Raw genomic sequence first — 118,314 nt, 5'->3', positions numbered from 1 at the left:
TGATTATGTCGAAAAGGGATCAGTTTGAAGTCATAAAACCTCGAAATATTCCATAAATTGGTGCGCTGTTGATGTGACTGGGATCAACAGAAAGAACCGGAGCAGCCTCAAGTATCCTGATCTTCAATCAGCACGTCGTCTTGTAGCTCATTGTGATGAAAATCCAGTGCCTATCTTCGGAGAACTTCCTGACATTAGTGACAAAGATGCCTCCAGTGTTGAAGGACATGAAGAAGAAGTGCTTCTTGAAGATGATGCTCCACATCCATTTTCCCAAAAGGAGTTGAATGATCTAGTTCGCGACCTCAGCTTGTCAAAGGACTCTGCCGAACTGTTGGCTTCCAGATTGAAGGAAAAGAACCTCCTCTCTGACAGTGCTCGCATCAGCTTCTTCCGCAACAGGCATCAAGAGTACCTCCGTTTTTTCTCAGAAGAGAAGGACTTGGTGTACTGTGCAGATATTGCGCAGCTTCTGCTCAAGCTTGGAGTGCCACAGTATGAACCCAAAGATTGGAGACTGTTCATTGACAACAGCAAGCGATCACTGAAATGTGTTCTGCTACACAACGGCAACCAGTTTGCCTCTATACCCCTGGCTCACTCGAGTACACTGAAGGAGAACTATGAAGCGGTGAAGTATGTGCTGGAGAAAATTGGTTATGATCAGCATAAGTGGTTTATTTGTGTTGACCTGAAGATGGTGAACTTTTTGTTGGGACAACAGTCTGGCTTCACCAAGTACCCATGTTTTCTGTGCATGTGGGATAGTAGGGACCGTGCTCAGCATTACGCGAAGAAGGACCGGCCTGTGCGGGAGGAGTTGGTGCCTTGCAAAAAAAGGAACGTCATCAACGACCCTCTGGTGGACAAAGACAGAATACTCTTCCCACTGCTGCACATCAAGCTCAGCTTAATCAAGCAGTTCACCAAGGCTCTGGACAAGGATGGTGACTGCTTCACTTACTTGTGCCAGGCTTTTCCAGGATTGACCATGGAGAAGTTGAAAGCTGGCATCTTTGACGGTCCTCAGATCCGTCAGCTCATCAGAGATCCAGAGTTTGGAAACTCAATGAACGAAGTGGAACTGGAAGCATGGAAGGCATTTGTTCTGGTAGTGAAGAACTTTCTTGGCAACAATAAGGCCAGAAACTACGCAGAACTTGTCAACAACATGCTGACTGCTTTCAGAAACCTGGGCTGCAACATGAGCGTCAAGATGCACTACCTATTTTCACATATGGACCGGTTTCCTGAGAACCTGGGTTCAATGAGTGACGAGCAGGGAGAGAGATTCCATCAGGACATGAAAGAGATGGAGACCAGGTATCAGGGTCACTGGGACACAGTCATGATGGCTGACTACTGTTGGACTCTGAAGAGAGACCTGCCTGTCGCTGAGCATTCCAGGAGTTCCAAGAAACGGAAGTTCAAGCCCTGAAGTTTGAAAAATGGTGAAGCAACATGCAATTTACGTGTACTTACCTTTATCAATGCCCACCATTCAGTTTACAGTAAACCTGACCTGATGGAGAGAAATGGATGCCATTTCCTGATTCAGCAGTGCAAAAATACCCTAAATCAGTCGTAGAAATCTAGACAACATTCAAAAAGTAAAAAATTGTTGCCCAGTGTAATACACTTAGATATCACTGTATCATTAATTCCCAGGCCCCCCTTTCCTCCCAGTAGGCAGAATTCTTTTAGGACACAGAACTATTTTAACAGAAGTATGCATACAAGAATCTGTTTTAATTGGAGGAAGTGTAATGCCAGCTCCTGCTACATTGTGTCCTTATGATTTCAACAACTAATGCAGCTGGGAGCTAGTCATACATTCAAAAAAAATGTTTAGACGGGTTTGCTAAAAGGATGGATGTTGAAATTTCAGCATGGAAATTACTGACGCTAACTGTGGGATAAATGAAGATAATTTCCCCCCATCCTAAGTGGTGCTTTGTCTTCTGTGTCAAAAGCAGCTAATCAAAGCCTACTTTGCAGTACAGCATCACACACACTGATTGCCCAGAGGCTTCTGCAGCCAAAGAGAGTTGCTATGGGAATCAAGAGGGCACTTGGAGACGGGATCTGGGGCTTGGCTCTCTCCCGTCCATGGCTGCTGCTGGAGTCACAGGAATGAACAAAACGGAAAGGAGGTGGCAGAGAGGCACAAGGAAATGCATGCATGTTAAGAGGAGGGACTGCTGTAGGTGGAGACACTGGAATGGAGTAAAGCAAACACACGAATGCATCCGGCAGTAGTGGCTCTGCTTGGCTTGGTTGGACCTGATTCCTGCCGTAGAGTTAACCTAGCAGAACTACAGGAAAAGTCTTGACGGTAGCAAGTCTTCAAAAAGATGGGATCCAGCTCATCTACATACCGGCCCAAGTATGTGTATTTGGATATCGGGGGAAGAATTCAGAAGGTACTTTTCACTCATTGTTTCTTTGTCGCTAGGATCACATTTGCATTAAACTGGAATCACTGCTCAGCTGCTGCTGCTGCTGCTTTCCTTTTCTATGCTGTGAGCTTTGATTGCATCCTCATTCAGCTGAAAATCTGTCACCTCTCTTTTGTGAAGCAGCCTTGAAATATGAATGAGTCCATTTCTTCACAATCTTTCATTTTGCAAATGACAATGGTAAATGGCAGGAGAACTCCGAGAGCAGCCTTCCGGTTTCAGGATAGCAGAGATTTGGGGTGCCTGTGTGTATTCTCACTTGTTCGTACAGTTTCTGTGTGCTCTACTAGAGATGTGAATGCAAAGTTACAGAGGAGTTTGGAAATCCAGCGCCAGTTCTTGTGCCAGCAGTTCACAATGTAAATACACAGTGTAAATACACAGATCCAAGCATTTGAGTGATTTAAGTAGTTTAGAGCAGAGGAAAGTGTATTAAAATTATACTGAGTTCCTTTCCAAAAATAAGGTCTGCTTTTCATGTCCTTTAATACTCTCAAGGTGACTTGTATGCATATTCATGTATGTGCATGTGTGTTTACACGCACATGCGCAACAATAAACTTCTATCATAACTTCAAATATTGATTTAGTTGTGGTGGCATTAGCAATGTGTCAAAGTTAACAAAGGAGCTGAATTTGCAAGCTAACTGGGGCAAAATTACAGTCCATGGTCTGCCTTACCTGAGATGCCAGAGGGACCCCAAATTCTTTACAAGAAGCAATGATTTGAAAAAGCCAAAGTGTCTTATTTTTTTAGCTGTATACTCCAAGTCATTATGGAAAGAGGGAATTGCAGATGGATTGTTCTCCTCTTTCCTCTGAATATCTAATTAGCCATGAGGACTAATTTTAGGATAAGCATCTTCTCTTCTATTCTGCCTTAATATAGTCTACAGCAGGGGTCAGCAAACTTTTTCAGCAGGGGGCCGGTCCACTACCCTCAGACCTTGTGGGGGGCCAAACTATATTTGGGGGGGGGGGAATGAACAAAGTCCTATGCCCCACAAATAACCCAGAGATGCATTTTAAATCAAAGGGCACGTTCTACTCATGTAAAAACACTCTGATTCCCGGACTGTCCGCGGGCCAGATTTAGAAGGCGATTGGGTTGGATCCAGCCCCTGGGCCTTAGTTTGCCTACCCATGGTCTACAGCTATGCCACTCGGGCAGGGGGGCTTTCCAGAGATAGCTTTGTTCATCAGACTAGCCCTTTTCTATAGTTTTATAGAACCCTTGCCATGTAATAGAATGGGCTGGGGGCAGCTTTGCTCTCAGGAGAAAGCCTTGCTGCTGGGTCTACAGTAGGGGGAATAGCAAGGGTGCTAGTGGCAAGGGATCGTGGAAAAATAACAAAAAGTGAATAATAATAATAATTTAATAATAATAAATTATTATTTGTACCCCGCCCATCTGGCTGGGTTTCCCCAGCCACTCTGGGCGGCTTCCAACAAAGACTAAAAATACATCAAAATGTCACACATTAAAAACTTCCCTTCAGATATCTTCTAAATGTCAGGTAGTTGTTTATCTCTTTGACATCTGATGGGAGAGCGTTCCACAGGGCGGGCGCCACTACTGAAAAGGCCCTCTGCCTGGTTCCCTGTAGCTTTGCTTCTCGCAGTGAGGGAATGGCCAGAAGGCCCTCGGCGCTGGACCTCAGCGTCCGAGCAGAACGATGGAGGTGGAGACACTCCTTCAGGTATACTAATAATAATGCCTTGCCTTTTAAAATTGCAGAGAATAGGTGAAGAATGACTTTTAGCAACCCTGGCAGTGATGCAGTGCATATGCATACTTCTCAAGCAGTTTATACCAAATAAGGTGTTATGATGTCACAGGTTCCAAGCACAGGACACTCGCACAACCATGGTGATCCACATTCTTAAAAGGTGTTGGAGACTTCAGCTGATGCAAAATACACCTAGAGTTTTAGCAGGGCCCATCCTACAGAACATGACACTCTGATTTTCACGGGCTTCCAGTCCATTTCCAAGGACAATAAGTGCTGGAAATTACCTTGAAAGCTTTAAGTGGCTGTGATACCCAGGAAATGGAAACCACCTCCTTCCCCACTCCCCCACATGATTCTGCCTGCTCACTGTGGTCATCAGAAGAAGCCCCCCTCTCCTCAACCCATCACCATCATAGTTTCAGTTGGTGGAGATGCAGGGACAGACCTTTCACTTTTTCCAGGAAGACCAGTTGGCCTATTCTTCGTTGACATGCTAGCATATCATCAACAGCATTTTTGCTTTTACTTTTGGTTTGGTTTAATCACAACCACTACTCCTGCGGTGCTATAGTGTTGTGTGATTGCTGCTTTGCAGTTTGTGGGTGTTTTTAAATGAAGTTTTCCTTTATTCTTCTGGTGTCTTGTGAGTCACTTCGGGGGCCCTTTGGCCCAAAAGAGAGGGCAGAAGTATTTTGATTAATAATCACAAACCCTATTAATTACAATATCTGCAGTAAGCAGGGAGATTTCATTTCCCCCAAACAACTCGGCAGGATGGTTTTGACTGAAGGGGATACGCAATTTCTCACTGTTAGGGGATATCGTCTGGATTCTCCACAAATAACACATTTCTCAGATGAAGGGAAGAAATAATTTGGAAAGATCCTAAGGGTGTTTGACAGCATTACTATATCCCACCAGTATCAACTTTCTCTTTCCTGCTTCAGTTTCACCAACGATCATTCTAATGTGTTGTCTCTGCTGTTTGTGTCTTGGCTTGTCTGCTTGAGGCCTACGGAATCCAAATGAAGTCCGCTGAGGGTAGGCTGGAACTGCAAAGATAAGCAGACAGCAGCAGGTAGCAGAAACCAACAACTGGGTGGTAGCAGGAAATCTGGTGAAGGACAGCTAAGAGGAGTATCTAGGTTATCAGGATAAAGAATTTGCTGAACCGTGGATCAAAGTAGACAACTTGCTCCAACAAGTGCCAGAATTGAACTGATTTCCTGTATGTTGGTACAGACCATGGTATCTGAATTACGGTAAGCTCCAGCCCTCCTTGGTAAGGAAGGAGTCCTTAAACAGTCTATGCCCTGGTCAAAAGGAGCAAAAACTTTTTTGGTGCTCTGTGGTTTGTTGAGGTCCCTCTGGCATCTCAGAAAAGAACTGTGAGGCCCTGGGCATTTGGTGAGGTAGATCAGATGGCAGATGCCTGCTTGTATGGCCAAGGTTGCCATACAAGTGCTTCTTCCTGTTTCGCTGGGCTGCAGAGGCAACATGCTATATCTATGTCCACTGGGGACTGGAGATGCTTTCACGCCTTTCTCTGAATTAGTACCTGTATCTGGCAGATTCTGATCATACACAGAGAGATGAAGCAATTTTGCATGCTCATTTAAACCTTCCAAAGCAGTATGAGAAGATGCAAAATTGTAGGTTCTGTTCATGAGAAACAATTCAGATGGCCCATTTGCCTCAAGCATCTTTGGATCTAGAAACAAGCAGCTAATTATTAGCATGCTGGTCATGTGATTTGGCCCTAGTTGCCCTCATCAATACATTTTAAGCATCCCACAAACATGATACAGTGGTACTTCGGGTTACATACGCTTCAGGTTACAGACTCCGCTAACCCAGAAATAGTCCGGAACGAATTAAGTACTTAACCCGAGGTACCACTGTAGGGGGACCATGATAGTGTCCCCTAAGGGCATTTAAAAAAAAAATCTGGAATGGTTAGCTTGATTTTATCTGGCCATTGCAAGCCATAGCCAGGTCTATGTGAGGGCAGAAGTACTGCTAGTCCTTTGCCCTTGGATCAGCCTTCATTCTAAGCATGTATAATATATGTTGATGCATATAAATTTCTTAATCATTCTTTTTGACTAATATGTACAAGGCTTCCAAAAAGCAAAATGTCAATCCCTCTCTAATGTTTGGTCTTTGTATCTATAGTGATTTCTCTGTGACTATCAGCTCCTTATCATGAGCAGAGAGAGGTATCTGAATTCAATTAAAAAGAACGACCCTGGAGCATTAAAACAACTTATTGCCGGCTTATTCCAAAATCTTGATTCTATGCCTCCTACCAGGTACAAAATGTCATATACTTTGAAAACCCTTCATGCAACACTTTCTAAATTGTCTCCCCACCCCACAAAAGAAAATAATAATAATTTGGAGTGAAAACACACACAAGCATCTGGCTTTATCCCAAGATTACTCTCTGAAGAGCACTTATATTATTGAAGGACTTGGAAGATAGACAGCTGCCTGAAATTCTAATACAAGAACTTGCTGTCTAGATGTTATCCGTTTCATTTATCAGTGGTGAAATTCTATCTGTATGATGCTTGGGGGGGGGAGCAGAATCTGGGAAGTCAGGAGAGGCAGATTCTATCTCATTTAGTCAGGGTTCAGTTAGAGGTAATGCTGGAGATTATTTTTCTCCCTGCATAAAGATATAATTAAAATAACTTGAACTTTCATCTCCCAAAGAATGTGGTTGCTGGTGGGAGCTCATTAAATGAATTCTAAGCTATCCTTCGACTTGACCCCACAGGGAGGCAAAGTCCTCCTTGTGCCATTGTCCCATATATTTGAAAGGATTTCACTGCAAACTGCAAATCACAGCACTTCATACATTACAAAAGACATGGGCATCGGAGCATGTGAGAGGGCTACAGATGCGTAATACCATATATAAAAAGCCTATGAATGCATGGATCCAATTAGAGGAAACAAAAAATAAATAAAATAAAATAAAAAATTCCTTCCAGTAGCACCTTAGAGACCAACTAAGTTAGTTATTGGTATGAGCTTTTCTGTGCATGATACACTGAAACAGAAGTCACCAGACCCTTATATATAGTGAGAGGGTGGGGGGGGTATTACTCAGAAGGGTGGTGGGAATGGGTAATTGGCTAATATGTGTGGTAGACTGTTAACAACTGCAATTAGTCTTACTGGAAAAAGGAGGGGTGAGATGGCTAAAAAATAGCTTTATCATGTATAATGAGATAAGAATCCAATGTCTCTATTCAGACCAGGTCTCTCCATGGTTTTAAGTTTGGTAATAAGTTGCAATTCAGCAACTTCTCTTTGCAGTCTATTTCTGAAATTCTTTTGTAAGAAGACAGCTACTTTGAGATCTTGTATAGAATGTCCTGAGAGATTGAAGTGTTCTCCTACTGGTTTCTTTGTGTTGTGATTCCTGATATCAGATTTATGTCTTTATCCTCTGGCATAGGGTTTGGCCTGTTTGTCCAATATAGAGAGCTGAAGGGCACTGTTGGCATTACTCACGGACCAATTAAAATGGTGTTGTTAAATTACATGTGGTATTTACAAAGGGAATGTGACATTCTAATAGGAGTAGGGTGTTCCCCTTTTCCATCAGAAGGCCCTGCTTATTGGCCCCACTGCTAGCCTTCATTTAAAAAAACAATAAATGGGGGTGTTGGAAACTCTGGATAGGTATTTAAGAAGTAGATTTTTGGGAACCAACAGTGGAAGATGAGAATGTAACTGGGTGTATTGACTGACTCTTCAGCGATCCATCTTTGAGAGTTGACCAGACAAATTGTATCTACCTCCTATCAATGTGGGGTGCAAAGCGTGAGAAAAATATTCCCCCCTGCCCCAAAAATAGGGGAGTATGGGTTAGATGGCAGAGAAGAAAGCCTGCATGATAAGATGTTAAAAAAGAAAAAAAGCAGGTCAACATAGTAACCTCTAGAAGCTAATAAGTTGCCTTCCTTCTGCCATTAGAAGGGCAAAATAGGTACATTACAAATACCAGTAAGTAAGCAAGACTGGTGGGAAGGCGGGAGAATAGTGGGCTAAATAGTCCTCAATAGCCACTTGTCAAAACAGAATGTAAATACCAAGAGTGGAATTAGAAATGCAGACATGCATTCATTAAGTGATTATCCAAAGAGGGAGAGCAAAAGGGTCTATGGTACCATTCAGCAGGCGCCTTTTGTTTTAACCTTTAAGAGCCTGCTGAAAACTATTATGCTTATGCCGTCAATTAAGAAAACATATTTTCGAAACAGTTACGGTAGTTAGTTGGTGGCCTCTGTTTTTAAATTTTGATGTGTTTTTTTTATTGTATATGCCTATTCTTCTTATAAACCACTTTGGTATATTTTATGATATAAAGGTAAAGGTAAAGGTAGCCCTGACAGTTATAATTTTATAATGAATGATTTTAGAGTGTTGTTTGTGTTGTACTTTTGTACTGTTTTATTGTTGTTAGCCGCCCTGAGCCCAGCTTCGGCTGGGGAGGGCGGGATATAAATAAAATTTATTATTATTATTATTAAGTCCAGTCGCGAATGACTCTGGGGTTGCGGCGCTCATCTAGCTTTAAAGGCCAAGGGAGCCAGCGTTTGTCTGCTTCCGCAAACAGTGTTTCCGGGTCATGTGGCCAGCATGACTAAGCTGCTTCTGGCGAAGCCAGAGCAGCGCACGGAAATGCCGCTTACCTTCCCACCAGAGTGGTACCTATTTATCTACTTGCACTTCGTGCTTTTGAACTGCTAGGTTGGCAGGAGCTGGGACTGAACAACGGGAGCTCATCCCGTCGCAGGGATTTGAACCGCCAGCCTTCCAATAGGCAAGCCCAAGTGGCACAGTGGTTTAACCCACAGCACCACCCGTGTACTTTTTTATGATATAGCAGTATATAAATACATTCCTAAATTTATTTATTTCATAAATACCACTTGACTATAAAAAATATAAACTGAGTTTAAGTAGGCTCTAAAAGGCTAGCAGCATTCTTTCAAAGCAGGGCTGGCCTGCCAATGAGGCAAGGTGAGGTGACTGCCTCAGGTGGCAGAATCCCCAGGGGCTGCAGATCCGGCCTCCAAAGAAAGTATTGCCTGCTGCCACCATGCGTTCCTAGGAGGCCAGATCTGCTGCCTCTTCAGCAGCCTCCCCCCATCCCACCTCCACAGCATCCTCTCAGCAAATAGGAGGTGCCATTAGTCTCCTCCCATCCCTAGGGAGGAGATGGTGAGGGCTGGCCTCCGGGGTTCTGCACCCACCTATCGTGATTAAAAGAAGCCCCCTTTCCTCTTGCTATGGTCTTTGATTCCCAGTTCAGCCATCAAGTAAGGCTGATTTGATCCGCCAATGTTGATCTTCACTCTGCCTCTGTTTCTGATGTAGATCTTCCCTCTGTTTCTGATGTAGATTCTTCCCTGGTGGGCGGCGGTGTGTGTGTGTCATTTTGTGGTTTGCCTCCGGTGCATTGAGCCAGCCCTGCTTCAAAGGCATATTTTTGGTGTGATTAAAACTGAATTAAACAATGTGATGCTTTAGGTATTTGATGTTTTCAAGGAATAACAAGTGATAGCAGCATGGCTATTTCAAAAGGCTATGGTAAATATTGAATGCAGCTGGAGGTAGCTGGGGGAGATGAGCAAAGGACAAAATGTTAGTTCAAAATAATTATTTTTCAACACAGTTTTGGGCCAACTTATCTACGCCGTAGCATGTTGGCTAGTGATAGAATTGCTGAAGTAGTTCAGGCTAACACTTGATGTAGCTCAACATCACAACTACAAGTAGCTGCAGATGCCTCAAAAATGTTTGGAAGCAGGATGTGATGATAATGATGCTCATCTCATCTTGTCAAGCACCTATTAGAGGCATACTGTTCAATAGTTTCCAATCTGGATATCTTGAATTAGATAAACCCCCTTCTAGAAAAGATAGAAAAACAGAAAATATATTATCAATATAGAAGTGGTTCCTATTTCTAAAAATTAAAAATGGGCAGAGACAGAAGCTACAGGTCCAAATCCTGACCTAGGCTCAGTAGAAGTTCAGAATTAGACTTCTGATCAGAATTATGTATTATCTCAGTCAAAATCAGCACAAGTTTTCATTAACTGTTTTGGAGAGTTTGAAATGGAAATATCAGTTGTTCCATCTGCAAAACAGGTTTTGTGTTTGGTGACATTTAATTAGAGTTTTATGACTAGAGTGATCCCAAACAATCAGGGACCACATAAGGAACGTAACGACACAATTTAGGGCATATGATAATTTAAAAAATCCTTATGTGAGTAATTGGCAGATTGCAAAAATGCCATGGGAAAGGCGAATGCAAAAGGGGAATGTAGACAGAATTTCTTCAAGAACACACACAGACTTGCAGATACAAGTGCCCCCACACGTCTGCAGCTGTAAGATGCAGAGATGTAAGAGTTTCTTACTTGCATGTGAACCCAGAATGCAAAAGGACATGCCAGTCTCTCTTCTGTTTGCATAACAAAGCTGTTCTGTGTATCCTGTTTCTAAGTAGGAAACATGAGGAAGCTGTGGAGTGGGATGGATTTCTGAGATTCCTTTCTGAAAGGGGCAAGGAACAACTTTTTAACTACCGTAATTTTCACTCTATAGGACGCACTTTTTCCCCTCCAAAAACTAAGGGGAAATGTGTGTGCGTCCTATGGAGCGAATGCAGGCTTCTTTGCTTCATCAATAGCAACGTGAAGCCTCCAAAGCGCAGAGGGAGCGCTCCCTCCGCGCTTTGGAGGCTACGCATTGCTTTCGCTGAAGCCTGAAGAGCGAGAGGGGTCGGTGCGCACTGACCCCTCTCGCTCTCCAGGCTTCAGGGATAGCCACCTGAAGCCTTTGGAGAGGGGGAGAATTTTTTCCCCCTTGTTCTCCCCCTCTAAAACAAGGTGCGTCCTATGGTCAGGTGCGTCCTATAGAGCGAAAAATACGGTACATTGGGACCTATACATATAAAGTGGGTCTATACTGAACAGGGAGAAGAACCGTGTCACCTGCCCAGCTTCCAGTGTTGCCTGTCTGGATTAGTCCTGCCCTAATGCACTGAGTTGTAGACATCTGACAAGGATGACTGTGCTAATGGGTCTTGGTTGTATGGAGCACTTATGCTTGTAGGGGCAGCTCATTAGATGCCTACACTTAATTGCAAACACTAGCGGATTGGGCAGAGCCCAGCTGAATGACACAGGGGGTGTGTCCAGTTGTGTGCCCCTCCCAATGGTCACTTGATAACTTCATCTGCTTAGGGCACCATATTATGAAAAATTACCCAAGTCCACCTCTGACTGTGGTTCACACTTCCTAGACCAGTCTGCAATGTAGATGCTCATTTTGAAAAGCAGTTGCAAGGCTTTATTTTTCTTTGGGGTCAGCTATGTACTGAAAGTAGCACAGCAACCTTTCCAAGTGGGTGCTTCTTTTTGGGGAATATAACAGCCCCTTTACAGCATATTGCTATTATTTTTTAAAAAAATAATAATTCTGCAGATCATATCCTGAGATGCTTATCAAATTGCTTTATGAATCATGCTGCTTACCTGGGCCATTTGCAAAACCCCAGGGTAGGAGAAGGCAAATGAACTTTCATTAAACTGCACTGTAGCATCACATATATTTATTACATGCCTTGATTTGGCTTAGCTCTTGCCTCTGAATGCTTGGGGAAAGAAAAACAGATGCTAAGTTTATTATGTCCTCCAGTTTTGGTCTTAATTAACCAGGATAACTATCTGACTTTCATTTGTTCCCAATTATATTACCATATCCCACTTATATTGCATTAATTCTGTTCAATGGTAATTGATTTCAAGGCTCAGTGGCCCAGCACATTTCAGAAGTTCATTCTAAGTTCAACAGCAATAACATCAGATCCCAATTTATTGCATCCATCAGCCATTAGCAGATTGGTAACATTCGGTCTGTCTATTCATTTGCTCTGTCAGTCCCTCAGACCACTGCCTGCTGGGATGTTTCCTTCTGCTATGATTGCAGGAAGATTTGTATTTGAGTTATTTAAAGAAAAATAAAACATTTCTTTATTTCTATGGCTGTAGCTAGATAGGAATATCAAAAACCTGCCTCTGTAACAACCAGAACAGCCCATTTGTTCAAAATGGGGTTTTGCTTTTTAAATACCACCTTTTGTTGAGAAAGATATGCCCCTCCTGAATAAATTGATTTTTAAAAATGAAGCCCGTGTGAGCTTGCTTTTATTTATATTTATTTATTTATTTATTTTTACATCAGAAATGTTTTAATGGGAATGAAAGGAATGTGTTCAGGCTGGCACAAAATGTCACTGCTGTTGTTCTCGTTTAGCTTCTTAACAAGTTTATCCAGTGTTTCTCCTCTGAGGGGGAAGGGTGAGAGGAGGTGTTGAAGGAAATTGGAACATGAGATAAAAGTTTAATATTAAATTATAATATGATATTGATGATAATTAAACTTGGAATAGAAAAGGGGATAAGAGGCGAAAGCTATTGCAGGAAGGAGAAAGAAAAGAATGTAAAAGGACCTGGGAGGAGGAATGGTTTGTTTTGGGGGAAGGGGGAATAAGTTACAAATTGAGGGTGAAAGAAGAATGGGAGAAAAAGATTACAGAGAATGGTAAGACCTTTTGAGAGGCATGAGGAGAAAGGAAGCGAAATGTTTTTGTATTTTTAAGCCTTCTCTGCTTAGTACCTCTGGATAGCAAATTCTGCCTAAAATGGGGACTGGACTGTCACAAAAGCTCCAGAGCAAATGTCTGTAGATAGCTTCAGAAAAAACGATTTTTAATTATAATGTTCTCTCCTGAACTTGTCAGTGACTCACCTTCCTCACCACCCACCCGCTCCACACACTTTTGAGGCCCAATCCAGTACAGAAGTATTATAATGTTAAACCCAGGGCTTTTTTCAGGGGGAACTTACCAGAATTCAGTTCCGGCACATCTCAGATGAGTTCTGGCACCTGTCAGGTAGATGCCATTGCCATTATAAGACAAACAGGGACGTGTTCATGGTGAGTTCTGGCACTTTTTTTCTAGAAAAATAGCACTGCTTAACCCCCTTCAAGGCTATAGGTACTTCCCTTTTCATAGTAGCTATAGCATCACTGCTGTTTCTTGGCAGCACATACAACCCTCAACTTTTTTTACCTCAGAAGCTTAACTAGTTTTATATCAATGATCTTCTCCACTAAGCCTCTGACTGCCAGTTCCTGAGAATCACATGAGGGGAGATCTCTGTTCCACTCAGGTCTTGCTTGTCGGCTTCTCCTAGGCATCTGGTTGGCTACCATGAGAACAATATGTTGGAATAGAAGGGTCATTGGACTGATCCATCCGTCTCCTTCTCTCAGGCTAAACACTTCTGCCTCAGGATTGACTGATCCTTCACATTCTTTCATGCAATTTCCCTCTTCAGCATGGCTTCACTTACACATAGGCTTCAAATCTTCTGGGAACAAAAGGACTGAGTTAGTGGCCTGATATCTCTGGTGGTGCTAATCTGTATCACAAAAACACTGCCATGTCTGTCACTGGTGCTTTTTTGTGAGCCTATATGAAATAAAATGATTTTGTTTATTTATTGCATAGATAAAACCAACTTGCAAAAATTACAGATTGTTTCTGTGTCCTCCAGCAGTTTACTGTGTCCAACCTGTGAATGTGTGTGTGTGCACATGCAAATTATGCAATTCAAGTTGGTGGGGCTCAGATACAATTTAAACAACTTTACTCTCCTATTAATGTTATTTCTAAAGTTTGGCTTGGATTATCAAACTGCCCTATATTTACTTCTTCTCCTCTCAGACATAACCATATAAAAGAACTTAAAAGGCTTGCAAGAGTAAAGAATAGGAACCATATTATATTCAGTCTTATGAAAAATCAAATAAATGAAAAAATGTTAGGTAAATCAATGCTTTATCTACAGGGTATAGAATAAGATTGCCTTTGGAAGTTCCCTTTCTTCATTTTCTCTTAATTGCTTCTATTTCCTTTGGAAGGTGGCCTTCAGTAAATACTGTAACTCGAGAGATATCATGGAACTCTTCTGTATTGCAACTGGTTTACCAAGGTAAATATTTTTCAAATGCAGTTCTATTTTTTATGAATGCTACTTGTGTTACTTTTCCAAAGGGCTTAGAGTGACCCCAACGGAGTATGACTATTCTGAGGACTACTATGAGTGTGAATTGGTTGGCTATCATGCTAGCTATTGCCTTTTAATAATAATGAAGAAAATAGGAATCTCACAATGAAATTACAGCATGGAAACTATAATGTAAATATATTTGCTTTGTTTTTTTCATTTAAAAACACTGTATTCGTCTCCTTTTTGGTCTCAAAAATGGTACCCACAAGCAAAAAGCATCTAAGTAACAACTACAAATAGCACAACATAAAAACTAATTGAGTAGAACAACATACCTGCATAAAACTCCAAGGAGACCAAAGTCCTGCTAGAGCTCTGAGCAAATGTCCATTGGGATAATAGCATGATGTCAGAAAGCAGGAAGAGAAGCTCATCTAAATGCTGAAAATATGATAAAAAGATCAAATTTGTCATTAAATTTAAGTGTCTTGCTATTGTCTACAAGCACAAACATGAAAGATAAAACAGAATAAAACAGTCAAGTATATAATATACAGCAATCCAATACATTCATTTATTTATATTTATATAAAAACATTTTTATACCATTCTCTTAAAGGTAAAGTTAAGTCCAGTCGCGAACGACTGGCGTTGCGGTGCTCATCTTGCTTTACTGGCCGAGGGAGCTGACGTTTGTCCGCAGACAGTTTTTCTGGGTCATGTGGCCAGCATGACTAAGCCGCTTCTGGTGAAACCAGAGCAGTGCACGGAAACGCCGTTTACCTTCCCTCTGAAGCGGTACCTATTTATTTACTTGCACTTTGACGTGCTTTCGAACTGCTAGGTTGGCAGGAGCAGGGACTGAGCAATGGGAGCTCACCCCGTCGCAGGGATTCAAACCGCCAACCTTCCGATAGGCAAGCCCTAGGCTCAGTGGTTTAGACCACAGCACCACCCGTGTCCCGTATACCATCCTCTTACAAAATGTTAAATGAATATACAAATAACTTCAAATAACCAAAAGCAAAACAGAAGCACCTTTACTGCATGATTGAAAGGAAAGGAGGTAAGGAGTCAAATGCACCTGACGGGAGTGACAGCTCCACCACTTGGGTGCTATTATGGATGCTTTTCAAAGGAGCCCTTCCTGCCTTTTATAGCTCCCTTGAGCTCCTCCAGATGACCTGTTAACTGAGCATTCACCCTGTTTGCCTGCACAAAGTTTACATGGAGATTATGCAATGTTTGACCTTTATGGAGCGTTTGTTCTGATTTGCTTTTATGGAGGTTATATGTCTTCCTACTAATCAGTTGTCTATCCCACACTTTTTAGTACATTTCCCTCTCACTTTTGTAACGACAAAAAGTTGGGTGGGGAGTTAAGTGGCTTTGTTGCACCAGAGTGCTTTAATTCGTGTTTATGCACAAATCTACATTTCCAGAATGCGATTCAATCCCTCCCGCAAAACACTGACATCCTGGAAGCAACTCTTGACTCTGGATCTTAGACATGTTTGTAACTTTCGTGTTCAGTAATATGCATTCTATCTGAGCTTCTGGTATCATGGTTTGGAATAACTTTAAAATTAGAACAATGCCACATTTATATGCTGCTTTTCTGCTCCTCAATAACCAACAAAAAAAGCCTACAAGTTATCATCAATAATACTCAAGCATCTAAAAACAACAAAAAGTGGAGCAGAAGAGGTGGGGGCAGGAAGAGGAGATATGGAAGTCCTTGACTCTATGCCAGCCTGATCTCTCTCTCTCTCTCTCTCTCTCTTCTTCACTATCCAATCCTGCAGCTTCTCCTGCCTCGTAACTCTCGTCTCCCGGCTGTTACAGGTTCCTCCAGTTCATTCATCCCTGCCTGCTCCACCACTGGTGGAGAAGTGGCAGTGGCATAAGCGCTGATTTTGGGTGAAATGGTGCTAATTTCTCATGAGATCTCACTAAAAACATGCACGATCTCTCACATTCCACAAGATCTCACATGTTTTCAGTGCCGCTTCACCACCGGTGGCAGAGAAGGTGGGGCAAATGGGTGACACCTTGTGGGCTTCCACCATCTGAGGCAGTGGCCGCAACCCACCTAATGGCTGTGCTGGCCCTGTCTGGCCCGTCTTGTTCCTGCTCATGTGTCTGCCTACTCCCCTTGAGAGAAACCAACATTGAGATTTTATTACAATCAAGTGTTATATAAAAGTTGTGAAATAAGTAAATAAATTTAAATCTATCTCTCAAGCACAAAAGAAGGGGCGAGGCAAAAAAATTCCCTCTCTGAGAGCAGGAACATCATTTTCATCTTCTGAAATGAGAACTAAGCCTGGACGTTATTTTGGATATCAAGGACATAGCACCATCACATAGTTCTCTTACTTCTGTTGGCTCTCAAACATCTCTCCATCTTCTCAACAATGTGCACAGAAGTGGAATACAGTGCCATCCATCACTACTGACATCAACAGGAGTCTGCCATAGACTTCCTTTAGATGTGGAAAACTCCCATAGGGTTGGTGATCTGGCCTGTGCCACCATCATTCTGTTTTTTTTTTAAAAAAGATTTTTATTAAGGTTTTACAAAAAGAAGAAAGTTACAGAATAAAAAAGGGGAAAAAAGAAAGGAAAAATACAAAAAGTACAAAAATACATAGAAAAAAGATACAAAGTACAAAAAATAAATAAATAGAAAATAGTTAAAAACAAATCAATCTTTTCATATCTTAAATTTCGTTTACTTATTTCCCCGACCTCCTCACACCTCCCTTTTTTGTATTCCCGTTCACATGGTTAATTCAGCAAATCCTTACCCTCTTTCTTTTTATCTTAATTCTATATCTCAACATATTATAACTTTATATTTTCATCTGTTATCAATCCATTTTTACATATTCTTATTAACCTTGTTGCTAAGGCCGCTTGATTTCAATCCAACATCATTTTAACATTCATTAATTTTACAATGTTTCTGCAAATGATAGATTTTTGCAAGCTTGACTGGTGTCATGTACCACCTGTATATCATTTTCATAATATTCTCTCTTAAGGCATTACATGCCGTAAATTTCATACCAGTGGTCCACAACTGTTCCCAGTCAGCAAACATAATGTTATGTCCAACATCTTGTGCCCATTTAATCATAGCAGATTTAACCGTTTCATCCTGAGTATTCCATTTCAACAACAAGTTATACATTCTTGAAAGTATCTTAGTTTTGGGATCTAACAGTTCTGTTTCCAATTTTGATTTTTCCACCTGGAAGCCAATTTTTTTGTCCAAATTGTAAGCCTCCCTTATTTGATAATCATCATTCTGTTTGGACAGCAATGCTGGCTTATGTGGCTTACATCCCTGTATTTAGAGTGGCACAAGCAATAGCAGATGGCACAGTAGGGCTGCACTGCTTACTCCCCAGCTGAATTACTGCTGGTTACCAAGAGCTGGGGATGACAAGGAGGTGACAAGGTTGACAGAACCATCCCATTCCTCCCTATTTCCACCCTGGTGTGGAGCAGCGAAAAAGCTGAAGGGTGAGCAATTCAGCCTCTCCCACGCCATCTGCTACTGTTCATTTCAACAGAACTTGCACTGATGGAAGCTTTTGAGGGTTGGATCATCCAGTTAGAAATGCGTCATACTTTATCTTAAAGACTCATTGATAAACATTATGTTAAATGTTAATAAGTAACGTACGGTTTTCTAAATGACTAATAATGTTGTTACAGAATCAAGCAGGTGACTACATTATCAGTGCTCTTCTAATGTCCTTAAGGTAGGGCCGGCCAGAAAACTTTTGGTGCCTGAGGTAAGATGTACCACCGCTGAGGAAGGAGGAAAGGCAGTGCAGCCACTCTGCAGGAATGTCTGCTTTTTGGCGAGTGTCCGAGACATGGCGAAAAGGGACTGTTCCATGAGGCGTTGCTGTTGCTTCCCCTGGCATTGGCTTTCAGCTGAATCAAGCTGCCGGCGAGGCCAGATTGGGATCTACCACCCCCTGTGAAGCATGCCGCCTGAGGCAGGTCACCTCAGATCGCTTCATTGGTGCACTGGCCATACTAGGGCTGCAGGGCAGACAACGTGACACACCTTTCTAGCCACTTTCCACCTCTCAGAATTAGCTGTCTTGCTCTGCCTCATGGTACAGCCGGCCCTGTCTTAAGACATGTGCTGTTCACAGTCACCCATGTTAACCATTCATAAATTGCCCTTGCATTAATAAGTAGAGCCTAGTATAAAGCTTTGCAAGTCTGCAGTGCAATCAAGTCAACGTTCCTCACTGTTGCTGCTGTGTGTGCCTGCTCTCTGCTTCCATCAATGTAGGTCAAAGCACATCACCAAACTGTGCTATGTTGCCTTAGAGGTTTTAGTTAGCCATCTAAGCCTTTCAGGAAGAAATTCATTTTTCTCACAAACATGGATTCAATGCTTTATTTCAGTTCGTCAGCTCAGAGATGCCAGGATTAACCTGCCTGGCTATTGTGAGCAATATTTGACCCAGAAAACAGGTCCCCCTGGCCTAGATATGCATGGGCTGGATGTAGCAAGAGAAAGATGCTCAGCATATGCTCAAATACACTCCTCTCTGGAGACCCTGCAAGTGCCAGAGAAAATAGTCATAATGCCATCAATTCCCAAATGCACAGATGCTCAATCTGTTGTTTTAAATGTGAAAGAGATCTGACTGGCATCCCACAACACCCTCCCTACATGAAAGCCACCATATAGGGCAAGTGGAATCTGTTCCAGATCACAGTATCTCTCCATCCAGAACATTAAACCCCGTAGAGATCCAAGTTCAAAACACTGAGAGTCTGATGTAAGGAAACTCATGCCGTGTGAAAGTAGAGAAGCAAATAATCTCAAGGAGCCACCTTTCATTTTTCTGCTTCCTTCTCTTGTATTCACATGTCAGACAGGGATCAGGGCTCACCTGCAATGTCAGACATACCTTTGGCATTTTGTAAATAAATGCATCGTGATGAAGCATTCTGGAATGTGCTAGAAAAGGTGCTAGCAGGGAGTGGGAAATTATCCATACTAAAACAAATGCAGTAATGTCTGACCTTGGTGGTATAGATTTTTTATAAGAAATGAAGTTTTGCCTCTTAGAAGCAGGCTTACACATGAACAGCCAATGCAGAGGCAGTGAAACTGAAAGAAGCTGAAGAAACCTTTGTCCTTGTTTATTACCAATAGGAATGTGCATAGGAGAAAGCAGCTAAGTTTCATAATAAGTGAGGGTCAGGATTGGAGCTCTCTTCGAGGCCAGCTGGGGTGACCTGAGACCACTTTAACCCTTAGTTGCCTATCCCTCTGAGAAGACCTCTTCTGCCTGTTATAGGAAGCAAGGAAAGGAAAAGCTTCAAGCTTACTCATTGCACATTACAGGGAAATGTGAAAAAAGATATGAGTCACCTGCGTTTCCTCTTTCACCACTTCCTGTATCATAAGAGAGAGAGAGAGCTCAGATTAACAAAACAATGCAAAAGGTATCACTGTTTATGACAAGTATCAAAGAGACAGCACATGCCCGTTTCAGAATTTTACAGCAGGAATGCTCCATGTAATGAACCAGACTATCTCATTGGATATATATATTTGCTCACTACATATTAATTCTACCTTCTCATTTCCATCCATGTCACAAGAAGCATACAGATGAACCGTGATACAGTCAACAACTGCAGAAAGTGGTAATAGGGGCACATTCACAAGCCATGTGCCGCTTGTGGAGTAGCCACACTCCCAGCAGCCATGCATTCAGTGCTAGTGCAGAAGGCAGGCTATATGCATCTAGGTGTACAGGTAGCCCCCAGTTTATGCAGGGGTTGCATTCCGAGGCACTGCACACTTTGGTGAAATCGCGTATGATTGAAACCCATTTAAAAAGCCCGTTCTGCCCCAGCCCCCTTTTAGTGACATTTCAGTGATGTCTTTATGACATTTCTGGGTCACTTCCAGGTTTGTTGCACATATTGAATGTGCTTAAATGAGGGACTGCCTGTACATGCATATGCCTCTTCCACACAATCAAGAACTCTTGAATGGTCAGGGTTCTTGTTTATGTAGATGAGGCCTGTAGGGCGTAGCTTCAGTTGGGCACTCCCAAACTAGTTTTTGTTCTTCTCTTAAATAATCTTAGCCATTTTCTTTCTTTCTCCCAGGTTGCAACATTTGCTTTGACTTGTCAAAACAAAGATAGTAACTTGCAATTAAGTGGACGAGGTGGCACAAGAGAGTGGTTAAATAAACATAGCTTTAAACATTGTCTTCCAGGAATACAACAATTTCACTTTTCACAGTAGATGACTGTATGGTATCCATTGATCCTACCATGCCAGCAAACTCGGAAAGGTATGTATGTTTTCCTATAACCAAAGCAAGTCCAGAAGAATAATGGTATTACTTATCAGTTGTATTTTATTTTATTATTTTATTTTATTTTTGTATGTAAGGCATAGAGAATATGCAATGGAAGGCAGCAAACATTTACTAAGAGTTTTCCCCCAGATTGAATCTCGTCCCAAAATAGCAACAGTCACATGCAATAAGGAAAGTGATTACACTGGAAATACACTGGAAAATGTGGGATAAAAATTGCTTGATACCACGCTGTGTGACCTCACTGCTAACAAATCAAAATGAATGCTCAACCAAGTGCCAATACCATCTCACCTCCCCACAAAGTCTGTGCAACCAAATCAGGACAAATGCTCATTTGTTGTTAACAATTTATCTGTAAGTGACCTAAAACTAATGCAGCTCTAAGGTTCCTTTATTTATTTTCCCCCTTAAAATTATATGCATGATTACAGCATGTGTGGTTAGATTAGACTGGATTATTAGAGCATATATCTGTGGAACAAAATGCTGCAAAAAAACAGTTAATGTGAAAATGCTTTTTTTCCGTCCCACTCATTTTCCTCTGGAGACTCACATTTCCTAATCCTCCTTCTACTAGGAGAAGCAAACCAAAACATTATTCTGCACACAGACATTTTTGGAGGTGTGTACTCATTAATGCATAGCCCAAGGCTCTTCTTTTCCCAAAGCTCTTCATAATTTTCCCAGGCTTCTTACAATCTGCTCTGGTCGTGTTACTCCCCCCGCCCCCTGCCCCACTGCAGTTGCTTGTGCTGCGAGTTTTATTCACCGTTTTCTTCCCAGTCTATTCCTTGTGCTCAAGCAGGGAATGTGCTGCAGTGATCAATTAATGTTTGTGTGGCTGCATGTGTTGTTGACGCTGCTTGAACACAGCCAAGAGCCTGTGACACTCAAGCGGGAAGGTCTTTGTGAAATGTATGTTCTTTTCCCTAATTAAATTTTGAGCATAACCAGTTCTACAAGCAGCCCTTCTTCCCATGTTTCATGACGCTTGCATCATTTGAAAATGCATGCTTTGACTTCCCTTTTGTCTCTTGCAGAACTCCATACAAAGTAATACCTGTGACCACTGGGCAACAAACAGGTAAACTTTATTTTGTCCAAAATCAACTTTGGCATGTTTCTCAAGTTTGTAAATCCATATTTAAATGGACTGTTGATAATATTTCACCTACACGGGATTTAATCCAGAATAAGTAAGACTTCACTTAAATCTCCTTGGTTTTAGCTCTGCTCATCATATTTTCGCTGTGGGAGCTATGTTTTCATAGTATCAGCCCATAAATCTGCTATAACTTCTAAAGCTCTATAGTACAGTGGTGGGAAAGGCCCTCAGAACTGGCACACACATAAACACAAAATCTGGTTGCCAGTGTTTAAATTTTACAGCAGGTACCCATGGAATGAACTTGTGATAAAGCAGTGCCCACAGCACTATTGCAACTCGTAAATGGCACCTAAGTTTTGTTGGAGTTAATGTTTGCAACTAAGGGCATGTCCAGGCTGTTGCTATTCTGTAGATAGTATTCAATCACAATCCAGGAATTTAGATTGCACAGTTGAAGTGGATTTGGTTGTCTTGCACAACAAACCAACTTCCTCCAAAATTCAGGCTTTTCCCAATCAGGAAAGTGGGTGGAAAATAATGGAAAGTGTGAGATAACAATTGCTCAGTGTAATGTGAAAAAAATCAGAACAAGTGCTCAAAAAGTAGCCAACTTTGCATATCCTTCCTGAAAACTTTGTGCAAACAAAACTGGGAAAATAGTCAGTAGACAGGTGATCTGGAAGTGATGAAGCTTGCTGGAGCATTTCTGTTTTGAACTCAAGTACAAAAATGCCCAAGTTCAAATGGCAAAAGAAACCACATCCAGTTGCATCATTTGTGAATGGCACACACATATTTAAATGGCTGCGTTTTACATGCAAGAAGCACAGAATTTTAGCCCAATCCTTTGCTCATGGCCAAAGCCATTAGTGTTAAGTGCATTAGTAAAAGGACATTTAAATACTCATGTGCCATTCACAATTCATAGTACCACATTGTAGGGTGTTGTTGCTATTTTTGCCACTTGAACTTGGATGTTGGTCATACATGAGTTCAAAATGTAAAGCGTGGATCAGCCCTTCATACTGAAGGGTGGGTAAAGCAATTATCTGATGATAGTGATGATGATCTTTAAAACATTTGAGGGGGGTTTGGTAAGAAAAATTGTGTTTTACAGTACCTTGTCCCCAATCCAGAGGAAAAAAACAGTTAAGTTCCACCAACTTCAGTGGGACCACCAGAACTAACTTTCTGTGAATAAGGGTCATTATATTTGCTTTTGGGTGTTCAGAGGTATAGACTGCTGCCACTTGTGTTTTCAAACTTAAGGGCTGAAAAGGCACACTTCAAGAGAAAATATGAGACTCTGGGGATTTCAGCTGAGAAAGGGAAAGAAACCTACATGCTGAAGGCTCCTAACAAAATCACAAAAGCTGGCAGGCATGGAGCAAGCTAAGAAAGAAAACAGATGGCAAAGGAGAAGGCCAAAGAGGTAGTGTTTCATAAGCAGAGTTATCATTTCAGAAGCAGTTAAATTGCACCAGGCCTTTCCACAGAACTACACATGTAAGGGGAGAAGACTGAAAATGTTCAGTTAAAATGGAGGCAATTCCAATTTCAGAAGTACTTGTGGAATGGTTTTTTAAAACAATAATAATAGTTCCAAACAGCAGCAATGCTATTCTCCATAGTAATGCCTCACCATTTATTGAGCCTCTTTCGTTTATTTCTTCTTAGTGCTGTCAGTTATTGATTCCTTTATATTTTCACTCATTCTTTCCCATTTCTGGATGGGAGACCACATCTAGTCATGGTGAAGCAAGGGGTTGAGTGGGAAGAGTAGCAGCCACAGCAGCATGACCACTGAAACATTTTCTTTTTGATGTCTGCTTAAAAACCTTTTTCAAGTGAGGAGCGCTACTCCACCTTCTCACCCTTGTCACTGTGTGCCTCTTCAGAAAGTGAGCAGGTGATGAACAGGCAGCAACAACAAGAGCAAGCAGGGGCAGCGGCCTTTGGGGGTGTACCCACTGTGGGACTGTGACCTTCAGCAGGTGCCCAACAGTTGCCTCAACACCAGCCTTGCTGGAGTGGAAAGATCTGTAGGAACAGGCCCGGCTCACCCATGAGGTAGAGTGAAGCTGCCACCTCAGGCGGTGAAAACCCTTGAGACGGTACTCCTGTGAGTGCCCTACCTGCCCTGTTGCATCCACTAGCAGAGAAGCAGTGCAGCATTGGTGCTGATTTCCAGCAAGTTCTTGCCAAAATCTCATGGGATATTGTGGGGTACGATGATCTCACGAAATTTCAGTGAGATCTCACTGGAAATTGGTGTGATCTCACTGGAAACCAGTGTCGATTTCTTCACCAGTGGCACTTCCCATTTCTCCTCAAGAGGCAAAACAGGACATGCTGCTGCTGTTGCTGCTGTTGCTGCTGCTTAGGAAACAACACCTAACAAAAAAAAAAAACCTTGAACTGAAACAAGAATAAATGGCTGTACCCTTTTTGTTCCCTAATGGGTTATGAGGTAAGAGATGGCAGAGACTGAAGTATTCATCACTGCTTCTCTGTGGAGCATTAGCTTCTTATCACATTGCCAGCGCATGTCATAGTCTCTTCATCTTACCTGGAAGCATCCTTGTCTACAGCTATCAGTTGTCATGTCTATGCCCTTCCGGTGAGCATGCAAAGTTATCAAATAATTGACAGAAAACAAAGACGACAACAGTTTCTCTCCAGGGACCTCAATAGGAATAGGAATGTTGGATCGGTAGAGATTTATACAGCTGTTCTGGTAGGAGGCTTGTGTAAGACACTGGGAACATGGCTCTTGATAGATGAGCCAATTTATGGTGTTTACAGAGCTTCAAGGAAACCCCACAGAGTTTGTTTAAAAATTAAAGATATGCCCTATTGCTCTTGTGCCAGTTTTGCGATCTGACACCAAGATTAAATTGTCTAATTATGTCAAGAGATGACACATTTGGATTAAGCAAGAATGTTTTGCTGGCAATTTCATCTCCATACAGAACACATCTCTCTCTCTTGTATTGACTCACAAGGCTTAAGATTTATCACAACAGTGCTGGAGGTGGGGGTGGGAGGACTGTATGCAACACTTCCATTGGCCTGGCTCCTGATTGCTCTTTTGAGTAAGGCTTTTTGAATCTCAACCCAGCCACATGAATTATTCCCAGGGAGTGGTAAAAATGAAAACCAGAAGTCAAGGGTAGGGCATTAGTGGTATGGAGTGTTGTTTTGTGTGCTTGGTCTACTGCCCAGTTGTATCTGTCAGGTGATCATGCCAAAGTTTGTTCACAATCACTGCATCTGTAATATGAATTTGTCCAGCTGGTCACGCTCAGCTGTGTCACAGGTCAAGCATAATTTGCCTGAGTAGTTATTATTTTACCAGGCTGCTTTGCAGATATATGCACAAACGTCCTTGCTTTTGCCCCTTAATCTTGATGATCACTGTGAATCTATGCAAAATACAAAGGCAGTTGCGCACATATATATATTCATTAGTGTTAACTCTTTAACCTTTGGTGAAACTCTCATAGACAGCTGTGTGGCCAAATTGTGTTGCCAAACTAAGCGACCATTTGGTGATTAACATCTCCACGTGAGCCAATTTCCCAGTCGTTTCCTGCAAAATTGAAATTGAAATATGGATCAAAAACCTTCATGTGTGTTTTGTGTAAAGTGTGGATGTTTATATTAACAAGTGGCTCTCTTCAGGAAAGGGTGTTTTGGTCATGCTGTGACCCTGAGAATGTCATCTAGTAGCAAAGTGGAAATGGGCCTTCTCTGTGGTGGCACCTACTTTTGGAATGCTCTCCCCACCTGGTTAATTGGGAGGTATCAACTGTAGTGTGTTTTGGATGCTTGCTTAGTTTATAGATCATTAATTCTCAGTAATTTGATATTGTGTATATTTGTGGCTATATATTGTTTTAATGTATGTTTTAGACCAGGGATGTCCAACAGGTTGATTGTGATCTACTGATAGATTCCTGGGTTTTGGTAGATCGCGGTCGACCGCTGGGTCCCTTTCCTTAGCGTTGGTAAAATCAAACCCGGCCCCGCCCCCTTGCCCCATCCTCCATTGCTGCATGATCTGCAGAACAGAAGACAGAGTTTACTCAGTGAGGCTGTTTGTTTCCCCAGCAATTTCCCCCCAAACCCTTAAAAAAGGGGCTCCTCCATAAAAAAGCTACACAACTTTGACCTGAACCCTCCCAAAATGGGGGTAGATCACTGCCAGTTTTTAATTCTGTAAGTCTCTTGGGAGTTGGCCCCCTCTGTTTTTTAGACTTGCATGAAAAGAAGAGTTTGCTGGGTGAGGCCAATGGCCCATCTAGTCTAGAATCCTGTTCTCGACTATTGGAAACGTCTTCAGAATTTGTAAGCTGTCTAGAAATTATTTTAAATAATTAAATGCGCATGCATGCAGCATGCATGTGCCAACATCATACTCTGGGAGAGTTTCTCAGGAACAAATGAGCTTTTCTCCATATTCTGCAAGACAGTTAGTAAATGAAAATCCAATTCCGAATTAAGTCAAGACAAATTTGTGTTGTATAGAAGAAGCCATTTCAACAGGGACTAGTTTTTTCACTTCTGTCAACAATCCCATCTCCCACAGGACTCTTTAAAGGTGGAAAAAAAATTGTCCTCCTTTACAACTGCTTACCCTGAGTGCAAGCCATTGATTCCACACCATCCACACAGAGTGGATAACATAAGAAGCAGGGAGACAGGTTTGCCCATGAGTCATACTTCTTTCTCTTGTATTCTTGAACAGTGCAGTTCTGCACAGTCCCTTAATCAGACCAGCTGCAGCTACAGTCTGTTCCCTACAAAACTATTCCAGGTGGTTCTTTGCAAAGGTAGCTGTGAAAGACCTTCAAGAGCATTTGAGGTATGTGCCGCTTCATTACAATGCATGTAAAATGAAAACCTGCATAGAACTATACTATACAGGAACATAGGAAGCGGCCTTATGACAGACCAGGTTGTTTGTCCATTCTTGCCTATTTTCCAGGGTCTGTCCCATCACATGCTAGCTGATCCTTTTAACCGGAGAATCTGGGGGTTAAACCCAAGACCTTCTTCATACAAAGCATGTGCTCTACCCCTGAACTTTCATCCCTAATTCATATTCATTGTAGCATTAAGCAGATTGTTCAGTCAGTTCAAGCACCTCTGCTTGCCCTGCAGAACAATCTCCGCTCCCTTCTCTCCCCCCCCCGCCCCCATGCACTGCTCTGACGGTTATCCTGACAAAGACCCTGAGCAAATTTGGTGGAGATGGGGAGGGGGAGAACTCTGTTGTGCTAGCAAGAGTCCTTGCACTATTGAAACGGGGTAGAATCTGACCCACACCATTCTGCACTGTCTGTTGAACTTTCTGGAGCGCATCTTTATTATGAGCAGTGTTTCTGTTTGCAGAATTAGCATACATCTGTTTGCTGGCCGAATCTGAAGGCTAACGTAAGTTGGCCTTTGAGAGAGGGAGGTCAGAGAATATGCTTTGTTCCCACACTGCAGGTGTTGCATCCACAGCATGGGCCCCTGCTGAATGTTATGCACTCATTCTGGGAAGAGCTCCCATTGACGTCAGACTAGAGAGACCTTGCTGAGAGTACGACATGCACAATAGGGAGTGACTGTGCAAAAGACACCCACACTGGAAATTCTGGGTTTTCCTTTGCAGCTGTAACCTATTAGCAGGCAGTCCTGCAAATCACCCAAATTTCACTCAAGAATATTGCATAGTGGTGGGGGTGGGGTTGCATTTGCAAAAAGAAAAAGAAAAGAAGAAGCTTTTGAAAATATACCATGCGTATATCTAAGATCTTTTGGAGAAAGCAAACTGTACAACTGTGGTCCAAAAAAGTGGTGAAATTAATTTTAGGTGCACCATCGAAGTGAGCTGAAATAGGAACATTTTAACTGTAAGTCATCTAAAATTTTACTTTGTTTGTTTGTTTATAAAAAAAATATTTATCTGCTAAGTCATAAGTTGTATCCAAGTGGTTTACAAAGTGTAAAAAGTTGAAAAACCAATTTAAAAGTGAAAAATCATTTTGGGAGGATGAACTCAACTCTAAACTGCCTGCACAGGTCTGGCACAACAGAAAACTTTCCAGCAGGTATTTAAAAGTTGGCACAGAAGGCCTTCTTACCCTTCTTTTGAGGACAGATGATGATGATGATTATCTCTAATTCTTACCCGCACTTTACTGTAGGTTACAGCAGTGGTCTGATAGATCACAGTACTGACCTGGGGCTCCTTTCTGTAATGAAATATTTCTGTACTGCATGACATACATGCACAAGAAGTCCTAACAGCATCACTCCTTGTCCTCCAGAGCAGAGCTTTGAACACTATCTTTGCTGGTCATAAATATTTACTGAACTCTGGGGTTATAAAAACATCCATCTTCCGCCTTACTGGGCTACAGATGGTGATGATACCAACTACTCAGGACTATACGCTGGAAAATTACTGCCGGCTGCCAGTGGATTGTTGCAGTATGAACTCTCACAGACTGTTGCAGAGAAGAGGAATTTTCCCATAACAATTTCTGCCACAGTTTTGAGCAAGTGCGCCTTAGTTTAATCCAAACTGCATTACTGCAATGCACTGTATGTAGTGCTGTCATCTTGGAGAAGTGTCCAGAAACCTCAGCAGTTTCAGAACATGGCAGGCAGAAGTCTTGGACTACCCTTTTTGCAGCAGCTTAATGGACCTCCTGCCTATTTCCAGGTTCAATTCAAAGTCCTGGTTATGATCTTTAAAGCCTTTGGCACCATCTCTCATCTAAGCATGACCATTCATTAAGCTCAACAGGGGGTGCTCTCTGCATGTTCCGCCAACATCTCCAAAGGCCTTCTGGCAGTTCCCTCACTGCGAGAAGTGAGGGAACCAGGCAGAGGGCCTTCTTAGTGGTGGCGCCTTCCCTGTGGAATGCCCTCCCATCAGATGTCAAGGAAATAAATAGCTATCTGACTTTTAGGAGACACCTGAAGACAGCCCTGTTTAGGGAGGTTTTTAATGTTTGATGTTTATTGTGCTTTTAATATTCTGTTGGGAGTCGCCCAATGGGGAGGGTATAAATAAGAAATTATTATCATCATCATCATCATTAACATCATCTGAGGGATGAGCGGCTGGAATGCAAGACAGGGCCTTGTTCGTGGTTGCACCACTCAGGGTTTGTTCAGAATGCTAATTGTCAAGGGAGGGATTTTTATCAAGACTGAAAGGTAGAAAGGGAAGATTGAAACCTCTCCTCACCTGCATGCTGTGCTCAGATGATTATTACACACACACACACACACACAGAGAGAGAGAGAGAGAGAGAGAGCACTCTGATAATTTGTTTTTAAAAAGAAGAAAACCAGAATATGATTGCTTATCATTTCATTGTGCAATATGTAGTTAGGCCTTCTTTCAGACTCCTCTGAGAAGTGCTCTCCATTTGAATTGCCTGCCAAGTAGGAAGCAGGAGCAAATCTCCCACACATTGTTTCCTGTCTATGGACAGTCTGCTTGCCTCAGCAATGATACATACTATGGTAATTTTAGAACTTGGACCGATGGCACTTCCAGATGACATGCTGATTGCACATTCATCCTGATTTGTTTGCAGGAAGGTTAGACCACGTTGGCAGTTTAAGGAGCATCCATTTGGAACCCATTGCCAGAGAGGTTAGATGACGTTGTGTCAAAGCATGTGTTACCCGGCACTTTCCAGTGCATTTCTCCATCCCTTTCCTCATCACAAAATAATCAAATCTTCTGCATGTACTATGTCTGAGCACCTTGAGCTCCTTGCAGGGAAGGTGGGATATAAATTAAATTTCAAAAGTAAGTGAGTTTGTCATATAACTCCTCCCAGTCACTTGTAGTTGCACAACCTGAATTTGTCAGTATGTGATTGAATTTCACTAAAAAAAACCCAAACAGCAGTCTATATTATGTTCTTAATGGTCAGGGTGAGGGATTTAGTCAACCACGTGTGTTACTTCACATAATAACTGCCCTTTTGTTTTATTTTATGGAGCACCTTTGCTGCTGCGAAGGAACCTGTCTGTGCCCTAAGGCAAACATCAGAGGCCTGCACTTTAACTATTCACTGAGACAAGTCAGATTGGGGAGTGCTAGTGCAGGCATAGGCAAACTCGGCCCTCCAGATGTTTTGGGACTACAGTTCCCATCATCCCTGACCACTGGTTCTGCTAGCTAGGGATCATGGGAGTTTTAGGCCAAAAACATCTGGAGGGCCGAGTTTGCCTATGCCTGTGCTAGAGACAGGGCCTTTTAAGTGGTGGCTCCTATTTTCAGTAGTGTCCCCATCCATTGTGATGTGTGCTTGGCTCCATCCCTTGGAGATCCGTTTCTTTGGGGCTGTCTTTGAGCAGTTTTATTAATCATGCTTCTTGCTTATACATGATTGTTTTTTAGGTTTTACAGTTTTATTCTATTGGCTTGGACTTGATAGCAATTTTTATGCAGGCTGAAGAGTGTTTTAGAGGGTGTGTTAAGCAACTTACTGTTCCTGACCTTTCTCTTTTTGTGATAAGTTTCAGTTTTGTTATTTCAATGGCATTTGTGATTTATTGTATCGTATCTGAAAGCCACCTTGAAGAGACCTAATGTCGACAAAGACACAAAGAATTATATTTGGTCATGCTTCTTTGGAAAAATCAAAGTGCACTTCCCAGCTATATTTATATGTGGGCACGGGGGGTGGGGGTGGGAATACATAGTGATCTAGCTCATTAAGGTTGCCAACTCTTTTTCTGGCAGGATTCCTGTGCCTTTTAACAGGCGTAGGAAAAGAAGTAGAAATTCAGGTGGCAAAGCTTACCTCAGGCTGCACCTGCTGAATTTCCACTTCTTACATAGCTGTAAGTTGGCAACCTTAATGAGCGAGATCACGACCTCACTCCCTTCTTTGGAAAATACAGTGGTACCTCGGGTTAAGAACTTAATTCGTTCCGGATGTCCATTCTTAACCTGAAACTGTTCTTAACCTGAAGCACCACTTTAGCTAATGGGGCCTCCCGCTGCCGCTGCGCCGCCGAAGCACGATTTCTGTTCTCATCCTGAAGCAAAGTTCTTAACATGAGGCAATATTTCTGGGTTAGCAGAGTCTGTAACCTGAAGCGTATGTAACCTGAAGTATATGTAACCTGAGGTACCACTGTACACAAGAGGGACCCTGCCAGGAAAATAAAAGTTGGCAACCCCTATAATTCCCAGAGAAGCTTGAGAGTAATGCCAATAAAAATTGTAGAGCATTCTGCAAATAAAAAAAGGATATTTTTAAATAAGTAGCTGCAATCATTGGAAGATTGTTACCATTTCACAGATAGTGATATGAGGTCTAGAAATTGAGTAAACAGTTACTGTTGATGCAAGGGAAAGGGACCTTTGTCTCTTTAAGACAAGAGGAACTGCTAGTCATATATCTTTACTGTGTTGTGGGGTTATAAAAGCATACGTCTTCGTTCTTTTATTACATCTATAAACATCAGGCTGCAGTTGACTGTTCCCTGGATTAGAATGTCCTAGCGCTTTAAGTGAGTTTTGACAGCGAGAGGGAGGGAAAGTAGTACTTCTAGGGGTGGGTTTTTCCCCTTTCTTTTCTTTTTTTGAAAGTGGATTCTTTTTATAGGACCTTGTCACTTTCTTGTAAGCTTCAGCCGCTGCAAAAGTTCTGAGAGGCAATGAAACCAGGATATACCGGGTTCAGAGTTTGTTCTTCTTTGGCCTGTGTATAACATTCTGCTGTTTGTGAATGGTAAGCAGAAAGAAAAGTTTCGTGGTTTTGTTGAACACATTATTTATTTGAGTTCAGCCATTTGATTTCCAGCAGAAGTTTAAGCTGCTTTTTTTAAAAAAAGTGAAAGCTATTTACTTATCTAGAACCGGTCTTTCTGTTTACTGTTCTGCTTGCTGCATTTTAGAATTGCTTAACAAAAATGAAACAAAGTGGAACAATGAGGGTCTTGTATTTTAGTTGTATTTGGATCTACTTTGATTTAGTGCTTTTGAAGCTTTGCTGGATTATTCCAATTCTGAGGTTCGTAGTAGCTAAAATAAAATATTCGCAAAAAGTAGGGGTGGGGGAAAGAGTGATATATCTTATTATGTACATCAGGACAGTGAGAGAAGGCATGCCTTAATGAGAGCTGTAGCCAACTGGAATATTTTTTTAAATATTAGAATGCAATAATTCATCAGATATATGATCATTCAACTGTGTATTAATCTCATGAATATTTTCTTAGTATTTCCCCCCCCCCATTAAGACTAGAGAGAACAAATGCAGGAAATTGCTACTTTAATTTTATCCTTGCATTATGATCTGGGCTTAGTAGCATTCAAAATATGGCTGAGTTTTACTTGAGCTGTTAATTTTGCTCTTACATAGAACACTGCAATCTGACTTTTAATATTTAAAAGCAAATTAAAATAAGTAATTTTGTATTACACATTACATTTTCTAAAATAAGCAGCTGCAATAAGCTATAGCAGCAGTTCCCAAACTTTTTGAGTCGCAGAGCACTTTTTGGAAGAGAAATTTGTCATAGAGCACTATCGTCGTCCTTATGCCAAAGGCACATATTTATTTAATTTTCTTTCCAATTTCTTCATAGAGCACTTGGAGATGCTTTGCAGAGCACCAAGTGCTCCACGCAACGCAATTTGGAAACTGCTGATCTATTGTCTTTGGTTTATATTAGAAAGATATATTATATACCTCTGATTACCATATCCTGGAGGCATGAAGCTTTCCAGAGTTGGCTACTGTTAGAGATACAATCTTGCTCTGATTCAGCATAAGCATTTCTTCCTTAAAAAATATCTGTGGTCTGTGCATGATTTTGAAGCGCTTTCTGGTGGTACATCTCTTCCACGACCAACTTACATTGCCTTCCATGCGGTCAGAAATTATTGTACAAATGCAACCCTGTTCCTAGCTTAGGAAAGCCTGCGTCTCTGAAATAGCAACTAATGGGGGGGGCAGGATTGATTCTAATAGATACATGCACATGAAAATGTTGTATCAGAATGTATCCTCCATATACATTTCCTCAAAGTGTCTGGCAAACCCCTTGTGGCCAGCCATGATGTGCTCCAGGAATCTGACCCAAGTGCAGGGTAGCTAATCCACAAGGGTAACTAGACCATAAGGAACGACTCTGCTGGCTGACTCCTCAGGGATGTGATGGATGCAGCAAAGTATGACTTCGTTGCTGACCTCACTGCTGCACAGTGGGCACAGTTATGTATCCTATTATGTGTTGGATCAGCTTCATAGCAAGGTTTCAACCTTCATCCATCCCACTCCTTCAACCGCTCCTCAAAATACCAAGGAGAATTGCAATCTCCATGGTCAATTATGTCAGTGGCCCTAGGAATCTCACTGTTCCACAGTGAAATAGAAGCACCGAGAGGATCACTTGGTCAAGCCACTGTAATGTCCCCCAGAGCCATCAGAAATCCATTAGAATTTATCAACCTCCAAGAGCGGACCACCCCAAGCGGTCCCTTTCTCCTGCAGGATGCAAGACCAAACTTTACCAGAAAGTGGTCTGACCATGACAATAGGGCAGCATCTAGCCCTCCTGTTTCCAGACCACCACCCTTCCCATTTGGAGCAAAGGGCAAATCAAGGCTGTCCCTTGCTCCGTCCTATAGGGCACATTACAGAGCAAGATTGCACTGTGTTATAAGAAAAACCTGCTCCTTTTCCCTTATGGGGTACCCAAGAGCCCGTATAGAGTCCTTATGTAGGTTCTCTATTGGTAGGAGAAAACAACAGAGGCCAACGAGAGAATATGGAGAAGCAAAGCAGCTAGTAAGCCTGATCTTTATTAAACTGTTGCAACAGGGTGCTTGCTCCCCCCCCCCCCACGCAGGAGGGAGGAGGAACCCAGAACCATGGTGTGCAAGCCCTTATATAGACTTTTGAAATTACCACCCTGTAGCTCAAGTAGCTTAAGACTACCCCCCAATACATCAGACATACATCACAGAAGAGGCGGTCTACAGCAGAATCCTGTCTGGCAGGAAACCAGTTAATGGGTTTACCTCAGTAGTGTCCAAACTTTTTTCAAAGAGGGCCAGATTTGATGAAGTGAAGGGCCGTGAGGGCCGACCAGAGGGCCAATCAAAGTTGTTAACCTTTTTTTAGGATTGAAGTTGTTGAGGTTTTTTTAGGATTTTACCCCAGGAAATAAACTGCCACAGGGGCTGGATTAAACTGACCGGTGGGCCAAATTAGGCCCCCGAAACGGACTTTGGACATGCCTGGTTTACCTGGACAACCTGGCCATTCTTTTGTGATGATAAATACTTAATTCCTGAGTCCAATGAGCACAGAGACAATGGGGAGGCTTTTCCCATTTCCTTCCAAACTGCAGCGTAATATTTGAGGTCACTGAAAGAGTCAAAATGGCTTTAGGACTGTTTTCCTGTACTGCTTCAGGCATGTGGTTTATATATTTATGTATGTGTTTGCCTGGTACATTTATGAACATTTATTTTATATCTTAGACCTTATAATTCTCATAACAACTGCAAGACCAGAAAGGAGAAAGCAAGCAACTGTAATATTTTAAAATCATAATATTTATGATTAATAATAATCATTATTTATAAAGGACCTCAAAAGCTAGGTGCTGTCTGATGATTGAGTTAAAAAGAAGAAATCCTACCTGCAGTCTTGCAGTCAAAGATAATATAGGTATACAATGGGGAACTAAACTTTGCAGGCTTTGCAAATGCGGTGAGGAAAATTGAGGGAGAATAAGCGTTTGAAATGTGAATAAAAGCACTTCAAACCAAAACAGTACAAGCTTTTTCTACGGCATGGTAATAGATCTAACAGATAACTTTCAGACCACAGGTATTGGAAACAAAACACCAGCACTCTAGCTTTCAGGACTGCTAAACACAACTGAGAGAACCTGAGTAGCAGCACACCTTTGTTTCCTAATCCCCTGCGGTAGACAAAGTGGCTGAGAGTGTTTCTCCAGCTGGATGCAATGAGCAAGGAACAGCAAAAGGAAGTTTGGGCTGTACTGGACAATGAATATACTGATAGGAGTTTATGGTTGCTAGACCTTTCCCTGGATTCAGTAAGTTTAATAATTTAATAAAAGTTTAGGGTGTTAAAATGTGCGCCAGACCACTGTAAACCCTGGATCTAACAAGTGTTAAAAGCTAATTAAGACAGCCAGAGATTAGAGAAGAGAGCTGGGAGCAATGTGAGTTGGAAGCTGAGAGTAGGGCGTAATGGGACGGAGAAACAAAACAACAAGCAGGAGAGTCGGAGCAACGTTTGAGAGAAATGTTCAATGTCCCTTTGAATCCAAGGCTGTGGCTACAGGAGAAACAAGACCCTTTGGGAGTGTTAATGCTATGAATCCCTCAATCGTAGGCTCAGGTTGTATATATTCGTAAATAACCCCAAGATCATAAAGATGCCACACAGTCTCTGCTGTGCTGTATTCCAAAGGCAAACACAAACCCTGGGTAAGTGCCTGGAACTCCTGGGCTTTCACAGTGCTCAGAGATTGGTTTTGACATGCAACAATACAGAGCTCTCATTGAAGAAACATGCATGAACACTTTTGCTCCTGAGGCCTTATTAGGTGTTTTTACTTTTTAAATATGATTGTTACACAGTTAGGCTTTTGTGTACCTCTTTTGCAAATGCAAAGTTTTTTCCCATTACTTCCCCCCAAAAAACTGTGCAGGGAGAACTTAGGGTCAGTAGGCCAGGGCTGCCACAGCAGGGAGAAGTGACCTGCTTTGGGGCACTGTGATGGGGAGATAGATGGAGGCAGAAAATAGTGGCTGAGATTTGCAGCAAGATTTTATTATTATTATTCATGTGTTGGCACTATAAGGGACCAGAGGGCACTATTTGGGACCATTTGGGGCAGCATGCAGTATCATCTTGGAGCACTCGAAGGCTGCAGTAAATAATAATAATAATAATAATAATAATAATAATAATAATAATTATTATTATTATTATTATTATTATTATTATTATTTTAAAGCTGCAAAATTTTCATACGACCCGTTTTCAGAAAATCTTTCCATGTGTTTGGGTACATTCATGAGCCCAGTCTGCAGTATAGGTAACCTGACCCTCTGTTTCAGCACCACAAAAAGCACTGTATTTCAAATGCTGTTGCCCTAAACTTTGTTAAACAGCAACTTAGCCCAAGTCTGATCAGTCCTGATGAGAAACAGCAATGTCATTTACATATTAATCCTCTAAGGATAAAGCAAATGTTGAGGGTGACTTGTACCCCTTGGAACCCTTAAATTTCATTTAAACAGGCACTTGCTGTTAGTTTGTCTGAAGCAAGGTAATATCATTGTCTTGATAAATCAGTGTAGCACCACTGCTGGCTCATGTTCAGTTATCCTCTGTAATCATCTCCAGATCATTCTCTAAAGTGCTGTTGCTTGGTTGCCATACGTTTGATGTGTTGGCATTATAGGTTTCCTTTACCTTGGCACGAAAATGGCATCAAAGTAAGTGTCAGACAAGTTTCTTTGCAGAGAGCACTCCATGGGCAGGGTGCCACAATCAAGGAGGTTTATTTCCTGTTAGCCATCTGTTGTACTTCAAACTGGCGCTGCATTAGAAATCCCTCCCACTTATTGTTATTTAACATTCTCCAAAAAAATTTCAAAACTGCATTAAGAATGTATCAGAAAGAAGATTCTGGTGAAATCATCCTGGATGGGAGGTATGGTTTTGTTGTGCTTGCCGTACTTTCAGGGTTGCCAAGGGCTTTTTGTGAGGACCCCTTCTTTCATTCTATAAAGCATCTCTCCAGGGGTCTGAGTACCTGGGTATTTCCTGAAACCCCCATGACAGCCTCAGCCTGGCTTTCCTATAAGCATGGGAAGGTGGTGAGGCTACTTACTGTGCATCTGACTGCTCATTGTTTTTCGAGTGAAGTCTTTTTACCTTTAAGGGTTGAAAGATATATTTTAAAAATAAAAGGAAGAGCATCCCTTAAAGGCAAAATCTATGAGTGCAGGAATCTCAGGTACTCAGTGGCCAGCTGCGCCAGCCTCCCATGCTCCAATGTATGTGGTGGGGGAAACATCGTCCAGTACCTTCTGCCATGGGGTTTTTTTCAGATCAGGAAGTACAAGAAGTTGGGGAAGCCGCAGAACACTGGGAAAATGTTTAATAGAAAGTTCTGTTCTCAACCACTTCACAATGAACCCTGCACTGACCAAAATTATAAAGCAATTCTAAAGTCTCCTGAGAATGGAAACAGAGAAATGGAAGCCTCTTTTTTTGTAGGGAAAGGCATTTTTGAGAAATCAGATGACATGTTTTGGCACACCACTAATTCAGACAGTGGAGGTACTCAGAGAAGAGCTCTGCTGAAGACCTTTGAGTAGAGGTAGCGGGTAATATTCAACACTAATCCTTCTCAGAGGAGGCCTGTTGAAATTAAGAAACAGGACTGAGGTTCATTCATTTCAGTGGGTCTACTCTGCATAGGACTTGGTTGAATACAAACCAGATGATTGTTCGGGGACCCTGCAGTTACTTTCTAAAATGCCCTCATAGCATGGTGATATAGTACCTTCTATTTTACCTATAAGCAATTCACGAAGTGGTTTAAAGTTCGTAACCAGGTCCTGTTTATTGAACTTGCATTCCAATTTGTTTGAACAAAGCTTGTACAAGGGACACACTGTATCTACTGTTTACTGAGCATCCATGCTGATTTGTGTGCACGAAGGTTATACAACTTCCCATAAATTAATTGTTATTCCACACTTTCTAGTGTATTTTCACATCACTTTCCGTACTTCAAAAGTCATTTTTTTTAAAAGTAGTTTTTGTGCATAAGAGTTCCAGACCACTTTAATCTTCTCTAATTGCCCAAATCTAAATTTGCCAACGTGCGGCTGATCCCCTCCTGCAATACAGTAACAGTTTGGAGGCGGTCCAGGAATTTGTCAGGTTTTAATATCATTGTAAATTTTGATTTGTTAGCTGCTTTGAGGTTCTTTGGAAAATTTGGTGGCATTATACGTCCATGAAATGAATGAAGCGCAGACATAATATGGCCATACTTTACATTCACCTCACAGCAATAATTTGAAGTAGGCTGTTGTTGTTTTCATTTTATAGAACAACACAATGAGGCCAGGAGAAAATTGACTTTACCAGATTCAACCATCATATACATAGTACCATAATTTGAACCCATGTCCCAATCCAATATAGTATTCACAGAACCCTGTGTGCATTTCTTTTTTCTGCTAAACTAGTTTTCTTATCTCGACAAATAACTGGTAGGTGTAGCAGATTTTGTTCCCACTCTGCCTAGTACTAAATACCTTTATTCCTACAGGTGCTTACATATGCATTACTGAGAGAGAGAGAGAATAATTTGAGGAACTTTATGCATTTTTCTTCTCTTTCCTTCCTCCTTTCACCCTTTTTAAAAATCTAAGCATGTGTAACTATTAATGAATAAGGCCATGTATTCACTTGAGAATGGAAAGTGTATTTCACTGACTATCAAACTGCAGTGTTTAAAAGCACATTACGAGGGTGTTTTTGAATGGAAAAGCAAAATTGATGCCCCCCACTGCATATTGGAAATTGCTGTTACTTTCTGAAATGCCCTCATCGCATGCTGGTAGAGCACCTCCTATTTTACCTATAAGCCATTTATATTTGGTTAATCAGAGGTTTGGATAAGCTTGAGTGCTGCCGTATAGAGGGGTTTGGGGGAATATATGCTGAATTCAGATTAACTGGAAGATTGGCATAATAAAGGTTTGCTGATTGTGCTTTAATGTAGCTGTTTCTTTTAGGGGTAAAAAGAAAGGCAAATGAAGTTCCCACTCCCCAAGAATACCTTCAATATTCATATAGGGAGTAAGGGGTTTTCCCCCCGAAGGTGACTATTATGAGTCTAAAAATAACACCTTTGGTTACATTGTTGAGAATGTCATTTATAAAGGCTATCCATCTTCACAATTCAGAGCACAATTTAGGCTGCAATCCTATACCTACTTACCTGGGATACTAGACTGACAACGGCAACTTTTTGCAAGTATTGATTGGACGAGGATAGCCAAGCTTATTTTCTTTGCTAAATATGCCATTTTAAAAAAATTCTGTCAGTGTGGAAGCTGAAATAGGTCTGCTATGCTCCATCTTACATTCATTAGTCTCCCATTACTTTATATTTTTAATAGAAAAAGAGGAACTGTTCCAGAATTTGCTGGCGCAGGTGATCGAGCAATTCTCCAGGTAATATTTTTATGCAATAGTTTTAGTGTAATTATATTTCTCCTTGCATTCATTTCAACACTGCAGTCCCCAAACAGTTTGCTTTGAGATAAATGCGCCAGCTTTTCTCTCATTGTTCTGCATAGTGAATATGGTATGCCTGAGTCATTTAAAAGTTTATACAGGCTAGTCAAGCAGAGAAAGATGAATTAATTGAAGGCTGCAATCCAGAACCCAATGGGATTTTCCAGTGACTAAACATGCAATGAATTCACTGGACTCCCCCCGCCATCTTGTAACTGAAAGGAAATAGAATTCATCTATGCTGCATTTTGTAAGAGGGATGCAAAATCCCTAGCATTGTTCTAACTAAATCAGAGTGTTCAACTCCTTAGTCAACTCCTTAATAAACCACTTACATGATTGCAAAATAAAATACTGTAAAGCAGCATAAATGAAGCCACTGAGAAAATATAATTAATGCTGCTGGAATAAAGATCAGGTTATTATATTAAGAAAGGAAACTTTAATTTACACATACAGACTCTTTAGAAATGTAAAGATAGACACACCAGCCCACACACCCCATGTGTGAAACCCAGGAAAAACAGAGCTTCTAAAATGGAGGTCAGCTACCCCATTTATTTCATGAAGGGAAGCTTTACATCCCATTAAAGTAAGCAACTACACATAGATCAAGATTCCCCTTTATGGCAATAGCTTGTTAGCACAGTGGGAATTCTGCTATTTGTATATTGGAATAATTTTGCCTATAGCCAGTGGCGTAGCGTGGATTGTCAGCACCCGGGGCAAGGCAAGTAATTTGCACCCCCTAACCCATGGATTTGCGCCCCCTAACCCATGGATTTGCGCCCCCTAACCCATGGATTTGCCCTAACCCCAGATGTTGCGCCCGGTGCGGCCAGCCCCCCCCTGCACCCCCCACGCTACGCCACTGCCTATAGCTGATCACTAGACCAAAACAACAACTTATTAATGGGGTATCTGCACTTAATGGGGTTTTTTTAAAAAGTATATTTAAATGGATTCAAAGTCAGAGTTTTATATTAATATTTTCCCCATCAACAGAATTCAGGTTTGTTATAAATTCACTTAATTGTACAGCTATAAAAGATGTGCATGCATTCCTGTTTAATTTTTTTCTCCCTCCAGGGTATTTAAAATTGATGAACTGAAAACCGACGTAGATAATCACTTGGCAATGCTGGAGAAAAGAGTTGAATGTGAGTATTTTTATTTTTTAAAAAACATAGGCAATTGAAACCTAGAATTAATTTTGTGTCAGTTTGAGACGGTGCTGAGCCCCAGAGGTACAGATATATCCCATTAGGACCATTCCTCCTGCCTTTTATCTTTTGTGAGGTACAAAACTATACTGAAGAGGGAAGGGGTGAATCTACAAAATATAGAATTACTTGTTAAAGTAAAAGTCTCAATTTATATTTTGCATCATTCTGTTACAAGGAATATCTGGAAAGAATTATATTGAGACCCGCCTCCTGTAATTGCACCCAGTTTGTAAATCAATCCTATCCATTAAACTGGAAAGACTCAAGTCCCCAGACCAGGTTTAAGCTCCTGTGCATGCTTGACAAATGTAGCAATCTACTACACCCATACATCCTCCTTGAATTATGCCTCTTCTACTTTCTTCTTCCTACTTATTTTGGGGGTTTGATGCTCTCAGGCTTCATTCTCATGCTGCTGCTCTCCCAGGTATAAAAAGGGGAATGGGAGCTGTGCTCCTAATACTGCCCCAAAATGCATTTTGCTCAGTCAAGAATTGTTCATGCTTCTCCTCAACATACTGCTTTCAGTCCAGATTGATTTTCTACATCCTGCCACCCAGAAGGTTTACTTGATGCACATTTGAAAATCCTCCCTTCCATTAGGCTATTCAGAAGGAAGTGGTCATTACAACATTGTTGAGCAGGTGTTATTATTGTACAGGCTGCTTTTGGTCTAGATTTATTCTAGAACCTGCCATCCACAATGGTGGGTGCAGCTACTTGATACGTGTTTGAAAACCCTTCCCTTGGTTAGGTTACTCTCATCGTTTCCTCCCTGCACTTTCCCCCAGATGAATGCATAAGGAGCTGGTGGTTGCCATCTTGGCATACTCTCAGCCATAATGCCATTGGTCAAGTGTGAATACACACAAACACCCCTATTGCTGGGACTTCTTACAACTGTTTTCACCTGTTGTTAACTGGGCACACTGTGGGGTAATAATGTAGATTCAATCTGTAATGACCTTTTATTTTTGGAATGAAACCAGTTTCTCAAGAAGCACTTCTCAGGGCAAAATAAAAAAATGCAGTAGATCAAGATTGATGGCTTTTGGCAAAGATATAATTCTCCTGACTCCTACCTGCTTTTCATAGGCTGGCTACTTTCTGAAGCCTTCCCCCCAACCCCACCCCACAAGTGCTGCTGAAACACCTATATATTTCCTTTGAAGTTCTCAGTGAACTGGTGGTAACCATTGGCATGCACACGAAAGCTTATACCCAGAACAAACTTAGTTGGTCTCTAAAGTGCTACTGGACAATTTTTTAATTTACTCCACGTACGTATTAGGTAGTCTGTTGCCCTGAATATGCAGGAAGAGGAGAAAGAGAGAGAAACAGCAGAGACAGGTTTGCAACCTTATGCATCTTGCTTGCCAGTGCCATTGTGGGAAGTAGGGGGACTAGATGATTATATGTACACAATGAGATAAGCAGACAGAACAGAGAGAGGGAGATTGGGGAAAGGGAGAAAGCTTCCTCAACAGTCTCCTGGTTGCTAAATGTGGCATAGTTCATAGCCTGGCAGATGGAACAAGGGTGGAGACAACAACAACCCTAAAACAGCACAGCCACTGCCACTGCCCACCTGAATGTACAGCCAGGACGATACTGCTGCGTTTACTCAGGAGCAAGCCCTATTACACTCAGTGGGACTTACCTCTGAGTAGACATGGACTCAGATACATTCGTCACATGAATACATTTTGAATGCGTTATAAGCATAGAACACCAGATGGCGCCAGAGAGCAAAAAGGAGTTTATATGGATTTTTACATAGGCTTTTTTTGGGTAACGATTTATAACGATTTCTGACATATTTATAGCGTTTTTAACCTACGTCTAGATCCACCCATGTATAGGATTGCAGTTTACATTAACAAGTCACACAGTCTTCCGAGTCTTTGCCCACTAAGTTTATGTCTCTACTAGCAGTTGCACCAGACATCTTAGCTCCCTGAGGTATCAGAACATCTCAGCATCAGATTAATATCTACTGTTCCATGAGCCAGTTTTCTTTAAAAATCAAGCCTCTCCTCAAATGTCTAGTACACACACAGTATATATATATATATGCCTGAGGGCAGGCAGGCAGGTAATTGAAGAGATTAGTTTAGTATTATGAAAAGGAAAATCCTTTGAAAACATTTTGTTTACAAACACAGTGGAGACCACTGGGTGGTATTCAGCTAAGTTTTACTGAGAGTAATCCCACTGAAATGAATGAACCTAATTTAGTTGTTGCCATTAATTTAATGGGCCTGCTCTGTGTAAACCCTGGTTGAATACCACCCAATGTACCAAAAATAAAAGGTAAAGGGACCCCTGACCATTAGGTCAGTCGTGACCAACTCTGGGGTTGTGGCGCTCATCTCACTTTATTGGCCGAGAGAGCTTCCGGGTCATGTGGCCAGCATGACTAAGCCGTTTCTGGTGAACCAGAGCAGCGCACGGAAATGCCGTTTACCTTCCCACCGGAGTAGTACCTATTTATCTACTTGCACTTTGACGTGCTTTCGAACTGCTAGGTTGGCAGGAGCAGGAACCGAGCAACGGGAGCTCACTCCTTTACGGGGATTCGAACCGCTGACCTTCTGATCGGCAAGTCCTAGGCTCTGTGGTTTAACCCACAGCGCCACCCGCGTACCAAGAATAGGTTGATATATAACCTCTGTTCATTTCCATATAGTTTGCATAGGAGAATCCAGTGCAAGCACACCCAGCAGACAATTTTTCATACATACAGTCCTCTGCTACTGTTATTTACATGTGGAAAGGTATGATGGCTTAGCTCCCCAAAATGAGATTGTGGGTACGTTGGTGGTTCTGCTACTTCCCAGCACAGAGCAAAGCCATGGCTGGATAAGGGCAAACAGGGCTGATGCCTTCCACGGTCTTTCACAACTTGCTCTTCTTTAGTGTTCCTCTTTAAAAGTGGGGGTGAGTGAAATAAGTTTCACTTCATTAAAGAGGTAATAATAATTCGTGAAAGCAGAGGATTTATGAAAAATGAACTGACATACTGATGGCAAACTTGGCTTGATAGCAATCAAATTTGATTTCAATCAAGCCTGACTCATTAAGACATGTTTTCCTTTTTACACACTACTATTTCTCATTTTCTTTCTTCATTCACCTATTCAAATGCAGCAATCACATTTGCATGTATTATGGAAGCTTCTTCTTTTCAGACAAATATGAAAGCTTAATGTCACCCCTGGAGAAGTTCCACTTGACATGCGTTACACAACAAATGAGAGGAGCTCAGGAGGATATTAGCCTTTTAGTAGTAGTAGTAGTAGTAGTAGTAGTAGTAGTAGTAGTAGTTTATTAATGCTTGGGCCTTAGGCCATTCACACATAAGGTAGATGGGTACAGTACAAAAACCAGTAGCATAAAATACTGCATGACATGTCATTACTACCTAGAATCATATATAAAACCGCCATCTTGTGTTCCACAACACATGGGAGTAGGAGGATATTGGCCATTTTATTATGACCAAATGAATCCCAATTAAACACTTGTAAATTTCCTTGAGTTTCCTAGGTACCAGCTTGAGCACAGCAAGCAAGCAGGCTGTGAAATTATCCTACTGAGTATGGTGTACACTTAATGCAGTGCCATTTTTTTAAAGTCCTTCAGCAACCAGACAGCAGAAAAAAGCCACTTATCTATTCAGATTGTATTAAGCTTTCAAGGCTGCATGAAATGCATTTTTTGCCACCTGGACACATAACAAGTCAAACTTTTTGCCCTATGCCATACATATACAGGAACAGGATTTCCTGTGCTGTTTTCAAACCCTGCTTGATATTTAAAGAACAGCATCATATTTTCAAGTAATTATCAAGAACTGAAATTACTTCCCAGTTCCCAGATTAGGTTATGATCCTCACAGCTTCCTCTTTCATGTCACCTGTTCATTTAATAGGGTGCTTTAAGCCCAGCAAAGCACGTTTGTCACAATACAATTACAGCTCTTCTTATTGTTAACATATCATTGCAATAGCTTTGTCAGGTGCTTTCATCTATTCATGTTCTGAGAGAGACTCTGAAAAACAGCAAGACAGCTAAATATTGCTGTGTACTGCTCACAATAGGTACTATGACTGTGAGTTTTTTTTGGGGGGGATCTCCTAAAATCTTGTCAGTTTTAATGATTTATGATGTTTGCCGTACATGCTTGCAAAGGAACAGGTTTCGGACAGAAGGACCATTGAGTCACTGGCAAACACCACCGCTCGGTGCCTTTTGAAAAATCTGCACAGTTACTGAAATGAGATCCTTCGGGTTTCTCCATGGTAACCCCCCTGTTGTTTCACTTTGTTGACAGTGGAAGGACTGAAAGTAGCGGAGATTGAAAAGTGTAAGAGTGATATTAAAAAGATGAGGGATGAAATGGCAGCGAGAAGCACCAGGTAAGTTCTGCTTTTCTTTTCTTTTTCTTTCGTCTTTGAGGAAAACAGCCTCCTCAGAGAGATTCCTGCATTAAGACTCTTCCAGTAATCCTAAGAAAGCTTACTTGGAAGTAAATCACATTGAGTTCAGTGAGGTTTACTCTCCCAGGTAAGTATGAATAGAATTGCAGCCTAATAAACAAATTTGTAATGCTTGATGGTCTGGGGTTGTTGTTGTTGTTTTTAAAAAGCTGTATAATCCAACAGCATGTAGTATTATGAGTTGCCGGGGGGGGGGGGGAGGTAGGCTGTGTGCAAGATCCTTCTAATTCAGGGGTAGGCAACCTAAGGCCCGTGGGCCGGATGCGGCCCAATCGCCTTCTCAATCCGGCCCGTGGACGGTCCGGGAATCAGCGTGTTTTTACATGAGTAGAATGTGTCCTTTTATTTAAAATGCATCTCTGTGTTATTTGTGGGGCATAGGAATTTGTACATTTTTTTCTTCAAAATACAGTCCAGCCCACCACATGGTCTGAAGAATGGTGGACCGGCCCACGACTGAAAAAGGTTGCTGACCCCTGTTCTAATTCCTAGATCCAGCATGGATTCCATTGCTGGAATAGCCAGGCCAGCCTAGTAACGGCCTGCGAAGTATGAGTCATTAAGGGAACAAAGGTAGTGTCTGTGTGCTGGAGAACAAATGGGTGGGCCTCCCTCTCTCAACTGTCTGTTTGTTAGAAAGACAAACAGCCAGAGTGGAGAGTTGAGTGATGTGAGCTAGAAGCTGGATGAAAAAGCTGCAGGCTGGGAAGTCAGAGAAAGAGAGGCATGGCTGATTTCTGCTGGATTCCAAGGCTGTGGCTATCGGAGAAGCAAGACGTTCTTGGGGTGTTAATGCTGTGAACCCCTCCATCATCGGCTCAGGTTGTATATATGTTTAAATAAACCATTTATAGAAGAGACACTGCAGTCTCTGCTGTGCCTCATTTCTAAAAGGAACCACAGGACCTGGGTAAGTGCCAGGAACCCCTGGAATCTCGCACAACTCGGAGATTGATGGTGGTGTGCAACAATACATATATATGAATGATACTTGTTTTATTTAAACAGACATGGCGACTTAATGGTTAAACGAGCTCATGCCAGATGACTGGAAAAATAACTCTCATAGAGAGATTAACATCTTGATTTCCCTGTGTTTACCCATCCGGTAATAAAGAATTCTGGCCTTAGTTTTATGCGTAGAACAAAAACTTATTCTGCCAAGAAAAACATTTGTTTGGTAAGAGGCTCTCTTATTTTAAACAGACCTGCTGAGATATGAAATGTAATCTGAGGAAATATCACAATATACACACAGCGACTCCTCTTGTTATGGTCTTGTACTATGCAAGGATGTGCATGCTATATTTTAACCCCAGAAGGAGGTATTTCCTTTTCAGCGGAAGAAGCTAGTCTGCTAATCTGATGCGTTACCAAGTTTGGAGCTGCAATTAAAACAGTAGCAGAAGCAATCATAGCTTGTAATGGCAGGCTGCAGCAGCTGGTACATTTCGGCTTCGCTGTCGCTGACACATCAGAGCAAGCATGTCGGCAGCCAATACATGATTAAAGTTGTTTAGAAAAGAAGATAGAAGCAGTTCAGAAGGCTGGTACTGCTGGGCAAAAGCATGGCAGCTTTGCAAACTTCAGCCCGCTTAACTGTCCAAGCTTCCCCTAGGAAAACCTGGGAATTATAGTGCTGTGATATGGTCCATGCTCACAATGCAGAGGGTGCATAAAGTGCTTAAAGAGTTCTTGTTGTCATCATTGATGCAGGCAGCTTTTGCCAAAGTGTTACATGTTTATATCTCATTATAGTGCTGGAATGGACGATTTCAGTTTCTCTAGCTTTCTTACTTCTCCAATCTTGAGTTCTCCACATTTCTGCAGCAATATGCCTTTTTCTATCATTTTTTTTTAAAAAAAAATCTTCACAAAAATCCATCAGCATTTTGGTGCAGATTTATTTATAAACACGTCTAATATAAATATTTTTGCAAATAGCTTTTGCAGATATAATGCATTTGTGTATGCTACTTTCACTAATTTATGCATTTTTATGTGCACTTTCCCCTAATAAATGCATGTTTGTACATTTTGGTTGGAGAACGATGTCATGAAATTTGGAGAAATGCGAATTTTGAAGGGCAGCTGTGTTTTGGTTCACATATTGGTTTGAGAAGTGCAAATTAGCTACTGTCTCATTCAAATGCAAATAAAATTATATTTCTCTCTCATCCCTACTAAAGAGGTACAACATGCGTGTGTTTGATCTGGAGAAGAAGTCTTCAGTTTTCCCCTTTTGGACACTGACTTTTTCTCACCACCTGTTTTCTCCCTTGTTGCTTTTTTCCCAGAAAGAAAGAAAGTAATAATGAAATTGCATCTATTGTTAATATTGTCTACTGCAGTGGTACCTCGGGTTAAGTACTTAATTCATTCCGGAAGTCCGTTCTTAACCTGAAACTGTTCTTAACCTGAGGCACTACTTTAGCTAATGGGGCCTCCTGCTGCCGCCGCGCCGCCGGAGCCCAATTTCTGTTCTTATCCTGAAGCAAAGTTCTTAACCTGAAGCACTATTTCTGGGTTAGCGGAGTGTGTAACCGGAAGCATATGTAACCTGAAGCGTATGTAACCCGAGGTACCACCGTAATTCCTTTTAGCAGAAGCTAAACTCGACTACTCTAGAATTCTAAAACTTGGCTACTTCATGATTCCACCTCAAAGTTCCCCTAAACCTTCTTCCTCCACAACTTCTTTTATTTGCATCAATATTTCCGGGGCTTACACAGTTGAGTCACTTACATTTTGTATTTATTAAATAAAAAAGGCTGTAATTCTGAGAGGCCCCAAAGTACAAGCAGTGTGCCTCCTGAAATTTACTGACAGGATGCAGGACGGGGGTGGGGGGGGTGGGGAGAGAAGCGAGAGAGATGTAATAAGCAGATCCATGAGGCATCTTGAGGCAGCCACATCTGAGGGGCCCCTCTGTGGGAACACCCACCCACCTACTCATACCACTGCTGCCAATGAAGCGAGGAGAAACCGCAGTGGTGGCTTCCGGGTTCCAGCGAGATATTGTGAGAGGCCTCCACAAGCTCTCGCTGGGGTCTCATGAGATCTTGCTGGAATCTGTAAGCAGAAGCCATACAATCCCAGTAGGAGAGGTTTCAGGTGACAAAATGGGGTGAGCTGCCCCTGGTAATGAAAAAAGAAGAGTGTCAGGATCATTGAGCATCTGTTGAGGCCCTCACTCTAGCAACCCCTGGAGCTCTCTGCCACCCTCTCCTCCTCCTCCTCCTTGTTGTCACTGCCTTTTCACCTGCCTTCTCTGAGAAAGTGAGCGGCAAGTGGTGGAAGAAAGAGTGCAGCAGCCTCCCCTTGCCTTGCCTTCTCTGTCTAGGTGCAGGTTGGATTTAAAGGGAGAGGGGATGTGGATGGGCAGGGGCAACATCAGAAGGTATGGACATCTTGTACATGGATCCCACAGAATTTAGACCCCACACTGGACAATACGCGGAGAAAAGAGGTCACTAAGTGACTGAGAAGTGAACGTGGGATACAAGAGAGGCTGCACCACAGGAAAAAGCAAGGGGGCTGCTTGACTGATCCAGAAGATGAGTCTTTTGCTAGCCTAAAACTGAGGGCCATCCTTTCCCCTTTCATTCAAAACACCGAATCAATAGCCACAGGTTTGGCATTTCACCCAGAACTTAAATCTAGCTGGTTATTCTAAGTAGCTAGAAGAAGAGTCTTGCTCTGCAAAGATACACACGATTGCAGCTGATGTTCCTTCACCCCTAATTATTACCTGTCAAGTGGAGCGTAATTTCAGCTCAGATTCTACTGGTTCAACTTGTACTCCACCAACTTTCTTGAAGCTTTGAGAGGATGAATAAGCCAAAGTTCACACATTTGTCATGCAGTATGTTCGCTTCCTCAATTGAAGCAATAAAACCTGTTTCCATTTTCGCAATCCAGATTTCAAGCCTGGTTCTGAGGTGTTTAAATGGGCACATCTTGGGGATCTGGTCTGACAATGGATAGCACACAACGCCTCCCCCAAATTGGCCACTTCTGAGTATTTCTAAAATCCACTGGGCCTTTCGCTTAAGGAAAGAAAAAATGGTGCTGCGTCTGACAGCAGGTATAATTTTGCTTTCAGGAAAAGGTGTCAGCCTATGTGCCTCTAAACCGCATTCACTTTCACACTCCATCTTTTCTTTTCCTCCTATTTCACAAAGATCAGTGTAAAACACTGGCCATATTCTCCTCTCACCTCCCCACCTTCGCAGTTAAGAGCACATTCTTAAAACATCACAGCTTCTAAAGTTTGCACTGTATCCCACCCACTGCCATTTGCAGCCTCAGCAGATGGCTTTTGCATTAGCAGCTGGGCCTGAGACATGGCAACAAACCTTGTCAGTACACTCCAGATTGCTGGGGGCCTTTCATTTATTCCGTTGCATGAAAGGAAAAGCATGTGCTCTGTGTGTGTGGCATTCGTCCTGAAGGAAGACCTCCGTAGAATTTAGTGATTAAAATTACAAGTAGCTTTGAGTTTCCTAGGCAACGTGGCTCCAGCTGTTTGAAGTGACGGCATAAGCCAATGTTGACTTACTGCAGAAGGGTCTTGATCCTTGAGCCGCAAAGCAAATACTCGTCTCAAGAGTTGGACTGAAAGACTTCCGATACACAATGCTGAGGATTCATTTTTCAATTTTGAATTCTCTTATTCCGATGCTCTCTCTGTTTTCTTTAATGCATCTGCGCTCTAATTGGGGAAGGAAGAGAAATATGATTCAGTATGATTCAGATTTAAAGGTGAACCTAATTCACTATTTTTGAAACAATATTCAAAGCAAAACACAGCCATCCTTTGGATTCTACACTTCTCCAAATTTTTCATTGCAGTTCTCCAGCCAAAAATGCATATATGCATATACTAGGGTAAAGTTTTTTTTAAAAAAAAAATGATTACTTTAAAGGGCATATGATTCATATATTAGTGTAAATAGCATACAAAATGCATTATGTTGGGGGAAAGTGCTTTGCATACATGAGCATATTAATGCAAAACTGTGTACAAAAACATATATATTAGAAGAAATTCACACTGAAATCCTGAGATTCTCATGAGGACTTAAAAAAGAAACTGTTGTGGAAAAATGAGAAACTTTGAGAAACTGAAATTGACAGTTGTCTCCATGCCTAGCCCTAACCAACAGAAGATGACAAAGTTGCCAACTGCCCACTAGGTTCTAATCTGACCAACAGGCCTAGTATGCCTTCAAGGGGAACATGACAGGCAGAAATTTGAGCTGTCTATCTCCCTCTCCCTCAGGTTTGAGATGTGGTGATTTGGAAAGCTGTGCCTTATAGAATTTCAGTCTCATAATTCAGCAAAAAGTCAGGAAACCCAGAGAACAAATGATATTACTCTTACTTTTCATTCCAGTAGGCTAAATTTCAGCCACTTAAAAGTTAAAGAGGTTTCTACACACACAGCACATCTCTGTGTCCTCTATCTGGACTTGCAAGAGGCATTATCCAAGTTCAGAGATACTGTACATTCCTGCCAGGCAAAAGCACCACGAGGACCTGGAGCAGGGCTGGTGAGGGGTGTGGCCTAAGGGGAAGGGGTGTGGCCTGGGAAAAGTTCAAAGGGCTAGAGACCTGTACAGTGGTACCTCTGGTTGTGAACGGGATCCGTTCCGGGGCCCCGTTCACAACTTGAGTGGAACGCAACCCGTGTCTGAGCGTGCGCAGGTCATGATTCGCTGCTTCTGCGCATGCGCGTGACGTCATTTTTAACATCTGTGCATGCGTGAGCGGTGAAACCCAGAAGTAACCCGTTCCGTTACTTCCGTGTCGCCGTGGGACGCAACCTGCAAAGATTTAACCTGAAGCGTCTTTAACCCGAGGTATGACTGTACTGTCACATTTGGCCCCTTGACCTGAGACTCCTCATTGTTATATTAGGGAATAAGTCCTACTGAACTCAGTCAAACTTATCTTTGAGTAGAAGTGCATAGGTTTGTGCAGCATGCACTGTAATGTAAGTATACGTCCACTGGCGGAGGAATGGGGGGGAGCACCCACGGTGGCACGATCCTGGTGGGGTGCCATCGTGGCTCCCCCCCCCCCGTGCTGGGCGCCCCCCCGCAGGCGACGTGCCGCACCCCCAGGATGCGTGTCATGCACCTGTGGGCAGCGCACCATGCCCCCAGGACATGCGCCACACCCCTGCGGGCAGCGTGCCACGGCGCCAGGATGCATGCCATGCTCCCGCCTGCACTCCACCCCTGCCCCCCCCGCCAGAGCTTGAAGCTCCGCCACTGTATACATCTCTTGATTTTTGTGGTATTTTAGGGTTTTGCTTTTTTTCACATTAAAAAATGGGTTCCTGCATGCTCAGCGTGGTTGACCATGTTTTTCCTGTGATGCTTAAAGGGCATTTTCATGTCTGAAAATACCTGGTAGAAACATCTCCCAAGAGCTTTGATCCCTTATGAATGGTTGTGCAAATTCCCTTCAAATACGACATTACAGGAGAAGACGCGGTTGATTTAGAGTTTCAGTGTAATGTGTGGAAATGGCCAGCTTTCTCTAGATTGTGTTCCATGGTTTCAAATTCAGTATAATAGTATTTTGCACGGCTGCAGCATTTCTGATTTTGCTTTGTGGATCCAAGGGTGAAAATCATTTGGTCGGTTGGTATTGAAAATCGATCTTGTTATGTACTGAAGTTCTCACCCTGGGCCAGCAGGGGGATACTGTAGATAGTTATGCAAATGAAGGATCGAAAGTGACATTCAGTGATTGGATAGTTTTAGAAAGTTGCTACAGTTACGTTGTTCTGGAGCTCTATATAAGCAGGCTGGCTGAACCATTCAGTTCAGTTCTGTTCTGGCCTCTGAATAAACAAGAGCTGTTTGAAGAATTGCTGTGTCGTCTGATATATTCACCCACAACTTAACAGATCTCATGTGATAGTAGACGTCAAAGGAACTAGTTTATTCATATTTACTTGAAAAAATATATACAAAAGGTAAAGAGGGCTGGATTTTGCTTTTTTACACAGGACCAACTGCCCCTGTAAATACAGCTTCCTGGATGAGAGCAAGAGGCTGGTGCCCCGAAGGGATGTGCCATCCTATCCCAAGGTACACCGCAGCACATAAGAGTTCAAAATTCTGTTTTACAGAGCAGATAATCACGTTAGTTAAAAATATCCTTTCCATCCCTTGTTTATTATGAGAACATTTTCTACTCAAATGCTACCTAGATTTTCTCCATAAAATCTCTTATTAAAGTTTCCATTTACTTTGCTACGGGTGGTGGTTAGATTCCATTGCTCCCAAGCTGATATAAAATATTTAAATCAACAAATTATTATTCTTTTATTATTATTATTACTATTTATTAAATTTGTAAACTGCCTTTCATTCAAAGATTTTAGGGCCGTTCGCAGCATCAAATGCAGAATAAAACATAACAAAAACAAAACTTTCCCATCACCCCCTCCCACAAACACTTTTAAAGGGACAAATCAATTACAAGTCACATATCTATGAAAGAAGGTTCCCTGATTTATTTATTTTTAAAAAAAATATGTTGAGTTCCTATTCCAAGTAGTATGTTTGGGCTGATAGATGCTCATTGGGGTACGTTTCACCATACTTTGAAGTGGTAAGGAGACACACACTTGCTATTTTATTTTAAGAACTGAGGCTCTTGAAAGACACATTTAGCATCACATCTCGCCCTAATTCTATATTTTTCAAGCTCCTTGTAATTACTTCATGGTGAGGGGGAGGACCAAGGGTGCAGTGTCGGTTGTCAGTTCCTAGGGCGGGTGCGGGTGCGTATGGTTTCTGTGCTGGGGGGGCAGCCCAACCCTCGCTGCCACCAGAGCAACTCCACCCCCACTGGAGCAAAGTGGGGTCATACTGAGCTGCCTGTGCAGAAGGAGAGCCTGTCCAGCCGATACAGCCCTTGGTGGACGGAGATGAGCCCTGGACCAGGCTGTGCTAGAACATCTGGTTCATGCCCCCACAAAAATTGTGCACCTGCAACCATAGCCCCTCTGTGCCCCCCACACTAAGCCCCTGGGACAGACAGTGGAAAACCTTGAAGACACTGTTATAATTCATATATTTGGGGGTTGCTGCCTGAACTACACCCTCTGTTAGCTCTGGTTCAAATGAAATCCTATACAGAGGGTCAGTTAGTTAGTTAGTTAGTTAGTTAGTTACTTATTGAATTTATTGAGCTGAGTCATGAAGATGGGTGACCTACAAGAGAAAATATGAAGCGGGTGTTGTTGAGAATCGTATTTCATAACAATGCCTCATTTTCTCTGCAGTACATGCTTTCTCAGGAGACAATAGAAGCTCTTCGGAAACCAACCTTTGACGTCTGGCTATGGGAGCCCAATGAGGTAATGCTGCCCCATGGAGACAGATTCCTGGTCCCTCCTTCTGTAAATGTTTGTTCTGTGGGACTCTTATGAGCATTTGAGAATTGGAACCTAGACATGGTTGTGTTACAGAAACCAGAATGAAAATGTACAGATAAATACAAAGTGCTCTTCAAATAAATGAAAACTCTAAGAAGGCTTATTCTATAAATAAATGCAACCTAAAAAATGCTAAGTACTGGAACTAATCAGAGCAGTGGAGCATGTTAAAAGTACCATAATGTGAGTAGACACCTACTGTATCTCAAAACCAGGTCCATTCACATAATAAACAATAGGTAAAGCAGGAATTTCTTCAGACAGCTGATAAGCAAAAAGCACAATTTATTAATCGGATCAGGGTTTTTTTTACCTTAATGTGGTTCAACTAAGAATTCTATAACAGAGGTCTTTCCCATTATCGTTTGTACTTTGAAGTATACTTGGTTTTGAGAATGTCTTTTCACCCAAAAGCCTTTCTGTAGCTAATTATGGACTACAAAAAAGTGACTCACTTTGCAAATGAAAGGGGAAATCTGATTTGTACTAATTTGAATAAAAAGTTGGGTTCAGGCAATCAATGAAAATGAAAAGTCTGTATATTATTTTCACTGTATTTTATTTTTAAGGCTTGCTAGATTAGTGCCGTTTGCCTTATTTGTTGTCGGGTTTCTAACCAGAATGACTCTGTGATGAATTTACAAAAGGAGCTATTCTGGCTAATCATCAGAGTGCAAAAAACTCATGGAAAAGTGGAATGTGCAACATATTTTTATTTTTAAGATCTGCAAAACTGACGTAGCAGCTTCATCATATTTGTTCATGTCTTTATAATTGCCATGAGTTTGCACGAGGATCAGTTTGCTATGACAATTCTCCTGTGACAATTTTAGTTAAACAAAGCTCTCTCACTTTTTTATGACATCTTTTCCAAAATAGTTGGGGGAGGGGACTTTTAGATACAAACAGAAAACAGAAAAAACATTTTCCTAGCTTGTCTTATTGGTGGTACAGACAGCAAATCACATCATTAGATACAAGTTGCTAGTAACACAACATATGTCATCTTTATGCTCAGGAGCGGTTGCATAAACCATTATGTGAACAGTGTCACAGCCTCATTTGGATAGGTTCACCTTTTTGTTTATTTGCAGTTTATATGAGGTGTTTCAATTCACGTTACCACTTTCCCAGGTTTGTGTGGTGCATTTTTAATAGTGTTATAAATCACAGCCCTGTTACATCATTACAATGCAAAGCAAGAACACAACAGCCTTCCGTAAAGTGTCTTTAGAATTAGCCCTTTGCATTCTGCCTCCCTCTGGCTCTCCTAATGTGGCATGTTAAAGGACAAAAATATAGGAGTGTTGCCTGTGATGGACTGCAGGGAAGGAGATGTACTTTCAGCTCAAATGCTGGCTCACCAGAATTCAGCACTGAAAAAAAGAAAGACATGGCCTATGTTTGTTGTCTTAATATAGTTTTTTCCTTGTGCATGTGCTGGTCAGTGCAGCTACACAGTTATGTTTGCTGCATGGAGAATGCAAGATTAAAGAAGCTATAGGAAGACATCCAAGTTTTAGGCAAGGCTTGGCTTAGAACGCTTGTTGCCAACTGCTATTATCTCTGCTGCTGCTGTTCTTCTTTGCACTTACAGCAGTTGCAGAGAACCTTTCACCCGCCAGACATTGCTGACCTACAACTCTCCTCAGCCCTAGCAATCATGGGCAATGCCTCAGGATGGTGGGAGTTGTAGTTCAGCAATATCTGGAGGCCCAAAGGTTCCCCTCACCTGACTTACTGAGTGTGATTCAAAAGTCTTCATGGAATTTGCCATGGACTAATGAGCAAAATGAATTATAGGTTTTTATTTCGTGCAGCAAGTGATTGGGTTGGACATCTTGGTCCTTCGGTCACAAATGAAGCTAAAGTAGGAATTGCTCTGTCTGCAGAACATGAGACTCTTAATCTCAAGGTTTTGGTTTTTGCCATGTTGGGCAAAAAAATTCTGCATTGCAGGGGGTTGGGCAAGTTGACTTTCATGGTCCCTTCCATATGTACAATTCTATTATTCTCTTCCATTAAAAATAAGAAATAGTCTTGCCTCAGTTTTTTATAGATATGAGATTGTATCCTCTGTAATGGTTAGATTTCATTCCTAAGGGCTTTGGGTGAACAATGTATCGTTATGTTTTTAAACCTCAGTTTTTGGCCTCAGAGATAATGACTTGTTCATCTAGATTACCCAGTGAATTCACAAATTAAGCATCCCATTTCTAAATTCAGCATTCTAGATGAATTCAGCAGTGCTTTTAAGTCACAGACTTAAGTGTCTGATGTGTTAGTGATGTACACTAGTGAAAATAATGTAATAATAGGAGAATTCTTTCTTTTCTCCTCCAGATGCTGAGTTGTTTAGAACATATGTATCATGATTTAGGATTAGTGAAAGACTTTAACATCAACCCTATCACATTGAAGCGATGGCTGGTAAGATTTAAAGAGCAACTTGTATGGGATTTAAAATATTTGTGATTTTTTAAAAATGGGCATATGATCTCATATATTCAAAGATTTTTTAAAAATGTGTAAGTGGAGTATAACGAACACTTGTCCAATATAGTATATAGAATACATATTATTCTTAGAACAAAAGGATTACCATTCTGACACCATCCAATACTGACATCAGTCAATCCCTTCTTTAAACAAAAAACTTAAATAAGCAACCCAATCAACAGTTGTATCCAAATTAAAATGCATGGTGTCAAGTGGCAACATTTATTATTAGTATCAACAATAATAACAACAAGAAGCTTATCATCAAAAATATGACTTGTTTATCTGAAATATCTCATATGCCATCAATTTGCATCACTTTTGCTTTGAGCTGTATCCATTAATTAAACTTAGCTTGCATTCACAACAACATCCAAATGAGCTGACAAATCATTCAACAATTATACTACCTAATGAGCAACTTTATAAAGATAAAAAATAATACCTGCCTGTGCCCTGTCTCACCAGAGTGGTGCATGCTCTGGTTATCTCCCTCTTGGACTACTGCAATGTGTTCTATGTGGGGCTACCTTTGAAGGTGACCCGGAAACTACAACTAATCCAGAATGTGGCAGCTAGACTGGTGACTGGGAGTGGCTGCTGAGACCATATAATGCCGGTCCTGAAAGACCTACATTGGCTCCCAGTACGTTTCCGAGCACAATTCAAAGTGTTGGTGCTAACCTTTAAAGTAGTAAACGGCCTCGGTCCACTATACCTGAAGGAGCGCCTCCACCCCTATTGATCAGAGCTTGTAGGGCAGCAGCTGAAGAAGGAACAAAAAGGGTTTTCTTGTGCGTGTTTCTTGTGGCTGATTAGCTGCTCTCCCTGTGCAAAGGTCAGAGGGGGCAGGGCTTCTGTTGAAGTAGGTGATTAGCTGTGGGAGGAGCTTATCAGAGCTTGTAGGCGCGCGCAGTTTGATCCATCTTTTAGATTTAGGGGAGCTAGTCTGAAACGTTTGTTGGGGGAGACCTAGGTTTTTTTGGGGGGATTTATTTGTCCTGTCTTCACGCTTTTTATGATGGAGGACCGCTGTAGTCAGCCCCAACGACACGTTCTCAAGATGGAGGGTGAGGGAACAGCTGCAGTCGCCTGTGGTTCCTGCGCAATGTTTGCCATCTTGCCAAAGGTTGCAGGCAGCTTTACCTGCAGCAATTGCATGTTGATTGCCCTCTTAAAAGACAAAGTCCAGCAACTGGAGGAACGTGTAGCTACGCTCCAAAGAATTAGAGAGCTGGAGCTCTTCTTGGAAGCAACAGAGCACACCGTCTCCACCAAGGAGGAGACAGGGGACTCCCCTGAGAAGGAGGCTAGTTCACCAACACAGGAGCCAGATATATGGAGAAACGTGACTCAAAGAAGTAGGAGGCCCAGGGTTCGCTCTGATTGTTTAGAAATACACAATCGCTTTGAGGTCCTCTCCCCTAGCATGGAAGATGAAGAGCAGACTCCATTTGAGGATCTCTCCCTCATTACAGTCGATCAGGTATATGAAGACGAGCAGCAAAGTCAGCCCTCAGGGAATGTGCAGGCGACCTTGGAACGGACAGCTCACGGAAGAACCCCGACCAGACCTAAGAGGAGGCGTGTAGTGGTGATAGGGGATTCCCTACTGAGGGGAACAGAAGCAGTGATCTGTGGGCCTGACAAGATGTCTCGGGAAGTGTGCTGTCTCCCCGGGGCTAAGATCCAAGATGTAACTGAACGACTGCAAGGAATCATAAAACCCACTGACAAATACCCCTTCCTCTTGGTTCATGTGGGAACCAATGACACTGCAAGCAATAGCCTCCAGAAGATCAAAAGAGATTACGAGGCTCTGGGCAGGAAATTGAAGCAATTAAATGCACAAATTGTCTTTTTTTTTTTAAATAAATTTTTTATTGATTTTTCAACACATATTAAAAGACAATACGACACAATACATAAACAAACAAACATATAAACACGTATAATTTCTTGATCTTTCTTTCTTAAAACCTTCTTTCAGCGACTTCCCCATACCTCCCCTTTCTGCATCCCTGTTTTAAATCAATCCAGCAACCCCTAATTTCAACTTCTTATAGCTCATTCTTTAACTCTTTTTTTCCATATCCAATTGTTTGTCACTGCAATTCTATTTTACATTACCCAAGACATTTTAACATTCATTAATTTTACAACAATTCTTAAGATAAACTTTAAATTTCTTCCAGTCTTCTTCCACCGTCTCTTTCCCTTGGTCACGGATTCTGCCAGTCATCTCCGCCAGTCCCATGTAGTCGATCACCTTGGTCTGCCATTCTTCCAGTGTGGGTAGCTCTTGTGTCTTCCAATACTTTGCTAAGAGTACTCTTGCTGCTGTTGTAGCATACATAAAAAACGTCTTATCTTTCCTTGACACCAATTGACCTACCATGCCCAGGAGGAAGGCTTCTGGTTTCTTCGCGAAAGTGCATTTAAGCACCTTTTTCATTTCATTATAAATCATTTCCCAGAAGACCTTGATCCTAGGGCACGTCCACCAAAGGTGGTAAAAGGTACCTTCCGTTTCCTTACATTTCCAACATTTGTTATTGGGCGTGTGGTAAATTTTTGCCAGCTTGACTGGGGTCATGTACCACCTATATATCATTTTCATAATGTTCTCTCTTAAGGCATTACATGCCGTGAACTTTATACCGGTGGTCCATAACTGTTCCCAGTCAGCAAACATAATGTTATGACCAATGTCTTGTGCCCATTTAATCATAGCTGATTTAACCGTCTCATCCTGTGTATTCCATTTCAACAGCAAGTTATACATTCTTGACAGATTCTTAGTATTGGGTTCCAGTAGCTCTGTTTCTAATTTTGACCTCTCCACCTGGAAGCCAATTTTCCTGTCTTGTTTAAAGACTTCATTTATTTGGTAGTAATGAAGCCAGTCTCTTACTTTAGACTTCAATTTCTCATAGCTCTGCAATTTCACTTTTCCCTCCTCATACTCTATGATTTCCCAATATTTTGGCCATTTGGATTCCATATTAAGTTTTTTCACTTCCTTAGCAAAGTAAATGCACAAATTGTCATCTCATCTGTCCTCCCAGTTGAACGGCGTGGCCCAGGGAGAGAGGGAAAAATAGTGGAAGTGAACAACTGGCTTCGCAAATGGTGTAAACAGGAACGGTTTGGATTCTTAAATCACGGAATGCAGTTTCTTGAAGATGGACTTCTGGCAAGCGATGGGCTGCACCTCACAACGGTTGGGAGGAATGTTTTTGCAAAAAATCTCAGAAACCTCATCAGGAGGGCTTTAAACTGACTAATGTGGGGGAGGGAGACAGTGCTCCTGAAGGTAGGAGTCTATCAATTGATGAAGATGATCATCCAAATGTCATAGACCGAATGGAGCAAACAGCACGGAGACCTAGTGGTGGGAGGAAAAAATCCTTAAATAAGAGACACGGGGGAATGATTAATGGACTTCAATGTCTGTACACTAATGCGCAAAGCATGGGAAATAAACAAGATGAGCTTGAGCTCTTGGTACAGCAAACTAAATATGACATAATAGGAATCACTGAAACCTGGTGGGATAAGTCCCACGATTGGAATGTAATAATGGAGGGATACAATCTATTTCAGAGAAACAGACCAGACAAGAAAGGAGGAGGAGTGGCGTTATATGTCAGGGATGTGTATACCTGTGAAGAGATCCAAGATTTAGAACCTCAAAGCCAAAGTGAGAGCATTTGGGTCAAAATTAAGGGAGAGAAGAATAACAGTGACCTCATTGTGGGAGTTTACTATAGATCCCCAAGCCAAACGGAGGACATAGATGATGCCTTCCTGGAACAGATGGCCAAGCATGCAAAAGGAAGGGAGATAGTAGTAATGGGGGACTTCAATTACCCGGATATTTGTTGGATGTCAAACTCAGCCAAGAGCATAAGGTCAAACAGATTCCTCACTGGCCTTGCAGACAACTTCATTGTCCAGAAAGTGGGAGAAGCAACAAGAGGAACAGCCATTTTAGATCTGGTCCTAACCAATGTTGATGACCTGGTTAGTGGGGTAGAAGTGGAAGGATCATTAGGCGCGAGTGATCATGCTCTTCTGAAGTTTACTATACAGCGGAAAGGAGCAGCCAAGCATACTAGGACTCAATTTCTCGACTTTAAGAAAGCCGACTTCATAAAACTTAGGGAAGTGCTGGGAGAGATCCCATGGACAGTAATACTAAAAGGAAAGGGAGTTCATGATGGCTGGGAGTTTGTTAAGAGGGAGATAGTAAAAGCACAACTTCAGGCAATACCAATGAGACGGAAACATGGAAGGTGCCTAAAGAAGCCAGGGTGGCTATCTAAAGAACTTTTAACTGAGTTAAGATTAAAAAAGGATGTGTACAAAAAATGGATAAGGGGGGAAACCACCAAAGAGGAATTCAAACAAATAGCCAGCATGTGTAGACACAAAGTCAGAAAAGCTAAAGCACAGAATGAACTCAGGCTTGCTAGAGAGGTTAAAAGCAACAAAAAAGGCTTTTATGGGTATGTTCGTAGCAAAAGGAAGAACAAAGAAACAGTGGGGTCACTCAGAGGAGAAGATGGTGAAATGCAAACAGGGGACACAGAAAGGGCTGAACTCCTCAATGCCTTCTTTGCCTCAGTCTTCTCCGATAAAGAAAACAATGCCCGACCTGAAGAATTTGGAGCAAATGATTCAGCAGAGGAAACACAGCCCAGAATAACTAAGGAGATAGTACAAGAATACTTGGCTAGTCTAGATGTATTCAAGTCTCCAGGGCCAGATGAACTGCATCCAAGAGTATTAAAAGAACTGGCAGATGTGATTTCAGAACCACTGGCAGTCATCTTTGAGAATTCCTGGAGAACAGGCGAAGTCCCGGCAGACTGGAAGAGGGCAAATGTTGTCCCTGTTTTCAAAAAGGGGAAAAGAGAGGACCCAAATAATTACCGCCCAGTCAGTCTGACATCAATACCAGGGAAGATTCTGGAGCAGATCATTAAGCAAACAGTCTGTGAACACCTAGAAAGGAATGCTGTGATCACCAATAGTCAGCATGGATTTCTGAAAAATAAGTCATGTCAGGCTAACCTGATCTCGTTTTTTGACAGAATTACAAGCCTGGTAGATGAAGGGAACGCAGTGGATGTAGCCTACCTTGATTTCAGCAAGGCATTTGACAAGGTGCCCCATGATATTCTTGTAAAGAAGCTGGTAAAATGCGGTCTTGACTATGCTACCACTCAGTGGATTTGTAACTGGCTGACTGACCGAACCCAAAGGGTGCTCATCAATGGTTCCTCTTCATCCTGGAGAAGAGTGACTAGTGGGGTGCCACAGGGTTCTGTCTTGGGCCCGGTCTTATTCAACATCTTTATCAATGACTTGGATGATGGACTCAAGGGCATCCTGATCAAATTTGCAGATGACACCAAACTGGGAGGGGTGGCTAACACCCCAGAGGACAGGATCACACTTCAAAACGACCTTGACAGATTAGAGAACTGGGCCAAAACAAACAAGATGAATTTTAACAGGGAGAAATGGAAAGTATTGCACTTGGGCAAAAAAAATGAGAGGCACAAATACAAGATGGGTGACACCTGGCTTGAGAGCACTACATGTGAAAAGGATCTAGGAGTCTTGGTTGACCACAAACTTGACATGAGCCAACAGTGTGACGCGGCAGCTAAAAAAGCCAATGCAATTCTGGGCTGCATCAATAGGAGTATAGCATCTAGATCAAGGGAAGTAATAGTGCCACTGTATTCTGCTCTGGTCAGACCTCACCTGGAGTACTGTGTCCAGTTCTGGGCACCACAGTTCAAGAAGGACACTGACAAACTGGAACGTGTCCAGAGGAGGGCAACCAAAATGGTCAAAGGCCTGGAAACGATGCCTTATGAGGAACGGCTAAGGGAGCTGGGCATGTTTAGCCTGGAGAAGAGGAGGTTAAGGGGTGATATGATAGCCATGTTCAAATATATAAAAGGATGTCACATAGAGGAGGGAGAAAGGTTGTTTTCTGCTGCTCCAGAGAAGTGGACACGGAGCAATGGATCCAAACTACAAGAAAGAAGATTCCACCTAAACATTAGGAAGAACTTCCTGACAGTAAGAGCTGTTTGACAGTGGAATTTGCTGCCAAGGAGTGTGGTGGAGTCTCCTTCTTTGGAGGTCTTTAAGCAGAGGCTTGACAACCATATGTCAGGAGTGCTCTGATGGTGTTTCCTGCTTGGCAGGGGGTTGGACTCGATGGCCCTTGTGGTCTCTTCCAACTCTATGATTCTATGATTCTGTGTTCTGTAACCAATAAAGTTGTGGCCTAAATTCACCCATTAACCTAAAATACTGGTGCTGTCTATGTGTTTCATTATTCAGCAAATGGGGCAGGGCTTGGGGCCTTGACACACAATGTCATGGAAAGGAACAAAACGTGTGCGCAACTTAGTCTTTTCATCAATATTTTAACTCTTTACCTACATGGTGGAGGTCACAGTGCCAATGGGAGGGGGAGTGTCCAAAACTGAGAAAAACAAAAAAGTGGGCACAGCAGCAACAGGGGAGAGGGGAGAAGAAGAAATAAGAGGAAGAGTCAACCTTCTCCTTATTTCTGCAGTGCCCAGTTACCTTATTAGCATGGCATGGGCTTGTAAAGCACAGATTCCAAGGGGCTATAATTATAGCATCAAAGTGTTGGTTGGGAGGATTAAATGCCTAATGCTTGTTTTCCTTATAAATTTCTCCCTTTTTGTTTTTAGCTGTGTATTCATGACAATTACAGAAACAACCCATTCCATAATTTTCGACATTGCTTCTGTGTTTCCCAGATGATGTACAGCATGATCTCTCTCTGCAGTCTCCAGGTGTGTCTTTCTCTGGCTGCATTGGCTTTCTCTCTCTCTAGTCCTCCTCCCACCCACCCCCCACACACATTGTGAAATCAATAGTCTTCTGCCTGTAATAATGTATTTTATCCAGAAGTGGTAGTTGTTGATTATTGAAAGACATGTAGTTGTGCCAGGGAAACCACCATTTTTAATCTGTTTGCATTTGAGATGAGAACCAAAGGGTGAATGAAATGAGTTGGGATAGCTCGGTAGGTAGAGCATGGGACTCTTAATTTCAGGGTCATGGGTTCGAGCCTAACTTTGGGCAAAACATTGCTGCATTGCAGGAGGTTGGACCTTCATAGTCCCTTCCACCCTACAATTCTATGAACTGACACATAGATAGAAATCTTGGCAAGTGCAGGAGTTACTGAATATGTACACCTGGAATGCTCCATGAGAGGTTGTAGGCCCACAGCATAATTCTGATTGGGCTCCACACCTTACCAGCTTTGAAATACATTTAACTCAGTGGTTCCCAACCTTTTTTTTGGGCCATGCCCCACCTAAGCATCTCTCAAATCCTGATGCCCAGCCCCTGTAAACTCCTATTCAGGTGGGGGAAGCCTAAAAAGGCCATTCACTGTCATTCTCAATTTGCCCCCCTTAAAAATCAAATTGCCCCCCTGTGGCGTATGTGCCCCACCTTGGGAACCACGGATTTAACTAAATGATATCCCAAATACATGATTGCATTGTATGTTGAGAGAGAGAGAGAGAGAGAGAGATTTTTAAAAAGGCAGCAGTGGTGGACCCTGATCCAGATCAGAACCAAGGCATGGGAGAAGGGGATTAACTCCTGCCCTGTGCCATTTTCCCCAACGAACACCGCCCCCTAGCCACTGCTTGTGCCCATAGCTGTTAATTCCCAAGGCAAATAGCATAATCGATCTCACTGCACTGTCCAACTCGGAATCAGGGCTCCCTGCAGCTGCTTTTTTTAAATGACAATACTATATGGCATATTTAACTTATCTATCTTGGCTTCCTCTTCCATCCAGCTTCAGTGTGGACAAAGTGCCTTAACTTCTTCTTGCACCTAAGTCGGAGGAAGGGATACCAAGGCGGTACTTCTGCCCTTGCTGAAGTTGGTAGGAAGGTAAAGGCAAGGAACTTTGGACTTCATGTTGTCCTCCCCTGTACAGCAAAACTGGCAATGGTGTCTAGCCAGTGACGATCCAAACCTGAGCAGCTTGACTCTGGGTGGTTTTTCCCCTCCCTGCCTAGTTAGACACAATATTAGGAAACTGACCCTTGCTAATAAAAGCAATATTTGGGTTCTTACCTCTGCTGGGTGGAGGTCAAATTTTCATAAACAGATTAAGTGACCTATAATCAAGATAACCAACAGCAGTCTGTGGCTAAAATCAACTGGCATTATTTATACAAGTAGGCCCTGGTTGTTATCCCAAGCAAAGAATAGACCCTAAGCCTTTATTCTTCACACTTCTCTTCCAAGCTCAAGTAGTGCATGAAATGCCCAAATAAATAGCTTTTTATAATTAACACAAATCTTGGCATAAATTCTTACAAGATGAGAAACCTTTGACTTTAAATTAAATTTATCCACTATTGTGCAAACTCCAATTTCTCTATTCCATCCTGTTGTTAATTATGCAACAGAAGCAGGGTTGAAGACTTCACTGTTGTTGTCATTATAGATTTAGTCTAAGTTGCAATGCATGCAGTTATTAAACTGTGCGCTGAACCCTAGTTAGAACCGCACATTTTGAAATGTTAGATATGATTTCTTTATTATAAAAGCTGTTTGAATTTATGAAGCTGCATTTTCTTCTTCTTCCTGCTTAGGTAAAGCTTTCTCAAATGGATATCTTAATACTAATGACTGCATCAGTGTGTCATGATCTGGATCACCCAGGATATAACAACACGTATGTATCCTTTTTGTGTGTGAAAAGAATGATTAGGAATGTAAAGTACTAGCAGGAAGTGTCCGGTGCTGTCCAGGATAGTGTAATTTGTGAGTTTGGGCCCATCACACACAAAAATTGGCAGAGTCACACCATCTTTGCCCAACATCAATACATCAATGAAGACTGCTGCCCCCACTTCATGAATTCTCATGTCATATTTGACAGTGATGTTATAAAGAGGTGGCTGAACCTATAAATAACAGGTGGACAGACAGACAAACCACTTTCCAAAATTTATAGTAGATATTCGGGCAAATGCAGACCAAAAATAAAACCTGAGAAATTTCTTTTGGCATAAACTTTATTGAGATAGAGCTACCTGGCCATCAGCTAATGGCGGATTCCCTTTGATTTGGAGGGGATCGGCTCCGTGGGAACCGGGTCTTTTCTGCTGCGGCGAAGCGGGGACCCTACAGGAATCACAGGCGGTGAAGCCTGTGAACGTGGGGACTCGGCGGGCACCTATTGCGCCCCCCCAACTCGCAGGGAAGCCTCTTTCTGGGCTTCGGAGCAGAGTGGGGAGAGCGGCGCGGTGCTGTGAGTCGATTGCTTCTTCCGCGGAGCGAAGCCGCATGGCCGTTGCTGGAGAGCGCTGACTTTTTCCTGGGACAATTGGACTCTAAAGAAAGTACCCGTGAGTAGGGGAAATTGGATTTATTGACAAAGAAGGAAAAAAAAGAGACTTAATTGGCTACCGCAGCGGGGAGGTCTAAACAGGAAGTCCGCCTTCCGTTTTGTAAATACATCAAAGCAAAGAGACTTTTAAGCTAAAGCGCTGGAAATACGCTTGAAAAGGGTTGCTTTTCAACTCGAGAATTTTCTGAACCCCCTACCTGGAAGCAGGGAAGGAAGGGGGCCGTTTTGGACTGTATAAAACCTGCAAAAAGAGAGGGGAAGAAAAATAAGATCAGTGGAGGAAAAAGACAAGTTCCTGAGAATTCACGAAGAAGATCTACAGAAAGGACTTGGAAAAGAGCCAGAAGCATTGGACAAGAGTTCACCAAAAAAAGGGAAACCAACGCCACTGACTGATATAGACAAATTACTGGGTGCTGAAGGAGGAGAAGGAGTGTAATTACATCATGACACTGCAAGTGTTAAGTTGGAATGTTAATGGACTGAACTCCCCGGAAAAGAGGGGGAGAGTATTTCATATATTAAAAAAAAGAATATTTGGACCTGATTTGCCTACAAGAAACACATGTGACAAGGCTACATCGGAAAATTTTGAGTAATAAAAGACTAGGAGATGAATTTATCTCATCAGACAAAGTTAAAAAAAGAGGAGTAGTACTTTATGCAAAGGAAAGCCTGTCACCGAAATTCTTATTTAAAGATGACCAAGGAAGATTTGTTGCAATTGAAATCCATTTATAAGGAGAGAAGTTTTTGATAGTAGGTATCTACGCACTGAACGAGGGGAAATCGGAATTTTTAAAGAAATTGCATGAAACTTTATTGGACTATTTAGATTACAATATGATTCTGATGGGAGATATGAATGGAGTGGTGTCTACAAATATGGATAAAGCCCAGAGACAGACGGTGACGAAAGATGGTAGATTACCAAAGACGTTCTTTGAAATGACTGACAATATGGACCTTGCTGATATTTGGAGAACCAAGAACCCCTTGGGAAGAGAAGGAACTTTCTTCTCTGAAGCCAAAATGACATGGACAAGAATTGACCAAATTTGGGTAACTAGGGGACTGGCCCCGAAGATAAAAAAAGTGGAAATTTGTCCTAAAACTTGCTCCGATCATAATGCTGTGAAGATGGAAATGACATTAACACCAATTGGCTCCTTTAGATGGAGGATGAATGACTCTTTGTTTAGGAATGAGGAAATGACTAAAAAGGCCCAAAAAAACTTGAGAGACTATTTTGAGATAAATATGAACACCACTACCGAAAAAAGAGTGATTTGGGATGCAAGCAAAGCAGTTATGAGAGGGGTTTTGATACAACAAAATGCAATTAAGAAGAGAGCCCAAAATAAAAAAAAGGAAAAAATTCTGGAGAAAATAAAGGATGGAGAAAAGAGACTGAGGGCAAAACCGAAATCACAAGAGATCCTGAGAGAGATAAAGCTATATCAAGTACAATATATGAAATTGATGAATCAGGAAATAGAATGGAAGATTAAACAGATGAGACAAAAGACATTTGAATCAGCTAATAAGTGTGGGAAACTGCTGGCTTGGCAAATGAAAAAAAGACAAAAACTTAACAGTATTACAAATTTGGTAGTGGAGGGAAAGAACATACAGAATCCTGCGGAGATCAGGAAGTGTTTTCAGAAGTATTTTAAACAGAAATGGATATTGACTGATTTTTGAGAAGAAATGGACTACAAAAAATCTCTCAAGAGAATAAATTAATGCTAAATTATAAAATAACTGACCAAGAGGTGGAAGGAGCCATTCAGAACATGAAATTGGGCAAATCTCCAGGGCCGGATGGCTTGACTGCAAGATATTATAGATCCTTGAAAGAATGGTTAGTACAGCCTTTGAAGGAAGTTTGCAATGAAATACTGGAGGGGAAAAAGGCACCTGAGTCGTGGAAAGAAGCTTACATTACACTCATACCGAAAACAGAATCGGAGAAGACACAGTTTAAGAACTACTGTCCCATATCTTTACTTAACGAGGATTACAAAATTTTTGCTGAAATTATGGCTAAAAGATTAAAAAAGGTATTGGTAGAAGAAATCCATAAAGATCAAGCGGGCTTTCTCCCGGGGAGACATTTATCAGATAATACAAGGAACATAATTAACATTTTAGAAAAACTACAAGTGAATATTAACACTAAAGCAGTTCTGATATTTGTGGACGCGGAGAAAGCCTTTGATAATATTTCTTGGAGTTTTATGAAGAAAAATTTACAGGGAATGGGGGTAGGCCAAGGTTTTGAAAACGGTATAGGTGCAATTTATTCAGAACAAAAAGCTAAGTTAATTGTGAATAATGTAGTTACAGAAGAGTTTAAGATTGAGAAAGGAACACGACAGGGTTGCCCAATCTCTCCATTGCTTTTTATATCGGTCCTGGAGGTTTTGCTCAATATGATTAGAAAAGACCAATTGGTTAAAGGTATACAACTCGGAGCTAAACAGTATAAATTGAAAGCTTTTGCTGATGATTTAGTTTTGACATTACAGGAGCCAGAATCCAGTACTAAAAGAGTATTGCAATTAATTCAAGAATTTGGTCAAGTCGCGGGATTTAAGTTGAACAAGCTGAAAACTAAGGTGTTAGAGAAAAATTTAACAGTGATTGAGAAAGAGAGGTTTCAGAAGGAGACAGGATTAACATTGGTTAAGAAAGTGAAATATCTAGGGGTTCATATGGCTGCTTAAAATGTGAATTTATTTAAAGATAATTATGAAAAATGTTGGACGGAAGTGAGAAAGGATTTAGAAATATGGTCAAAATTGAAGCTATCACTGCTGGGCCGAATTGCTGCGATAAAGATGAATGTATTGCCTAGGATATTGTTTTTGTTTCAAACATTGCAAATTTTGGACAAGATGGACTGTTTCAAGAAGTGGCAGAGAGATATCTCTAGATTTGTCTGGCAGGGCAAGAAACCTTGAATAAAATTTAAAATATTAACTGATGCCAAAGAAAGAGGTGGATTTGCCCTGCCAGACCTTAAACTTTACTACGAATCAGCCGCATTTTGCTGGCTGAAAGATTGGCTGCTTCTTGAAAACACGGACATTTTGGATCTAGAAGGTTTCAATAATGTTTTTGGATGGCACGCATACTTGTGGTATGACAAGGTTAAAGCACATAAAGCCTTTAAAAACCATATTGTCAGGAAAGCACTGTTTAATGTCTGGATGAGATATAAGGACTTTCTTGAAAGTAAAACGCCAAGGTGGTTGTCACCAATGGAGGCTAAGGCTCTGAAAAAACTTAATATGGAGACAAATTGGCCGAAATATTGGGAAATTTTGGAACAGGATGGAGATAGATTAAAACTGCAGAGCTTTGACAGTTTAAAAACTAAAGTACGAGACTGGCTTCATTATTATCAAATAAGGGAGGTTTATAATTTGGACAAGAAAATTAGTTTTCAGGTGGAAAAATCAAAATTGGAAACAGAATTGTTAGATCCTAAAACCAAGAATTTATCAAGAATGTATAACCTGCTGTTGAAATGGAACACACAAGATGAAATGGTTAAATCAGCTATGATTAAATGGGCGCAAGATGTTGGACATAACATTATGATGGCTGACTGGGAAAGGTTATGGACCACAGGTATTAAGTTTACGGCATGTAATGCCTTAAGAGAGAATATAATGAAAATGATTTACAGGTGGTACTTAACCCCAGTCAAGCTGGCAAAAATCTATCATTTGCCCGATAATAAATGTTGGAAACGTAAAGAGATTGAGGGCACATTTTTTCACCTTTGGTGGACATGCCCTAAGATTAAGGTCTTCTGGGAGATGATATATAATGAAATGAAAAAGGTATTTAAATATACCTTCCTGAAGAAACCAGAGGCCTTTCTCCTGGGCATGGTCGGCCAATTGGTGCAAAGGGAGGATAGAACCTTTTTTATGTATGCCACAACAGCATCAAGAATACTTATCGCAAAGTATTGGAAGACACAAGATCTACCCACTTTGGAAGAATGGCAGATGAAGGTGATGGAATATATGGAATTGGCTGAGATGACTGGCAGAATCCGGGACCAAGGAGAAGAGTCGGTGGAAGAAGATTGGAAAAAATTTAAAGTATATCTTCAAAAGTATTGTAAAATTAAGGCTTGTTAGAAAGATGTTGGAAAAAGAAAACTATGTGGTTTTGGTAGAAACGATATAAATGATTAAATAAAAATAAATTCAAATTATTATTAAGTTAAGTTAAAAACAAGGTTGGAAGGATTTGCTGAAATAAAAAATTCGAACTAGAATACAAAAACGGGAGGTGTGAGGAGGTCAAGGAAGTAAGTTAAGGAAGAAAGTTATGTAAAGGTTTAATCTGTTTTTTTTTCTATTTTTAAATTATTGTTGTTGTTTTTTTTGCTTTTTTAATCTTTGTATTTTTTCTGTCTTTTGTATTTCCCTTTTCTTTTTTTGTAATCTCCAAACTTTGAATAAATATTTTATAAAAATAAAAAAAAAGACATGCACCTGACAGGGTGGGTTCTGGATCAGAAAAGCTTATGCCACACATTGTTTATGTTTTTAAGGGTACCACACAAAACCCTCCAAGGTTTTGTTACAATAACAGACTAACATGACTATCCCTTTGGAATTTGTCTCATTTAAAAAAGGCTTCACTTGGATGTGGGAGAGGCTCTCACATCTAGGAGTTTAGAATCCCACAAATTTCAAATTGCCTTCCAACTGCAGATGAGCACCTTCCCTTTGGGCTGCTTGTGCATTTATTTCTATGTGTTTCCTTCATACCAGGTACCAAATTAATGCACGGACGGAGCTTGCTGTGCGCTACAATGACATTTCCCCGCTGGAGAACCATCACTGTGCTGTGGCTTTCCAGATCCTTGCGCAGCCAGAATGCAACATTTTGTCCCATGTTGATAAGGAGCAGTTCAAACGGATTAGGCAGGTATGGGTCAGAAAGATGTGGCAAAGTTCCTGTCAATGTGTATTATTGTCAGAGAGCATCTGCTATTATTAATGAAATGCCTGGGCTCAGTCATGAGACATGTGGAGAAAATGTAAAGTACAGTGGCACCTCAGGTTACGAACTTAATTCAATCCGGAGGTCCATTCTCAACCTGAAACCGTTCTTAACTTGAGGCGCGCTTTCACTAATGGGGCCTCCCGCTGCTTCCGTGCTGCCGGCATGCGATTTCCGTTCTCATCCTGGGGCAAAGTTTGTAACCCAAGGTACTACTTCCAGGTTAGCAGAGTTTGTAACCCGAAGGTTTGTAATCCGAAGTGTTTGTAACCCGAAGTGTTTGTAACCCGAGGCAGCACTGTTTAGAGTGCCTATGAGCTTGTCCAGAGTGATTGCCACCATTCAAAACCTTTACAACCAGACCCCAAAATCTATAATTAGGTCAAATTGATAGGCAGTCTTAAACCTCAGCATCTCTTATTTTAGAAATTAAGCATTGGTTGTGGTTTGAGAAAATAACCCAAACCTGGTGAAATAAGCACCTCCCATATCATGGTCACAAACTGCTCTTTTATATTGTGGTGTTCTGGTGTTCTTGTTTTGATTCTTTTAAAAAAATGTACTTATAACTTTCTGTAAAGCTCTAAGAACCTGTTGAAGGTCAGGATATAAATAAAATAAAGGACGCGGGTAGCACTATGGTCTAAATCACTGAGCCTCTTTGGGTTGCCGATTGGAAGGTCAGCAATTCGAATTTGCGTGACAGGGTGAGATCCCATTGCTTTCTCCCGGCTTCTACCAACCTAGGCGTTTGAAAGCACACCAGTGCAAGTAGATAAATAGGTACTGCTGCAGTGGGAAGGTAAACGGCGTTTCCATGCACTCTGGTTTCTGTCACAGTGTCCTGTTATAGTAGAAGCAGTTTAGTCTTGCTGGCCACATGACCCAGAAAGCTGCCTGTGGACAAACACCAGCTCCCTCGGCCTCAAAGCGAGATGAGCGCTACACCCCATAATTGCCTTTGACTGGACTTAACTGTCCAGGGGTCCTTTACCTTTTATCTATAAATAAAATAAATGTCTTTCCCCACCAATTTGAATATCGCATATGCCTTGATCAAATTGCCTAAGAACACTGATACGTTTTTTCAGTGTTGCAGCTCTTGGTTTTAAACACCAAATGTTTTCATTTTTGTAAAAGAAACCTTGGGACTCCCAATTCTGAATCAGGGGCATAGTAAGGAAGGTCATATCTTTCCCTCCTTGCACACACACAGTAGCTATTAGCTATGGGGAAGGAAACTTAAAAGCTTGACAAATTAAGCCCGCAGGTTTCCCATTGTGTGGTTAAGAGCAGTTCTAGGGAGCCATTGTGTGGCTAAGAGCAGTTCTAGGGGAGCATTCTCAGTGTGCCTCTCCTTTCCAGAAGACAAAACAAATGCACAGCTTGGCTTTTATCTCTAGAGTTTTCTCCTGCTCCCCAGCATCTTCGTAGAGTCCAAAAAAAAGTGTGAGAACTTGGTACAAAACCGTTAAATGGGTAAATTGTTGGAGTGGAGGGGAAGCATAGGTGAAGTAGTGGCATTTCTACCTTAAGAAACATGCCGTAAATGTCTTACAATATTGTTGGTTGGTTTGTTTCACATAGGGGATAATTACATTAATCCTAGCAACAGACATGGCAAGGCACGCTGAAATTTTGGACGCTTTCAAAGAAATACTGGACAAGTTTGACTATTCAAATGAGGAGCATGTGACCCAGGTAAGACAATATTCTCTGTTTTCAGATGTTAAAGGGGGGCAAAGTGGGGGACAGGAACAACAGCCTGAGTCAAACAATGCCAGTGTGGGGGGCGCCACCAGGGGGCGCATTGGAAGATGGCCGACAATAACATCTCTCCGACCCACTCGAGGTAATTAAGAGGCTGATATGGGAGTATGCAGCCTCCCTTTGTTGCCCCAAGGCAATGGGGAACACTGCCTTGCCTGCTGTGTCCATAATTTACCCCCAGATTCGAAAGAAGGGGGTGAGGGCACTAGGCACGAAGCCCTCGGTTGGGTCCGGCTCTCCCGGACGCTGTCTCTGATTGTGCACTGGCTGCATCAGCTCAAAATATATAATTGGAAATAGAAGCAAATGCACATATTTCAAGTGAAGAAAGGGAGTGAAGACTGCTAATTGAAGTGACCTCTGTGAAACGAGAGTGATGGGTTGGATTTAATGGAATATAATATAAAGAAAATACATCAAAGGTTCAGTATGCCGGAGCGGGACTGGATGGGGGGGGGCTTTTTTTCTTTTCTTCTATGTGATTAACCAATAACCCCTCCCCAAGAAAGAACTGTCGCATAACTGACCTAAGCAGGATGATTAAAAACTGTGTGGAAATGATTTACTACCAAAAGTTTGGCTTATGAGATCGATAAAAGAACAAGGGCTTTTGATGACGCAGCAACAAAAAGGGAGTCGCCATATTGACAGGTCTTGTCGAAAGATTCATGATCGGGAGGAGGAAGCTTTGTTTTCATATTAGATTCCTGGCAGAACCTCCTCGAGGGCTAAGAAAGGGTGTGACAGACCTGTGAAAAGTTAACGAGTAGACGGCAAGAATGTTTTTCTTTATGGAAGCGATGAAATACGGTAGCCGTCTGAAATACGACTCTTGGACGAACGGAAAATCCACACAGGAATACAAATTTGTTTCAACCCACTTGGGAGACTATCAGAGGTCACAAAGACAAAGAGAAAGGAAAAATATATGAAAATAACTAGAAGAGATGTGGAAAACAACAAGAAAGGATTGGACAGAATTGTGAACATTATTTGGACAGATTTGTGGACTTTTAAAGCAGCAGCAACCAAGAGGATTGGATCCCTTTCGGAACTTGAAATATGGGTACCCCCAACAAAAATTTAAAATTCGGCTTTGTAATTTGGAATTTATGTGATTTGATTTGATTGGTCTGTTAATAAAAAATATTTTTTAAAAACAACAATGCCAGTGTGGAGGCACCAATGTGGGGGTGTCACAGGGCATGTCATGTAGCACGAGTAGAAGCTGAAAGTTCAGCACAAATACAGTACAAATGCACTTTAATAGCAAGAACAGCTTATTGCTGTGTACAGCCACAGCTGGAGGTGCCCTTATTTTCAGTGCTGACATCTCACTGAAAAATGAAGGAAACATTGCCCGGTAATAAGTGCAGGTAAACATGGCAGATTTCTTACCACACTGTAAAATGCTCTCCTCCTTTCAGCTAAAGATGGTCCTGATCAAATGCTGTGATATCTCCAATGAAGTTCGCCCAATGGAAGTGGCAGAGCCATGGGTAGACTGCTTATTAGAGGAGTATTTTATGCAGGTAAGGGTACACCCAGTGGAACTGCCGCAGTAGTTCATGTTTCAATACAACAGAGCTGGAAGTTATCCAGTAATAATGCCTGACTTTCTAGGTCCACCAAGATGAAAGACCCTTTCTCAGCAGGGTCTTGAAAGTGTGTCATTCTGATGATGTGCTTTGAATAAGAGTGACTGTAATTGACTGTAATTTGTGGCCTAAAAGGGCAATCACAGCCCAGAAATGCAAATGTTAGCAGATTGCTGCCTGTTTTCTCTAACAGGGCTGTTTTTAGGAGTTAACTCAGCATGTAAACCATTTTGAAACCAAACAGGGACAAGGACTTAGTAGAAAATGTCAGCTAAATAAGCAGCACCATGTAGGTTAAGTTTGGATTATTTATATCTGTGACTTTGAACCATTCATGACTAAGCCTATTAGAACTGAAAAGTTGGGTGTTTTTAAAGAGAAAGGCGAAAAGAAAAAAAAAGAAAGCGCTGTGATCATTTCAAAAGGAGAATCTCATTAGTGTTGGGAAAAAGCGCCTTATGGTGCCACATCGTTATCATTTCTTACCGGATTTCATTTGGAGATGACTGCAGGAAGTAACAAAAAAAAAAGTAGCAGTCCACTTGCCCTCTCAAATCCGTCAACACGATGTGTATATACAAGCTGTAGCAGTTGGCATCACACCAAGTAAGGCTTGATCGTGATAGGCAGCACAAAAAGGCAGTTCTATTATTTCTTGATTTAACATGTTCCCAGTGTGGAAAATTTAAAATACAGCCAAAAAAGCAATTGAATAATAGCAGAAAGAGCAAAAGATGAAAGAATGCTCAGTTTGCCCTTCATTCATTTGCAGAGCAATCCTACACTGTGTTCAATGGACCTTACTTCCAGATAAGTGTGTTTAGGGTGACTGGGAGCGGCCGCCGAGACCATATAACACCGGTTTTGAAAGACCTACATTGGCTCCCAGTACGTTTCCGAGCACAATTCAAAGTGTTGGTGCTGACCTTTAAAGCCCTAAACGGCCTCGGTCCAGTATACCTGAAGGAGCGTCTCCACCCCCATCATTCTGCCCGGACGCTGAGGTCCAGCGCCGAGGGCCTTCTGGCGGTTCCCTCATTGCGAGAAGCAAAGCTACAGGGAACCAGGCAGAGGGCCTTCTCGGTAGTGGCGCCCGCCCTGTGGAACGCCCTTCCAGCAGATGTCAAAGCGATAAACAACTACCTGACATTCAGAAGACATCTTAAGGCAGCCCTGTTCAGGGAAGTTTTTAACGTGTGATATTTTATTGTATTTTTGGTTTTTATGGAAGCCGCCCAGAGTGGCTGGGGAGGCCCAGCCAGATGGGCGGGGTATAAATAATAAATTATTATTATTATTATTATTATTAGGGTGCACATAATCTTCCCTGCTGAGAACCCCCAGAAGATGTCTCTGCCACCCTCCCACTTTTCCTCCAATGCCCCAAATTTCTGTAGGTCTGAAAATCTTTCAGCTGCATCTTTCAAATATAATTTTAAAAAATAATAATAATAATACAGCATAAACAGGTCACACATAATAACCAATTATATCATTCCAAATTAGATAAATATTGACCACTGGTTTGAATTTACTTAATGTATTGCTACACTTTGTCCTAGAGTGACCGGGAAAAGTCTGAAGGCCTTCCGGTGGCTCCTTTCATGGACCGAGACAAAGTGACCAAACCTACAGCACAGATAGGCTTCCTGAAGTTTGTTCTTATCCCAATGTTTGAAACTGTAACAAAGGTAAGGTCAAATAAGTTGATTGATCAAAAGCCCTTGGATCAAGTGCGTTTTCTCATAGCTTTTTTGAGGGGTGCAAGAACCCCAAATCCACTTTAATTGCACAACCTGGATTTCCTGGTATGCAACTGAAACCCACCCACAAAAAAACAATTGTTTGGAAACACTCAGTGTGATTAGCAATCATCTCATAGGTGTTTACAAGTAAAATACAACTTGAAGGGATGGAAGGCTATATCTTCCAAGCCCAGCTACAAATCCACCACAAGGAAAAACTTGCCATTAGCATGCATAGGAGTGGGGGGGCGGTACTAACATTCCAGACTTTTAATAACTCATTTATACAATGCTAGCATGCTGAATTTTTCTCATTTCAAAACACATAGTTATTGGAAACAATTTTAGTTTACCTTTCTTGCTTTCGTTTTAGCTTTTTCCAGAGGTTGAAGAAGTATTGCTCCAACCACTTTGGGAATCCAGGGATCGCTATGAGGAGCTGAAGCAAATAGATGATGCTGTGAAAGAGGTAAGACAAGCTTCTGTTTGTGGGGTTAACAAGGACAACTGCAGAGGCTGAAAAGGCAACACCCAGACTCCCTTAGATGAATCAGGATTTTGAGGTTTTTCTTGCAAGAATTCTCCTAATACAACACATTTTTATATGCCATTTTCATAAATATATGCATTTTTGCACATACTTGCCCAGCTATATGCATTTTTGTGTGCATTATTTGTTTCAAGAAATGCAATACAAAATTCATATAAGTGCAAATTTTATAGGATAGCTGTGCTTCAGTCACATATTTTACAAACTGGTAGGTTTGCGTTAAATCCTAACCAAATCAAATTTCTTCCCATCCCTACTTCCAAATAAGTATGTAGGAGTACAGCCTTAATAGTAAGTTGAGGAACAGGTCTAATGTAATGGGAAATTTTGAACCAAAGGGTATAGCTAATTCTGGCTGTGAATACACCACAGAACACGAGAAGATTTTCTAACTTCACTTACAACTGTGCTTGATAAAACAGGCTTTGTGATTTTCACGCTGAAGCAAAGATTCCTACATTCTTATGTGTAATGCTATAATGCCCTCTGGAAGGAAGCCACCACAGGTTCCCTTCGATGCCAATAAAACAGGGATGTACAAATTTCATGAATTAATTGGTTCATTTAAGCATAGTAGCATAGCACTTCTGGTAATAAGGCAACTAATAGGAAAATGATGCATGCAAAGCAGAACACATGCGGAGTAAATTATAGCTCTCCTTTGTCAAGTGCTTGTGGCTCCTGCTGAGGCAGTCAAATGGCCTTTGGATCACAGTGGCAAAGAATGAAGTCAGAGCAGTCCTTCTGAGTGGCAGAGGGTAAGCTAGCCACTGACAGACAAGCCTGCTTTTAGTTTTTCAGCACTGGCCCCAAATGATGCCCAATGTTTCACCTTGTAATCTTTTCACTATGGGCTTTTCATTCTCCTAGCTTTATTGATCTGGCTTCATTCCAAGCTAGATTTTTATAGCGATCATGTTCCATTTCTTCCCATCTCACGAGAGCTCCATGAGATCTTACCAGAAGGTACTGCAACACAACTCCAGTAAGGCTTCAGCAGTGGGGCAGGAGACAGGGGCAGCAGCTTCCCGTTTTGCCTCGGGTAGAAGCGTTTGGATTTGATATCCCTCTTTATCACTACCTGAAGGAGTCTCAAAGCGGCTAACAATCTCTTTTTCCCTTCTTCCACCACAACAAACACTCTGTGAGGTGGGTGAGGCTGAGAGACTTCAGAGAAGTGTGACTAGCCCAAGGTCACCCAGCAGCTGCATGTGGAAGAGTGGAGACGCGAACCCGGTTCACCAGATTACAAGTCTACCGCTCTTAACCACTACACCACACTGCCTCTCTTGGGTGGCAAAATGGGAAAATTCCCCACGTGTGTTTGGTTCCCAGAGGAAACTAACAACCAGAGAGAAAAATAATGGTTCCTGTACACCCACCACTGATGCTGCAGATGCTTTGGGGCACATTGTAAGGAAACTCCACTGAAACGAACAGATTTCATGCACTGATGATCATATTTGCTGGGTTGTGCCAATGACTCGGTGGCTGCTATATTGACAAATCAGATGCCTCATGACTGCCATTGTTAATTATTCCATTCTACTCTTAACTAGTTACAGAAGAAGAAGAACGAAAGTTTGGCAATTGGAAGCAAGGAGAAGTGAAAAGCAAAGGCAAGGCACATCAGGGTAATTATCCCTCTTTAAAGGATACTTTCACATTAAGAAACAGGGTGACAACATTTAAAACATTAATAGAAAATTGCCTATGGCATGAGGTGTTTTCAGCAAATAAATTGATAAAATCCAGCTAGTTTCTCTGCAATATATTGAACATATGCTTGTGAAAAACAAAATAAAATAGAATTGTAATGCATTTTTGACCAACTATTTATACAATATAAAACCAGTAATGAAAAGCAGAGAGAGAGAGAGAGAGAGAGTGCTCTCGAATTGTTAGGAGAGTCCTAGTCCCCTTACAGAACTACAGTTTCCAGAGTTCCCTAAGAAGAGGGATTGATTGTTAAAGCACTCTGAGAATTGTAACCCCGCGAGGCAAATAAAGGTCTCTCAACAACTTCCAGCAGCCTTAACAAACTACAGCTTCCATAATTCCTTGTGGGAAGCTATGGCTCTTTAAAGTGGTCTCTTAGTGCTTTAAATGTATGGTGTAAATGTGGCCAAATAGGGATTACCACAGTTGCTGTGCGTGTGGCTTAAAAGGTGTGCTGAATCAGCATGTCTGAGCGCTGCCAAAAATTATTCTGAGTGGATGAGACCTCATTCTTTGGGCCTAACGATGTTTGTATTTTAATTCCAGCATTATAATGGACACAAAGATCCTTTAGAGGTTTGCCAAGTCTAGCTAAGCATCATGGGATTGCACAGTACTGACGGAGGATGAGACTGAACAGCTGACACTGCCACAAGCACTTTTTCCAAGTTCCTTTTTTATATAAAAAAAGAACCCTAGTATTTATCCTTATGGATGCAGACAATAAGGAATCTCTGCTGTTGTACATTTTTTTAAAGAAAAAGTAATCTTCTAAATAATACATTCTTATACCAAAAAATGGCTGCTGTAATTATTCTCTTTTTAAGATTTTATATGTCTTCTTTTTTTTTAACTGCTTCTGGTTGTCATATGGAGATGTATTGGGAAAAATTGTACTTTTTAAGCGAGTTGTTTTAGAAATCTTTTAAAATGTAGTTTTGTGTAGCATTAAAGTAACAACAATTTATCTCAATATGTCTGTGTACGATTTAGAAGTGTCACCTTGCCGAGGGATTTGACAAAACCAATACCAAGCTGAGAAGCTTAATGTTCTCTTCTCTGGTCAGCAACTGTTGGCCAGGAAATCCCTTCAAGAGGGAGGGTGAAATGACAGCCCAATCCCTCAGCCCTGCCACCCTAGTCCCTCTCTGCATATGCTGTTCCCCCTTTTGTTTTTGGGTCAGTAACTGAGGGGTACAGATGATGGTCCTTTAGAGAGACAGATGTGGCCTATAGGTTTCCAGTTACCTTATCCCTGAGCACTGAGAGAATTGAAAATGCCCCCAAGTATGTTATGAACATGAAGCAGTTCTTGTTGCCAAAGCTTGACAGGTCTATCACTGTAAACTGCTTGGATAGGAACTCAAATTTCAGAGGAACCAGAACTAAGCTAATCTGCGTTCCTTCTTGGAAGAGTGGAGTATAAATGTAATAAATAGCTAACTCTTCAACAAAGAACATATTTTCACAAGTTTTTTTTTATTTTACTTTATTTACATTTCCTGCATCATGTTCCGGTTTAATGAATGGGGCCTCTCAACTAATCAGCTAACTGAAAACTCTGATAAACTGGCATTATATTTGCCTACACATACATTGGCAAGAATCTAGTCTAGATTTGACTAGATGCTATGTACAACTGAGATTTGTTTAATGAAGGTTCTATAATTATTTTATTTTTCTGTGGAGAATATACCATACACCCAGTGCCTGAGAAGGGTCTGTGATGGTGAGGGACAACTAGCATGTGTTTTCCATGCTTACAGTTTGAGATTCAGTCTCTGAAACCTCCACAATTAGAAGGGTCTTGAGATGTAGAGCTGGGAAAAACTTTTGCATGTGGCCTTCAAGACCTACTCGGGCAGATTAATACAGCCCTTAAATTCACATGGCAGCTTTTATTGCACAAAAGCTGGCAGCCATTTTGCTTGGATGGGAATTGTTAAGGTTAATGCTGACAGTGTGCCCTTTTAATACTGAACAATGAGAGTTTGGGACCAACGTATCCAACTGAAATGGGCATGGGTTGTTGCTCCCAGGTTACAGAAAGGAACATCGGGCATGAAGAAACTACAGTGGTACCTCAGTTTAAGAACAGTCCTGTTTACGAACGATTCGGTTTACAAACTCTGCAAAACCGGAAATAGTGTCCAGGTTTATGAACTTTACCTCAGTCTAAGAACGGAATCCGAACAGTGGAAGGGCACCAGCAGTGGGAGGCCTCATTAGGGAAGCACACCTTGGTTTAAGAACAGTTTCAGTTTAAGAACGAACTTCTGGAATGGATTAAGTTCGTAAACCGAGGTACCACTGTAATCTGGTTTGTGCAAGGTCCCCTAGAAAGCCTATGACAGGGACAGGACTTAAGTGCCAGCAACTAGGGCGCCCTGAGCATTCACATTCAGACCCACAGAAGGATTGTTGTACAAAAGAGAGGACTGGGGAATCCTACATCTGGTGAAATTTCCCCTTCTATGCTCTTAGTTCTCCCAAAGTCTAGAGACACATCAGTATTCAAGTACGAGCCAAGGGAAATATCCTTTGGTGCAACTGATGGTCATGTATGCCTTCCACAGCATCCTGTTGGAAATGTACATGAAAGTAAAGCACAAGATGTAAAATGAAAGGTGTGGCTTATGAAAGATGCCTTGGATTTGCTCTGGGAGAAATGTAAGAAATCCCGTTGCACCTCTGTGTACTATTCATGTATGTATATGTTTTAAATGGAGTATGCACTGTAATTTCTACATAGGCTTTTGTTAGGTTGCTTTTAAAGTGAGTTTATAAATCTAGAGTAATGCATAAGGAAGGCGTTGCCATCCAAGGAAGCTCGTGTCTCCGTTTGAAGGGCACATGTACCCAAGCCATATGCCTGTGAGCTGCAGAGCTGCTTTCTGAATCTCAGTTTGGATTTTAAAAGAAATTGTGTAGGTGGGTGCTCAGACTTTCTTCCATGCAAAACAGGAGATATCTTGCTAACACTCAGGCTTTCCTTACCAAAGGATCTCAGTGACTAACACCTGGCTCTCCAGCACTGAAAAATAATCGTGCCACCTTTAAGTCTGACAAAACATTTTGGAACAGCAAACCTTTTCTCTTGTATTGTTTGTGTGTAGATGTTTTTTTCTAGGTGATGATAGCTCTCCAATATGTATTTTGGGAGATGGCCCATTACTGCATTTTGATCCATTTCTGTTGACCAGAAATACTATTCAACCTGCTCTGAAATCCACATGGGACGTGGACAGGCATCCTTAACCAGAGCTAGTAAATTTCTAAGCATTCTTCTTCCTGAGTCACACAACTGAAGAAGCAAACCGCAGGTGAAATATCTCTAGTTTATTACATGCTGTTGTTCATTGAGTGAACAAAATTTAATATTCCAAACTGTTGTAATTTCTTTTTCAAACAGAAGTAGAATAAATCTGATATTGTCTTCAGCATGGTTGTATTCCTGACATTTGTCGAATGTCCCTGAACTACTGCTATTGTCATTCCAGTATTCAAATCAATGTATGTGTAGAGGAGGAACATGGGACTTCAGATCATTAGCTCAGACGTAGTGCGCAGTGGGGAATTAGCTATCCAAACAAAAATCCAAAGCCGAGAATCAAAGAAAACACAGTTTATTACAAAACAGAAAGATTGGTTACTGTTCGTGTTGTTACAAAAATAAGATGTTGGTTATTCCAGCTGAACGAACAGTTCTGGCATTACATCTACCAAGTGGTAGAGATTGGATGGATCTAATGTCAAGTATAAAGAGAGAGAGAGAAGTACAAAAGGTGCCAGACAGACATGCATGGAGCTGATTAAAGAGGGGAGTTAGAATGCAAATACTACATACTGCAGTGCCTTGTGAGCATGTGCATGAGAGCTAAAAGGAAAGACGGAGGGAGGGAAAGAGAAGCTGAAGCACAAATATCACTTATTCCAAGGAAGGAGTAGGCCTTCCACCCTACCAGTTCAGTGGGCAGTAGCTCCCACGGGCTTCTAGTACAGTAGAAATAAAATTACCGTACTTTTCCATGTATAAGCAAGGTTTTTTTTACTGTAAAATAATGTTCAAAATGGGGGGTCGCCTTATACATGGATAGTGCAGATGGGGAATGAGCGATTGGTTGCAGCCGCTAGCAGGAGCTTGTCAGCGGCGATTGTGTGTGTGATTGGTGGCTGCGGCAAGGGCTGCTGTGGATTGGCTGCTGCTGTGGCAATTGGGCAATCCCCTCCAAAAAAAACCCTGGGCACTCCCTGTGACGTTAACATGAGAGCGCTGGAGGTGAAATAGTTAAACAGGTTACCCAATCAGAACCCAGGGGGTGGAGTCAGAGGGACTATAAAACCAGCTCTGGGAGGGGTGAAGGGGAGAGTTCGTTGGGAGTTGGGTGGTTGGTTGGAGTAGGAGTGAATTGGGATAGAGTCTGTGGGTAGGTTGAGTCAGTGTAGCGAAATAAGCTGAGTCAGGAACAGTTAGGGGCTAGGAAGACAAGTAAATATCTGAGAGGTGTTTTAGTGAGTGAGAGCAGGTAGCGGAAGTTATAGGTCTGGATAGGCACCCCATGATTGTAATGGACCGATACCGTTTATGAAACCACACGCTTGTTAAACTGCAATAAATAAACAGAAGTTTATGTTCCAATTTAACCCTGACTGGACTCAGTATTGTACCAGGAAGGGCCTGGGTTGTGGCAGCGGGAAATAAAGTGGTGGCACAGGGATCAATAGACGGTGAAACATCCAGGGACCCTGTGTGATCACCACACTCCCAACCCAACCTTATTGCTCAACAACTCTGGGCCGTCTCCCCCCATTTTCTTAAATTGGAGGCCCCCAAAATAGGGGTTGTCTTATACACGGGGGCACGTTATACATGAAAAAAATACAGTAAGTACAACTACTCTTGTCCCTTAGCGAAAAGGTATGTGTGCCCACAAGGGAGCAATGGAAGTCTCTTACAACAGGGCTCATTTACTTGGGTCCCAGTTTGCAGTATGACTTAGTTGGATTTGGTTGACATTTTCCTTAATGGGGAAACATTAGAACCTGTCAAGTGGAGAGAAGTGACAGCTGTAGGCTGCATAAGTGGCTTAATTGGGATTTCTTCCATTAACTCGATAGTGTGACTTGGGAGATTGATGGGTGTGGGTGTGGGTGTGGCTGGAATGTGGTTTGTGGGTTGTTGTTGTTGTTTTGCTTTTGTTGTTTTTAAGGGATGGCATCCAATTTCGTTGCACTTGTGCAATGTTGCACGTGTGTAATGACAATAAAGAATCTATCTATCTATCTATCTATCTATCTATCTATCTATCTATCTAATGCCCTTAGCAGACCCAATAGTGCTCCTAGCAATCATTAGGTGGCATGTAAAACATATTCACACAATTTAGTGTCACAGTAGCATGAAGAGGCCATCAATATTTTCTCCTTTCTATAATTTCAGGTCTAACTCCCCCCCCCCCTTTGTTTTTTTAATGGATAATGCAGCTCTGCTTAAAGAAGGTTGATTTGCTTCCCAAATGAATAACCTGATTACAGTATATCATATTATAGTGCACTTGTGTAGACAGAACTGTCAATCTGTCAGCTTGCCATCAGATTCTTATAATCTTAACTGTTGAATAGTTTGTAGCTGAGCACTAATAATGGCTTTCCCCCTCACTGAAATATCTGCATCTTAAAAAGGTTGTGCAACAAGCTATCAACAGGCAAGCTTCAAAGTTTGATATACACATTTTTGCTATCGTTTTCCCCTAATACAATGCATTTCTAAATTATATGTGCATTTTTGTACACATGGGTAGGAGAATTATATCACAAAATTCAGAGAAATAAAAAATTTGAAGGATAGTTGAATTTCGGCTTGCATGTTGGTCCAAATTAGAGAAGCGTGAATTTTGTAGTTTCTTATTAACATTAAATTTCTTGCCTATCACTACTGTCAGCTGTCTCCTGCTGCTGTTTTCTGCAGATGCAATAGAGGCGGTGAAGAAAGTCTTCTTTGCCATCGCAATCCCCACTTGGTAGGCTCGGCATTGAGCTCTAACCCGTGTCCAGTCAGCTTCAGAATGAGTTATCCGCCACTGGCTCTGTAGCTGTCTCAGTGATTGTTTCATTGCCCTCAGATCCATGGAAAACCACGGGGCTGTCAAGGCTCCATGCAATCAGAGAGGACGCTTCAGAGCCAAACAGTCAATAGCCTTGGTTAACTCCACATTCCAGCTGGCCACCAGGGGATCAGCTGAAAGGCCATCAACATGGGATAAAGCATCCCCTACCACTCTTGGAAACCATTTGGATCCATTAAGTGGCAGGGGCGGATCCCAGGCTGCATACAGCTGGAAAATCAGGGTGTCTTACCATATATAGGCGCTTCTCCAGCATTGGTAACCTGTGGCCTTGCAGATGCGGCTGAACTACAACTACAGTCATCCCTGGCCACTGGCATACAGGCTGAGTCTGATGGGAGTTGAAGTCCAACAACATCTGGAGAACCACCTGGTCCTCACCACTGAACTCTGCTGAAAGTGTGGAACATATTACTAGCAACAGTAGACCTGGTCCTTTTCTCAGCTGCCCAGTGAATGTATGAAAAAGACTCTTGTTCCTCCTCAAGTGGATCTGATGTACACCCTACATGCACCCAAGCCCCACAATTCACATATATACAGGGAATTACCAGCACCTACATATCCGAACTGCAGGAAATGGCAATCAAGGGGCCTGTGCAATATGACAGATTTCCATGTACAAGATTCCCATTTTCAATATGGACAGAGAGGTCCCTGCTTTATTCACACCACTGAGGTCTTCCTATGCCAAGCCGATAACACAGGAAGCTGCTAAGCCATCCGTCAACAAGCAATGCAGATGGGGGAAAGGAGAACCAGATGGAAATATTGTGCTTCCCCTTAAGTGGCTATTGGAAAGTGACATGTAACAGGAGATTCCTTGTAAAATGAAAAATGCTCGAGGTGTATAACGATAGCCAACTAACAGTAACATGTGTTCTTCTTGATAAGGGCTCCTTTTGTGAGGCTGAGTATCCCAATCAGTCTGAAGCCAAAGCTTTGAAATGTGCAGCTGAGGAAGCACATGGAGCAAAGTGAAAATGGGCTTCCTCAAGACTGTTTTTTTAGAGGATTTTCCAGTACTGTTTGCAAGGAGTAACACCTGCGTGATTAAAGTTCAGACTGGAATAAAATCGTGGCCGATAAAGCACTGCACAGCTCTGAAAACAACCAGTCTTCTAAACTATTATACAATGGTATAATCAAATGGTATAATCAAATCTAGGCAATTGTTAACAAAACTTAACATATTATGAAAAGAAGCAAAGAAGGATGAGCACTTAATTTATTCATTTTTAAATGGAGACTATTTATAAATCGCCAGACTGCATCAATCCAGGATAATGCTCAGCCATATATATTTTTGCTTATTTTTTTCTCTGGCATATATAATTTTCCTTGCTCTTTTTTCTTGTGGGTTTTTTTTTTCTTATTGTCAAAGAGAGAGAATCAATGGACGAAGAGAATTGATATAGCTTGTACTATTGAATAAACAAATATGAGCAGTCCTTGTATTTAAAAAGGTCTAGACTAATTTGACCTGCTGCCATACCTGATGGTGGCAGAAGGGCTTGTAACCAGGGAAAGGAACTAGATTTTTAATGAGAAAGTCACCCACCTATTTTTGAATAGTAGATGAAAATACACTGACATAAAAACTGACTTATAAGGCACAGCATAATAGCTGTATTCATGATCCCACTAGGGCAGAGCCACACTGCATTTAAAGCTTATTCACTGCACATTCCCAAATCATCCTGGGAAATGCAGTTTGTTAAGGGTGCTGGTAATTGCAGCTCTGTGGTGGGAAAACTACAGTTCGCAGGGTACCATGTGCTTTAAATGTGCATTGAATAAGCTTTATATGTACTTCAGCTGCTGCTTGGGGAATCTCCATTCTGTGATCACATCTTAATTCAATGGATGCTCTGGCCACTCTGCAGCAGGGATTTCCTATATTATTATGAAATGTGATGTTTCTAGATCTTCCCGGTCTGACATTTCTCTTCTTACATGGAAGCCTTCTCCAACTTGGTACCCTCCAGATTTTTTGGGAGTGCAGATTTACTAATGCAAATTGCCTTGAGATGTCTAATGAGAAGTGACCCACAGATATCATAAATATCAATAAATAATACTAGCATGGATGTGCTAAAGGCTTGGGCTGATAGGAGTTGCAATCTGGAGGGCACCAGATTGGCAAAGCTTGTTTATGGGACCGATCCACTGCTATGAATCACCTCATTACACACAACACATACGTAAACTTTTTAGTGCTTTAATACATTTTATTAATGTATTAAATACATTATTTATTTAATGTTAAACCACAGAGCCTAGGACTTTGCCGATCAGAAGGTTGACGGTTCGAATCCCCATGACGAGGTGAGCTCCCGTTGCTTGGTCCCTGCTCCTGCCCACCTAGCAGTTCGAAAGCATGTCAAAGTGCAAGTAGATAAATAGGTACCGCTCCAGTGGAAAGGTAAACAGCGTTTCTGTGCGCTGCTCTGGTTTGCCAGAAGTGGCTTAGTCATGCTGGCCACATGACCCGGAAGCTGTACGCCGGCTCCCTCGGCCAATAAAGCGAGAGGAGCGCCGCAACCCCAGAGTCGGTCATGACTGGACCTAATGGTCAGGGATCCCTTTACCTTTATGTATTAAATTAAATTGCCATTTAATACAATACACTGGGTAGAAGTCAATATCATGCTATTACAACTGTTCCATCTGCCACATGCAATAATCCCCCCTCTCCTTCCCCCACGCTCTTTCTGGGGGTCCTCTCATCCTCCCCAGAACCAATTTCGGGAGGGGGCAAGGGCCCCCTTCTGCAAGCTGAAGTCCTTACGCAACGCTTCCATTGGTGTGGTGTATTAGATTAACCCTGCACAGTATGTACTTTGAAAATAATTTTTGTTTCCTGTTATCTGTTTTGTGCCTGCACTAGTTAAAGTGAACAGCGCTGCCTCTCGTCCTCCACATCCCTTCTAACCTGAAATGTATTTATCTCCCTAAGCCCTTGGGGAGATAAATACACGCCAGGCTCGAAAAGCAACTGAGGTGATGGAACCAACGCAAGTAGTTAAAATAAACTAGGTCTGCAGTTTTCTTTTCAACTGCTGCTATTGTTGTGATAGCGGCTCCCTTCCGTTCAATTACAGCATGCACAATTTTGCACCTGCAATTAATTGCCGGCATTTATCCTTCTAACTGTGGGCTAAATTGCAGCTGCAGAAGCAGAGACAGTAACTGAAATGCCGCTGAAGATCAGACTAATATATGCCTCACGCATAACTACATCAGACTTAATTCTATGCTTCGCAGGCTTTTAAAAACCTATTATAAGGTAATTAATATCAAATCTACTTCTTCAGCTGTCTTTTGAGCTGAGGATACTCTCAGGGGTTCTTTGTCACCTGAACAATCAGCAAGAGCCACACCAGATCTCGAAAGTCTTTTTGGGAGCCCAATCAGACATGTACAAGTTTGTTAAACATGAGCTGGGCTATAGAGAGAGGGTGGGATAGGTCAACGTTTAATATAAAATGGAGCGCACCTGCCTTACTCACTACTGTGCTTTCAGCTGGTTTTCCCCAGCCCACTTCCAGTGCTGAAAGGGAGCCAGGCAGGGGTGTTGATGGCAAGCAGCAGAATACCAATGAATATTTAGGGCCGGGGAAATGGTAATGTGTGGAAGCTGAGGTCCCAAATGTGAATGCAGAAAAATCGGAGCTGAACAGCTCATTTACGATATGAGGCCCCTGTCTGGAAGCACCTGCATTCTCCTAGAGATGAAATTTAAAATAATAATAATGGATTGATTCGAAGAAATGTGAGCACATCTCTGAGTAGAACACTCTGGCACTGCACTACTCCAGTGCCAGATGAATACTTATTTATTTAGTGTTTCCAAGCCAATCTAATTCCCCAAGGAAATCCTTTTGTTTTTCTCAAAGAAATCCGACAGCTAGGGAAAAAACAGCAAAAAGAAATCCCTGTTGCTTCAGCATTTCACAGAGCTCCTCAAAGACATGGTCCAAGCCACCTAAGAGCATTTTAGAAAGCATCTTCCCCTAAGATAAAGCAGAGACAGTGACTGAACAGAAACAGACACCATCAATAGGTACGGTTGGCGCATACATGGTTAAGTGAGAAATGCAGGCCCCTATTGGACAGTGCCTATGCCATCACTGGCAGTGAACTTCCTTTCCCAAAGCTACGTCATTATGTAAATGGTTAGAATATTTGATTGAGAACTGCTCGCCTACTAGGAGTATTTTTTCAAAACATAGCTCTAAAAGCAGCCATGTACTGCTGTCTTTCCATTTAAAAAGAAAATTCAGTACGGGGGTGTTTATACTGTCTGTGCATATGTAGCACTAGAGAACTCATTCAACCTCTTCCCCTTTCCCCACAATGGTGAACAGCAACATCTTGAGGGACAACAACCTTCCTCCTCTCTCCACCAGGAGGGGATAAGTCCTACTTGGATCACTCAGTTCCCATGGAGCAGGAGTAGAATTACTTTCTCACCCCCACCAGTTATGCAGTGGGGGCACACCTGTAGAAGGAAGCCTGCCCTACACATGTAGGGCTGTTCACACAATGAGGAGAACCTGTGTACATAGATAAAACTCCCCTTTCCAGACAACGCATGTTGGTGGGGTGCCAGCAAGGCCACTGGGATGAGGGGCGCTTGTGACGGCAGCTTTGTTTTCCAACTCCATGGGATTGTAACAGTGTGAACTGAATCCCTGACTAGGACTACAGTATGTGCAGCCTGTTCAAAAAGGCAGGCAGCTTCGAAAACTTATTATTTCATGGACAAAAACTGTAACTTGCATGGCAGAGTATTCCACACACGTTACTTTTTTCTGTCCAAAGGACAGTAACCAGGCCCTTGCACTGGAAAACCAGGAAACTGGCTGAGTACTGCATCTGAAATATATTTCTGATATATTGCACCTGGGTCTCTCTCTTTCTCTTTTTAAAGAGAATGAATACATTCTAGAATCTTAAAAAAAAAAAATACAACTCATGTGCTCATAACAAATGCAACATCTACTATATTTCATGTGCTTTATATTCATTTAAGCACACAAAGCACTGACCTAACAATGAAAAGAACAAACAGCAACAGCATGCAAATATTCTCCTTTATCCTTCCCAACAAAGAATCCACCTATTTGCCTCACAGAATGTGGGAGTGTAACTAAGCAGTGAGTGCTTAACTAGGAGGCAGCAGCTCTGACACAAACAGAACCGTCAGAATGAGAGTGTGTGCTGTACCAAAACACGGTCACAGACTCTTTAATAGACCCTTTTAAGTTGCAATTTGAAGTTTCTTTAGAGCGCAGCCTTCCGCACAATGACAATCTCATTTGGAATAGTTTGGACAAAGGAAAGGGAAGAATTACCTACTTATAACTGAACATTCTGATTACAGGCACTAATTTGTACAGCACAAAATGTGACAATTGTTTGGGTGAGTGTTCTGGACATGTGTTTTATCTGGAACAGGACACCCAGGCGTTTTGATGAAAACTCTTACGAGACAACAAAGGAGTCTGGGACACTCCTATATTTCATTGTGATACCACACAGACTACTTTTTGCCAGGAGCACAGCAAATAAAAGGAATTGCAGATTGCTACAGGACTACAAGGGTTACTTGGCAGTATCTTCCATGGTTTTCAGAAAGACAATACCCAGCTATTGCTTTAAAAGTTCACAGGTTAAATCACTGTTCTCCAACAAAGTAGTTCTGTTAGCTCAAGGGTTTCCATTTATGTAATGCAACTTGTCCACTCCGGTGGGTTGGGGAAAACTGCAGAACAGATTTAGGGAACGTGCATATATTAGTGAAAATAACACACCAAAATGCACTCTATTTGGGGAAATTGCTTTGCAAAAATGTGTATGTTAGGCAAAAGATATACATCCCAAACAGTGTATACTTGGAGAAATTCACACTAAAATGCTGGACTTTCATGAGGGCTTTCTAAAGAAAATCACAAACTTATGTGGGAATGTGGAGAACTGAATTTAAGACTGCAAAAGCCACCTCAGACCCTATGATCTGCAGGTAAGGCCTGGTTAACAAGGACAACCCAGCTGGCAGTGACCTATGACTGGGCCTTTTCAGTGATGGTTTCCGATTTGTAGAATGCCCTCCCTGTAAGGTGCATCTGTCTCCATCACTGTCAACTTTCAGGTTGAGAAACACTGCATTAAATTACCAGGAATATTCACAAACCAGAAAATAATCCTATTGAGGTCAGTGATTAATCAGCTCAGTAATGGTACTGGCAATCCACAGCTCTCCACTCCTGCTCACGTTCACCATTGCTTAAGAGGCTGCTTGAAACTCAGGGCAAACTTAACAGGCTGAGATTCAACACTGTCTGTGTAGACAAGCTTTGTGTAACAATTGCAAGTTGAGTTCAGAATCTACCTCAAGGACTTGGATGGCTCCAAACCAGGAGCTGCGCATGTCCTGTGGGGGTTTAGACTCTGAACATTACAAACGTCAAAATTCCCTTTGGTTTCAGAAGCAGTGTGGAAGGCAATGACTTACTGCTCGAGAAAAGGCGCCGCAATGATATGCTGCATGCACATAACCACTTGTGCAATTGTTTTGATCCAGGTCTGGAAACCCTGTCCATTAGACATTGCCAGCAGGAGCCTCATCAAACCTATAGCATTTTCTTGCGTCTTTTTCTTGATTGTACTACTTGCAGTTTCCAGGTTCGTTCTCAACAGGCCTCCTGATGAGAAATAACATTCAAAAGCAGCTGGGGCAATCACTACCTGTAACTGTCTCAACCTTATGAAATGGAATTCTGAATACCTTGAAACAGCTGAGATGCACAGGCAGAGTCTTCTAAGTGACAGAATGCTGTGACCACATTTTACGGCTTGTTTACAGCATATTATTCATTCAGTGATATGCCGCTTGTATGCCAATATGGTATATACTGTATCAGAACACTTCAGCGCCTCTCACATTCTAAAGCAGAATCTATGAAATAAAATCCTTTAACTTTGTATTATTTTTAAAAAAGACACTCAAGCTGGCAAGTTGCAGTCTAAATCACATCTCAAAAGTATGAATACTTTTTCCCATAGTAAAATGGTCGCCTTAATTTAGTTCAAAAACAAACAAACCCACCCATCCAGCTATCAATCAGAGATTCCTTCAAGAGAAAACTGCCCCGTTGTCAAAGGACAACTCCAGCAATAGAATCCCATTTTTGGTCCAGTAGGTCACTACACTCATCTTACACTACAAAGCAAGGTAAAAGTAAAGGATGGTTAAGTCCAGTCAAAAGCAACGTTGGGGTTGTGGCGCTCATCTCGCTTTCAGCCAAGGGAGCCAGTGTTTGTCCACTGACAGTTTTCCGAGTCATGTGGCCAGCATGACTAAACTGCCACTGGTGCATGGAAGACCGTGACGAGTGTCAGAGTGCCTAGAAATGCCGTTTACCTTCCTGACGCAACCGTACCTATTTATCTACTTGCACTGGCGTGCTTTCGAACTGCTAGGTTGGCAGGAGCTGGGAGCTCACCCCGTCGCAGGGATTCGAATCGCCAACCTTCCGATCAGCAAGCCCAAGAGGCTCAGTGGTTTAGGCTCATTGGTTTAGACTACAGCGCCACCCGCGTCCCAACACTACAAAGTAACTCATTACCTTCACTGTGAAGATATTGTGTTTCCACCAGTTTAAATGCACTGGAGGAGAACAGTGGTTATGCAGGGACTCCACAGTTATGATTTGTTGCACAATGAAGTCACATTATGAAAGGTGAGCTCTGAGAATTATCCAAGGATATTTTGGCTTTGGTCATGTACATCCTTAGCTAGTAACTAGAACAGTCGAAAGGATCACTTCCAACTGGAAGGGGAAGCTAAACTCCAGGGTTGCGTGGCACAACAGGATGCAGTGAGCTCCCCAGACCCCCCTGGGGATTTTTGCCTCATAAATCCTGGCTTTTCCCTGCCTGAACCTCCTTGCTGTCGACAGAGGGCAGCAAGGAGCAACCACCACTGACTTGTGAAGTGCCTTAAAACCTCCTCCATCCATTCCTGCTCTCCACCTTCTTTCTGGCCAGAGGAGGACTGAAGGACGTACGGTAGGAATTGTTGAGTGAGCTTTAGGGGCCTGTACTTGACAGAGGGTTCTCACTATGGCTTATGTGGCACATGTACAAAAGCAGAACCAAGAAAGGCTTTCAGCTTGGAGGAACAAGTTTTGCAGTGTGTCCTCTTCCTCACTATGCATCACAATGTCATCACCCAATGACATCTACGCTGACAGTCAAGGCAAGCAGCTAGAAAGAGTTTGCAGAGGACATATTTATCACTGACAAGGTAAGGAAGTGTCACCATAATAAGGCTAGACGTGTTAATATTTGCACTTTGTGGAAAATATCAAGCCAGCTTGTTCTTCAGTGTGCCAAGTGATTCAGTAGTTCTCAAACCAGCTTCTTCCAATGCACTGCAAGTCACAACCAAATTTTGCACTGAGCAAGGATGCTGCTCATGTTTTGAGCTTCTTTGTCTGCCCATTTGATTCATGCTGCGGGTCCTTTCTCTTACTCTTCCGCTGCTGAAGTCTCTCTTCTTTCTTTTGGAGGTAAACAGCCATGTTATCAAAAGAAGCCTTGTAGAGATTTTGGTAGCAACTTTCTTTGCCAACGGAGCCTATAGAAGAGAGAATTGGAACAGGCTCATAGGCATGTGCTTTCCACACACTGAGGGTCTGTTTTCTGTGCAAGTCAAGAAAGGAGATTTAAAACCTTAAAATCTGAATTTGTACAACCAATAATAAGCCAGTGTGGGTACTAAAGGGGCACTGGGTGCTTTGGGAAGGAGAAAATAGGCAACCACAAATGCTAAGAAAGTAAAAATTGCTTTGTTAGATCAGGCCATGGTCCTGGCTTTCTGCCTTGAACTGTGATCATGATTTTGGTTTTTTTTTAATGACATTAATTAGTACGCTACCCCGTTACCCCACAGAAGTCAAATGTGTTATAAGAGAAGCTGATCTGGCTCAGTAGAGAAGATAATAAAAAATAATAATTTACATATCTATTAGCCTTTCCACTTGACTGGACAACGTTAAGGCTTTGCTACATTTTCTTTTCAGCAACAATTCATTCAAGGTTTAAATATTCCTCTCCCATCTCGTAACAGAAGAGAAATTGTGATTGTCTGCTGAAGAACTATCAAAGCTGGAGGGGGGCAGACAGCTATTAACATTTTGACAATAAAAAAGATAACTACGTTTTCTATAGGGGTAAAGACACTAATTAAGCATCTGGAACAGGACTCAACTATCAAGCTCCCTTGTGCTAATTAGCTGCAATAATCACTGTAATCTTAATAGCCCCTTTCCCCCAGCTGCTGATACACTTAGGATCTCTGCATGGAACTATAATTTGAGATTTAGGAAAACTATTTTGCTGTGTTCTCACATTATTCAATGGTTCTTTTGTGGGTACTATCGATTAGCTGGATTTTTTAGATCTCACCTGACCTCAACAGCTCAAGGCAGCATGTAACAAAAACCAAAAAAGCCAGCTACTATATTACTTTCTCTTTTCCACAATGATGAGGAACCTTAGCATCTTTGCCACATGACCCCACCCTGTTGCAAAGGTTTCTGGGAATGTACACTCAGTCCAAGTGCTTAGGCTATTGGACCAAAACAAGGTGTACCCATCACAGTCTTGTGGCTATAAATTGCAAAGTTGTGTAGTGGATGACAAGTTGGGGGATGATTGCTCATCATTACAGATTTTCTCAACATGGGAATTCCCGATTAGCTTTCAAATTATGTTAAATGTAACATCAATTAGCCTTTGGCCAATTAAACAATCTATGGCCATTTAAACTGTGGGAGGGGTTATTGTTTTTGTTCTTTACTGTTATATGTATTTTTGTATTTCTATATTGTAAAACACCTTGTGAACCTCAGATGAAGGGTGGTATAGAAAATAAATAATAAAATAATAATAATAATAATAATAATAATAATAATAATAATAATAATACCCTGGCTTTATAATACCCTTTCCACTCCCTTTCTCCCTCACATAATTACTCCAAAGGCTTGCCCAACATACCAAATCTCAGCTGACAGCAGGGATGGGTGAACTTCCATGCACTTCCACTCTCAGAACCAAGCCTCCTCAAAGGGACAAGGCTCTTATCTAAATCTAAAAAGTTACTTTTTATGAATGCTGTGAGATGCACTCTCCTCAAATCCTACCTTGACACCCCCTTTAAACGGTGTCTTCTTGGCCTTTATACTCAACTGCCTTACCTTCAAACGCTGTCCAGTTGTCACGGATGCACTTTGACATTTTAATCAACCCTCTCTCTTCAGTAGAAGACTGAAAAAAGGAAAGAAGGACAACTCTTGAAATCCCCATATTAAGCACATCAATTCTCAAAACGGGAACCATGTGCTGGGCACAGCCCTCCCAAAATCTTCCATGATTTGCCTCAAATCGTGTGTGTGTTTCAATCTTTTCACAAAGAGAAACTGACAACAAAAGAAGGAACAGGCATTCCACTCATATTTTCAGATAAAGAAACCAAAGTAGCCCTATGTCACGGTTGTCTTGATCACCAGGCTGAGCTCTGGCACTGTGCCTTAGGCTGCTGTATATTGACCAGCATGAAAAATAAAAATGAAACATGCTATTTACATGCTATTTGATTGGGCAACCATAGCTACACCATGTTCTTCTCAAGCTTGAGAGTGTTTATTAAAAACTGGTAACACTGTCAAAGGATGTTGTCAAATGGATTCAGCCAGTGCTACCTAGCCTTATGTGCACAGATATTAAATAACTGGCTCCAAGCCAGCTCCAGTTCAATGCCCTTTTCCTGTATGAGTATCCCAAAGTTCTTTGCCTGACACCATAGCAGGGGAAGCCCAGCTGTAACCAGAAAGCTCCTCTCACCTGCCATTGTCCATTCACAGGTTGATAGAACAGAAGAGGTGTTTGCATGTCCTCCTGCAGAATCCAGAGCCCCCCTGTTTTCTCAAATGCAATGGCCCAGCCTTTGCAGATCAAGGGGATGTTCTGTTTGTGAATGAGTTTCTGAGCCTCGGGGTCAAGCTGGAAGATGGAAACTGTGGGAAGACTTTTCAGAAATCATCAATAATGATTAGGGCTATCATTTTTACAGAGCAAATTTTGCACGCCAAGATTGCCTAGCGGGTTAAAACTATAACACATCAATCAAAACTCTCAGAGACCTTGTGTAAAATGATTGTTGATTTGCCCTGGATTTCACATAAGGCTTAAATGTACAGATTCCTTCTGGTCTTGGCCAATGCTTGCAATATGATCACCTCGTAGAGCAGGGATGGGGAACCTGTGAGGCTCCAGAAGTTGCTGGACTACAGTTCCCATCATCTCTGATCTAGGGCTGGGGCTGATGGGAATTGGAGTCCAACAACATCTGGAGAGCCAAAAATTTCCCGTCCCTGTTGTAGAGGTTGCTGTAAGTCAGGGATGTCCAACTGGTCGATTGCGAAAGCTCAACAACTTTGCTGACGCCTCCCCAGAAGAAGCTCAACAACTGTGGGTGTTCCTCCCCCCAAAAAGCTCAACAACTTTGGGTCTCACTCCCTGTGAGTGATTGTTTATAAGGTCCCCTTATGGTTCTCCCTGACCAACAAGAATGTTCAGTTCATGGCAGCACACATCTCAGATATATGCAGGGGAACTGCCCATGTTCTAAGAAGAGATTTCCAAACATGCCGTGGATACAACAAAGCTAATGTAGCGATACGAGCATCAACCAACATCAACTTCATTATATTATATTAACTCAGACAGGCTTAATATTATTGAAGCAAAATATCATTATCATGAACAAAGAAAAATCCACATTCTAGGTGGCCATGACTACGCTGCTTCCACAGTAATTTTAAAGCAACAGATATCTGACATGCCTAATAATGAAATTATGTAATTTGGCTGTTGCTTCCACAGTAATTTTAGATATTCTTTTCCTCTTACCAGTCATATAAAATGGCAATGTAATTTCCTTCACAACAATAGGCTGTCCTGGAGACTGCATATTTCTGAGGAGGGAAAAGGAGATGCAATTAGAAACTTCTCAGGCAAGAGAGTTTGTAGGGGAAGAAGAGAAGGTAACAAAGAGAAAGCCTTCATGTCAAATTCAAAAACCCTCTTCAGGTGTTCAAAGGTCCATACTCAAACTGGGTAGGGAGTTTGAGTTTCCCAGCCCTCTCCTCTCCTTTCCAAGTTGAGCATGAAGTTCCGGAGGGGGCAATTCCAACTGGATTTAGTTGAACATGGTTAGAATCCTTCCCACAACTAGGAACTATGTACAGTTGCTGTAGCATAACTGTTGGGAGAGGAGGAGGTGAGGCCAGCATTCATGCTCCCCACCCCGGTTTGAGTCCCCAAAAATTATTCTGAATGCCTGAGGACTAAAGTCTTAATCTAAAGCAGAATACTATTTGCAGCGAGTCACACATCACGGCCAAACTGCACAGCCCTCTTCCACATTCTTGTCCTGAATCAAAGGCAGGCAGGTGAAAGGGAAGAGTAAATGTGCAAGACTGAAGGTGCCCATGACCGTATTTAAATGGTGGATCCCAAGTATGCAAAAGTGTGTGCGGGGACGATGACAAAAAGTTGTCTCCAACACCCAGCACTAGTAAAACCAATAAGGGAAGCCTATAACCAAAATAATTACCTTCCTAGGTAAACTGGAAGCTCTCGTGTTGGTATTCAGGGTTGGCCCGGCTTTCCTAGATATTATTATGCTGGGATAATCTAACCTTATACTTGTGTGAGGTTAACAAAAAGAAAACAAATATTCTCAAAATTAGTTTTCAGTTTATTTTTTCCCGTGATTTTTGTTTGCATGTTTGGTTCTCTTCTTTGCTTGGACACTTAATGCTGGATGATGACCCACAGGAAGCCACAGTTTGATCTAATGGGTTGGGTGCCGGCCTTCTTCTCACATTATACCTCAACTTCTGGATGCATTTGCTGCCCTTACAGCACCAGCCCATATGCCCCTTAGAAAGAGAGGTATGCAATTTTAGCATGTCAGATTGCAACGTGTATGCACGTAGACAAAAAACCGCCCACTTCATATCACCAATTCAAGTAAAAAAAAAAAAAAAGGTTGACAATTAAATGAAGGATGAAATAGATTCTGAAGCGTTTTTTAAAAAAATAAATACATCTGCAAACACCTGGAGCTATTTCACTCCAGACCAACAGCTTTTCAGAGCAGCGCAATGATTTTATTCTCAATGTAATCTTGGGGAGAAAGGCGGCCAAAAGGTTTGTGGTGCTTTGCACATTGTGTTGCAGAACTACAAAAAGCCCTCCTTGTCATTCTGGGATTAGATTTTCTGTAGTTTAAAATTTACTCTCACCTCACCTACACATACCATTCTGAAAGCAAGTTTGCCTGGAAAGATAGAGATAGAGAGAGAGAGAGATTCACATGTTCACAGAAAAATGCACTACCTTCTCATTTGGGGGAGCCTCAGATGCACTCAAACTATTCAGATGACAGCGGTGCACTTCCTTCCCACTTTTGTATTCCCAGAGCCTCAATGTGCAGTCCTGGGGAAGGGGGTACAGTTCAAAAGAGAGAGGCTGATTAACACCACTTCTGTCAAGAAGAAGACAGCCATACATGTATGCACACACTCTCAACAGAATCGGATATCTGAGGCCCCTCAGATGTTGTTGGGCCACAGCTCCTATCAGCACGGCCAATGGTCAGGGATGATCAAAGAGCCAAGCTTTAAATCCCCACACAGCCATGAAGCTCACGGACTGAGAGACAATGACTGGTCCAAGGTCAATGCCACAGGATTGTTGGAAAGATAAAAATGGGAAGAGAACCATTTATGCCACTTTGAGCTCCTTAGAAGAAAATATGGGACAGAAATGCAATAATGATAATAAAATTAAAATAAAAGTATGGGAGTTGTAGTCGGGCAACATGTGACAGATCACAGGCTCCTCAGTACTACTCTACAAAGTGAAAAAGGCCTACTCTTAAAATGCATTCAACTTTAAATGGCAAAACCATCCAACACAAAAATGCAGCAGTGTTCTGTGAACATTCATTGTAGTTATGTTTTACATTTCCTTATTATGGTAATCAGGATTAGATGATCCTAAGAAAGCACTTAGAAAAGTTGGTAGCTTCCTTCTCACCTCCCTAAAGGATGCTCCTGTTCCAGAAAAGTGTTTAGAGAAGAAACATAAAGCAACTACAGTATTTTACCCTCAGCAAGGGAGGAAAATTGTGTAAGCAACCTACTAAAATTCCAGATGTAAAATGCCTCAGACAACATACATACCCCAGAAGCTGATAAGAGAAGTTCTGGATAGTTTGGTATTACAAATATTTTGCTGACAAATCTAGGAGAGAGAAAAAGGTCAGTGTTTGTGGTGTACACTCCTAATGCAAGCAAAAAGTAATAAAGTGTAAGGTGAAACATCAGCATAGCAACAGAAGGCTCTACACTGTATTAGATCACTATGTTATCTTTTAGGTCAGGAAAAATGCACATGAACCAATTAACTACCAGTATCACTGTTTAGAAAATAGATTAGAAAGAGCAAAACCCGAACAATGAAAAAGTGCCAGAGCAGCATATTATAAAGAGTTTTCTGGGACAGGGGAAGATTGTAGTGCAGTATCCAAATGTACTCAATAACCTTACCTGACAGAACCAAGAGCTTCAACGGATGCAGCATCTCATCCAGACCAGCTCTTTGGGCTTAGAGAGCAATTCCTGAAGAGCCTGGACAGGTCCAACCTCTTCTTGAAACTCTCTAGTGTGGGTTGGTGGGAATCCACAATCTCCTCAGACAACTTAAGGGTAGCCATCGTGGTGCCCTCTCAGTGTTGCTGGACTCCAGCTCCAGCCAATCCCATGAACCCCAGCACACATGGTCAATAGACAGGGATTGTGGGGGTCACGGTCCATCAACATTGACAGGGCACCCCATTGGCTAGCTTGCTGTGTAGCACTGATCTTAAAATATGTCTTCCTACCTCCCCTCTCCCCGCCCCCCCTTATAAACAGGCCGTTCTTCCCTTTTCCTCATAATGCAGACTTTCTACAACTGCACTTACTCTCTGTGTCCCAGGCAGAAGGACACAATGTTATGTGGTGCTCTAGTCAAACTAACTCGTATCTTCTCATCACGGTCAGCGGTCAGGATATACTGGTCATCGGGACTCAGCGCCTAATGACACAACACAGGTCACCATGAAACAGCCCAGGAGGCTTTGCAGCATGCAGACACATATGGGAAATAAGTCCACATCTACCAGTTTGGTTTCAGATTGACAAGACTTGGAAAAAAGTCTACAAAAGCTACTATTCTTGAACATTTTGCTAGCCCGTTTAGTCACACTTGTCTGTGCTTATTTGTAACACACTGTGACACACAGAAAGAACTACATTTTCTTCCAAATTACAAGTTCTCCTGAAGTGAGTAAGAGTCCCCTGGAGATGACCCTTACTCACTGCAGGCAGAAAAACTAGGGGTTCTTGACAATCCTGCCAAACAAAACATTAAAATGTTGGTTAAATTTATGATGCAAGCAAAAGCTGAGTAAATTTTAAATAAGTGATAACCAAAGATAATAATAATCTGGCTATCTATCTGGTTTTGCTCAGAGCAGACACATTGAAAATCATGAACACGACTAACTTAGGTCCCTTAATTTTAATGGCTTTACTCTGAGTAAAACTTAGTTGACTATCATTCATTGTTTTCAAAGGAGGTAGCTGAAACTTCATATTTAACAATAGATTTACAACCCAAACTTATTTTAGATATCTTAAACATTTTTATACTATTCAAACCCATTCAAACCAAGTCTTCTGGATTGTTCACAAAACAATATAAAGGAATAGTCAAACACAGAACACATGTTTATGTTGAAAATAGTTTTGTTGAGTTCACTGAGCTTTTTCCACTGTAACTGTGCAGACCCAATGAATTCAGGGGAAATTAATTTAAAATGAACATGCTTAGGACTGGGCTGTATATTTATGCTTGGGACTCTTCTTTAAATAAAAAGAGATGGTATTGAGCCAGAAATTGCATACATACCACATCCAATAGAAGAGACAAGTGACCAAGTTCAATTGTTCCTGCATTTTCAGGCTCTGTTGTTGAGTACGAATAGACATCACCTGATTTGTCAGCAACTAGTATCTTATCTTCTGCAGCTGTTATAATCAGGGAAGTACATCTTCTAACGACAGACCTGGAATGAAAAACTGACACTAATTAGGGTCCAAAACTTCCTCTTTGGAAGATTAGCCTTGATAGCTAAATTATGTTTGCACATCACATTCTGATTGCTAAATTTGGGGGCAGGAAGGCATTTTCCCAGAGAATGGCCACATAATTTGCATGAAGATCTGCAGAAACTGAAATAAATGAACAATGTGTTTTGATCATGTCACAAACTTTATAGCAGTACAAACCTATATGAATTGACTCCTTACTAATAAGTACCTGAAAAGGGTTATTGGTAGCCAGGGGAAATAAGGCACTGCAGCTACAGAATTTTAGATAGCCTGCCCTTTGGTCTTTCTGGAAGTGGTACCAGAAGATCTCAAAAGAGAAGGGCATAATAATCCCAGTGAGAATCCAGCACCAAAGGAGTTTAAAGGATATGCATGCAGCACAGTTCTAAATCCTAGGAATAAAATTCATTCATTCATTCATGACCACTCTTAACCTGACCTTAATCTTAATCACAATTTAATCCTACTCTTATTCCCATCACCACACACTGGACTAGCAAAAAAAGGACTCCTATGCTTTGTCCCTATTTTTTCCTAACTTTTAAATGAATATAATTTGACACATTCACCCACAATGTAGGCTCTTTTTAGAGCTGAAAGGAAGTATAGAAACATTTTTTAAAAATAAATAAACTTCTGACGCCAAAATAACTTTCTGTTCTTCATACTGGGTTGGGAGGTGGGGGGCCTTTTTATCTGAATTACAGAATGGATATAATATATAAAGTCACAATATAGAGAGTTCATGATCGGGTACCTGTGAAATCTTGCACATTTTTAGTGAGGATTATCATGACAAAGAACAAAGTTATTGTGAAATCATCTGAGTTTCAAAAATAACTTGCAATGTAGTGCAACAAAGTTAATAACTTACGTTACGAGCCTGCTCTTCAGCTGTAATTCTCAGAGTGGCTTACAAAAAACACATAAAATAAAATAATACAACCAAGCAAACAAATAGCAGGCAGCTAAAACCAGCATAGGACACGGGTGGCGCTGTGGGTAAAACCTCAGTGCCTAGGACTTGCCAATCGTATGGTCGGCGGTTCGAATCCCCGCGGCGGGGTGAGCTCTCGTCATTCGGTCCCAGCTCCTGCCCACCTAGCAGTTTGAAAGCACCCCTAAGTGCAAGTAGATAAATAGGTACCGCTTTATAGCGGGAAGGTAACGGCATTTCCGTGTGCTGCGCTGGTGCTGGCTTGCCAGAGCAGCTTCGTCACGCTGGCCACGTGACCCGGAAGTGTCTCCGGACAGCGCTGGCTCCCGGCCTCTTAAGTGAGATGAGCGCACAACCCTAGAGTTGGACACAACTGACCCGTACGGGCAGGGGTACCTTTACCTTTACCTTAAAACCAGCATAAAGATAAAGCACAGAAGGCTAAAACCAGATTTTATTTAATCTCTTAAAAACATTCCAAAATTTAATCACCAATTTAGCTTAAGCCTTTTGTGAACTGAAAAAAGAACTAGGTGCGGTGTAAAGTTTTAGACTTGGGTGAGGGAGATCTGAGTGACTTTGACCAAACAACATAGGTTGCCTGTCCCTGCACTAGAGGAAGTGAAGGACACCAATAATTGGTAACTTTTCTATCAGTAAAGTTAAATATATCTGATCAGTTACAGAAAAATGATCAAGAAATGTAAAGAAGTTTGTCATAAAACAGCTCTTATTTATATGTGGGTACAAATATTTCTCCCGAAGTGCCTTCCTTTCCATACCTTACACTCAGACATTCCCAAGACGGTTTCGTACGAAAAAGGATCAGTCGTTTGTTGTCATCAGTCAGAGCAAAGTAGGTTCCTGATGAAGAAAACGTGCAGGCAAGGATATCGTTACTTGCTTCACCCGCTGACTTTCCGTCATCTCTAAAAACAATGAGAAAGAAAAAAAATATTCAAGACCTAGAGGTTTTGCACCCAGTTACCTCAGACTGCTAAGAACAGGAATTGCTATTTAGTAGGTTTGATCAATACAACATTCGTTTATTGACTAGAGTATCTGTACTACTAAGTAAATGGATACCTTATGGAATTATGTTTTCTATTATTTCAGAGGGTATCCTTCCTTCCACAAGATCAGATTTTTAAAAAACTTTACACACCAAATCCTTTCTTATAAACAATGGTGAAGGCAGCGCTCATGGTCGAAACAGAGATATCTATAGCCCACCCCCCAACGGCAGATGATGGGGTAGCAGCAAAGAGACCTTCCTTCTTATTTAAAAAAAAACATTTTACGGCTAGGAGGCAGCCAGTCAGGAATATACATGTTTGCACATATTCACTGTACTATTCTTACTTTAAAATAGCTGAACAGTACAGTGTGGTGTAGTGGTTAAGAGTGGTAGACTCGTAATCTGGTGAAACCAGGTTCGTGTCCCCGCTCCTCACATGCAATTGCTGGGTGACCTTGGGCCAGTCACACTTCTCTGAAGTCTCTCAGCCTCACTCACTTCACAGAGTGTTTGTTGTGGGGGAGGAGGGGAAAGGAGATTGTTAAATGCTTTGAGACTCCTTAGGGTAGTGATAAAGCTGAATCCAAACTCCTCTTCTTCAGTACTCATTCCCAAGTAAATGCACTGAGCATCAGGGCAGCAGAAGCAAGCACCATTTTATCTGTGTAGGTGCTATGATTTAAGCGAGTTTTAAAAATGACAAACTGCATATGCCCAGCACACTTTTTACTATTAGGGTAGTCAAATAGTTTTTTGCTTGGTATATTTCTCTAACTGATCAGGGATGTGGAAGCACTTGTAAAGTGTGGAATGGTGGTGGAAGGGAGAAATATTAAATTATGTAGTTCACAACTAAAGAAAAACACACGACCATTTAAAACCCCATCCCATACCGGACTATTGAGTCCAAGGTTTAGAATCACTTAGCTGCATCACTGCATATAAGTAGTTTGTATTCCTCAATTTGTTTTTGTATTTTATGTGACATTGGTGGTAGCGGCAACATTTATTCTCAGCTACAAACAGCAACTCTAAGAGATGTAAATGTCATTCAACAGAGTTTCTGAATAAATGGGAATGTAGCGGATTTCCTACTGCAGATTAAGGAAAATTTAAACAGTCTTACCCTTGATTCTGTTGAAGTTTCTCTGTTGCAGTGGAACAGTCATAAATGAAAATATCTTCATTCCTGGAAATTATATAATTACATCAGGTCAGTATTTTCCAATAAGCATAGTATCAGTTGTCTCTCATCTTACTTACCATGCCTTTTTAAACAGTAAAATTTCAAAATTAATGAGGTTTTCTGTTTCATTTTATTGCAGAGGAACATATAGACATGGAAATACTAGGGCAGAAAACACAGAGAAGTTTTAGAATCTTTTATGAAAAGTACCTTTTACATGGTTCTTTTTTTTTCAAACTTCTGCATTATTACCACAGATGTCGGTACCTCTATACAGTAAATGTAATTAAATGGTCCATTATTTATTGGCCAGAGACTGATACAGAGCTTCCTTATAGCACAGCTTTATACATGTCCACTCAGAAGTATATCCCATTGAGTTAAATGGGATTTACCCATTTCACAGTTCAATTACAGAATCCGTCTATTAAGAGGGATCAGGTAGTAACCATGGGAAGTTAGAAAACAATAGGAGTGGAGACCTATTGTCAGCACTAACAATACACTGTCTACCTAGAGTAGCTGACTCAAAATAAAGCAGCTCATTATATAATATCTTGAAACCCAAGTGATCATATATTTTCAGAAGAGCAGTGGGTAATACATTCTCCAAAGCAGACAATGTGCAGAAAATTAGAAGCAGAGAATGTGCGTACTCTGATTACTTTTACTCCTGAAAGCATTATCTATTTTGGAACCTTTTCAGCAGGAAGAAACATGTAAATTCAATCATCCTAAACCTATAAGGCTGGGGAAAGGCTGTCCACCCCCTTCATCCGACCAGCATTGCATTTGTCGGAAGAGCACTGCAGCCTATTTCCTCTAATTATATAAATCAGCGTTGTCACTCAACTTTTCTAAGCTGATCAGCATTATGCACACTGACCAGCTGCCTGGATAAACTGTGTGCACACTGCCACCGGTTATTGATCCTGACCCACTGTGTGTATAAAAGGAGGGCAGCTTTGAATTAACTGATCAGAATTAAAGGGTGCACCCGGTTACCGCTTTACACACTCCGTTAAAGAAACACACAACCCTTCTCACACAGCCGCTGCCTTACAGCGGAATGTTAACCGTGCCTACTCAGAGTGAGTTCAATGGTAAATGCGGTTAGGGCTGCAGTCTCAGCAGATATATAGACAAGACGACGGGAGAGCGAGGCTAGAAGAGGCTGAACAGGAGCTCCTCGGCCCGGTTTCACTCACCCAGGCTCTTTGTAAAGGGCCGCCAAGAGCTTGGCTCCACCGGTGACCACCATCAGGTCCCCGCAGACCGCCAGCTCCGGGGAAGAACCCGCCACCCCGGCGGGGTCAGCCGCCTCCATGCCCGACAACAGAGCCGCGTGCGGGGTAACCACACAGCCGTCGCCGGCAAATGACGTCACTGCGGGACTCCTTGGCAAGGGCCCCTCCTCCCCTGTTGAGGAACGGGAATCCCCACCTCTCCCTCGCCGTCACTCAGCAGCAAAAGAGCGCTGCTCATTGGATACTGCAGGGAATGTGGGCGGAGCAAGACCCCTGACAGAGGAGAGACCTTTTCCTCCTGGGCGGAGGTTGCAGCAGGGACGAGGTTGGGTGGGACGCCGAAATGGCGACGGCTCTGCTAATCTCCTGCGGCCGTACTGCCGTGCTCAAGGTAACCAAGGGTGAAGATCCGAGAGGCGCTTTCGGGCCGGCCGCTCCGTCGCCACAGTGCCGTTTATAATGTTTGTGCCCGTGGACGGACCTTGTGTGCGTCAGGATTCGACTTGACGTTTCCGGGTTGTGCAGCTTGAGTTAGTGGATTATTCCTTGGCAGTAAGTTTTGCTGATTTCAGTGGGACTTACTCCCTAGAAGATGGCAGTAGGGCAGGCTTCCTCAGCCTCGGCCCTCCAGATGTTTTTGGCCTACAACTCCCATGATCCCTAGCTAGCAGGACCAGTGGTCAGGGATGATGGGAATTGTAGTCCCAAAAACATCTGGAGGGATGAGGTTGAGGAAGCCTGCAGTAGGGTTTTAGCTGTAAGTAACTTCAAAGCCTGCAGGGCAATGGGCAAACTCTTAGCTGCCTCTTTGATTTTGGCTTCTCATGCTATTATTTATTTTTATTGATATTGAATGGACGAGGCTGTCACTCAGAGGTAACACCCAACATTTGCATCCAAAAGATCTCAGATTCAGTCTGGCATGTGTAGGTAAAGGATCTCTGGTAGCAAAGCCAGGAAATAACTTTTCCCGAGGCCTTGGCGAGCAGGAGAACCACTGTAAGTCAGACTAGAGCATGCTTCGCAAATTACATTTTCATTAATTTAGGGAGAGATATGGAAAAATCACATAATCGCTGTTGCCTGTTGCTGTATTGTTCTACCTCACTGAGGGCTGCTTTGCTGACACCCTAGCCCTCACACATGGGACAAGTCCTTGCATTTTATTTCTAGACCACGGATTGGATGAACCAGTCCTGATTGCTCCTGGGCCACATAGTGCCTACTGTGATTTTTTTGCAATAAATGCAGGTCTAGATGGATTTTCTGGACCCGGACATGACCAATCAATATATTTCTTACTTTTTAAAGTAAGAGAGTGCATACTACATTACCTAATGCTGTTTAACAGCCCTAACTAGTATAGATCATCTGACTATGTGCTCTTGCTTTTATAACCTTAAATCTTAAACTTCCCAAGGGGCCTTGGTGGGACCTGCACCCAAAAGAGCCTTATTTGAGTGCCTGTTACCTCCTCCTACATTCTGTCTTGGGACTCTTGCCAGATGCAGAGACTTTACCACCACCACCCACCACCACCTGTGCTTCAGCAGTAGATTCAAGGGAACCCCCAACTATGAACTCAACACTGTAACACACACACACCCGCTGCATGGAGTTCCTTCCAACAGCTTAGGCTAGTGGCCTACTTGCAAACCTATCCAGTAGGGATAACTTGGCTACAGTAATCTGTGCTCAGGTAACATCAAGTCTGGATTGCTGCAATATGTTTTATGTGGGGCTGCCTTTGAAAATGTTCAGAGCTTGAGTTAGTTCAGAATGTGCCTGGCCAACTGGTGATGGATTTGAGGCAACATAAGACATGCCTGCTGGATCAAGCCAGTAGCCAGTGGCACAGTTATACTACAGCATCCTGAGGGAAGCCTGCAAGTTGGACATGAACACAACAGCATTCTGCCCATCTGTGAGAGAGAACATAGCCATGAATTTGTCTATAAGAATAGACAATATAACACCTAGTCTGTTCCAACTTCACTAGCTGCCTGCATGCTTCCAAGCCCAATTCAAAGTGATGGTTTTGACATACAAAGCTCTTTCCTGCTCAGGACTCCAGTATCTTCTGGATTGCCTCTCCCTATATGAGAGACCCATAGATCTTTGTTTGAGGCTCTTCTCCTGGTCCCCTTCTGAGGGAAGCTAATGACAAAGGAGAGGGCCTTTTCAGTTTTGGCTTTGTATCTGTGAAATTTGCTCCCTACTGAAGCCTTCATTGACATCTTTTTGGCACCAGGCAAAGGCTTAGCTTTTGTCCCAGGCTTTTGACAGACTAAGATGATATTGCTTGTTATTAGTATGCTGCCAAAGCTTCCTGTGGCTATTATGGGGTTGTTGGTTGCTCTGTTTTATGGTATAATATATTTGTGATTTTAGCAGAATTGTAAGTCACTTGGAGACCCTCGAGTAACAAGCAGTCAACAAACCAAATAATAGAAGTAGGAGTGCAAGTACTGATATGCTTAGTCTGTGTTCATATTCCTGTTTAACAGGTGCTATAAACTATAGGTTGTTGTGGTGCAGGCTTTAAATCTTCTAGTTGTATAAGGCTATAAATTCTGCAGTGAGTATTTCTTCAGGTATGTTTAGTGCCACTTCCCACTTTTAGACTACCAGTAATTTCTTCACTGGTAAAATAATAAAGTTCCTTACAGCCCAGGTAAAAGGCATGGTGGCTTTATTAGATGTTAACCTACATTAATGTAATATTTTACAATGATGCAGAAGGTGTATATTGTTGTCTTCATTCTCTCCCACCTGCACCCCAAATTGTACATTGCATTCACTTGTCAATCAGTTCTGTATTTGGAGCAGGAGAAAGAAGCACACTTCAGTGTGCTAGCACCAAGTTTTAACATTCCACTTAATTGCAAGGCATCCGTAACCATTTCCAGATATAATAATTAAAAAGCATTTATATGCACTGTACCTGTTTCATCTGCACAGAGTTGTGTCAAAACCCTTATTTGAAAGTAAAGTCCATTTACTTGTACCAAACTTATGCCCCTTTAAGTGAGGCTGGAAAAAACTAGGTATAGTTGCACAGGTGCATAAGCATTTGATATATATGCCTAGGACCTGAAGTAAGAATATTTGTTTGAGAGTAAGGGTGTCTTTTTATATTTCTAAACGTTTGTGCATGTTCTACGTGAATACTTGTTGGTACAAATGGGTATACATGTAGCAACATAGGCTTTTGTTAAGACAACATTTCAGATTTCATAGTTTTCTTAATTTGCACAGTTTATGCTCTGGAAGGAATTGCAGGGAGTGAGTGGTCTGTTTTATCACAACTGCTGTACATATATGTCTGATTTTTAGTCATATTTGTCTACATTGTGCTTTATACTTTTTGTAGCCTGGGTAATTATAAATGACATTATTAAATCAAGTGTCTTTCTAATTATTACAGATTTTCTACTTATTTCTAATTCTTTTGCAGACTTTTAAGTTGCAAGCATGGGGGCTTCGAAGTGTACCTCCTGCTGTTTCTTTCTGCACCAAACCAGGGGATGGTAAGAAAGTCTCTAAAAAAAGTAAGGTACCTTTTCTTATTTGTTAATTATGCAAGTTATAAGATGGTTTGCATAACATTTTGTAACAATATTGATCAAAGTCTGTCAGTTTTAATGGTCTGCAGAATGTTAAGATTCAGACTTTTAAAATTACATCTAGTGGTTATTACTATATTCTAGGTATTCTGTAGAGGACTTGTAAAGCAACTTTTAAAGATTGTATGCCACATGTTGTTCACCTAAAATATCAAGGTTTATTTCTAAAATAATTGGATTATTCTAACATCTTTTAAGAGATTAAAACATTCAAAGCAGCAATACTTGCAGCTGTCAATCTATTAAACTCCATTTAGCAATTTCAGTGTAATAGACAGAAGGCAGATATTTTAGGAAAACGCTCTCTATAATTAGCCTTTAGAACAGGACTACTGGACTACAAGTCCCATCATCCCTTATCATTGGCCATGCTAGCTGAGACTGATGGGAGTTGGAGTCCAACAGCTCCAGGAGGGCCAGGTTCATCTCTGTTGTAGAGTTTAATGATTTCTAACAAATGGATGACAGGAAAGCAGGGCACAAGGAAATTAGCCAACCCAATGAAGTTCACATTTCTCACTACATCAATGTCATTCCCAGCAGCTCACTGGGCTTTTCTTTATTTTTCTTTATTTGCAGTAAATTTACATCACATGCCTTGCCTGTATCTAAAATCATTTCAGGGGAATATTTAACAGCATTACCAGCTCCAGTAAATGTAAGGTTATGGTCAAAATGTTGGGAGTCCCTCAGCAGTGTTTTTCTTAGAGAAGACAGAGACAATGTATGGGAATAATGATACATGGTTGTTTGTGAAATACATGAGTGGGCTTGTTTTATTAAACACGTTAAGATGTGAAACCTTTGCATGCAGCTTCCAATCTCCATTAAAATAGGTTTCAGAATATATACATATAAAACTTACACATTTGGTTGGAAAATCCCTACTATTGGGTTCCTTGATTGTTTGTTAGCAGTTGCTGATAGAATTCTCCATGCATAGTGAACTCAACAGTAGCAAAATCACTTTCTATTCTGCAATTTGAGAAGGGTATGGGTACCACTCCTGTAGTCTCATCTGCCATTCTTAAATGTTACTTTAGGGAAATTCAATAATTTGATTCTCTTTGACACAGTATATTTAAGCTTTTTAATACATTTTCCTTGTTGTATGTTACTGCCCACTGAATTTAGACTGCTTCCATACAAAAGGCAGGGTCAACACACAATCCAGGCTTGTTTGTGTAATCTTTGTTTTTTTTAGTAGCTGTGCTTGGCTAAACTTTCTTTTCTTCCAGACTCTGTTATAACTATTAACTTGTAATTACTAGGGTATCTTAACATACAAAAGAGTATTTAGAGTTTGGAAAGTGCTACAAACCATTGACATATATCTTTCTTCTTTTAACACTCTTAAAAATTTACTCTTGTCCTGTTAAATGTACATTTCTTTGGGCTGTAAACTCACTGTCTTGCCTCTTTGAAAGGAATTATTATACCTTTTATTATTCCTGGTTCCTCAAATTTGTTAGAGTGACCTGTAAAAACTGACACAGGAAAAAAACCACATCCTGGTTTTTCCCTGGGGCTCCTCAGGCTGTGGTGGAGTAGTCTGCATATTCTAGATTGAAGAGTGTGCAGTATACTTGTTATTTTGCACTGATGAAGGAAAACAATTTCTCGTGAGTGTCATTCATGGAAAATAAAAACGGATTACACAGATGTTGCTTTTCTGATGCTAATGGAATTGAAAATGCTAGTTTGATATCTAGTATTTTCCTCTGACAGGAATGTAAGCACCTTTGTTATTCATACCATCCTTGTGCTTTGCATCCTTAAAAGCTCTGTGAAAACCGCTTTACAATATATCAGTCTGGTTATCAGTGGCAATGATCATTCTTCAGTTGGAGCAAATTTAGTAGCACTTGAGGAGTATGTGTGGGTGCAAGAATTAAGTGTGGAGAACTGTGGTGCTCTCAGTGTTGCTACTTAGAAAGTATCTGCAATGTGGCCATTGACTTTGAAGTTACAAGTTTTCTTCAGTCCCTAATTAATTTTCTCAACGCTAACTTCACTTATCAATAATCTGAAAATGAATAATTCTGCTACCATGCTTTTAAATACTGTCCTCTTCTTCCCAGTCTTTAATGATGGTCAGTTCTCATTTCCATGTTGATGATTTCATTCTTTCTTAGCTGTCTGAACTTCATAGCATGTATCCTACTCTGGTTTAGTTTTATGCTGTCTTGCTTATTTAATGTCTTTTGGCACTCTCTGCTAAGGTTTCTGTTGTGCTCTCGGTGCACGAACAACTTAGAATAGGATTAATTTTATCGTTCCTAAGATCCAAACATACTGATTCCCTGCATTATGATTACATACTTGACTCCAAAATACAACCTTCTGTGATTAATTGGTGCTCAGACACAATTGGTAACAAATCAAGGAAATGCACCCAGCACATTACAGAGGAGTCAAAAGAAAATGTGGCCCTCCCCTTTTCTTCAATGAATCTTGGGTGCACTTCCTAGATCATGAAGTCTGCAAAACATATGGGGGGAGTCTTGGCCAATAAATCTTCCTTCTGTCTCTTAAGGTCTTGCATAAGCACTACATCATTTTCATTGATGAGTATTTCTAATACTGAACAAGAGGTTGTCAATATAATCAATGTACGCAATTCACTGCCACAAGAAATACTGATGGTGGCTTTTAACAAGAATAGATTAATTGCTGTAGGATAGGTCTATAAATGGTGGTTAAACTTGTTGTGTATAAAGGCAGAATGCTTCTGAATGTTAAGTACAAGGGAAAGTCCTACTCCAGGAAGCACCACTGAAAGGCAAAATATGCATTCTGCATGATAAACAAATACTGGAAAAGGCAAATGTTTTCTTTTCCATGTAAAACCATAAAATAGGAGGATCGCACTCCCAACAGATTATATCGCTGCTGTTGAAAGTTTGTTTGAATAAATTTCTCACAAAATGTGTTGAATGTAGTTGAGGTACTTCACAATGCACTCAAGGAGATAGGAAAGTGTTTTCATCCACATTTCACAGATTGGAACAGAGCGTTTCTGATGAAATGATGTTCACAGGCAGCGTGGCACAAAGAGGAGGAAATAACCTTCATGTTCCTGTGAGAGAATTCTGCAAGCAAAGGAAACTTTTTGACATTTTTGTATGAAATGCAGCGTGTAATGGAAACTGAGCTTCCAGACTGGTGTTTATACCAGATAACTTCACAACTATTAAGTAGAATTCCATATTAATGGGTGTGTTTGAAGCGGTCTATTCCAAAATGATATTGTTCTTTGCCATTTTGTAGATGTAATTGGCACCAAAGGAGTGTGTGAAAACAACAGTTGAATGTCGTTTAAAAGCTGTCTCTTTTCCACAATTTACAGATAAAGGTGAGATCATAATTAACACTAAACCTGATGCTGCTGTAAAATTAAAAGATGAAGATCTGAGGCAATACTTGGCTAAGAAAACTGTGGTAAAATTTCCTCAGAGAGCAAAGCTTCCTTCTCTTGAGGGACAGTCTGTTGTTTCCTCAACAGCAGGCTTGGGGAAGAAGAAGGGAGATGAAGAGACATCCTCTTCCTCAAGCTCTGAGTCAGATTCTAGTTCTGATTCTGATGAGGAAGATTCTGCCTTCAAAGATACCATAAAAACCAAAGTATCATTTCCAAGTCGAGATCCCCCCTCTTCTGGTGATAGAACGAAGAAAGCAAAGATAACAAGCGAAAAATACGTTCCCCAAGAGCAGGTCAAAGGCAAAGCAGCTGAGAAGCTCCCTTATAGTCCTGGATTCACAGAAATCCCCGTGAAACAAAAGGAGATGCATCAGACAACAGCCGGTGACAAATTGTTATGGTCAGATTTGTCAAAGTCTGCCACAAACCGAAGACACGAAGAAGCTCGTTTAAAGAGCACCGACTTTGGAACAAAAGTTGCAGAGAGTCAGAGGCCAACAGACGTAGCTAAGCCGCTGGAGGCATCTCCCCCTGAAGCATCTCCCCTTGGAGCAACTTCAAGTACATTGTCTAGAACTCAGTCAGTGCCTCAACAAAATGCAGCTCAAAATCTGACTTTGCCAAGACAGGGGGGAAGTATGGCAATGGAGGCACAAAAGACTGACATGCAAGGAAGAACTGCTGCTGTGCCACAAGGAGAGGTTTTGGATGGCAGAGTGCCAGCGGCAGAAACCACAGTGAAGGAGGAGATTGCCCTGGAAGCAGGAGTTCAGACTGAACAACAAAGCGCTATACAGGGTATCACTTTATCTTGTTTGTTCTACACTGATGTGCTATGGGGGCTGAGGGCTGTTTATGAGCAAATATCTTGTACTCTTGAGTACTGACATTGCTGAAAACATTCTGGAATCTCTTCTGCTCTTTTCTAGAGCTTAATGCAGTTGTTTTTGCAGACTTTTCTGCTTTGCTGATGAGTTCTTTGTCTAGTTCTTTGCGCTTCCAGTCTTCTTTTCTTTGATTCTCCTGCTTGGCTTTTAGACTGTTGGTGGGAGAAAGCAGTACGTGTTTTCACAGCATTCTTCTGTACCAGTGATTATAACCATCTGAAATACTGAAAGGTGATAAAAGGAAGGGAGGTCCTTCAAAGCCAAATTGAGCCGAGTTCAAATAGGCTGCCTTATCAAAATCGGAATTTTGCTCCACTTTTGCTAGAAGCACAATGAGACTATTGAGCAATCTATTTTGCAGTCTCCTTCTCTTCCTGCCCAGCACTTGCCCTCAGGCTTAACAGCTGATTTTCTACTGGGACTGTCTGTTCCTCCAGTACTCTAGACTCTTGTCTTTTTCCTCCTTTCACAGTTCTCTTGTAGATGTATAAACCGGCTCTGCTGTGCTGATGCGATCACAAGGAACAAAGTTAGCTTTGGCACCAGAGGAATGATGGGGACGCTCTGCCTTCAGGCTAGCAAAGATATCGCTTCAGAATCCAGCATTAGCAACAAGGGACATTCACAGCACATGCCTTTCTCATATGTTCTCCCCTAGTAATATATCTCTGATATTGGAACTCCCGTACACATTTGGTCTTGTAATGTTTGTAGACTATGAGGGAGTCCTTTGGTCTCAAAACACACCAAAACCTCACAATAAATCAATTCTTGTCTCTCTCTCCCCTCACCCATCCCAATATGTCAAAGACTAGATAAGTTCATCCATTCAAACCATGTTCTTCATTATGTCCTTCCTCTGTCTTGTATTCTGTAGTACACTCATCTTATTCTTTAAAAATCTTTTTTTTTTTACTAAAACATTTTCTCCCCAATAATTTGTCACTCTACAAGGCAGAGAAAATAATACTCAAGCCAGTTGAAAGGTGACTTCTACATGGCATGAAAAGTAAGGAAGCCTTCTGGAAGAAACTATTTAATTGAGTGCTAATTTTACACACACCATTACTGTGAAGCTTCCCAAATGTTCAGGCTTCTGTGTATCCAGCAGAGGGCAGTGGTGACTAGAAGAAGCATTGTTGAGACTATACACTGAGAATGCTTTGAGCCTTTCATTTCTACTTGGTTGTAGCCCAGGAAAAATTGAGATAACTGCAATTAAGCGTGGAGGAAGGGGAGGTTGGTGAAACATGAAATCTTAAAGCAGACCATATTTAATTGTCAAGTTGTAATTCAGTGGAAGTTAGTGGAACCACTTGATGCTGATGTCCGTCTAACTAAAAGCCAAATATGGTGTGGGTTTCTATACAGGGCATAAACATTTTAAAGTCCTTTGTTTTTAGAGGAAGAGGCTGCAACATATGATGAGTTTTCCCATTGTCAATCGAGTGCTTTGCACGAAATCTTTTGCCTCTCTAACACTAGGTGCAAGCTTTTCTGCTGTTTCCATTTTCTATGTCCTCCACCTACTGACCAAGGCATAATACAGAGCATAGAGGGGACTCTGTATATCTTAAAATAAAAATAAAAATAATGATCTAAAAATATACACGGCTCATTGTTAAAGGCAGGTGAATGAGAATGCAATGTTGAGTAAAATATTGAGTCATATAAACTAGTTGTGGTCATAATAGTCTCCAATTTCTCAATTTGGGAGATGCTTCCTTAGGAATTTTTATATGTTAGAGGCAAAGGAGCACCAGTCTTGTGTTTCATGGCAGTGACAGGGTTCTTATTGCACCGTGTAATGTTTTTGTAGAAGTTTATTGAAGGATGAACATCTTACGGATTTTGTGAACTTAGTAGGGAGCTAAATACTCCTCTGAGGGAGGCGAAATGCAAATATCTTTTCAATATAAATTTTATAAAGTTTTAATTAGATTTAGGTTCAACAGCAAACTCTCTTTTATTTTGAATACTCCATTGGAAGTAGAAAGCTGTGGAGTAGTTTCAAAATCTGCAAAAATTCAACCATTGAGCCCTTGATCCCGAAGCAGAACATGCATGTGCAGGGGAGACCAGTGCTGTGAGCCCAGAGTGGCTGGGGAAACCCAGCCAGATGGGCGGGGTATTATTATTATTATTATTATTATTATTATTATTATTTATTATTATTATTATTAGTCTGAGCTGTGCTTTCTTCTTTTTCACAGCAGCACTTCCGCTGCCAGGGAAAGACACTTTCTTGCCTCTAACAGTGAAAATGGTTGTGATACAAATCAACAACAAAGCTTGAATTGCACGTGTGGGATAGTCTCAGATGCGCATGCTCCTGTTTTGAATCTTGTCATTAGTTTTCCTGACTGAGAATATTAAAAGAAACATACTAACCTTCACAAAATCAGTTGCAGCTAGATGTGTACCTTTTATTTTATGTAACTTAAGGCATTGATTGCTACATGTTCAAATTCAAGTTATGTTTAATATAGTATATTTTTGATTTCTCATAAAATATCAGTGGATAGCTGCTGTTTCCAGTGACAGACTGAGAAATCTCCCTGAAATCTGACTCGGCCAGAAATAACGTGGTGTTTATTTTATCTCTGAATTCACAAGTATATTTTCTCCTCATAGAGGCCGAGCCGCCAGTTGAAACTGCTCCAGAAACATTTGACATGTCTACCTACAAGAATCTGCAGCACCATGATTATACATCATACACCTTTGTGGATTATGACGTTCAGCTTGCAAAATTCAGGCTGCCTCAGCCATCCTCTGGGAGAGTATCTCCACGACACTGAAGCAAATGCGGAAATGCACAAACAAATTAATTCTGACAATGAAGGAATATCCATGCTACAATTAAAGTGCTGCAAATGAGTTTGCTGGCTGTCAGTTTTTTAAACACATGGAGCTCCTTTGAGAAGTTACAAAATCAGGTTCTAGTTCTAACAATAATCTCCCACTGTGTATTCTCCGTGGCACAGTTGCATTGCTTAAATTATCTAGAAAATCTCTGCTCAGGAAATCCATTCAGATCACCTATCAATTGAGACTAAAATAGATAAGGCGAATAATACTGCATTTTCAATACAGGCAACTTCCAGTTTATGCGGCGAGTTGTGTTCTGAGGAATCGTACATTTATGTGAAATGCATATATTTGAAATACTATCTAAAAAGCCTGCAAACACCCTCTAAACATCTGAAAACCCTTGAAAAACCTCTTTAAAAACTCCACTTTCTTTTTTCTTTAAAAAAAAATAATATAATGAAACTTCTTTTGCTTGTGTTTAGAAATATGTAGACCAAGATGAAGAAGAATATGAAGTTAGCTAGTTGACTCTGCTAGCCACATATAGCTTTAGGTAGCTATAACTCTGGCCTAGTGGGACTAATTTGAAGTGTTTCATTACTAGTTGAAAGCAAACAAGATGCCATATGTGAGCTGACTCTAGGCTTAGGCTGTAATCCTAACTAGGCATACCCTGATATACATCCCATAGAATTCAGTGGGGTTAGGACTGCAGCTTTATTTAAGCTTAGAGTAGACCAGTTGAAATTTGTGGGACAAGCTGATTGTGACTAACTGAAGTCCAATTGATTTTGGAGGGTCAATCAATTAATCTTTATTGAAGTCAAAGACCAGAGAGCAACTTTAACAGCAACAACATATACCACATGATAGCTGTCAACTTTTCCCTTTTTTTAAGGGAAATTCCCTTATTCCGAATAGGATTCCTCGCAAGAAAAGGGAAAAGCTGACAGCTATGTACCACATCTGCATGAAAAAGCAGGTCTACATTAAGCATGGCTAACTCTGGATCCAACTTGCATGCATGTGTCTACAACTGTTCATGTGTCAGCAAGTGAATAAGATGCATTATGTGTTGAGAGAGAGGAACATGATTTTAGAGCTGTGTTCTTTTAGCATTCAAATTCTATATCTACTTTGCCTTTCTCCTGCCCCCCCCCCCAGTGCCTGAGGTAACTTAAACAACGGACATGTTTGTTTGTGTCTCATTGTTCCATGTTGTACAAACTATTGTTAAAACTGGAATTAGCTTGCCTGCTCCAATTCTGCACATTTGGGAGAAGGAGTTCAGAAGCTTCCAGTTTTGTCTTCATTTGGACCAATAAAATGTGGTTAACATTAACAATAGTTCTTTTCAAATCAGCCAACTTCAAACCATAGTTACTAAGTTGGTTTGTTTTAAATTTCCCATAGTTCAAATTAACCGCAGTACTTTGTCTGAATAATGTGGCAAGCTATGATTAATTAAAAGCAGAAATGAAAGCATCTGAAGTCCTCCCTGAAACACAGAAGAACAAAAAGGAAGTAGAGTCCAGACTGAAAGATCTGTGCAGCTCTTTAATGCATGTTCACAACACATTAAATTATGGTTTAGTGTGATGTGCAACCATGCCAATGTTAAATATAATTAAAAAAAACAAATTTTATTGCTGTGGGTTGTATCAGATGACACTAAGGCTTCTGTTACTGGAACTGGGTTGAAACAATTAGAGACTTCTTCCCCTTGCAATCTCTCCCCCAAATCTGCTCAAGAGGGTTGGGGGACTCTCCTGAGCGTATTTAGAAGGAGTGCAAGAGGGAATTGCCCAAAATACTGTGTCTGATGACGCAATCACAAAACCCCCAACACAGCAGTGTCATTTCGGGCAAAAATTTGTTTTTTATTAATATTTATTTATTAACATTTCTCCCTTTTGCCTAAAAAAAAATCTCGCTGTACCTTAAAAGAGGTCAAGGACATATAGGGACAAGAGGAGCTTAAAAACAAGGGGGATCTGTAACGGCCTTTGTTTCTCATATTAGATGTTTTCCAAGAACAAGGTTAAGCAAACTGAGGGCTGTACAGCTTATTCCTTCCAAGGCTCAGGAATGTTCCTGGACCATTGGTCCTTAAGTCTTGAAAATCCCCTTGGTTTTTTGTTTTTTTAATTTACACTCTGTAAGCACCTGTTGGAGTTCTGGACTTATACTAAAAATAGATGCCATTTTAAATAGAAGTTTGGCTGGGTATCTTTGTGCCTTTTAAAACTATCTATAAAACAGGCACCCTTTTTGTTCCTCTCTCTGAAATTTGGCAGGTCTTTTCCCTTGGAGGGCAGTAGAATGAATACCTTTAAAAGTTGTGTAGATTGGTATTTTCCATCCAAACTTGCCAGCAGCAAGAAAGTGTCTGGATCTTCCATCAAAATCAGCGGGAAATAAATAGGATTGACCAGATGGGGAAAACTTGACATAAAATGAATGTCGTACTAATTAATTAAAAGTAAAACAACAGAATGTTATGAAAGAAGAAAATAGAGTGGAAAACACAGCCTCGTTGCCACCTTCCCCCAACTGACGTGCCTCACTATGTTCATGTATGTATGAAATTTAAAGTAGCCTCTGGTGATTTCTAATCCTCCTGGGCCAAACCTGCTTTCAGCCTTCTTCATCTATTGTACGTAAGAGCAGTTTACCAACATGAATTAATATTCATTTATATTAAACGTTTGTGTGTTTCAGCAAAACTACTGTCTGCTGCACTACTGCCTGAACAAGACTGTACTATGTCTACAAAATACACAAGTGTCAAAAATTCACAATGTTCCTTAACATGAACAGCTCAGTCGGCTGGAAAATGGTGCTGATAATGCCTGGGTCGCAGGTTCAATCCCCGTATGGGACAGCTGCATATTCCTGCATTGCAGGGGTTTGGATTAGATGATCCTCAGGGTCCCTTCCAACTCTAAGATTCTATTATTCTTTGAAAGGCAATGTTGCTGCAATAAATTCAACTCCAAGGTAACAAACCAGCCAACAGATACTGAGGAAAATAATGGGATATGTCCAAATATCA

The 118,314-nt window shown here is 41.5% G+C and overlaps 3 protein-coding genes across 12 annotated transcripts; 2 read left to right on the top strand and 1 right to left on the bottom strand.

The window, feature by feature from the left end:
- Positions 1-1,767: 1,767 nt before the first annotated feature.
- Positions 1,768-82,341, top strand: PDE9A (phosphodiesterase 9A). Of its 8 annotated transcripts, none has more exons than XM_083611948.1 (19): positions 1,768-2,423; positions 14,216-14,286; positions 20,582-20,659; positions 21,730-21,773; positions 39,028-39,082; positions 40,235-40,305; positions 44,708-44,792; positions 51,898-51,979; positions 53,182-53,256; positions 55,678-55,764; positions 62,583-62,687; positions 64,521-64,603; positions 70,084-70,240; positions 71,903-72,016; positions 73,513-73,617; positions 75,246-75,374; positions 75,802-75,897; positions 77,538-77,612; positions 78,244-82,341. In XM_083611948.1, the coding sequence occupies exons 1-18, from the start codon at positions 2,355-2,357 to the stop codon at positions 77,586-77,588; spliced, it is 1,557 nt and encodes a 518-aa protein (XP_083468074.1). In that variant the 5' UTR covers positions 1,768-2,354; the 3' UTR covers positions 77,589-77,612; positions 78,244-82,341. The 8 variants fall into 8 exon arrangements, with proteins under 8 accessions (XP_083468074.1, XP_083468073.1, XP_083468075.1 ...); XM_083611947.1 differs by having other exon boundaries at positions 39,001-39,082; XM_083611949.1 differs by lacking the exon at positions 20,582-20,659 and having other exon boundaries at positions 1,769-2,423; positions 39,001-39,082.
- A 6,705-nt stretch (positions 82,342-89,046) lies between these two features.
- On the bottom strand, positions 89,047-104,649 carry WDR4 (WDR4 tRNA N7-guanosine methyltransferase non-catalytic subunit). Of its 2 annotated transcripts, none has more exons than XM_083611968.1 (11): positions 104,473-104,649; positions 103,205-103,267; positions 101,843-101,989; positions 99,921-100,077; positions 98,932-99,044; positions 98,150-98,210; positions 97,302-97,400; positions 95,808-95,872; positions 94,740-94,923; positions 94,094-94,163; positions 89,047-92,469 (listed from the first exon to the last, which is right to left on the bottom strand). In XM_083611968.1, exons 1-11 carry the CDS (start codon positions 104,589-104,591, stop codon positions 92,306-92,308), a joined length of 1,242 nt encoding a protein of 413 aa, XP_083468094.1. In that variant the 5' UTR covers positions 104,592-104,649; the 3' UTR covers positions 89,047-92,305. The 2 variants fall into 2 exon arrangements, with proteins under 2 accessions (XP_083468094.1, XP_083468095.1); XM_083611969.1 differs by having other exon boundaries at positions 101,843-101,924.
- A 96-nt stretch (positions 104,650-104,745) lies between these two features.
- NDUFV3 (NADH:ubiquinone oxidoreductase subunit V3) lies at positions 104,746-115,325 on the top strand. 2 transcript variants are annotated; one of them, XM_083611978.1, is made up of 3 exons: positions 104,746-104,902; positions 107,969-108,062; positions 115,080-115,325. In XM_083611978.1, the coding sequence occupies exons 1-3, from the start codon at positions 104,855-104,857 to the stop codon at positions 115,244-115,246; spliced, it is 309 nt and encodes a 102-aa protein (XP_083468104.1). In that variant the 5' UTR covers positions 104,746-104,854; the 3' UTR covers positions 115,247-115,325. The 2 variants fall into 2 exon arrangements, with proteins under 2 accessions (XP_083468104.1, XP_083468103.1); XM_083611977.1 differs by lacking the exons at positions 104,746-104,902; positions 107,969-108,062 and adding an exon at positions 111,272-112,356.
- The last annotated feature ends 2,989 nt before the right edge of the window (positions 115,326-118,314 follow it).

The sequence above is a fragment of the Podarcis filfolensis genome, assembly GCF_964270895.1.
Source record: "Podarcis filfolensis genome assembly, chromosome: 4".
In the NCBI taxonomy this organism is placed as follows: domain Eukaryota; kingdom Metazoa; phylum Chordata; class Lepidosauria; order Squamata; family Lacertidae; genus Podarcis; species Podarcis filfolensis.
Note: the sequence above shows the minus strand (reverse complement) of the source record. Positions and strands in the feature narration are given on the sequence as shown.

Excerpts from the sequence above, each read along its gene's own strand:
- PDE9A (XM_083611947.1), top strand. The coding sequence starts at position 2,355 with ATGGGATCCAGCTCATCTACATACCGGCCCAAGTATGTGTATTTGGAT. Across the intron at positions 64,604-70,083 it reads CACCCAGGATATAACAACAC|GTACCAAATTAATGCACGGA; the intron begins GTATGTATCCTT and ends CCTTCATACCAG. Across the intron at positions 72,017-73,512 it reads ATGAGGAGCATGTGACCCAG|CTAAAGATGGTCCTGATCAA; the intron begins GTAAGACAATAT and ends TCCTCCTTTCAG.
- NDUFV3 (XM_083611977.1), top strand. The coding sequence starts at position 111,924 with ATGCATCAGACAACAGCCGGTGACAAATTGTTATGGTCAGATTTGTCA. Across the intron at positions 112,357-115,079 it reads ACAACAAAGCGCTATACAGG|AGGCCGAGCCGCCAGTTGAA; the intron begins GTATCACTTTAT and ends TTCTCCTCATAG.
- WDR4 (XM_083611968.1), bottom strand. The coding sequence starts at position 104,591 with ATGGAGGCGGCTGACCCCGCCGGGGTGGCGGGTTCTTCCCCGGAGCTG. Across the intron at positions 97,401-98,149 it reads TTCTCTTATCAGCTTCTGGG|GACTGCACATTGAGGCTCTG; the intron begins GTATGTATGTTG and ends CCCCTTCCCCAG. Across the intron at positions 92,470-94,093 it reads CAACTGGACAGCGTTTGAAG|GCTCCGTTGGCAAAGAAAGT; the intron begins GTAAGGCAGTTG and ends TCTCTTCTATAG.